At 37.1% G+C, this 144,179-nt stretch overlaps 5 protein-coding genes and 2 non-coding genes across 7 annotated transcripts; 5 read left to right on the top strand and 2 right to left on the bottom strand.

Moving 5' to 3' along the window:
- Positions 1 to 20,631: 20,631 nt before the first annotated feature.
- On the top strand, positions 20,632 to 22,486 carry LOC105440766 (cell wall integrity and stress response component 4-like). The gene is made up of 2 exons (XM_011671283.2): positions 20,632 to 20,769; positions 21,814 to 22,486. Exons 1-2 carry the CDS (start codon positions 20,685 to 20,687, stop codon positions 22,125 to 22,127), a joined length of 399 nt encoding a protein of 132 aa, XP_011669585.2. The 5' UTR covers positions 20,632 to 20,684; the 3' UTR covers positions 22,128 to 22,486.
- Positions 22,487 to 27,312: 4,826 nt separating this feature from the next.
- On the top strand, positions 27,313 to 47,877 carry LOC105440769 (cell wall protein DAN4-like). Its single transcript, XM_030976365.1, has 7 exons — positions 27,313 to 27,421; positions 28,412 to 29,287; positions 30,565 to 30,789; positions 31,056 to 31,218; positions 31,979 to 32,100; positions 32,631 to 32,783; positions 47,627 to 47,877. The coding sequence occupies exons 1-7, from the start codon at positions 27,313 to 27,315 to the stop codon at positions 47,875 to 47,877; spliced, it is 1,899 nt and encodes a 632-aa protein (XP_030832225.1).
- Positions 47,878 to 54,622: 6,745 nt separating this feature from the next.
- Positions 54,623 to 66,450, top strand: LOC105440768 (mucin-3A-like). Its single transcript, XM_030976364.1, has 6 exons — positions 54,623 to 54,704; positions 58,308 to 58,451; positions 59,177 to 59,335; positions 61,040 to 61,278; positions 61,352 to 62,423; positions 66,287 to 66,450. The coding sequence occupies exons 1-6, from the start codon at positions 54,623 to 54,625 to the stop codon at positions 66,448 to 66,450; spliced, it is 1,860 nt and encodes a 619-aa protein (XP_030832224.1).
- Positions 66,451 to 74,464: 8,014 nt separating this feature from the next.
- Positions 74,465 to 83,275, top strand: LOC576779 (cyclin B). The gene is given in 7 exon segments (NM_001033524.1): positions 74,465 to 74,636; positions 76,861 to 77,019; positions 77,913 to 78,107; positions 78,710 to 78,967; positions 79,405 to 79,641; positions 80,251 to 80,505; positions 80,901 to 83,275. Coding segments are annotated over 7 exon segments (1,230 nt in total). The 5' UTR covers positions 74,465 to 74,609; the 3' UTR covers positions 81,000 to 83,275.
- A 3,049-nt stretch (positions 83,276 to 86,324) lies between these two features.
- LOC589264 (adenosine deaminase-like protein) lies at positions 86,325 to 117,053 on the top strand. Its single transcript, XM_030976801.1, has 9 exons — positions 86,325 to 86,434; positions 86,865 to 87,025; positions 87,416 to 87,564; positions 88,528 to 88,609; positions 89,326 to 89,449; positions 90,695 to 90,775; positions 110,563 to 110,701; positions 111,527 to 111,627; positions 116,184 to 117,053. Exons 1-9 carry the CDS (start codon positions 86,378 to 86,380, stop codon positions 116,406 to 116,408), a joined length of 1,119 nt encoding a protein of 372 aa, XP_030832661.1. The 5' UTR covers positions 86,325 to 86,377; the 3' UTR covers positions 116,409 to 117,053.
- An 8,706-nt stretch (positions 117,054 to 125,759) lies between these two features.
- On the bottom strand, positions 125,760 to 125,841 carry TRNAS-CGA. Its single transcript has one exon. It is a non-coding gene; the product is annotated as a tRNA-Ser (tRNA).
- A 1,106-nt stretch (positions 125,842 to 126,947) lies between these two features.
- On the bottom strand, positions 126,948 to 127,029 carry TRNAS-UGA. The gene has a single exon. It is a non-coding gene; the product is annotated as a tRNA-Ser (tRNA).
- Between the last annotated feature and the right edge of the window lie 17,150 nt (positions 127,030 to 144,179).

Genomic DNA, 144,179 nt, shown 5'->3' with positions numbered 1-144,179 from the left:
TCTTTCACAATGCAATCGCATTACCAGAACTCAAGTTTATCTTTAACTAAGCAACAGTTAGATTAAACTTAGTAATGCTTTTATTTGAAACATAATATCGTACAATTTTTACTTTGTATACTGTATAAATGTCTATACGAATAAACAAATTGACAAAGTTTACACCGATCCTTAATATTATGCTTATACAACAAATATGCCTTAACAGACATACATACATAAACATCATATCTTTAATGTATATAAACCTACTTAAATATAAATATACCATTATTCCAACATATACACGAAACAACAAATTCAAAATGATTTAAGCCACAAATTAGAGAAAAATACATAATATGTTTCAAATCCAGATCAAGGATAGGCCTATGTCAGAAAGACGATCATGTTGAAATTATTTGTTTGCACAAGACATCGTTGCCTTTACGTAAAAAAATAATTCTAGAAAAAGTCTCTGATTATTAAAAATTAATCGTAATTGCAATGGAATATGTATTCATTACCATCATGGCAAAATGTAATATAAATAGTAAACTTCCTCAGACTGAAATTTTTAGTTTTTGGTTTTATGAGAGATTCTCTTCTATTAAAAAATAAATAAATCATAATATGAACATTATTGAAAAAGAATCAGAAATACGAATGGGCCCTTACACTGGGGGAAATGAAAAACATATGTTTTTGATTTCGTTTGGAAATTTTTCCACTATTTTCTCTCAAGAACTATCAATTATTTTCAGGAAAAAACATTTGTTACACTTTAGAAAACTGATTTCTAGAAAGGTAGTTGACGTTAGACAAATAAAATATAAAGGTGAAATATGCACAAGTATTGTATTAATAACATTTAAAATGATTATCCTAACAGATAGGTTCAAACCTAGAATTGATTGTATGTGTAAAATTCGCGAACAGTTTGTGATCTAGCAATATATGTATATGATTGATATTGGATTAAGCCCAACACCTGAATTGGTCCGAGTGACAGAAAATATTAAATAAGGACACACAAACATTCATTATTGCCACACTTTGTTAATAAAAATGTATTATCACGTTCCAAATAAGAAAATCTGGGATATTCAAATGATTGTTATCGTGCACGCTGCACAAATTAATTACAACCTTGGATAAGCATGCAAACAAACTTTCTAGCTGTATTAGAAATTGAGTTTTTCAATGCCGAATATTACATATTTCAGATGCTAATATTTCTATGTGTAAATAGATAAAATGTGAATCTATAGACTACCTCATGAACATGAAAGTAAACATCTGTTATGAAAAAATCTTCATGAAACACATTGTTGTTGGAAACATTTTATTGTAAGTATTATTTGATATTAATTGTATTTATTATAAGCATTCTTTCATGTTTTGATTGAGTTTTGGAAATGAATTTATTTGAATTGAACTGAATTGTATATCATATTTGAAATATATTTAGATGCAGTCTCACAATCATTCAGGAATAGATTAATCATTTAACTTGTGAACGTTAATGAGGGACCAAGTTCAATCTTAATGAGACCGAAATTCAATCGAAGTTTTATCAATGAATTCACTTATACCGAGTCTAAAAAGCTTAAAGATGATCCTAACTGAAACTCCCACTTCCATCACTTTGTAGAGGAAGATTTTTATGATTATGCGAGGGATATTTCCACAATCCCAAATCATTTTAGTCTAAAGTGACTCAATTTGTTTAAATGTAATATTGCCTTAAGAGGATCGCTTAAAAATATAAAATCTTAGATGCATGGCTCTACGTGTTATCAGTGTGTTTGATATGGTGTAATATTGAAGCCTTTACAGAATTGCGCTTCAAAATGAACATAAAGTGCCTCAAAAAAGTCTTTGAGTGACCGGTTTTACCATACCCGTTTTTCCTTGTAGACTGTAGTGTAAAGAAAAGCGTTAGGAAAACGCAAAATCTGATTTCGATTTCCAATCATAAATATCTTGATAATCAGACAGGCGATCGGCTTGTAAAAAATCATGGGGTTCCTGTCTGACCTAAAGGTTTATAATTATAATTGGATCATGACCTAAATCCAGGATTTTGTTTCAGAATCTGAGACAAAGTTACCCAATCCCTAAAGAGATACCTTTTGGAATACTAAGTGTTCCAGTCGATACTGTACATGAGTTCTATATCTTAATTCTATTTTATAACACGAATTTGATTGTGTCTGTAAACAAAAATCTTAGCGTATATTCATGTAGAATTGTCGGTGTCTCGAAATGAATATGTAATATGATATTTATAGAAAGTACATGTACGTTTTTCTTAAATTTTATGTTTTAAAGATTTTTCACGAGATGTCTCGAAAGATATTATTTTTTTGCCGCGTTTGCTATACACCTCTATGCAAATGTATGAAAAGTGCAAACTGTATATAAATACGTATATTTGAACTAATTTTACATATTGTTCCTAGAATTTAAGTAGATTATAACAAATATAAAGAATTGGTTTTATTTACGGCCCTTTTACATAGGAGGCTTTAATGTGGAACATAACTGTCTGTCGAAATGAAATTTCATGTAGGAAACATGAAATAATCCAAATAAATGTACAAATGACAAATTATTCTGAAATTATATAAATTATTTGTCATTTTGTTTGTTTTGTTTTGGAACAAAAGTCATCTTTGTTCTAAAAGACGAGTCTAGGATAATTTATTTGAATTCATGGTGTATATTTTGTAAATAGGATCATTTCATTGCAGAATTGTATATACTATGTTACGGCTAGCAATCAGAATCTAAAATACTGAAATATTCTCCCTGTTTACTGCTGCGCCGATTTAATATCATGTACATCAACTGAAATCATGTCTTCCCCTTTTTATATTTCATGGTTTATTTTTATAAATATAGACTTTTAAAAATATTCATTGTATTTTGAAGAAAATGCAATCAGAATCCTCACTTTTTCTACTAGTAATTGTAGAGTCCGTCCACTGCAATTTTAACATTAGGCATGTTAGGATGGCCACAATCTTTTTGTTTTGTGTTTGTTTTTGGAAGGGGATAAGGTCATTGTAAACTTAGTGAAATGCTTGCTGTTAATATATAATATGTTTTTAATATGATTAATACAATGAGAATTAGATGTGCATGTGATTTATATTTTACCACTCCATCACGTTTATGTAATCATAACTTTGAATAATTGTTGTGCTGAAAATCATTGTAACCTCAATGCACATAAGTTGTATCTTTAATGTATTTTATAAATACACAATAAAGATAGTGTAAATGAAGTTATTTTGCCTGGTTTGTATGTAGATATATACTCCTCGTTTGTATTGTAGGTTATTTAAATATGCATGTGATTTATATTAACCACTCCATCATGTTTATGTAATGGTAACTTTGAATAACTGTCGTGCTGAATATCATTGTAACCTCATTGCACAGAAGTTGTATCTTTAATGTATTTTATAAATACAAAATGAAGAGTATATAAATGAAGCTGTTTGGCCTGGTTTGTATGTAAATATATACTCCTCCTTTGTATTGTATGATATTATTTTTTCATCTATGGATAAAAGGCCATATTGTGAAATCTTGCAATCGTTCCGATTTTATAATGCATACGTATCACAAAAGAACTTTTGAAGGGAATATTCTCAAATTGTCAAATGAAAATGACGATTTATACAATATGAAATATAAATCAATGCTTTATTTTGCGTTAACTCTACACTTAATATATTTCTCGATAGAATATATATATTTTTTTGTTGCTATTAGCCCTTTCAATAGGTTTTCATTTAGAGCCCTAAAGTAGAAATGAGTAGAAAGGTCAAGCGTTATGCACACACTGCAACCACTTTTTATGACTATCTTGCATTTGATGCCAGGAATTTTAAAAAGAAAAAAAGCTTTCAAACTTTAAATTAACACATATGGAAACGTTGTATCATCCGCTCAATCTGACTTGCGTGCATAGAACAAATAAGCATTTTACCATGAAAAAGTGAAGTTTTCTAAAATGTGCATTTGTTTCCAGCTTTGGGGCGCCCGGAAGTCACTCGGGTAACATTTTATAAAGTAAAATATCGAAAGACCATACGCAAATTTTCTGTACTTTCGTCGGAAAAAATACATTTATCCAGCACAATGTCGTGTCTTTTTGCGTTGGAGAAGAGCAAATAGCGAGTTCCAATCACACTTTGGCCGCTCTCGCAAGCTCTCACTCGTTTCACTGTGTTCAAGCGACTTAGGGGCAAGCGGTTAATGAAAATACTAATCGTTAGCTTTCTTTTGGTGTTAAACTTTTTTTGATTCATTGTATAATTTTGTCGGAATAAAGGAAACAAAAAGGCTCGACCAATAACTTATCAGTGTCTGAATTGACCTTTTGACCTTGAATTCCCTGATGCAAGCGCACTAATGACGTCATCTTCGCTAAATCGGCGTCTTTTATCGTAAAATGCGACACTTTCACAATGTTTATACATCTTTGTTTAACTATTAGTAAGATTTAAGATATTTTTTCTGATATCACTGAAGTTTTGGGTTTTATGTAATGAGTAATTTTAAAATAAGAGCCATTTACTGTTTTAATTTACTGGATCGTACCATTCAAGTCGCAGGGTAGAAAGATGCATTTTTCAACCGCGCCATATTTAATTTACGTTCCGACATTCTGTTAAATGGGTTCGTGTTGTTTAGAATCCACTGCTTTCTGCTCCAACAAACGTCCACATTATGGATGCTTCCTAGCTTCCCAGGTGTTTGTGTTGCTGTTAAAGCATTTCATTCACCTGCTATCATTCTTTGTACTCCAATTGCCAGAACGCAAATTTCATTTTGGTTTTATAGTTTCATCGGAGTCGTTTATCAACTATATGTATTCAAACTTATGAATGCTTCCTCCCCAGGTGTTTGTGGTGTTTATGCATTTCATTCACATCCAGAATGTAGAATGTAGAAGAAAATGTGGAAGAGGATGTAGAATTGGATGTGGAAGTCGATGTAGAAGTGGATGTAGAAGAACATGTGGAAGTTGATGTAGAAGTTTAAGTGGATGTGGAAGTCGATGTAGAAGAAAATGTGGAAGTGGATGTATATGTGGACGTGGAAATGGATATAGAAGGGGATGTGAAAGTGGATGTAGAAATGGATGTAAAGGTGGATGTGGAAGAAAAATGTGAAAGTGGATGTAGAAGAAAAAGTAGAAGAAAATGTGGAAGAGGATGTATAAGTGGATGTACAAAAGAATGTGGAAGCGGAAGTGGATGTAAAAGTGGATGTAGAATGGAAGTAGAAGTGGAAGTAGATGTTTAAGAGGATGTAAAGGTGGAAGTGGATGTGGAAGAGGATGTTGAAGTGGATGTAAAAGTGGATGTTAAGGCGGAAGTGGATGTGGAAGAGGATGTTGCAGAGGATATAAAGTTGGAAGTGGATGTGGAAGAGGATGTTGAAGAGGATGTAAAGGTGGAAATGGACGTAGAAATGGATGTGGAGGTGAATGTTAAAGTGGATGTTGAAGAAAATGTGGAAGTGGAAGTGGATGTAAAAGTGGATGTAGAATGGATGTAGAAGTGGAAGTAGATGTTAAAGAGGACGTAAAGGTGGAAGTGGATGTGGAAGAGGATGTTGAAGAAAATGTGGATGTAAAGGTGGAAGTGGATGTGAAAGAGGATGTTGAAGAGGACGTAAAAGTGGATGTTGAAGAAAATGTGGAAGTGGATGTAGAAAAGGATGCAGAAGTGGACGTGGAAGCGGAAGTTGATGTAAAAGTGGATGTAGAATGGATGTAGAAGTGGAAGTAGAAAAAAATGTGGAAGTTGATGTAGAAGTGGATGATGAAGCGTATGTAGAAATGGGTGTGTGTAGAAGTGGATGTTTCAGTGGAAGTGGACTTAGAAGTGGAAGTAGAAGTGGATGTAAAAGTGGAAGTGGAAGTGGATGTAGAAGTGGATGTAGAAGTGGAAGCAGAACAAATCAGGACATTACCTTGACCTCTGAAAGATGGAAGATACTCTGCATTCCGTGGTCGGAGGGAGATTGGGGGGGGGGGGGGGGCTAGTAGAAATTCGTAGTTTAGGTGCCTGAACGGGCTTTTCCCTTCTTTTGAAAGAAGAATAATAGGCATACAAATTCATTTCGGTAAACTAGAATCAACAATCCCGTAAAACCGCCTTTGCAAATAAACAATCTTAATAATACTATTGAGTGGAAGGAAAGTCATAGTTGGCTAGGCAAAATATGACCTCTTCTTTCCCATTCACCCAACTTGTTTGGTAAATGATCCTCCCTCCTCTCTCTACCCTTGTCCTCCATCCAGCTCAAAAGAGACTACAATTAGGCATCGTAGAGGTTATAGTGAACATGAAATTTACCATTTACAGAAATGTTCTTATCATACAGGTTTCAATAATTAGTATAATAATCCCCGAGTATACACTCTTAGAACTAGAAGGAAATATAGAAGTAGAATCATCCATTTTGCTTCATTGATTAAAGTATTGAAGCAAAAAAATTGGTTTGATTGTTAATGGAATTTTTGCCTTCATCAATCGAATAGTCGATTATTTAGAGATAGGCCTATGTTGATTTTTTTGAGTCTCTATTCGCTGACGTAAGATATATAAGTAAAAACAGACTTGATTTATTCAATCCAGATGTTCATAAAACACATCATGCACTAATAATTTAGTTCCAATTTGTTCATTAAATTTATTTAATGTTAAGGGATAAAATAGCAAAATACTTACAATCCGAAACTGCCGCCATTATCTTACTCTTGAAGCCGAGTATGTATGTCAGTGTCAATATACAAATGAAGTTGTATCATTACTTTAATTTATAGTTGTTCGTGTCGAAGGCATTGACATTGCCAGGAAAATACAAATAGTGAACATGATGAGTTTTACCTATTTGATTTAACTACTGTTTTGAACATTACTTTAATGCCCGCTAACTCTCTTGTGATTATTTTACAGGAAAAATGTTAGAAACTACATGTATGATGCAAGAGAAAAGAAACTAAAAGAAATCTTAGTGTCGCGATTATAGATCTGTAAGTGGTAGATAATTTAGACAGGTGTAAAAGTCATTGTAGGTTACGAATTTGAACTCTGGCCTCTAAAAGAAATTTTACAAAAAAAACTGGACACACCCAAGTATAGAATATGTACTTAGATAGAGATTGACGGGGTTTTCCCTTTCTTTGAGGACTAAGTCATGCCAGTGTTAATGGTCTAAGTGGTCTATTCATAAAGGAAATTCTTGACCCTACGAACTTTCTATTTAAATTGACTCTTCAGCAACTCTTCCGCTGAATGGCTACTGTTTGACCGATTTCGTTATTAAGTATATGTTGACTAGCTTTATTTACTTGATAAAAATCAAGACTCGGCCTACTTATAACTCAGTGAAATAATCAGATTCAAGTTCAAGGGGGGAACCTAGATAATTATTTATACTCTTGTTGTCCCTCTACTCTATTTAATTGTACATTTATCATTTTGAACACTTTTATTTAATGTTTTGTGGAAACCAATTCGATTCAATTCAATATTGTAATGATCTAAATAAAAAAATGAAATTTATTTTCATGATTATGTGGAAATAAACATGTAGAATCAGTATGGTTGTTTAATGATGTTCTACTTAATCATTAATGTAACTTTCTCTCTATTTTGAGACAGACTAGTCTATAACCCTAATCCATCTTGTTTTTATGTGTTGTTTTGAGATATATCTAATGTAATCAACCGGAATCGGTTTGTCATATACAGATTACTTTTTATATTTTAATTTTGAGTGTAACAAAAGAATGCCTAGCAAGTTGAAAAAATGTTTATCGAAGAAGATATTAATCAGTACTCAAATGATACTTCAGAATTTCCATGTATCTCACAGGTAAAAAAAGGTAGTGAAGTTACTCAATTATGTTATCATGGACAATTAATATTGAAAACAGGGGATAAAACATACTTTAATATTCATTTATTCTTTTCATGCACCGATGTTACTGAATTTTGGAGAGAACTACAGGAAGTTCTATTTGGTATATATCCCCAATAATACAGTGGATAGTAAAATCATCTATGTTATTATATTGTTCAGTAATCGATTTGTATTGCAGTGCAAAGTAATGTCTGTCAAATCTGAAATTATTATTTTTCTCGGCGTTTAAGATATTATTATAAAAAAGAGTTTATTTCTTAACGAAGCAAAAATCACCATACTTATCTTGAAAGTGAAAAAAATAATATTCGAATATTCAAAAAAGTGCATTACACATTACATATGTACTTGAGGCCTCCTTTCATGAATGTTTCGCAATATTCTTTTTAAACGTGCATTGTTTCTTTATTATTATCATTTAAGTTTTTATATATATTAGTCATCTTGCATATACTAAAAAAAAAAAACTGTTCCTTTTATATGAATGTGATCAGATGAAGTAATTTTATACTTTGATGTCTGTTTGATTGAATCACCCATGAAATGTAATCGACCAAACATGTTGTCATATGTTAATATCATATGTATGGCTTAACTTGTCAAGAAAATTTATGGGATTATAATCGCCAATGTAATAAATATAGATAATAAAATGAAATGTTTAGTGATTTTCTTTGAGCAATCATTTAAATTCCTATTTTTTTAAATTATTTTCATTTTCATTATTATTATTATTATTATTATTATTATTATTATTATTATTATTATTATCATAATCATCATTACAATTATATTTTCATTATTATTTTCTACAGCAATTTGGTGAACAATTATTCTAAGCTACATATTTGAACTCTCACACTTCCGACATAATTGATTTGTAAACTGCAAATGGACAAAAAACAAACCTTGAAAAATATGCATTCTCGTAAAGATTTTTTCCCTTTGGGTCAATTCCAAATGGTCACTAGACAAATGAATAGATATAACTGACCTCAAAGGTTGTTTGTGAAAAGTTACTTTTTATATATGCGTTGAATGCCCATTATTTGACCGATTTTTGATTAGCTTCATTTAGTAACCAAAAACCGAGATTCCTACTGGGTCAGGCTAAATGAAATAATAAAGCTCTACTTTCCTCTTCGGTATTGAGACTGACCCTAAACTTGACATCGTCTTTTCCGCCTTTTTAGTTTATTTGTTGGTACCGTTACAGGCTAATTAACACAAAATGAAACGATTGGAAATTCAATAGCTTTCAAATTGAGAAAACAACGGTTTTTGTTACTGTTTCATACAAAAACAAAATAAAACCTGTCTATATTAATACTATGTCTCCGTATTTCTTCTTGTTATTCGAATTTGTCTGACCTTAATGCGTGTTTTAGTTTAAAACTGATAGGATTATAAGAATTCTCTTTTACATTTGATTTGGTTATATTATCATGGAAAAAACAATGTTAACAGAAATGTTTATTTATACCTTAATGTTTCTGATTGCAGAAAAAGAATAATGACATTGATTAAATGAATTACAAGTAGTCTAGCAGAAGTCCGAGGACCTTTTTTTCCCCCTTTTCCCTTCTTCTTCTTCGCCGTTGCCTGTTTGTCAGAGAATATAAATGATATGATAAGTTTCACTTTTTTACCTCTTATTATCATCGAATGATCATTTTTTCTTGCTTTTGGCTAATGCAAATTATGAGCCTCCACCCACAGATGGTGGTGCTGGAGAAATTATTCATGAACTTGTATGTACCTGTTTGCCATTTCGAAACAATTTACTCTTTGTAACAAAATGGAGGTATTATTAGAGATCAAAATTATCCCAAATTAATGCCAGCTTGGCTCATGTTGAGAATTTCAAGCGTTATATTCAATTTAATTGAGAAGGAGACGAACGTTATTTCAAATTAATTGTATTTATATTTCAAGTTTTTTTTGTCCTATTTCATCATTTTAACCATGGTCAATGTCTTTCCTTGTAATATATGTGAGAAACCCGTAAAGTGTAATCAAAAAGCGCTACTTTGTACTAAATGTAACCAATGGATACATATTTCATGTGGAGATGTATCTTCCAAACAATATGATGATAAAACTGAACAGTTTCACAATTGGCAATGTACCAAATGTAGTTTCCTAGAAATGCCGCTTTGGAATGTTGAGGATATAGTAAAAGATAGAAATGTGAGCTTGAACCATACAAATTCTGTTGATATAGACATTGACTTAAATACGAATACCTGTACCTCTATAAATGACTTTCCAAAGGGTAAAGGATTGAAAATTGCACATTTAAATATTCGTAGTCTTAGAAATAAGGTGGATGATCTGCAATTATATTTGAAAGAAAATCCGTACGAAATTCTGACCTTGTCAGAAACATGGCTAAGTGAAAACATTTGTAATTCATTGTTACAAATTGATGGGTATCATTTTGAAAGACTAGATAGAGACGAAAAGGGAGGAGGAGTTGGATGTTTTATACAAAAAAATATATCATATATTAGACGACCTGATCTTGAAGACCGTGAGTTAGAAATTATGTGGCTAGAGATAAGACTACACAATCACAAACCAAAGTATCTTGGAGTTGTATATCGTCCACCTAACAGTAGAAGTGTTTTTTTCAATAACCTAGAAATTAATTTAGAAAATATATGTATGTTATCAAATGATATTGTAATATTAGGTGATTTAAATTGTAATATGTTAACTCAGAATAATCTTTCAAAGCAGATACATGATCTGAGTGACAATATGCATTTGTCTCAGCTGATAAGGACCCCGACACGTATAACCGTTAATAGTACAACCCTTATTGATCTAATTCTTGTGTCAAATAATTTGAAATCACTGGAGAGTGGCACACGGTCTATCGGTCTAAGTGATCATTTATTGATATACCTTGTATTGAAAGAAAAACCACCGCCCTCTATATGTTCTGTGAGTACCTACCGTTCATTTAGAAACTTTAATGAAATTTTTTTCAAAAATGATGTTAAAGATATAAACTGGGATAATTTGTACTTAAACAATCACAATGTTGAGAATATGTGGAATATTTTCAAATGTAAATTCAAAGACATTTGTGATCTTCATGCACCGTATGTCACAGTAAGAAAACGTTCTAGGGGGTCACCTTGGATTACCAACGAATATTTATGTATCGCAAGAGATAGGAATTATTTTAAATGCAAATTTGATAAGCACAGAACTACAGACCACTGGGAAAAGTTTAAAGAATCCAGAAATAGGGCAAATGTACTGAACAAGAAGTTAAAGAAACAATATTATAAGAATCTTTGCATTGAAAATGGTAATGATATGAAAAAATCCTGGAAAGTACTCAAAGACTTACTCCCAAAGAAAGATGTCAATTCTGATCATAAAATTCTTGTAAATGACCAAATTGGAGTAGACAAAGAAAAAGTAGCAGAATTGTTTAATGAAAGTTTCAATAATATTCAAAGCCAACTAACAGGAGCGAATGATTCTCATCTCAATATAAATGCATTGCAAACATTACCGCAAACATCACATGAATTCAAATTTACAGAGATCGAGGAATGTTTTGTATTAAAAGAACTACTCAAGCTTGATGTTTCAAAAGCAGTTGGTATTGATGATCTTCCTCCAAAGCTACTTAAAATAGCTGCCCCACATATTGTTAGAGTCTTAACAGTATTGTTCAATTGTTCATTGTCAAAAGGGTACGTTCCTCATGACTTCAAAGTTGCTAAAATAACCCCTATTCATAAAGGTGGAAACAAAATGGAATTAACTGACTACCGACCTATTTCCATTCTCCCCACAATGTCAAAGATATTTGAAAAAGCAGTGCACAATCAGATATACTCTTACTTAAACAAACATTCTTTGTTAAGTGAACGGCAATCAGGTTTTAGACCAGGGCATTCAACTCTAACATGCTTGACTGAAATAGTCGAAGGTATACTTGACAATATGGACAAAGGTCTGGTCACTGGAGCCATTTTTCTTGACCTGAAAAAGGCGTTCGACGTTATACCACATCCATTGATTATTAAGAAAATGTTATTGTATGGTATTGGGGGAGTTGAACTTGAGTGGTTCGAATCCTATCTATCTAATAGGCAACAATGTGTATTCTTGCAAGGGACTAAGAGTAATTTTCTAACTGTGAAATCAGGAATTCCACAAGGATCAATACTGGGGCCATTAATTTTCTGCCTCTATGTGAATGATATTTGTAACCTGCAACTCCATTCTAAGACAAAGATTTCCTTATATGCAGATGACACGGCAGTATTTCATCATGGAAAGGATTATAAAGTTTGTGAATACAATCTCCAAAAAGATTTTACCCGTATCTTGAAATGGCTAAAATACAATGGACTGTTTTTAAATGCAAATAAAACCAAAACAATATTATTTGGTTCCAAAAGAAAAATTCAAAATAATAATATTTGTATTCGTTACAGTGACAATGTACTCGACTCAGTCGAAAGTATGAAATATCTAGGTGTAACACTAGACAAAAGCTTAACATGGTCGTTACATGTAAAAGAAGTTGTTAAGAAAGTATCGGGTACGATTGCCTGCATTAGACGTATACGCAATTATATTTCCCGTAAGAATCTTATTACATTATACTATTCTCTTATCCTACCGCATTTAAACTACTGTAATTCAGTATGGGGAAATACTTCGAAACAAAATCTAACAAAGTTGCAAAAATTACAAAATAGATATGCACGATTAGTTCTTCGTGCCGAATATTTTACACCCCAAAATGTTTTAATGAGTAAATTGAAATGGCGGTCATTAGAGGAAAGAATTAAATATCAGAAATGCATCTTGATTTTTAAAATCATAAACGACCTATCACCACCATATCTTAATCCATGTATAAGTAAAAGACCGATATTATATTCTACTCGTTATGCTTTAAACAGTCCATTATTCATTCCAAAGTGTAAAACAAATTTTAAAACGAAAACCTTAGCGGTTTCAGGAGCTAAAATATACAATAAATTACCCTATCATATTAAAAATTGTAAGGCGCTGCAAAGTTTTAAAAAGAATGTCAAAACCTTTCAGTTTACCTTGTAAACATATTTTCACGTTAATTTGACCTTTATTTATTACATTTCATTCATCTATTTTTTTTATATTTTTTTTTCAATTTGATAGTTGTATTTTTTCCCCCTTATAATTTATTGTTAATGCGTGTTTTTCGTTACCTATGTTTAATTATTGTATATACCATGTATATTTTACCTTTGTATGTATGTTTTGAAATTCATGTTAATATTGTACGTGTTTTTTATGTGAATACAGGGCTCTCTGGGAGAGCAGGCTCAGAAATGAACTTGAATGAGACCACCCTGTTAAAATAAAACTATAATAAAAATTTAAAAAAATAAATGTACCAAATAAAAGAGCGAACCTCCGTGTACTTCAGATTAATAAGTAAAAATTATTTATTCAACTATCTACTTCAGAATAAACGAAACAATGTAGTTAAACTAATGTTATCTTTGGAAACACTATATGTTATTCTATCGAGTTTTTCGAAAAAGTCTTCTATCGGCCTGTTTTCCTTTAAAAAAAATAATTAAAAAAACTCCAGCACCTATTTAATATGTCTAATTTAGAAATAAATGTTCCACTAATGTGACAGTCGGAGAAAAACTAGAAATCATGAGCAGTAAACAGGAAAATGGATCATGAAAATGTATTGCTTATGCACAAAAGACTTATAATACAGGTTTCATGATAACAAATATGAATTTCTCAGTTGGTTGAATCATTTAATGTGATTAGTGTTACTATGTATATAGAAATGTATTTATTCAAGTTATACATAGCTCAGGCGTCGATTTCCATTTCCTATAGCATTTACTTACACAATTATAATGACCAATATTGCATATCCACTATTACCTTAACTTTGTCGTTGGTTCGTGAGCACAGACACACACGATTCCAGAATTCTAGCAGGTGGAAAATATCTTCAGTGCCGAACATAAGTTATACGCTAGAAATGTTATTGCTAGATAATTCTAATAAAATTCGTCGCCTGGCTGGCAGAATGGCGTTTGCTCAAATTTCAGGTCAATAATGAAACTTTAAGCAGAAGGGCGTTTGCACTAAATCGCCTCAAACTTTATAAAACTGACTCATTTCCGAGAAAAAAATTGTGGACGTGTTCTACTACAACATTTCTATTAGTCTTTAATGTTTTAAACCAATTTTCGGGATGGAAAGCAGTTTAAATATAAAATAAATCTTTAAATGTGAATAATTCGAAAAGTAGTTCTTGAGTCGCTTGCGAGCTAACGCCCTTCTGCCACCCGGCCGACAAAATGTCCCATCCCTGTTTCAACCATGTATCATCTCTACTATAAAATATCACTAGTATTTAAAGATTATTTTCTCAGAATAAAATTTTGATCAATGTTATGGATATGTATAATACATATCTTCCTATTTCCTAAACACATATCACGTCCCATTTGATCGTACACGTTTTCCTAACTAAACGATCCGGACCATATCGGCAAACAGTAATTCAGCCATAAAGTATGTGCATGCTGGGTGGGTTTGGTGGGTCCAGACTATGAAGTATATGGGCATGGAAAAGTTCAGGTTTGTGCATACCATACGCCGTATTTTTAATTTATGGATGTATACTTGAAAAGAAAAAAAGTTTGTTTGTATAATTTGATATTGGGAAAATGATTAACCCAACTCCCCTCGTTAAAAGAGTAAATTTCATCTTGATTTCGATACTACATGACATTACAAATAAGAATGTATTCAAACACAATTATGGCATTAATTCTCAAATATTCCTTGTTCGTTCCCACAACTTTGTTATACTTACAAATGTATTACCCTCTGGAGCCAAAAATCCTTGCTTTTGCCTGATAGGCCCCTTTCTATCTTCATTTCCAATTCTAATTTAAGTCCTTATTCATTACTTAGACATTCGCCCAAGATAAGGGTATCATTTAAGAACAATGGTGTGTAATCGTTTAGAAATACCTGATATGTTACCTAAACGGGAAGTCCACCCTGAAATTTTGTTCTTTTAGGTAAAATTAATAAAAGCAGACAATTGAGAGAAACAAATTATCAAACATTTGAACAATATCCGATTCGAATTAAATAGTTATGAAGTAGAAAGATAAGAGGATTAGGTCAGTAAGAGTTTGAGAAAAATGAATAAACATAAGCAAGTTATGAAATGTTGAAGGTGCAATCAATCAAACACAAATTGGCAACTTTGTGACGTATCTTGCGAGCCCCCTCTTATTTGCTTTGTGCTTAAAAATTTCAAAAATATATATTTTCCCCTTAAGTAAATTGTCAATCTTACATTCCCCCCTAATTATAATTATTGCAAATATGTTTTTATACAACACCTGAAGAAACAAATTCTACTCCGTCATAAATAACTAAGAATTCGAAAGTGTATGAAATTTCTGTACAGAGCGAATTGGAGAGTAGCTCGCATGATATGTCACAGTGTTGCCAATTTATGTTTCACTGATGACAACTTCAGAAATTCATAACTTTTCTATTTCTAATTGGATGACGTATGACAGAGCGCTATATAAGACCCCACTATTATTATTATTATTATTATTTAACCTTTCACTAATTTGTTACTCTCATTTTTCTACTTTTATTTTAATATACTTTATATCAGGATGGACTACTACTTTTACCCTTCATAGATATGTAATGCCTACACAACGACGTTATAACTGATGAAATATGAAGCCTTTACTCACGCCACGCCACGGCGGTCCGCGCTAGCCACGGTGTACACTGACTCATCCCTCAGACATTGAGATCTCCACTCATCACAAGCAGATTTGCTCAGCGAGTGGAGGTTACGAAACCTGAGGGACATTTGGCGAGGGCAGCGTCACTCGTTGCCGTGATCGAAAGCTAGAGGACAAGAAGAATCCCTATACAAAAATATATCCGTTAAAGTACTCCCTATATGTTTAGTACACACGCTACGAATCCCTTTGTTATGAAGTGGAAATCCATGACCCCATGCGTGTCACAATAGGTTCTCTTTTCTTTTGATACTGAATGTAGGTCGGATCACACTGTCTACTCTAATAACAATATATAAAATGGCCTTGGATCTAAGTCAAATGATTGGTCGAGAGCCGGTCACATGCCATCCGCATTTTTTTTGTTCTTCCACTAAAGTGATAGTAGACGGGTTTTTTTGTTTCAATCTAGAACACGTATACCACCGGATATGTGTTGATTTGTGATTAGATGAATAAACAAATAATGTGTTAAGATCGTAGCATATCCAAGATTTGACTGTGATTTGACATTAATTGAATGACTTTTACTATGATAAGAGGAAGAGAAAAGATCAGATTGGCTTCAAACCGAGAATAATTTTACGTCTGGTGTGGTGCCACAAAGACTCTTAGCCTATCGGACCTTTATGTCAGTCTTCAAAGTCCAACATATATCAATAATGATAATGATATCACTATTCCTAATAATGAATATTCGGCCTTATGGGTAGCAAAATTGAATGGTCTTTTCAGCCAGAGGAAAGACAACGTCCGCTTCAAAGCGGGACTAGTATTTCGACTGGCCCCATGTCATTATATCAGCACTTACTGTGATAGCTCTTCTTCTGCAGATTTCTTAATGAATATTTCTTGGTAGTGTTTTAATCAGTTATATTTTGTTACAATGTCAACATTTTCACTGTTATTATAATGTTTACACTGACAAAAAAAACCTGAAATATTTAGTTTATGTTGTATCGCTGAAATGTAATTGATTTGAATGTTGCAGAAGAAAAAGTGAATGCAGTCCAATTCAGTTCAAGTACGATTTGAAGGCGGTCGGAGCTTTTCTCCAGTCGGAAAGCCCATTATGCATCACAATTTTGATTCATTATTAATATACATTTAGGGACAGCAGGTAGAACATCTTGCAAGTTTTCAAATTGTATTGTTATTACTGCTATTCATTTCATAATCCGATCGCAGACGGATCGACCAGCATATTCCAGTCATACGAGACAATTATACACAAGGGTCGACACAGTCTGAATACAAATTAGGTTACCTTGAATAGCAAATAGTCGGTCGGTTGGAGTCGGTTTGCCTTTGTGACTGAGGCATTTGGAGACTTATAGATTTACACGACGAGAACGTGGACTGCTATAGGAGACAGCCTTTTAAGTCAATGTGACGTCCTTTTCAGGCACTTAAAAGGACGGCCTTGATTGTAAGGCCGTTGATTGTAAATTACTCTGAATGAAAGCAGAACATCAGAGAAGCAGTTAAAGTTTGAATGAAATCGGACATGATTGATTTGTAATGTTTTGTTGGGAACATGAATAAATTGAATCGAATGTAATTCATTTTTGAAGTTGTAATCACTTTAGGTCCTTAAATGAGCTGTATCGGAAATGTGTCTGTGATGTAGTGGCGGACAACTTTCGCATTTGTTCAATCTCTAGAGGCCCTATAATAATAATGATATCAACATGGGTGTCGATCCTTACGTAATACCTATTGTTCAGGGGGGGGGGGATGAATGAATAGATCATCCCCCCTGAACAATAGATATCAATTACAGATCGACACCCATGGATATCGATGATACATTTAGTGCCTAAAAGTAAGAGGTATTAAGGATAAAAACGTAAATTAATGATATATTTATACACGACAAACGGAAAAGTCATCCGCGGCTCACAGTCCCCTGACTAAACTTTCAATTCGAAATCCGCGTAGACATTTTGCAAAAACTCATAATGATCTTGTTATTAGTCCGGTTTAATTGAATCTTTCGCCATTATGTTTATCTTATTTAGCTGCTTTCATACAAATAAGCAAATTAAAAGGGTTGAATTACCCTTTAAGATGTGTATTGGGTTCGAAACATAATTACCTTGACTGGCCATGACTGATTGTTATTCCTTAATGCCATGGAAATAGCTCGGGTTCGTGTGCTATTGTCATTGTACTCATTATGCCACAGTCACACCGACACCACACTGAAAATTCACGGAACATAAGAATCACATCACATCATTTTATATATTTATTTATTTATTACTATTGTTATTATATAAATTAAATCTTGCTTTATTGATCTTTTGCATTTCTAATGAAACATGTTATAATATCAGCAATATGATGGAGTATAAAATCAAATTTGAATGAAGTTAATATACACATGTCTATTACATTAAACGAAAAGCGATGAGTGGCTAGGCCTATTACTAATACTAAGAAATTACATGAGATTACAAACAAAAAGAAATACATCAATCACCAGAAAAAAGAAGTAATATAGAAAGCAGTCACCTGGCCAAATAAAATAAAATAAAGAAATTGTAACAAACAACCTCTTGTTCCTATTGATCCCTTGATGTTATTCAATATGCCGGTCGATTTGGCAGCTTTCATGTCTAATTTGTTTTTCCTTGTGTAATGTTATGTTAAAAAAAAAATTACGGTGTGACTTCAGTTTTAGAACGGCTTCTGCAGTCAGTCCATCAGCAGTAGAAAATGGTTAAAGGGCAAATCGCGTCCCGGAACAAAGTCAATTCATTAAAAGCATAACATTATAGAAAATAGAGGAAAACGTTTTAAAAATCTTCCAAAAATAACAATTTGACTTTCATGACTGGAATCACTACAGACAAATCAGTATTTCGGTCATGAAAATGTAATCCCACGTGTACACTACTAGCCACCCCTCTCCCCTTTCCCCTATTAATCTAGATCCATTTTGTAGTTATGCATTTGTCAATTTAATTACCCATTATTACTAACTATCATTTAAAGGGGTCCACAATATTTATTGTACAAGCATTGCTTTTAAGTGGACCATTTTGTTTCCAATATGTATTGTGTAAATGATTAAAATTGATTTGTAATGTTCTGTTTGAAACATAACTAATTGAATTGAATTGAATTGAATTGAACCATTTATTTCATTTATCATTAATCATAGATTTGCTAGATGCTAATGAAGATGGTTAGGCCCTCATCTATCAAATTCTCGAATCAGATTAAGTATGCGAGTCCTGCCGCTAATGTCCTTTGGCAAGACATTAATCTACATTTGCAACACTCAACCCAAGTGATGTAAATGGGTCCCTGGCAGGAATTAATTCCTTGAGATGCTAGAGCGCCGTAATGGCAGTCGTGCCAAAGGCAGGGTAATAATCTCCCTCTGCGCATTAGAATAGTTTAAAAGATCGATGGCGCATGTCTGACGTCATTAAAAAAAACCCTCTTCATTACATTTTCAACAACCTTATAAATAATATTACTGTTATTTTTGTTTCCATTTTTATTCATCTTCAAAATGGTCTCACACACGAACCAACGCCCCCTTATTTTTAAAACGAACAAGCGAGGCCCGAATAGGTAGGTTGGTTAATTTAATTTCCGGTGATGATCAGCAATAAGAAATTTATGCCATTCGTTCAAGAAGTAAACGACCAGGGGAAAAGTACCTTTAATACAAATTGCGAAGACAATCAGAGAGACATTCAAAAGGCGACATCCAGGTTGGAGGAGGCAGGCATAATACATCAAGGATGACAATGCTATTGAATGGAAAGAATACAATAAACGGAGACGTAATTGCGGAAGATGCAACGACGTGAAAAGCAACTTCGCTGTGCCATAGACCCTATATGAATTATTTGTTTACCTTTCGAAAGAAGGTTAATTAGAAAATAATGCGCCTAGATGTTTACTTTGGGTGGTCAAATAAGAAAACTGTTCAGAATCATGGCAGACACAATGAAGGAGACATTAACGAGAATGGTAAGTTTCACATTTGCTCATTAGCTGGAATGTATTTGATTCTGTTTTTTGGATAATTCATAATTATGATTTTATTTAAATCGAACTGTATCATCAGTTTGTAAAGAAATGCGACAAAAGATTATGGTGATAAAAAAACAACAAAAACGTAATATTAAAACCTGTTACTCTCACGGTCAGTAACATAGTGAATGAAAATATTTGTTTTCAATTATTTGATAAATTCCTGTTTTCTTTGCAGTCTTACAGTCTCAGGATTCAGTACCAGCTCACTGCAGTCGTCTTCTTGATGTCATATATTGACGTCTCACGTAAGAACTCTTGTTTTCAACAGCTCTGTAAAAATGTATTATAAAGTGACTACATACGGGGAGATGTGTTCGTGTGTGTGTGTGTGTGTGTGTGTGTGTGCGTTTGCGTGTGGTCGTGTGCGTGCGTGTGTGTGTGTGCTTGTGTGTGTGTGTTGTGGGAGGGGGTAATATTCAGCAACACCAAGGAGGGGGTGGGAAATTGCAGAAAAATCCAATGTATATTAGTCATTCATCGTCATAATAACAAAAGGAAAGCAAAGTATTACAACAAAATCATCGTCATGACGGAGTGGGGAGGGTAGGGTGGGATGAAAATAGGTGTGAGGGTGTGCACATAGTGCTCATCTGTAGTTGTATTGCAGTTATAAGAAGAAACAACATTTACATTAATATTTTGTCTTATAAAACATAAGTACAATACGAAATATGATATATGCCAACGTACTAAAGCTCACTAAAGCAGGTTCAGGAGGGGCTGGCCATTTATAATATATTTTGGTCGTTAAAGGATTATTTGGACGTTCGTATTTTCATTTTAAATCTAGACGCGGCATGTCCATCCTACTGTAAGCCACTTGTTCTACCTGACGCATCTATCATTCAGATGATGGCGATGAGGATAGAGAATGGTCCACTCTTTGCCGAACTAACTGATTCACTCCAGCACTACATGTGCATACCCCCACAAGGTAAGTCTTCTTAAATGTATCCCCATTCAGTATGATCCTGCCTATAAATCTGGGGAGTGTTTCACAAAGACTAATGACGTGACTTGTAGATCCAGATCCTAGATGTCGTTGGTGCAGTCAAAAGAATTGTAGAACCATTCGTGCGTTAATGAAATCTTTGATATATTATTGTATGTTCTCTCAATATTGACCGATAATTAATGAAGTCGAACCATTAGCAAGTTTAACATACGAATTAGCAGGCGTCGGGAAAACCGCTTTAATTTTAAGAAAAAGGTCAGTAGTACATTATATCAAACAAGGTAAAACAGTCTTTAAAACAGGGCATTTATGATTTCTGCTATTTGAGGTCTTGTGTTTGTTATTTAGTCATGTGGCTCTGATTCAATGCACAAGTACCCATTGCTTCTGCGTTGAACTATAATCTATTTGTAGTTGATTTTTTTTCCCGTGTAACATTCCCTTCAGAGCAGTAATTAATATATCACATATGAGTACATGCTTATAGATCAACAAATGACAGGAAAAATAGTGGCTTCCTAGTCCTTAATACGCGGTACCAGCTAACCAGGGCAAATACAATAGTTTGAGAAACCTGTGGCAATGTACATCAATTCGTCCTTGTTTTCACGAAGAGACGGTAGTGAGGAAAGTCGTAACGCAAAGTGAATGCAATTTTTTTCTCACTATCGTCACTTTTTAAATTTTTTTTTTTTAATATGATAGGCCACTCCAAATTGTATTAAAACGAAACGGAAATTCTTTTTGCCCAATTGATCGTGAGCCCGGCAGCCACTGAGCAGTGCCAGATCGACGTTGCTCTGTCCCTTAATGTTGAACGCCAAACAAGGTAGCAACAACTCCCATCTGTTAACGTCTTTTGGTATGACGCGGCCGGGGTTCGAACCCACGACCTCCCGGCTGTGAGGCGGACGCTTTACTGACTGAGCCAACACTTCGTAAAAACAGCGACGAATTATAAAGCGATAATACTCAAATGCAGATACCACATTATTCATTCACTTCAAAATCTTTCTCTCACAGTGTCAATTGCAACATTAACAACATCTTCATCTGGCGACGATGCAGGCAGTACAGGTGTACTTACAGATGTTTCTGCACTTGATCCATCTTTACCGTCCATTCGACTACCCTCATCGGTATCCATGACAGTGACTCAAGAGACGACATCATCTACAGTAGCCTTTGGAGATCCCACATCCTCCTCCACTTCGTTGACGACGAGCAGTGGGGTTACTACGGTTGACACGCCCACGCAGGCCAGTACATCAGTAAAACCTGCTACAACTAATCCGCCCAATCCTGCTCCTAACGACAGTGAGGCTGAGGATGATTAATATTTCCATTATTCTTCATGTCGAAAAAATAACGTGAATGGTAAATGCTTGTGGTGAATGAACATTGTTTATGATCTGTCTATCTGGATAAATTCCATTATAATTATGTGTGTCAACCTCTAAAAAGATATCTATGGTAATGTCGTCGTAGACACCTCTCACCATTTAATAATATTAATATGTATTTTAAATGAGCTTAATCTCAAATGCCTGAATTTCTTCTCAGTTTTGTTTTTGTCCATCTAATTATTTTATTTTCTACATTTGATTCCTAGTATGGAAGAGAGTTATTCATATAAATATGTTCCTACAGTTACCTGTTTTTATTTGTGATAGGGGTTGTCAACACAAGCCTTGCTTTTCGCGTTTTTGCCCCTTTATATTGTATGATTTACTTTACTGATCTATAAGTTTACAATTTTTCTGATAATGAGAAGAAAGTTTCAATTTCAATACTATCATACAAATAGTACACAGCAGTGAAGGGCATCAGTAAGAATTACCCACACAAGGTACCTTTGGAACAGGCTAACACGCCCGAGGCGATAGCCGAGGGTGTTTGGACTGTTTCGAAGGTACCCAGTGTGGGTAATTTTTTACTGATGCCCGAACAAAGTGATGTGTATTATTTGTTTTATAAAATGATGTTTTATTTGTTAAAATTATGTTTTATAACATGATATTACTAATGAACGGTCATTAGTAAAATGACGTGTTAGGCAAAATAAATGCCTGGTCACATATACGCTCTCAACCAATCATTTGATTATGATCCGCTTCACCATCTTATAACTATTTATATAGCGTCATCTATCTTTTTAAACTACCAGGGGATGAGAGAACACATTCTATTATAAAAAAAATCCGGAGCATTACTAATAAGTCTTTTGAGTTTTGAGGGGAAAACTAAACCACATTATGTACCAATCCAATAACAAATTATTGTTCTTTTCTTGAAATTGGCTAAGCTTTCTGAAGTCGTATCGCGCACACCGTCCCTCTATCCTTTTAATTTATTGGGTTTTACATTTCCGTACTTCTGAGGGCAATTTGGTTAAACTGAGGTCGTGTTGTGCATGATGTAATATGTCGGTGTGATAATTTACTGTTATTCTGCTTATTTTTGTTTGATAGATTCGAATTTGGAATCTTAGTGTACATGTTCTTCTTCATTGGTCGCAGATGATCAATTAAAAACAAAACAGACTGAATACTCATTTGATAAACAGCAGTTTTCGGTAAGTTAAAAAAGTAGTTGGTATCCGATTTAAATTACATTTTTTTTTCTATTCTTGTCTAATTCCATATCTTTCATTATCCTACAAATCACCGGTGATATGCGATTTACAGGTTTCCTTTAATTTATCATTGTTATTATCATTATTAGCATAATCATAATTATTATCATGATCATTATTAGCATAATCATAATTATTATCATGATCATTATTAGCATAATCATAATTATTATCATGATCATTATTATTGTTATTATTATTATTAATATTATCATTGTTTTTATTAATACTACTATCATTATTATCATTATTATCATCTTTATCAATATCATTTTTGTTATTACTGTTCTTTAAAAAAATGATTATATTAAATTTCAATATGATGAATAGGTGTTACAAAGCCTTAAAGTAGACGCATTCTACAGATATTTCGGTACTGTTATTTGACAATTTTCTTGTAGCATTTGGCCTTAGATTATCATGATTACAGTTTAGATATGAAACCTCGTTTGCATTTTTGACTCCTTTCACGATTTTTTTTTTTTTACTTCATGTCATAACAATATTGATATATTTCACTGCTAATCATTTTTGATAATGTTATTCCATTTCTTAATGTTCCTTATTTATATTTAGGTTAATAAAAGAAGAAGAAATAGTGCATCAAATTATATATAAATCAGTCAAATCAATTAAATCAAATGTAGAGTTCTCAGATCCTAATTAATTAATTATTCAAATTTTAATTGTTCAATTCTGCTATGCAATATTATGTTATTTAAACAGAGCATTTATTGTCCTTATTCACAATATATACACATTCAAAGATGAAAATAGTTTGTAGACATGATTAAATTAGTCTTAGTTATATTGAAAATATCCTAATTCTTTGATTTTAAAAAATAGCTTGCAGCTGCAGTGGTTCCTATTTGAAGACAATTCCCATGGTTTCCAATTTCTAGATTAATTTCTTGTATCACCTAAAATTTGCAATTTGTGTGTACGCGTTTTGCCATTTACTTGGATCTGTTTTTGTTCCCACTGTCTGTATTTTGTATATGATCTTTGAATATGTAAATTCAGTATCAATTCAACCGTAAGGGTTGCGAGCATTGAATAAAATAAATCTTGAATCTTGAATACCCAACATTCTTAGAGATATCAAACTAAAAGTAAATAAAAGTAATCTCTGCTGATCAGCGTGAAATCAATGAGAAGCAGTTGGAAAGTATGCATGTTAAAGAAAGAAAGAAATAGAGAGAGAGAGAGAGAGAGAGAAAGAAAGAGAGAGAGAGAGAGAGAGAAAGATAGAGAGAATGAGTGTTGTGTGTGTGGAGGGGGTGTATGCTGGAGATATAGAACATGTAAAAGCCGGGAAGAATGAATTGAATGATTGTCTGAGGATAATTAAGTGAATGTTTGCAATCCCTCATTTTCTTCGGAAGCATGAAATAATAGAGAGTGCGTTTTATAGAGAATATATATATATATATACATGTAGATATAAAAAATGGTTATGAATGAATAAACAAATATTTTTGTTATGACTACAAAATAATTTTCATTTGTAGTTTCATCTACATAACCACCGCTAAACACATTTCAAGATAGAACATTATGTACGTGTATTCACATAGAGAATAAGTTCGGATAATTTTTTCCCGATTCTTCACCTCTTTCATCAATGTATCCGTCCTTCTCTTGGAGCACTGATTTGACTTATCGGAGTCGTATTTTTTTTTAAACAATATATTTCATGAATATATTGTTTATCCTAATTGATCACCAGTCTCCTCAACACGCTTAATATTCTCAAAGTATGAGTGTCAAATATTGTACTTAGAAGATTTCTTTATACATATTTCCATCAATGATCTTTTTAAAAGGTTTATGTTTCTTACGTTGTTTATGTGCAAGTTAAAATTGCGACTAGATAAAAATAATACTAATTATAGCAATCATCTTCAAGCATTTTGGTAACCATTCATATCAATTATGGTATTGAGAGCCTAGATGCATCATTCTGAAGTAATGAACTTGGAAAGAAAAGGTACATTATTTAACTTGTGTATTGATTTCCATTTGACAAAAATATTTTCCTTTAATGGATCAATAACCTTGCTACTTTAATTTCCGGTAACGTGCAAGATGAGGTAATTAACTCTATTCTTTGGGTGAGACCAGACAGAATGGGAGAGAGTACGAGAGAGAGAGAGATAGAGAGAGAGAGAGAGGGGTTGACACGCAACCTCTCTATAGACAAAGGAGGTAATTATTCAGAGAAACCAATGATGAATGAGGATGGCATCACTTTTTTCAAAGACGGTATCTACATTGGCAGATGTCCGCAATTAAAAGAAAATTGTCTGCAGATGTAATGACCATTATGAGATGGAGTTCAACCGGAAGTGAGGGTCAATTCGGACATGATATAGAACCCAGAGATCTTTGAAAGGGTGACATATACCCGGATAATTGCCAGCCACCGTCGTACTTAAACGGTCTTCTACAATAAGTGTGGACAGTTTTCAAGACGTTTTAAAGATGGTAAGAGTGCTTTTACTTTCATTCTTGTGAAAATCATTAAAATTGTATTGTAAAATGATTTTTTTTTTATTTGTAAAATTGGTTTATTCGGATTGAGTAATCTTGTATGTTTGTAATGGTTAGCATGATCAAAGCTGAATCTCGATAAAACGGTTTGTACGATCCCCAAAATATCAAGACATATGCCTTCAAATGCCTTTATATTCTAAATATGACTTGTAACAGAAAAATGGGGGCCTAATTTGTATGCCTAATGTTTGTGTACTCCAACATATAACTTTCTGTGTACAGAGTGCTTGTTACTTTTACCAAGACTGGACTGAATTCTTATCATTTTGATGATTCCAGAACCTTGCAGTACACATCAATAATGTTATGCAACATGGTCAAATGTTCCGATCGATTCGCTTCTTTCACAATGCAATTTAATGACCAGAACTCAACTTTATCTTTAAGTGACATTTTGCCATCAAATTTTAGGTGAATTTGTGACTCCCAATATTACAGAGGGGCTTTAAATACATTCCCAATAACTTGGCTTTTATTCACCTTTAGAAAGTTCGTAATTCATCGCCTACGACACATTAATTAATTCGATTCACACTAAAAATATTTTCATAGCGCAAGTCTTTCGTTATGTTCAATTCAGGCGATGATAATGCTTTCAGCATGTATGGACAAAACATCGATTGGCCATGATAAATACTATGGGCCATATTTTCCTGGTAGTTTTACCATAGCTTTGCTTCATATACATAATTTTTTTACTTCAATCTTTCATTTACTGACAGTCCACCCTCGTGTCTTCGTACCAGCTCACGGTGTTCATGTTACTGATTGCGTACATTGACATTACACGTAATTATTTGCCTTAATTTTTTGTTTACTCCTTGTCACCCAAGTTCACTTCGATCTACATCTGCTCCGTTTTTCCTCATTCTTAATTCCAGAAAAAAAACTGGGTTCATTATTTTTTTCAACCCGTTGTCCTACGTCTATAGAAAGAACTCCCTGCATGTCTGATAAATAATACTTTGCTCTAAAAAAACACAACTCTACGATTCATAATTTTACCAGCACCTTGTATCCTCTAAAATAGGCGCTATATAAATCCCATATCATTATCATAATTATCATCATTATCATAATAAATTGTAAATATAATCATCATTATTATTATCACTATTATAATAATAATGAAGATGATTATTATTATCATTATTATATCATTATTTTCATAATTATTTTTATTATCATTTTATGGTCATCATTATATTCATCATTATTGGTATAATTTGGTAGTATGACGTTTAGATTGATACATATTCTTTTTCGCAATTACTCACGTCTTTCTTTTCAATGTAGATTTGGCAGATGCATCGTTTTGTAGGCCACTGTTAATGGCAGATTCGTCTGTAATCAGGCCGGTTCCAGTAAGAATAACGAATTACCCATTCGATACTATACATAGTGGTAAATTCCAGCACTACGCCTGTATACCCCCTCAAGGTAAGTATTCTCAATGTAATTTGCTCTCTTTTCATTATTTTTGTCTCGCCTGCATATCAAAAGCGAGACATAGGCGCCGCTTTTCCGTTGGCGGCGCGGCGGCGTCAACATCAAAAACTTATCCTAAGGTTTAGTTTTTGAATTTTTAATATCATTTTGAAAGTATATGTTACTTTTCAGTGAAACTTAGACTAAAGGGTTATCAAGTATCTCCAATCATGTGAGTATAATTTCAGGTCACAAAATTAAGGTCAAATGTCATTTCAGGTCAACAAACTTAGACTATGTTGTGGCACCATAATTAAGTTTTTTGAATTTTTAATATAATGTTGAAAGTATAAGTTCTGATTTAATGCAACTCAGACTAAGGGTTATCATGTACTCCCTATCATGTAAGTAGAACTTCAGGTCAGTAAGTTAAGGTGAAAGGTCACATAAGGTACGTAGACTTGGATTACGTTTTTACAACTTAATATGAGAATTAATAGAAACGTTTTTGTTATTTTTTCACAATTCATGAAATTATCAATCTTGGTACAATTGTAGTAAATATTGCGTCAAGCGTTTCTCTTGTTTAATAACCTTTGTTCTAAAAGCTTGCATAACATGAACTATGATAAAGCTGCATAGGTATGCATATGTTCATCCCATCGGGGCTATTTGACGATGAGTGTTTTTTATGGCCATTGATCAAATGGAAAATGCTGAAAGAGGCTCCCACCCCCGTTCTAAGCCTAAAAGTATACCCACAGACTCTAGAATTCAAGTCATTTTACAACAAAAGTCAACCAGCACTAGTTAATATCTACCACTCACTCCCACCGTATACGATTAACCTTCTTTAAATTTGACAACTGCATCGTTTAGAATAGCTAATGAAATAAGTTGATCCTGTTTACAATACGAATTTTTGAAGACCCCCCCCCCTCCCCAACCATTCTATAACATAAACCATAACGTAATGTATTGCACTTATTTTACTTTATAAAGTGATGAACAGACAGTTTCCTCAAGGGACCTCGTCGTCTGCTTTAGCATCGGCAACATCATTCTTTGATCAAGTAACTACTCCATCGGAAGAAGAAGCAGCTTCAACACCGGTAGTAACTTACCTTGAATCAACAACAGCACAATCAACTCTCACAACGCAGACAATAGATGTTTCTTTTGTAGAGGGGATTCATACAACGCCGGCGACGCTGCCTCTTACAACGTCAACAAGTCACATGACAACCCCATTTGTAACAAACCCAAGCAGTCCCATCACAAGTGCCGAGTTAACAATGTCTACGAGTGATCCCATGGCAACTCAGTTAACTGCAGCAGACGTTCCCACAACAACCACTCAGTCCACAACAACCAAGAATCCTAAAACAACATCAACAGCAACAACAACAACAACAACAGATGTTTCTACATTAACTACTCAATCTACGACAACATCGATTTCTACTACAACAACCGAGCATTTGACAACAACAACAACGATTCCTACAACAACATCAACGATTTCATCTACATCAACCCAGTCAACAACAGAGATGATTCCCACTACAACGAGGACGGTCCCCACTACAATGTCCCAGTCTAGAACAGCGATTCCTACAACAACATCAACGATTTCAACTACATCAACCCAGTCAACGACAGAGATGATTCATACAACAACCATCGAGTCGCAAACTACATCAACCCAGTCAACAACAGAGAAGATTCCCACTACAACAACGACGATCCCCACTACAACAACCCAGTCTACAACAGAGATGATTCCCACTACAACAACGACGATCCCCACTACAACAACCCAGTCTACAACAGCGATTCCTACATCAACCGCCGAGTTGCAAACCCAAAACATTCAGAGTAAGTTTCAAGACTATTGGGATAAGTTTTTCAGTAAATGTTATATATCAAGAGTACTCGAAACACCATTTAACATGTTTTAGTATAAAAACATCTCAAATAATAAATTTACATCTCAGTTAACATTAAAGGCATGTGTTCAAATAGATTTCCTACATCTCAGTGAACATAAAGGCAATTGTTGTATTTGCTTTCTAGTACTATTATTTTGTATGGTCGTGACCTTTCAATCGGTGGTAATTTTTGATTTCTAAGAAAAATAACCAAAAACATATGTCATTGTAATTATAAAGTAGGTGTCGACTTGGAAGGGGCAATATGTTTGGATTGGATTGGGGGGGGGGGGGTTCTTATTCGCATAATATGAAATTAACAGAATTAGGAAAACCTTCTCCCAATTATTTTGATCGGACCCAAGTTAATGTGAGCCATTCTTTAAAGGAGCTACACAAAGAAAATTCACTAACAACTGATAATTAGAACAAATTACATATGGATGGAAAGATTTTCATTTGAAAAAACACGAATAATTTGCCGAGAAATTATATAGATATCATGGAAAGGCGTAAAATGCAATTTTTCAAGACCCTTCTTAGACCCCCAAGCGACCCCGAACGTAAGCCAAACACACGAGCGTAGCGAGCTCTGAATTATGACGTCACACACTGGACGAACAGCTCAGTGCCGTGTAGCAGTATGCAGCTAGCCAGCCGTGTCCCGGGTGTGACGTCACAAATATTGACGCTCTACAAAGGACCGCTGAAGGCAGAAAATCTGGATCTCAAAACTAACATTTTTGAGAGTTGATTACTTCGGGCCCCAAACATATTTTGAAGAGGAGGGTTGTTGTATTTGATTAGTAAGGCTTCCCCTTCGCAATGATATGAGTTTTGCATCAATTCAAAATATTTTTGCTTCTTAGTGTGATTCCTTTAAAATAACATGACATTAGGAAACCCTGAGGTAAACTTTTATCAAGGTGTTGCATTTTTAATTTTCGTCTTTAAACAATAACATGTTTAACAACTAAGAACTTCCTTTCAAAAAGAAAGAAAAACAAAACAACGCGGGGGGGGGGGGGGGGTAGGGGTGGAGTAGTGCGCATGTGCAATTTATCTCTACCTACCTACGTGCATTTTGAAAGAGCGTAATAAATAGGTTTGGTCCCGATGTAGAGGGCATTCAGACGTTGTTGCTAGGCAACTTCCGGATATAATAACTATGTAAAACCACCTTTTCCTTGACCGTAAGTCGTATTTCTTGTGTTTTCTTACAAGATGCCAAGGTTTTCGTCACCGACAGTAGTGAAAATAAGATCTTCTGGGCTGATCTACAGAGTATGACATTCACCGAGATGCCCCTAGCTACAGACAAACCATGGGGTGTAACCTATGACCATGTTGAGAATAAAGTCTATTGGACAGAAACCGGAGACAAACTGATATGCAGTGCTAATGTAGACGGGACAAACAAAGAGAGCATTCCGAACTTTAGCTACGATGGTAAATACATATTATGTTAAATTATGTTTACTCTAATTTCTTCGACAGTCACGCTAGTCACGTGTGCTCATAGAAGAGTACAAGTTACTATAATCTTTTTGAACCTCGGCTATAACTTTTCCAGAATATCTAGAGACGTCGATCTATATTTAGGGGTAGGGGTAAACGCAAGAATTTAAGGATTCTGATCTGTTAATTCCGGAATTCTGCTTCTTCCAGTAGAAGAACAAAAAACGTCAACACTATTATTTTATTCAAACCAACAGGCCCTGTAGACATCGCCATTGCGGAGTCAGTGCGAAGGATTTATTGTGCTTTTCGAGACGATTCCGTCATCAAATCGATCAATCTAGATGGAACAGGAGAGATGGACATGGTTTCCAACGATATCGACAAGCCACGTGCCGTCGTAGTCTTTGAGACAACACAGTAGGTGCTTCTGATCTCCCCCCCCCCCCACAACAAAATCAACAAAATAAAAAAATCATCGGGGCATTCCAGGGCAATATCACACTAATAGGTCAACCCATTGTATTTATCTATGTATCTGGAAATATCTTGTATCTTTTTTTTTTTTGGAAAAAATTATGAGCAGTACGACAAATTGTTACCAACGAACCCTTAGTGACACATTTTATTCTAGAGACCCTTAAGCGGCTGACGACTCTTGTCAGAATAGCTTTCTTCTTTACGCCAGTGTATGGATTTTGGGAGAGAGAGAGAAAGAGTTTTGGGCGAGCAAATAAGAACATCTTTCTCCCTCTCAATACATTTTAAAATTTAAATCCAGGAAGATGATGATGATTCACAGCATTTATATTCCGCCATATATCTGTTTAAAAAAAACATCCAAAGGCGCGAGCTCCTCCAATAAACTTAGTATTTAAATCTCTGAAGGAACGTCATTATTCAAGTGAGAAATTCAATGTATTATATCTAGTACATGAACATGGCATTTAGTAAGTCATTAATCTACATTAGCCACACTCGACCCAGGTGAGGAAATGGATACCTAACAGGAATAAAGTGTGGAGCTCCAGTGTCAAGTCTAACAGACACTAGCGCTATACAAGAACTCACTATGGATATTATTATCTTAACAAGACATTTTCAATCATAACATTTCGGAATTTCGTGTAATAGGTGGATATTTTTCATGTTTATTATTCTTTTGTTCGTATCGTTATAGACATCTATACTGGTCTCACACAAGCAAGATAGAACGGATTAATTTAGATGGGTCGGGACGAACGTTGTTGTTTGAAGATGGATTGTATGACAAAATTGTTGGATTGGACGTTAGTCTATCAGGTAAGCAAAATGTGGAGTGTTTATAGTCAGCAAACACTGTATCTCTACATTATTTTGTCTGTAAATGATTCTTTTTATCAAATTGTGTCGAACTAGAGATCGTTTTTGGAAATCGGAATGATATATATAATATTTTGTGAAATCTTGTGTATCGAATTTTTTTTCTACAAATTTGTTTCATATCGGATGAGATCAAATAATACTCCCTTAAATTCAAAACATGCGATATCCTTTGACAAAAAAGGGTATAGTGTCAGGAATTGAGGATGCATATGTTGCAAATCGACCTGTGTATCTTCATTACAAGTAGAATTTAAATTTACATTTATTTAATCTACAAATGTTTTTCCGTCTCCAATTTCACCTTACATCATGTTAAGTTGGTGTTTAGTATGCATACGTAAATACAAATTATGCAAAATGTAGTGTGTGTTTACTAAATTTGTGATGGACCAATTTTTTAAAAATCAGATACGTTAAAATTCGTCAGAAATGTATATTATACTCCTTTTGTTTTAATTCTATATTAGACAATCGTATATACTTCGCTGACGAAGGCGCCAAAGAGATCGTCTTTACTGATCTACTAGGTAACGGTAAGCAGCAGATCCAGGACGTGTCTGGTAACTTCCTACCACAAGATGTTATGCTATACAATGGGGTGATGTACTTTACAGACAAAGGTACCAAGGGGATCGTCAGCTGTAGTGATTTCACAGAGTCGGATCCAAATTTTATTGAGAACTCGAGCGAAGTATTTCCAAATCCACGAAAGATGCACATCACATCTATTGCTTAAAACAATACCCAAAACTTATTTCAAACGCTACCCCCTTGGCAAGATATTAATCTACATTGCCACTCTCCAACCAGGTGTAGTAAATGGATACGCGGTAAGAAGACTTACCTTGAATGCTTGAGCGCCTCATCATGGTAGCGTGTCTTAAGTAGGGGGTGATTGCAGGGCCCTCGGAGAGAACAGTATTGATACTGATGATGATGATACCCTTCTTCTTCTTCTTCTTCTTCTTCTTCTCCTTCTTCTTCTTCTTCTTCTTCTTCTTCTTTTTGTCATTGTTATCAATATAATCATCGCAATTATAATGTAATTTGACTTTTGAAGAGTGGCGTCATAACTATATGTCATATATTATTGAAGTGACACTAGCGTTTTGTATGGTGAAAAATTCTCGGCGTTTTGGGGGAAATGTGCTGGACATGGTTGGTAAATGGATGAATTGTTGGACTAGCCATGAAGCACAACTGCCCATCCATTATGCAGAGTAATAAAAGGCACATGACTGTATTTAACGAAATACACATGTACCTGTTGTTAATATATACTCCAATATTAGTTAAAATGGCCTCTAGTATGGAATAATTCGATTTAAAATCTGGTAACATTAAAACAAGAATGTAGACCCATCTTTTTCAACAGAGCTAGTCTTCTGTACCTTTTTCTATGTTTTTTTTAAACCTTATAAATAATGGATGTAAAATGTAGCACAAATATTTGATGAAAAATTTATATATTTAACCAATGCACATGACAATTATGCATGATTGGTTCATTCAAGTAGTCAACACCTGCATGTGTGAAACAGCTTCGTTATTGATCTCTCATCTAAAACTGTGCCTAGTATTTCATTTGTGTGTATATCAGCCCTACTTATTTATTATCATTTCTTAGTTAATCAAGCACTAATTTATTGAAACGTGTAGGTTAACTTATGACAAAAGTATTAATGAACATAATGAGTATGTCAAAAATATAAACTTGGAAACAGAAATAAAGATGTGATTAAAGTTATAAATTGTCACCGTATAACTAGTCAGCATATCATTTCGATCAAAATAATGTTCAATATATTTCTAACACTGGTTGGTAAATGGGACGTCATTTCTTCAGGTGACAAAATTCATTTTTATATGTGTTCAATTTTTGCTCAGTAGGCCTATGTTGACGTATTTTCTAATGTATATTGACTAATCTGCAATTTAAGTTAATGGTACTATTTTTGTATTTAATTACGTTTTCTCTTTACAGAAAGAGACCACGATATAGAAGAGTTCCATATACTTACCCACTAATATCATACACTTATTGAAATAATGTATGCTTCATGTAAAACACGTTAGCTGTATTGTGTGCCTTTTTGCTGGAATTAATTCATATATATTCCTTGCGATTTGTCTCATTTCCTCTCTTCACAAACGTTGCTATAATATCTCCATTGCGAAATTTTAGAATTCTTTTTGAAGGAGAGTAAATGAGAAAAATATTGTTAGTACCGTTCAAAGCTGTAAAGAAACGCACTCTGTATAAAATATATATTTGATCACAGATCCACATAAACTGATAATTGTTGAGATATAGTGTCATGCTCGGGGATGTGGAGAGTGGATTGCTGTTTAAAGAGTGGATACAGCATTATTATCATGGCTAGTAAACAGTGTTGTCATTTTCTGCTAAAATTATCACGAATTTATGTATTGATAAATTAGCATTTAGGTGATTTTTATTACTAATTTGAAGAATGGGATTCAATAATGATATTCTGGAGCCTTTTGTCGTGGTATGGTTGTTTATACTCATGACTCTCATTCCAATGGCTGAGGGTTCAAAACCAAGCCTAGCACTATTGTCTCATTGGCGTGACATCAATCCGGATTTGCTACCTGGCAATTAAGTTAGAAATATTTGGTTTAAAGGTAATACAAATTTTTGGTATGGGGTCATGGTATTGGTTCAAATAAACATATTGAAGCGTCCGTGATCCTGCAATATTCAGTGATCGTTGTCGCGGTTGAAATCGAGTCTAAGGTTATGAAATTATAAATAAAACACTCTTCATATTGTATAGCTCCCTCTTAAGGTCAAGATATTGATTGAGCTATAAAAAAATGTTTCTTGACTAAAATTGACCGATTAGCTATTCCCGTTTGGTAATTATATATCACAATAACATATTCTGAGATGTTCATGGTCGCAGCTACCATTCTACGACCGTAGGCGCTATTTGAAATTTATCAAAATTTACCGGGAGCACCGGTAAATTTGTATATTCAATTTTTCTCGAAAGCAGAAGTGTTTTAGGATCTAAATTTTCTAGTGCTTATAATACATCCACAGGGCGTCCAAACATATCAAAATTAATCGTAAAGAATCACTATCCGCCCAATTTTCAAAATTTCCCGAAACTTTGTATTACCTTTAACTAATTTGCATCTAGTTAGGTAAATTGTTTTCTTTGCAATTATTAATATCTGATTAAAAGAATATAATTCTTCGACAGTATACCAAGAATTACCGTTTTTTCGTTCAAAATCGAGAAATCAAACATAGTCAACTCTTTTCCGAGCTGATTCCAAAAATCATGTACTTTTATACATTTCCAAAAAAATCGTTCAATCGTTTCATTTTCTAGGTCACAAAAAGAACATAATGGGGAACTAATGACTTTCATTTTATACAGTTTATAATATTTAGAATATTATTTAACACCTTGAACTGAAATTCTCTGTAAATTACATCAATTGTAGTTGAAATGATACCTGAACGAGCCAATAACAATTCTTTATCTGAAACATCATATCTATTCTTTAGTCTAAACGTACTGAATGGGCATTCATATTTCTCTGCGACCAACAGATCATACAACTGTTTGCTTTTTATTCTGTTCAAAAAGATCAACTCGGGGGGGGGAATAATATTGGAAGTAATATCGTTTTTGAATGGATTTGTATAAATTATTTTAGGAATATTTATCTTTGATAACGAAGAGTACACTCCCTGTATCCTAAAGTAATCATTTGCATCTAGTTCAAAAAACCTTTTCATGTCATCTTGTTGCTTTAAATTGCCCCCTTCTGTGAGGATGTCACTAAAAAACACATTTTTTTAATGAAAAGTTTTCGAAAGAAAATCATATCTAAATTGACTTGTAATTGTCTATTGTTCCAAATAATCTGGAATTTTGTACTATCCTCTCTGTTTCTCACATTGAGAGAGTTCCATCTTTCTAAAATAGCTCGATAGAACTTAGGAATGTTTTTGTCTAACACTTTATGACTATAGTTACAATTAAACAGGAACAAACCACCGTTCTTTTTAAGATAATATTTAAGAATTTGAAACCATCCTTGTTTCTCGGCTTCTTTTATTCTTTGAATCCCATATAATTGCTGTGCGCTGGCAGATGACTGAACATCTACCGTCTTAATTCCTCCCTTTGACAAATCTTGGATCATTACATTCCTTCGAATTTATCTTAATTTGATGTTTCCTTTTAAACCACGATAGCTACAAATGTTCTCCTTTTTTTCTCCATCACCAGCAGCCCTTCATAATAACGTCTGTACAGTGGATTCCAAACTGCTCTCTTCCTATTAAAAATCAACGTATTATTTATAGGAAGAAAATGGGGTCGATCGTTTAATGTATTGACTTACTTCTTTGTTTCCGTCACGAGTGAACCAGTTATTGATGTATTGACAATGATGTTCTATACTGTTACCATCGCCACCATTCCAGGCGCATGGATGTTTGAATGTAGTGACATGAAATTATGGACAGTTCTACGTAAAATAAATAAAGCTATCTCACGCTGCTCAATGCTAACAAATGTAAAAATACATGTAGATAGAACCAGGGGTACACTTCGTGTATCTTTAACGTCAATGCTAACGTGTGAATAAAGGCAAAGCTTTTACCAAGTTTGCTGAACATAAACTTGTGCAAACATCAATCGATATCGAGTAGAAAAGAGAAAGTTAGTGAGAAAATGAAAAAGAGAGGATGGATGATTTGATAAAGAGATACCGGAGAGTGGAGACAGACAAAAGGTGGACAGAAGAGGGAATTGTATATATTGTTACCATGGATACACGTTACTGATACAGTCGCTTACACCTTTTTTTTTGCAGCTTATTGAATGTAAAAGATGGTTGATTAAGGTATGAAGATCGTGTAAACTGCGTTAAACACACACGTGATGAGTAAAATGTAAAACGAAGTGGACTGCGTTTTGGTCATTGCACACTAGCATCGCACAATGATATGGTCGACATTTTATATATTTCACGATAGCTTATCATTTGAATGGTCTCTTTCACCTCGTTATTCGATGGGGACAGAACTATTCATGCGACACAAGCTCTGAAATTTGAAACATCAGAATGGTAATATATATCTTTAATTACATCAGCATTTAAAGTATCCCATGGTTTGTTTTCGTTGTAACAAGAGCATGATCAATTCTAAATGAGTTGATAATTATTACGCGTTTGAAAGTTCTAACTTGAAACTGTATGTCTGTAAATGTCTAAGAAATATGTTTTCTTTCTAGCATTGCACACTCATCTGTTGCTTGTATTGGTCCAAATAAGCATTTCTATGAAATGACTAAATTGTTATGATATAATTAGACCTATCAAACTTAACAATTGGTAACACTAAGCTGAAACACCTCGACATCGTGTGACACGTTTTGAATTCAATAGGGGATATACTAAGACAATTCAAATGCATCCACTAAATTTAAACGGAACTTCGTAATATGAATATCGTATTTGAAGCATTATTTAACTGGCCTGTTGGACACAGTTTGGTTTCTGAATTTCGTTGAAAAATTGTGTTGTTCAGAGAGAAAATTATAAACTCTATTACCTTTTATTGGCAAATTATATATTGTACCTCTTAATTTAAGCAGGCCTTTTGGCACTGAAAAGACTACCATGTTTGTAAATAAAATGTAATACTATTGGAGAATTGAATAAATAATAAACAAAAACTAAAAGTCATTGAATTACTTATGGGTTATTAATATATATACGAATGAATGAATAAATGCTGAAATAATAAACACATCAATCAACCTATCAATAAGCGTCCTATTTAATCAAAATGAGGTTTTGGTTTTGATGTGAAATGAGATTTGAAAAATCCAAGTCATATTTGTGGTAAAATGTTCTCTTTTTTCAGGAGCTAGCACTGTGTCATCTTTTGCTCCTTATATTCTACTTGGCAGTGTTTGTGGCAGGTACGCATTTTCTCCAAAGCACAAGTTAATACCTCTCCTCACTAACCAAAATGTAGAAGCAAATCAAAGACGTTTAATCACTCACAACACGTCTGAACAAATCAAACTCAAACAACGACGACAACAACAAAAATATTAGAAGGAAAAACGGACGTTATCATAAAGAATGTAATTTTTTTAAACATAATTCTTTTTTGAAGATGTAGATGGAAATTAATGAGAATGATGACTCAGCGAGCAAGAGAAAGATAGAGAGAGAGAGAGAGACAGAGGGAGAGAGATAGAGAGCAAGAGAGAGCTAGGTATAACATGTCATTGAAGCTATACACATTTTTATTATAGACCTAGTAGGTGACATCAATGTCGTTACCATATACATTTTGATTGTTTTTTTTTATCTGGAAGTATTGCACGTACATGTATTTGTTAACAAATAATTTGCATAATCAAGCTTTCGATTTTAATAATTTTCTTGTATGAATTATCTTTATGTTTATTAAGGTAAATTGTTCTCAAAATACGACTGCAAACCAATAATTTTATCGAACGGAACAATCCTCAATCAAGTAGCAGTGGAAGTCTTAAGCCCGTTACCATCATCACCACTAGGCCCGGAATTCCATACTGCGTGCAAACTGGTGTATGGTAAGTAGTTCCAGACTTTAGCATTAAAGTGACTCTCACACTCTGCCGTGTAGGCCTACCGTGTGCCACCGTGCGCGAAAATGTCTGCGGACGGTGGAGAACGGCGAGGGCACACGGTGGTTCGTTATCAAAGCGGGGAACACGTTAATAGGGCGTTGGCGCTTATTTACACCCGGTGGGACCCGGCAAAAGTTTTGGGCATGTTCAAAACTTTGGCCGGCAGGCACCGGCCGCAAGTAAGCGGCAAGAGGACGGTGTTGAACGGTATGAGGACGGTATGAATACGTTATGAAAACGGTCACACTGTATGAACACGTTCACAACACGCTCATAACCCGTTACAGAACGGTGATGAAAAATGGAGAGCGGACTGACCGTTGCCGTTCAAATCGGGGTATTTATGGCAGTCGTGTCATGACGTCAGCAGTCCGGGGACTCGCTCACAGGACGCTCCGAGCGGTGAGGGGACGCTAAGTGACTGGTAGGTGGCTGCTACAAACCCGGTGCACACGTTCGAGACCCGGTATGGGCCCGGTATGGAAACGGCCAAAATTTTCAACAAAAGTCAATCTGGGCGGAAGACGGTAGAAGCACGTTCAACACCCGGTATGCGTCCGGTGAGAACGGTCAGAAGATGGCAACGAAACGGTGAAAAGATTAATTTTATGATTTTTTTTTTGCGGCCGGGGACAAGTTCGCTCAAAACCCAACGTTCTGGACTCTGTTGTTTTTTAATAGCCCGGCAGGTGGACGGTAGGCCTACACGGCAGAGTGTGAGAGCTCCATAAATAGTAGGTGCTTCAGTCACTGTATTTTTGTGTCCGTCCGTCGTCCATCCGTTTATTCTAGCAAAACTTTAGTCTAATTTATCGAAATTCAACTAGAGAAAGCTATGTATAGCAGAATACACTGATCATCTATAGGATACAAACTTGGTCATAACAAAAGCTCTTATAGGGTTGTTATATCATAATGTGCTACTAGCAGGACCCGCGGAAATCCGCGGGATCCTAGAGGGGGGCGGGGGGTGTAAATAGATATATAGAGACTGTCTTAATTAAAACCACCAAGAACTTTATTTGCCATTCAGGCCATTAAGAAATATACATGTTAAGCGTCCCCGCCCGCTTCCTTTTTGGGGGCCGCCTCCTATTTTTTTTTTTGAAATTTTTTGAAAAGTTTTTTTTTTTTTTTTTTTTTTTTTTTTTTTTTGAAAGAAAAAAAAACAGCGTCCCCGCCTGCTTCCTTTTTGGGGGCCGCCTCCTATTTTTTTTAATTTTTTTTTTTTTTTTTTTTTTTTTTTTTTGAAAGAAAAAAACATGAAAAGCACTGCTAAAATGTATTTTTGATTTTAAAAAAGAAAAAAAAAATTGTCGGCCGCCATCTTGAAAAATAGCCTGAATGTCAGGAAAATGTACGGAGCGGCCATTTTGAAAGAAAATAAAAAGAAAAAAAAAGGGCCTCCTCCTTCCCATTTTTCGAAAAAACAGGAAGCTAAACATGTTTTTTTTTAATTTGGCCTTATATAAAAATTAAAAAAACGATCCAACTGTACCGGTAGTTATTCTTTAAGCCACTGGAACTGCGTAGAGTTCCGTAGTGTGGCGTACCGACTACGCAGAAATTAGGCTGCGTATTAATGGGGAAATAGTCCCTGCGTAGGTTATGCGTAGGCTGGCGAAAAAAATTAAACAGGTTGAATTGTTTTCGTTCATCTTGCGTACCCCTTTCCGTCCCTCAGCATATAGTAACGTAGGCCAGCGTAGTTGTTACGCAACACTACGCAACTCTACGTATTGACCCCACGCCAATAGTGACCCGCAAGTGTCACAAATAAAGTATTAAAAATATGCTCATCTGACCCTATACGCCTAAAACCCCCGAGCTTTCGGGGGTTTATGGCCCCTTGAAACCCGTGGACCCCACGCCTATATTATATATACACTCAACTCGCTGCGATCTGATCTCTCCCCCCCCCCCCAACTTTGAAAAACGTAACCCCCGAGCTTTTGGGGGTTTATGGCCCCTTGAAACCCGTGGACCCCACGCCTATATTATATATACACTCAACTCAGGACCCGCGGAAATCCGCGGGATTCTAGAGGGGGTGCGCAGGCAAAAAATTAAGTTTTTCATTTCGGGGGCTCCATTTCAAATTTTAGGGAAATTTTCTGGGGCTCTTTTTTCTGGGGCTACTTTTTCATTAATTCATATAAGGATAGGCCTACACTTTGTTGAGATTTGTTTAGTAGGCTATTAGGTTTCAGGCTTCCTACTTCATAATTGCCTATTTAAAAAAAACAACATTTTTCTAGTTCAATAACTAAGTTTTCATGCATTGATTTGATGCAAGAACTGTAACATAATAGACCCTAGATTGTGATTATTTCTGACCATGAATTTCGATAATCATTTTTCAAAGTAAAATTTTCACAGGAAAATCAAACAGTCTTTTAAAAACGTAGACATTAGAGTCTAGTAATACTTTTACTAATTCTAAGCTCAGGTTTCGTAAATCTATTCACGAAACTATATTAAAATCGCGGCAATAATGATGCAAACCAACAGATAACAATTTCAAAGTGTCAAATCTCTTCGACTCGAATTCAACTCACACACTTTCAACTGCAACTCAGCTCATCTCACACACACACTACACAGTGGCAATGCACTGTCAGTTACGGTGATTTTGTCTGATTTTCTTTACTTTGAAGAAATGATTATCAAAATTACGTAAACATGGCGAGAACATCACAAAAAAGGCTTTAATTTCATACCTCTATTTATGGAAACTTTATAATATTGCAGCAATCGTGAATTCGTGATCGAAATTGATTGCAGTTTCGCGATGTTTAGTGGTTCATGGTCTAGATTCAGCTTCTACCGAAACAAAATCGACCGCCAAAAACTCGAGCCCTACGCTCCGTCTCGATCTCGCAACTGCGAAAATGTACGTGTTTTGGCGTACTTGCGTGCGACATGGTAAGCCAGGTAAGGTATGGAATATGGTTCGAGTTTTTTTTACGACCGATTTTTGTGTATACAATTTTATACGGATAGTCATCGGTCGTGTGTCTACGGATGCAATGTTGAATATCCATGAGGTATCTCTGTCGTCACGCATATCCTGCATTATGCATGTCGCGTCTGTTTTCGCCCTGGACGTCGACACGGAGGAGGACCTCGGGCGGAGTATAGCCAATTCCACAGAGTAGACTCTCCCGCGGACGATGGCACCGGGCACCGGGACCCCGAGGGGAGGGTTCAGGAGGAGATAGCCGCACCAACTTCGGTCGGCGATCTCATTAAAAAACAATAGAATACAAAGGCCGGCGGAGACGTCGCGCCCCCCGCGGAGCCTTAGCGTATTATTATTATAGACTAGCAGGACCCGCGGAAATCCGCGGGATTCTAGAGGGGGGCGGGGGGTGTAAATAGATATATAGAGACTGTCTAAATTAAAACCACCAAGAACTTTATTTGCCATTCAGGCCATTAAAAAAATATACATGTTTAGCGTCCCCGCCCGCTTTTTTTAAAAAATTTTAGAGTCTATTTTTTTATTTTTTTTATTTTTGAAAGAAAAAAAACAGCGTTCCCGCCTGCTTCCTTTTTGGGGGCCGCCTTCTATTTTTTTTTTTTTTTTTCTTATTTTTTTTTTTAATTTTTTTTTTTTTTTTGAAAGAAAAAAAACATGAAAAGCACTGCTAAAATGTATTTCTGATTTTAAAAAAGAAAAAAAAAAATTGTCGGCCGCCATCTTGAAAAATAGGCTGAATGTCAGGGAAAATGTACGGAGCGGCCATTTTGAAAGAAAAAAAAAAGAAAAAAAGGGCCTCCTTCCCATTTTTCGAAAAAACAGGACGCTAAACATGTTTTTTTTTTAATTTGGCCTTATATAAAAAAACAAAAACGATCCAACTATACCGGTAGTTATTCTTTAAGCCACTGGAACTGCGTAGAGTTCCGTAGTGTGGCGTACCGACTACGCAGAAATTAGGCTGCGTATTAATGGGAAAATAGTCCCTGCGTAGGTTATGCGTAGGCTGGCGTACAGGTTTGCTTATGGTTGCTTACTGTGTGGAAAGCTTTTACTGCTTTGTCAATCTGGCGTAGGGTAGCGTACTGTTGCGTAGTCATGTAGCGTAGTGTTGCGTAAAAAGGCGTACTTTCTGCGTCAAGTTTCTACGCTGAAAGTACGCGAAAAAAATTAAACATGTTGAATTGTTTTCGTTCATCTTGCGTACCCCTTTCCGTCCCCCAGCATATAGTAACGTTGCCAGCGTAGTTGGTACGCTACACTACGCAACTCTACGTATTGACCCCACCCCAAATAAAGTATTAAAAATATGCTCATCTGACCCTAATTAAACGCCTAAACCCCCCGAGCTTTCGGGGGTTTATGGCCCCTTGAAACCCGTGGACCCCACGCCTACACTCAACTCGCTTCGATCTACCTGATCCCCCTCGCCCCCCCCCCCCACAACCCGTGGACCCCACGCCTACACTCAACTCGCTTCGATCTACCTGACCCCCCCCCCCCCCACACTTTGAAAAATGTTTTGTGGGGTCTGCATGTAACATGTAAGATGCAGATTTTTTTTGTAACATGTAAGATGCAAAAAAAAATATTTTGCCCCCCCCCCCCCCCCAACGATCTTATGGCACTTCAGCCTGCCCGCTGTTGTGTTCACGTGTAGGCCTACTTCAATGAATGGATAAACATAAATAGTCGCATGGATGGATACATAATATAGCGTATAGTTGTCGAATATTGGCATGTTTGGCCCTTCATAGTCTCTTCGACTCTGAATAGCTAGCTCACTCACTCACTCAGCTCAGTCGAGCAGCCAGCGCAGCTGCACTGCACTACACACTGTATGCGTACGGCAGAGCTCTTGAAACTGAACGATGTTTTTCTCTGATTTTCTTGTGAAAACTTTCCTTTAATAAATGATAATCAAAACTGAGTAAACATGGCCAGAATAATCACAAAATAAGCTTTGATTTCATACCTCCACTCACGAAAACTATATAAAAATCCCGGCAATAATGATGGAGATAGGTCTCTAAGTTTGGACGTGGATATGGGAAGACATCTGTTGCGCTGATTTTACTTTTAGGCCTAGATATCATGAAATAAGCTAATAAATATCAAATAAAGACTCAACTCGTTTAAATTTTAAATATCAGGTCTACATTTTAATTAAAATAAAAAAAATGGTAAAGATTACAACATCTAAAATATGCAAAACAAACACGGGGAAGAAAAAAAAAACTTGAGACGGAGGCGGGATCGAACCCGTGCGTGCAAAAAGAGCAAGAGCTGCCGGCGAATCGGACGCAAATTAACCGGCGCCTCAGACCGCTCGTCCACTTCCGTTTCATGCCAAAGCAAGAAATTCGTGACGGATAAGTAGGACGTGCGGACGCATCGACGACGTCGACGACGACCGGGACGTCGCACCGGGCCGGGACGTGGCCAATTCCGTAGATTGAAACGCCGTCCGTCCGCGGGACCGCCCGGCGGCGCCCGGGGGCGGGCGGGCGGGGAGATTTGGGCGCCGTAAAATGGACCCCGGATACCCCCCTCGACGCCTTAGCGTATTATTATATGGACTAGCAGGACCCGCGGAAATCCGCGGGATCCTAGAGGGGGGCGGGGGTGTAAATAGATATATAGAGACTGTCTAAATTAAAACCACCAAGAACTTTATTTGCCATTCAGGCCATTAAAAAAATATACATGTTTAGCGTCCCCGCCCGCTTTTTTTTTAAATATTTTATTTTTTTATTTTTTTTATTTTTGAAAGAAAAAAAACAGCGTTCCCGCCTGCTTCCTTTTTGGGGGCCGCCTCCTTTTTTTTTTTTTTTTTTTTTTTTTAATTTATTTTTTTTTTTTGAAAGAAAAAAAACATGAAAAGCACTGCTAAAATGTATTTCTGATTTTAAAAAAGAAAAAAAAAAATTGTCGGCCGCCATCTTGAAAAATAGGCTGAATGTCAGGGAAAATGTACGGAGCGGCCATTTTGAAAGAAAAAAGAAAAGAAAAAAAGGGCCTCCTTCCCATTTTTCGAAAAAACAGGACGCTAAACATGTTTTTTTTTTAATTTGGCCTTATATAAAAAAACAAAAACGATCCAACTATACCGGTAGTTATTCTTTAAGCCACTGGAACTGCGTAGAGTTCCGTAGTGTGGCGTACCGACTACGCAGAAATTAGGCTGCGTATTAATGGGAAAATAGTCCCTGCGTAGGTTATGCGTAGGCTGGCGTACAGGTTTGCTTATGGTTGCTTACTGTGTGGAAAGCTTTTACTGCTTTGTCAATCTGGCGTAGGGTAGCGTACTGTTGCGTAGTCATGTAGCGTAGTGTTGCGTAAAAAGGCGTACTTTCTGCGTCAAGTTTCTGCGTCAAGTTTCCGTCCCCCAGCATATAGTAACGTAGGCCAGCGTAGTTGGTACGCAACACTACGCAACTCTACGTATTGACCCCACCCCAAATAAAGTATTAAAAATATGCTCATCTGACCCTAATTAAACGCCTAAACCCCCCGAGCTTTCGGGGGTTTATGGCCCCTTGAAACCCGTGGACCCCACGCCTACACTCAACTCGCTTCGATCTACCTGATCCCCCTCGCCCCCCCCCCCACAACCCGTGGACCCCACGCCTACACTCAACTCGCTTCGATCTACCTGACCCCCCCCCCCCCACACTTTGAAAAATGTTTTGTGGGGTCTGCATGTAACATGTAAGATGCAGATTTTTTTGTAACATGTAAGATGCAAAAAAAAATATTTTGCCCCCCCCCCCCCCCCCCTCCCCCCAACGATCTTATGGCACTTCGGCCTGCCCGCTGTTGTGTTCACGTGTAGGCCTACTTCAATGAATGGATAGACATAAATAGTCACATGGATGGATACATAATATAGCGTATAGTTGTCGAATATTGGCATGTTTGGCCCTTCATAGTCTCTTCGACTCTGAATAGCTCACTCACTCACTCAGTCGAGCAGCCAGCGCAGCTAGAGTGCACTGCACTACACACTGTATGCGTACGGCAGAGCTCTTGAAACTGAACGATGTTTTTCTCTGATTTTCTTGTGAAAACTTTCCTTTAATAAATGATAATCAAAACTGAGTAAACATGGCCAGAATAATCACAAAATAAGCTTTGATTTCATACCTCCACTCACGAAAACTATATAAAAATCCCGGCAATAATGATGGAAATAGGTCTCTAAGTTTGGACGTGGATGGGAAGACATCTGTTGCGCTGATCATGAAATAAGCTAATTAATATCAAATAAAGACTCGACTCGTTTAAATTTTAAATATGAGGTCTACATTTTAATTAAAATAAAAAAAATGGTAAAGATTACAACATCTAAAATATACAAAACAAACACGGGGAAGAAGAAAAAAAACACTTGAGACGGAGGCGGGATCGAACCCGTGCGTGCAAAAAGTGCAAGAGCTGCCGGCGAAACGAACGCAACCGGCGCCTCAGACCGCTCGTCCACTTCCGTTTCATGCTAGAGCATGAAATTCGTGACGGATAAGTGAGACGTGCGGACGCATCGACGACGTCGACGACGACCGGGACGTCGCACCGGGCCGGGACGTGGCCAATTCTGTAGATTGAAACCCCGTCCGTCCGCGGGACCACCCGGCGGCGCCCGGGGGCGGGCGGGAGGGGAGATCTGGGCGCCGTAAAATGGAGCCCGGATACCCCCCTCGACGCCTTAGCGTATTATTATATGGATACGCTATGCTAGAACGGATTATCAGTATCATATTTCAACATGTTTATAACGAACATCCGAGTACATATCTCATCTCTCATCTTGTAGGAACGAATGTCATGTGTCAATCTCCTTTCCTATTCTGAATATATATTGTTTTGATACAGAGTGTGCTGATAATACGTGTGAAAATGGAGGAACCTGCTTTGAATTATTGTCCGGGTACATGTGCAACTGTCCGCCTGGTTTCACTTACAGAAACTGTCATCAAATCCTGGAAATCAATTCAAGGGAAACAGGTATTTATATATGGAAATTCTATATATTTAACACCTTGCACGTACCAAAGTAGCTAAGCTATTTAAGCAACATATACACAGGAAGATACAGCCTTCAATTTCTTTACAGTGCCCTTTTCATACTTAGCGTCTTTGAATAGTAATACATGTCTAAAATCTGAATTTCCAGGGAATCAAATTGAATGTTCAACCGAAATATGTATTTGTTCTTTAATAAGTCTCTATTTCGCCATAACTTGGAAGTTATCAATCCACTAAAATATAGCGGGTTAGTCAGTTTTATTCAGCTTGACTATCATGTAATGTCAGATTAAGTTAGTCTATATCCTGTCTATCCAATATGTAATTGAATGATGGAAGATAAGTACAGTGTAAACAAAAAAGCTGAGCATTAACTTAAAAATAGATATCTAAATAATTTAAACAAGGCCATACTGCATATATCCTCTTAGATATTTATTATTTTTGTACAGATTTACAGGTAACAACAGCAGACATTACGACGAGTCGCACCAAGATCCAGCCTAGAACAAACACCCAGTCTACAACATTTCTGAGCCACTTAACAATCGCAGTGTCAACAACACCAAAAAGTCACACCACAATTACTGACAAGTATACAGCAGTAACAGCACTGAAGAACCATATAGCAACGGCCCAGTCAACAACACAAAATAGGACTAGCACAAGTACCCATTTAACAACATCTTTCAGACACATGATTACCACTGGCAAGTCAACAACATTAAAGAGTCATACAACATCTGACAAGTCAACAGCTCTTGTAACTACTCAGTCTCCAATTTCTTTAGAGCGTACAACACGATCAGGTCGTACAACAACGTATCAGACATTCACTTCGCTGGGCCATATGACAACCATCCAGTCAACAACACACAAGATTCCCGCAACAACCACCCATTCAACAACACACAAGAGTCCCGCAACAAGCTACCAGTCACAAACACACAAGAGTCCCGCAACAAGCTACCAGTCACAAACACACAAGAGTCTCGCAACAACCACCCAGTCAACAACACACGATAGTCTCGCAACAACCACCCAGTCAACAACACACAATAGTCCCGCAACAACCACCCAGTCAATAACACACAAGAGTCCCGCAACAACTACCCAGTCAACAACACACAAGATTCTCGCAACAACCAGCAAGTCAACAATAAAGATGAACCGGAAATCATCTACGCAGTCAATACCGATCAGTGAGTTTAAAGCAAAATTACCATATTTTATTTAATTAGATATGTTGACATTTTCATAAAATTTTTAATATCATTTATATGGTCACCCAGGCCATGTGCTTTCATTCGCTAATCCGTAGATATCTAAAGAAGCCACTCATAATGTTCATGCTCATTCAGAACAAAATGTATTTTTCATTTGACATATGCCTTTGTTTTCTACGTCGACAAATCGGCATTGCTAATTTATAGGGATATTCGGCGCACAACTCGACATCTGTTGTGCCAATTTTACTATCTTGTTGTTTTCTGCTATATAAATTCAATAAGTAGTACTATTTTTGCAAGTAGTACCAATAAACCCTGACTTTAACCCACCCCCCCCCCCTCGAAAAAAATAGGAGCGTGTGTTGAACAAATGATATGAGAGCAGAATATATCCTCACATAAACTGATGAAGCTTATTGTATATTAAAAGGAACACCCCTTTTCAGGCCCATATCGTTTTCTGTAGGCCATATTCTACGAAAATATTTTGATTTTTCTTTGTTCGACGCAAAACCGTGCAAAACACCGAAAATTACGGCACAATTCGAGTGTAACGCAATCCTTTTATGAAAAGGCCTACTGATAAGTTAATAAAATCAGGCTACGTCACGCACTATGAAACGTAACTTGAAATTCAAAAGTAGAGTAGCACAATCTCCGAAATGGTTGTTCCTAGTAGAAATTATTATTTCCAATTTGTTTTATTTATTTCCATTAGATGGCGGAGGTGGCGGTGACAGTGATGTGGAAGTCGACGACAGCGATAGCGATATCAACGATGGCGAGGATTAATGGCGCATTGATTGATTCGTGTAATGATAAACAATGTAGACAACATCTTGTATTAGTTTGATCCTTAGGAAATGGGTGATTTAAATTCTACTTGCATGCAAGAAATTTTGCTTTAATCTTGTAATTTTAGGTTCAACTGGCCTGTTGTATGTTTTTTAATATCGTAATGTTAATTTTACTACATGAAGCACCATGTAGAAATGATTTCAAGAAGTTTGAAATAAACATCCTTTACTGTTTAGCCTGTTGTTACACAATATGATATCAAACAATATAATTTTCGGACTATACATCATGGGATTTAACCTACGTACATAAGCAAGTTGGGAGTTTCTTTCAAACATTTATTTATAATTCACGACTACATTTCAAGAAAACTTGTTGTTTTGAATATATACAATTGAATAAAGACAGAGAATATGATATTGAGGATGATAGATTATAGCTACATTTATATTGCCTACTTATCCATCCCAGGGGATGCTCAAAGCGCCTACAAAGAAACATTATTAACCTGGATTTAGCCCAGCTGCCCTAAGGCACTACGATCATTCAAGTAATACACTCCTACCAGGTACCCATTTACTACACATGGGCGAAAAGTGGCACATGTAGAGTAATATGCTAAAGGACATGAATGTTGCGGCGGGACTCGAACCGCAAACCATGTGATCACATGGTTTGCGGTCCGGTGACCTAACCGTCAATATCCCGACACCTTGTAACACTTTGAAACTATTAATGCTATATAAGGAATGCTTTTTCAAAAATTATCCTTACAAAAAACCCCGCTTAATGGAAACTGTTTTAAATGTCATTATGTCATGTATTAAAATGAACGTATGAACTTATAGTGGTTTGTTTGCATACATTGTAGAATTGTGTGCGAAAAGCGAGTCTCTTTACTTTGTGTGGGATGAGGATGTAGGTGTGTATGGAAGGAGGAGAGGTCTGCAGAACCTTCCCATTCCTTCTTTTTGTCACTATAAAATTGCAATGTAAAGAATACCACTTTAACATTGATTTAGATGAGGTTGACTTAAACTCTCGTGCAGGGGAGGGGGCGCCTACTTTCATGGGTCTGTATACATGACAACGCTTTCGCAGCTCATTTTCTTTTCTTCAACATTTTAAATGTTTCTTCTTCGGGCGAGGGGAATGTACAGTTGTATACTTCTCTACAAACATCCTGTCCTTTTGCTTAATGGCGGCAATATTCCACTGCGATGTCAATCAGGCAGAATATTTGAGCTAATCCAATGTGTTTTGTTTATTTGGTGTCCTACATGTTACAAAAAAATTGTGGAGTTCTGAGACTCGGACCTGTCTTTTTCACATAGTTGCGATTGATCCGAATCAATCGCAACTGTTTATAAGACAGGGCCTGGACTTAACTTGACCCCGGAACTTGATGAAAGAGGTGTCATGTCAATTCATACCTAGTCAATAGTCTGTTCTAAGTTACCAGACATGATTAGCATTTCATGCTATTTTCTGGTTCCTATTATTCATTCGAGATATTTGTTAAACATACATTTGTTGTTGTTGTTGTTGTTATTGTAATATGACTGTAATTGAACGTTTGAATAATAAAACCTCAACAACTCAAGTCGAGTTATCAACTTAATCCAATGTCCAGGTAAATGTAATATATTCTGAGATGTAACCTATGGGACAAAAGAGTATGATCTGGCCCCCTTAAAAAAAATAACGAAGACGAAAGATGGCGCTACTACATTTACAGTATTATAATCCATCAATCAAAACACAGAGTCGGAGTTTTCACAACTGTTATGCCCGCGTCACACTGTCCCAAAGTTTCATTTCATTTCATTTCATTCGCAAGGTCTTCGGGAAATTTGTCTGCATGCCAAAGATTTGGCCACCGCTTATGCCCGCGTCACACTGTCCCGAAGTTGACGTAAGATGGACACTCGATGAAGGAAATGTTCAAATTCGGCTCTGATCGTAAAGAAATCGTGTCATATCGGGCCATTCGTGAGGGCATCTTAAGCCATCGTATGACCGCCAGGGGACCGTTCAGGCACCAGCAGCAACTTTGTGAGCGATTGCAAAAAATCTTTGGCGTGCCAAAAAATTGCCCGGAGACCTTGCGAAGGTTCATTTTCGTGTTAAATTCGTGTGTCCATGTTGCCCTTCGTAAGGCCATCGTGAGGGCATCTTGTCAAATTGTGTCATCTTTGTCTTTATTTCGTGTGATCATCGGTGCCAATGGGCATTTATCGCATCACGAAGACAATACGAATGAAACAAGAAACTGCCCGATTGACTTCGGAAGGCAACACGACTACGTAAAGCCCTCGCAATGCCATCGTGTAACCATCGTATTATAAAAATTATGATGACATCGAGATGGGACCACGGTGTCGGCGAAGACAGCCGAATTTAAGTAGCTCAAGCGTTTCCCATGAAAAAGCCAGCCTCAGAGCCACAGGATTTTCAAGTGCCCCGAGGTGGCCATTTTTACATAGGAAAAGGGCCCATTTTATCTTAGAAAGTACCTCTATTACTTTTCTCCCAATGATAAATGTCCCTTTTATTTTTACACGTGACTCTTTTCCTTCGACAACTCCCCATTTCCTTTGCAATATGTATCCATTTTTAATTCTCATAAGTGCCCTTTTAAATCTATAGTAAGTGCCCCTTTTCAGGTACGAGAAGTGCCCCTTTTCACTTTTGATAAATGCCCCCTTCATTAACCTTTTCAAATTTGAGAGATGCCCCTTTTACTTTGTAAAGTGCCCTTTCTAGGAAGTGTCTCTTACCCTTTTAATAAATACCCATTTTAAATCCAATTAGCGCACCTTTTATTTTCACGTGTGCCCCTTTTCCAATCTAATAAGTGCCCCTTTTCTTTTGATAAGTGCCCCTATTAAAAAAGAGCTCCTTCCCCTTCTCATAAATGTCCTTTGCCTTCATTAAAGTGTCCCTTTTCCTTCTCATAAGTACCCCTTTTTATATCTGGTCGATGTTTCTTTTCAGGTGCGATAAGTGCCCCTTACATATAAATATTCAGACCATCACACCCAATTGCAAAGTATGATGCTTAAACAACATATTGTAAGATGTAAAAAGAGAAACAAATATTGAAAGCATCCCAATTAATGTAATCACAATGTAGGGGTATATACCAATGTTTACCAAATTGGATGTATTCTCGCTTTGAGATTTATCTTTGTAGGTGCCCTTTTTTTCTCCAGAAAGTGCCCCTTTTGTTGGTCCCGTCCCCAACTTTGGAAGTCGCTCCGCCGCCCCTGCTCTTTCATTTCATTTTTTTTCATTTCATTTCATTTCATTTTCATTTTTCATTTTCATTTTTTTCATTTCATTTTATTTCATTCGTCATATAAAAAACATACATGATTAAAACATTGATATTTACAGATAAGTAAAGTACATACAAACAACATAACGAAAGACAAACATAAAATACATATATATAACGAATGAGGAACCAGCAAGAAAGAACATTTAAGTCTTGTGTGGGGCTGGTCCCTAGCGACAATTTTAACCTATAAAACTTAAAGTTGATACTCTAAGACAATCCCAAATACTGAGATAATTACATAAATAGAAAGCTTTTAACCCCCATAATAACACCAAATGGTGTCCACCCGACAAAACAAGTTTAGAATAATGAATTTATTCGAGTAAACTCTACCAAAATATCTAAGTCTGAAACCCGGAAGTGCACGTAGAGTCGAGCCTCTATCCGTGACGTCACGAACGGGAGTCATGGGCTCAGTGAGAGTGAATGGCAGTGATATCCCTACGTAAATGCTATCCTGTCAGAGCTTAGATTTGTTGTTGTTAAGGAGTATATTTGATGGATTTTCTGTTTTCATTTGAATGAAGAATAACGAAGCAACATTTTCCAGTCGCTGATTTCTTTTTATATCCTCATATTCACCTATTTGGTAGAGATTTAAGACGAGTTTACTGCTTATAGGAATTAAAGTTAAATCGTGCACTTATGAATAGGCGGATGCATTATATTGTCATGATGAGCAGTTTTGTAAAACGAATAGGTCTAGAACTATGATAGTACTTATCATAGATGTGTGTGACTGCCTCAAAAAAGGATACAGTACCAGTTAAACATTTTATGTTGTAAAATATCAAACTTGAACGAGATCATGCAAGCGCGCTTCCTCTATAATATTTTGGCGAGTGATGCGGCTCTTGCATGAACGTTCGTAAAGCGAGCAGAATCGGGAGGTAAGACCAAGCCGCTGCTCTAGGCGCTGCTTGCTTGTGATGGAACGTACGTGCGCTAGCTATATGTTTATCGGCAATTGCAAGAGAATGAAAGCGACGTTGCCAGCTAAGAAAAACAACTAACAAAGACTTGCTCCTGACTACCGGTGTCAGAATTGGTAGATGAAGGATGTTCAGGGCCAAGGAAGGCGAAAGACATGGGAAAAAGGAAGAAGAAACCATCGGGAGATCGCTGTAGTGTATGGTAATGAACTGTGCATGGGTAGACAGCTACTGTTCACTCCGTGCCTGGGCCGATTTCAACACCAAAACAAAAATTACATGGTGAAAATATCGACTAATAGCACATCGTTGGCATGTATATGTCATAATTTTTAAAAGGGGAATTGATATTAATACTATGAAGTACTAGGGGAAGGTAAAGAATTGTACATAGAATTATGATTTATTAGACTTTTCAGCCTTTGAAACAAAAATATGCAGAAAATCGTATCACTCTGCACATGTTTGCTATGGAACATCCGGGTACGTGAATATACTCTCTCCCGGACGTGAGGTCATAAATAGTAGACCAGCGCCGTGACTGATTTTCTATGCAAAGAGAGGCGGATATTTTAGACATTTCAATTGAGGATTTCGAGTAGACAGATTTTTTTTGTGATATGCTAAGTAATTGAAAAACTTAAAAATAACATATACTTGCCGTAGGTAACAAATTAAGGGACATTTATTTGCTTAGAGTATCAACTTTAACACCTAACACATAACAACTAACACCTAACATCTAAAACCTGATTGCATATATAAAAACTAATAAAATACTATTCACATAAACGTAATTGTTTGTATCTTCTTTTAAATGTATTCAGAGTTGGGCTTGATTTAACGTTAGGAGGTAACTCATTCCATAAAATTGGTCCTTTAAAGAAAATTGAATTTTTAGAGACAGAAGTTTTGATAAGTGGTAAATGAAAATGAGATGATTGTCTAGTTATATATGAATGTACTTCAGAATTTAAAAGAAATTTGTTTGATAGACTAGGAGGAATAATACCTTTATGACATAAAAACATAAATATAACAATATTATAGTCATTCAATTCAAATACTCTGAGCATCCTTGATCTCCGATCAGCAATTAAAATTCCCACCGTCGGCCGAAGGTCTTCTACCATGAGGGGCGTCATGGGACGCCTTCGTGACCTAATTCGAACGCATCGTACTCTCAATACGACGTCGTATAGCCATTGTGTGGCCTGCGGATCAACTACTTAATAAAAATTCTCATCTTCGTATTGCATTCGTGTGTGGTTCGGGTGCCATCGTCTGACCTTCTGTAGGCATCGTACTTCCTTCGGCTGTTGATTGGCTGTTGACAAGTTCGGGGCCATCTTCGTGCGAAATTCAAAATTACATATTCGTGTGTCCACCTGGTGTCAACTTCGGGACAGTGTGACGCGGGCATAACGAAGTTGCTGCCGGAACCTGAAAAATCCACCGGCGGTCATACGATGGCTTCAGATGCCCTCACGAATGGCCCGATATGGCCCGATGTATTTACGATCAGAGCCGAATTTGAACATTTCCTTCATCGTGTGTCCATCTAGTGTCAAGTTCGGGCCAGTGTGACGCGGGCATTATAATTTTCCCACATGAGCATCATGTCAGTACAGTTTTTCAAAAGAAAGTACACATTATCATAAGAGAAAGGTTATAAAGTACTTCAACATTTTAATAATTAAATAAGATTCCCAACGGTGAACAAGGTAATTATGTAGCTACGGTGTGCATGAGGGACCAATCAAATGGCGATGATAAGGAAGAGAGAGAGAGAGAGAGAGAGACATGCACACCCACACAATTACACACAGCTAGAGAGAGAGAGAGAGAGAGAGAGAGAGAGAGTGAGAGAGATAGAGAGATAGATAGATAGAGAGAGAGAAAGAAAGAAACAGAGAGAAAGAGAGAGAGAGGGAGAGAGAGAAAGAGAGAGAGAAAGAGAGATAGATAGATAGATAGATATAAAGAGAGATAGAGAGAGAGAGAGAGAGAGAAAGAAACAGAGAGAGAGAGAGAGAGGGGGGTCTGCTTGAATGCACATCAAAAGACTTTTTGTAAAGTTCGTCATTAATACAACTGTGATAATTATTCTAATAATTATTTTTAAATCTGTTTATATTGGAAAATAATTTTCTTTGACTGGAATCATCTTTATTATAGTTCGGTGCGTCAATCAATGTGTAATTGCATTAGATATTGCATCATGCTTTTTGAAGGGGTTTTGTGTGTACATACGGTGTAGGCAATATATATTTTGATGAAATTCGACACACTCAGTATTTCGCCCTTCAACTCTCCACTCTTTCTCTTCTTCTACTTTCTGTATTTTAGATGAGTCCGTTATGTTTGGTATACACATTGCACAGGTCAATTATTCAATCACCATTGACAACTAGAACAAACAAGGTCACTCATTGAATGGATTGATAGGCCTATTGTCCCATGCACGTATAAGCATCAAATATTCATGTTTTAATTGATGTTCTAACTTGACGTGATCGCCCACAATCTGAGCAGAAACATTTTCTGATTGTATCGGTCATGAAAATTTGAAAATCGAATGTGGGGGCAAGGTTCCAGGATATGGTATATACAATATCATCAGTAGGGAAGTAAAAACATATTATTCATGAAGATTTAATGGACTGTTTTCTTTTGCCCCAGAAACAAGCAATATGCATTGATCATCTATTTAATTGTTGTTATATCAGTGAAGAACTATGCAGTCTATAAACGTTTTATTGTAAAGTTACCACGTAAACGGAAGAGAGAGGGTGAAAAGAGAGAGAGAGAGAGAGAGAGAAGAAAGAGAGAGAGAGTGAGAGAAGGGGAGAGATAGAGAGAGAGGGGGGAGAGAGAGAGAGAGAGAGAGAGAGAGAGATAAAGCGACGGAGGAGAAGTGAAAAGAGAACAAAAGAGATGCAGCGGAGAGGGGGAGCGGGAAAGGAGAGAGAGAGAGAGAGAGAGCGGAATGGGGGAGGGGGAAATGGAGAGAGAGAGAGAGAGAGAGAGAAAGAACGACGTCACAGAGGGACTGACAAAGCTCTTATTGATCTATTGTGATTAAAAAATTCAATTAGACAGTCGAAGCGAAGGGGCAGAAGAAAATGTATTTTATCATTATTTTTAGCAAAGGTTTCTCAAAACTTTGTCTTCTTCTCTGAATGTCGACCGTAGAAGGATTCATTTTGACTTGATTGAATTTACTTCTCTTGGAAATAAGAAAATGGTAAAGTATACACGTACATTTCTAAGCATATTCCTTCACACATTGACTGTATATATTTGTATACTTTTCTGGAACAGCTAATTTACTGTAGATGTGTAATCAATGAATAGTGTTCTGAAGAAGTGATGTTGTTTTAGACATTATTTTAATTCTCCTGAGGGGGGAAACAGGCTGGAAGCATTTTCTGTTTGCACGTCCTTGGTGAAATACAACAAGTATTTTAGAGGTATTGCTGTCTAGTGGATATGTTACTGGACTGTGGATCGCATGGTTCGTGGTTCGAGTACCGCCTCGGCACTAATGTCTTTTGGCAAGATATGAATTTACATTTTCCACACCCAACCATGGTGAGGTAATGGCTACTCGGTAGGAAGAATTTGTTTTGAATGCTCAAGCGCCTTTTCATGGTAGCTCACTAAAGCCGGGGTAATGATGTAATTGCAGGGTCCTAAGGGAGAATGTATGTCTAAGACATTATTATTATTATTACTATATTTGGACATGCATATCGTATCACTTCTTAACAGGACTAGGACTCTAGGACTCATTATTTGAAAACAATTTTTGGTTTTTTTTTTTGTTGTTGATATTATTGGGGTCAAATTCACAATTACCAGCTCGTATTTAAAGAATCTATTCCTGTCTTCATTCAACTGAGGGTAGATAAAACTCAATTTTAAAGAAATGTCCCTGTTTATGAACAGGCTCAATTTTTTTTCTTCACAAATCTATATCAAACGTACATTCATCAACAGTAGGATTCAGAACTTGAAATTACTGCTTCATTTTCCAGAACAGCTTGAATTTAATAAAATTGAGACACAACATAATTGGAAATTCATTAGCTACTTAGTATATCAACACATTTAATGTAATTACCGATAAACATAAGATTTGATATCAAAGATCTATAACAATTACGGTAAAACTGTGTTTTTGAACATAGTTTCCATATTTACAACTATATCTTCTGTTCCAGGAAGTGTCCTTACTTCGACTTTTGACGCTTTTACTCGGCCTTACAAGATTTGTGAAAGGTACGTACATGTCACTATTCTTATGTGAAAATTCAAAATGTTCTTGAAATACAAAATGTTTGTATATCTATATATCTAAATACATAATTGTAAATGTGATGTTTTTGTATTTTTTCATATATGAAGAATTTCATTCCAAAAGGAGCTAAATCCAGGTTTGTAAATTCGGAGAAAAAAAGCCTTTGTTTACCAGATTTTGTACAGACGTCTATGTAAAAGTGATATTAGAAGTTGAATTTTTGCTCCAAAAATTTAAGTAAATAATTTTGTTCAAAGACGGGTACTAAAGTGAACAATGTTTTGATATCATTAACTCTATTTTCATCAAAAGTGGATTTAGCTCCTTTTGGAATTAAGCTCTTCATATCAAGAATTAAAATGGACGGGTTGAATTAAGGTTTTTGTTGAATACTGTCAGATGTAACGTTGAATGTCACATTCTCAAGAAACATAAATCGGGACAAATCAATTTTTCGCGTACTTGACAAATGACTAACTTGGTAAGGCTATGGATAATGCAGTTGTTAACTGTATATGGTCTGCTCCAATAATATAAACCCCGAATAGTCATAAACATATTCTTCACCAGACCCTTCATCTCTGTTTAATCATGATCGTAGCAAAAATACAAATACACGTTAAACGTTAAATACATGATAAGACTATAATTTGTGTTTGGTTGACATTAAAACAACAACAATAACAAAAATAGCAACAACAACAACAATAATGGCAACAATAACAAAAGCAGCCACAACGCAAAAATGATATATTTTATTTGTTCTCACAACAACAGCCTTTCTGGGCAAAAAAAAATTAATACACCGGGGTATATCAAATTGATTTTATTGTTATTTGTTGTTGATACAGGATTACCTTTCCGTACACATCGCTGTAATGTGATAACCCTAGTGAATGGGACAATCCTCAATCCTATAGCAGTGAGGATCTCGAATGCTCGGCCATCGTTCCCAGGGGACCCTGCCCTTCATATTGCGTGTAAACTGCTACCAGGTAATATTTCCAAATATATAGATAATTCACTCGAATATTAGTTTGTAACTGTACATTTTCTATCTAATGCATGGAACTGTAGGCAATGCATAACATATTTTATTAATCCTAGGCCTTTTATATTTCTTTGGCAAATCACGTCAAACTATTGTATTCTTTGTCACATTTCCCACTGTCATCGTGCTAAAAAAAAAAAGATTCATAATTTCAAAGTATTGCACTCGTATCAGTTCTCGTGGCATAAAAACAAGTGTGGACTACATTTGAAATTGCTGTAGGGTATATGCGATTCTAGACAGTTAATTATTTCATTATTTCAAAACACGATTGAAACCAAAAACAAAACGAATCACTATTTCAAAAACTGATATTTCTCCACAGAAATGTACTTCTGGTTAAATCTTTGACACATATAGAAGAAGGAAATGTCACGAATCAGTTACATTTTGTTTGCATATATATTTTGAAAAATGCCATGGTGGGACTGACTCTTTGGAATACTATGATCTTTCACTCTTCTATTGTTCTAGCATAAATGGATTCAGGGTAATTGTGAGGTAATTCGCCCTTAGTCCCATCAATGATTTTAAAAAAGATTTGCTTGGGGCTTCCAAACTTTAATGATTATATTCGAACATTGCTTGAGAGGTCCAGCTTGAATACAGGCAGTCCTTGATGTAATATAACTTTCCTAATCTTTCTGTTAAAACAATTTCCTTTCCCAGAGTGTGCTGATAATCCGTGTGAAAATGGAGGAACCTGCTTGGAATTATTGTCCGGCTACATGTGCAACTGTCCAGCTAGTTTCACTAGTCAAAACTGTGAGAGTGTCACAACCGAAGAAGAAATCAGTAGCATCGGCCTCTCGTCGGCAGCATCGCAAGGTACGCCAACATTCGGCCGTACAACATTTGTTAAGGGTACGTATATATTATTATAAACCTCACTTAAGAAATCCAGCAATCTGATTGGTCGAAATTTCAGTGCTTTTACACTCGGCACACCTCGGGGCAATAGCACGATGTAACCTCCACTTGAGCATATAAAAACAACTATGTCTCTCATGGCAGTCATTATTACTATACTATTTTCATGTAAACATTTAATATGATCTTGCAATATGAAATGTTGATACATTAATGGTCTACTCCAATAAGAGAATCCCGAATAGTCATAAACATATATTCTATACCAGAAACCTTCATCTCTCTTGAGCATGTTCATAGCTAGAAATACAAATATACACATACGTCAAACACATGATAAAATATGATGTAAGTTTGATTGACATTAACACAACAACAACAACGTCAACAATAACAACAACAGCAGAATCAGCATCAACATTTATTTATTTTGTGCTCACTTCAACAACCTTTGTGGAAAAAATATTAATACACATGTTTAATACATTAATGTTCTTTGTTTTGTTAAATTACCGCTCTACATCTGTCATGGTATTTTAACCGTTTCAATTTCAATGTTTATAGGATTACTTTTCCGCACATATCGCTGTAATGTGATAACCCTAGCGAATGGGACTATCCTCAATCCTATAGCAGTGAGGATCTTGAATACTTGGCCATCATTCCCAGGTGACCCTGTACTTCATACTGCATGTAAACTGCAAGAAGGTATAACATTTCTAAGTTTTTGTGCAATTCACTTAGAAACTAATTTGCAAATGTATACTTATTAGTGTTATCCATGCTATAATACTGATAATGCATGTAACTGTAGGCTATACATCATTCGTTTTTGTCCTAGTCCTCTTTATTTCTTTGACACATTTCCAACTGTCATCGTGTTCGAAATATAATTTATAATTTAAAGTGTTGCATTCGTATTGATTCTCAGGGCGTAGCAACACGACTACACTTGAAATCGCTGTTAGGGTATCTGCGATTCTAAAGACAGTACATGTGTATTACTTCCAAATACGATTGATACCAAAAGAACAACGCGAATCACAATATCTCCACAAAAATGTGCTAATGGTTAAATCTTGACACATGATTAGAAAGGACATTTTACGGAGTCTCGAATCAGTTATATTTGCGTTTGCATTTATAAACAAATGCCACAGTGAGACTGAAGCTTTGGTTTATTACAATCTTTCATACTTCCAGTGTTCGGGGTGAGTGTGAGGTAGATCGCGCTTATTCCCATTAATTAGAAAGAAAAATAATTGCTTGGGGCTACCAAAGTGTAATTATTATATTCCAACAATGCTTGATAGGTCAGGCTAGATTTCCGAAATTTATTTAAACAAGAATGAATACAGGGAACAATTTTGACTCTCTCTGTCCGGTAGTCCTTGTTGTTACATATAATATGTTAACTAAATGTTTCTCTTTCTGATAAAACAATTTCCTTTCTCAGAGTGCGCTGACAATCCGTGTGAAAATGGAGGAACCTGCTTGGAATTATTGTCCGGGTACATGTGCAACTGCCCGCCTGGTTTCACTCATCGAAATTGTGAGAATGTCACAACTGAAACAGAAATCAATATCTTTGGCCTCTCGTCTTCGACAACGCAAGGTACGCCCCAGTCTTACGCAACATCTCAAATCACTACAGATGAAGAGTCAACGGCGTATTATTCAACACGTGCTATGACTCCATCAAGTGGTTCACTTGTTCAAGCAACATCACCAGTAACCTCTTTGACAACATCTTCAATAACATCTCCGATACCATCTTCAACAACATCTCCAGCAGCATCTTCAACAACATCAACAATTACATCCCCAGCAGCATCTTCAACAACATCTCCGACAACACCATCTCCGACAACAACATCTCCGACAACAACACCTCAGACAACGTCTTCAAAAACATCTGTGACAACATCTTTTACAACATCTCCGACAACAACATCTCCGACAACTACACCTCAGACAACATCTTCAACAACAACATCTCAGACAACAACGTCTCCGACAACAACACCTAAGACCACATCTTCAACAACACCTGTGAAAACATCTTCAACAGCATCTTCAACAGCATCTCCGACAACAACTCCTCAGAAAACATCTTCAACAACACCTGTGACAAAATCTCCAGCAACATCTTCAACTATATCTCCGACAACAACACCTCAGACATCATCTTCAACATCACCTGTGACAACATCTTTAACAACATCTCCGACAACAACATCTCAGGCAACAACACCTCAGACGTCACCTTCAACAGCACCTCTGACAACATCTTTAACAACATCTTCGACAACGACTTCTCCGACAACAACATCTTCGACAAAAGCTCCTCAGACAACATCTTCAACAACATCTTCGACAACGACTTCTCCGACAACAACATATCCGACAACAACTTCTCCGACAACAACATCTTCGACAACAACTTCTCCGACAACGACTTCTCCGACAACGACTTCTCCGACAACAACACCTCAGACGTCACCTTCAACAGCACCTCTGACAACATCTTTAACAACATCTTCGACAACGACTTCTCCGACAACAACATCTCCGACAACAGCTCAGACAACAACATCTTCAACAACATCTTCGACAACGACTTCTCTGACAACGACTTCTCCGACAACAACATCTCCGACAACAGCTCCTCAGACAACATCTTCAACAACATCTTCGACAACGACTTCTCCGACAACAACATCTTCGACAACGACTTCTACGACAACAACTTCTCCGACAACAACATCTTCAACAACGACTTCTCCGACAACGACTTCTCCGACAACAACATCTCCGACAACAGCTCCTCAGATAACATCTTCAACAACATCTTCGACAACGACTTCTCCGACAACAACATCTTCGACAACGACATCTTCGACAACAACTTCTCCGACAACGACCTCTCCGACAACAACTTCTCCGACAACGACTTCTCCGACAACAACATCTCCGACAACAACTTCTCAGACAACATCTTCAACAACCACCGAGACTTTAGAGCTGACGACAAAACATCTCCTAGGTAAGTGATTCTACAGCCCGATGCATAAATTATGACGGTCAACAATTTTCTGTTTGTGAATCTAAAAATCTCACTTAATAAAAAGTGAGATCTTGATTTATTTATTTATTTATTTATTTATTTCACTTCTTTGTTCAGGGTAATCTGTTCAGTATACAAAAATAAAAACCTGGTCTTCCACAGAGCCCTGATTATAAAAACAGCCCATTAAAAAATTACATAAATTACAATTAGAACTGTACAATATCGGATTATTAAACATTTAACACAATATATGCATGGTTTAGATAATAATAAAAATCAACTACAAAATAAATTAAACAAAAACATGGGAATACATTAACTGAATATAAGATTACACAAAAGAAAAACGATCGCTATTAGAATCTCACTATTTTTGCCATTTTTCTTTTTCTGTGACAACATCTTTAACAACATCTCCGACAAGTACACCTCAGACAACATCTTCAACAACATCTCAGACAATAATCGCAATTATTTAGCCGAGCGTTTGTGTGAACAAAAGCGAGATAACAGCGCTTGTCGAGAAGTGAGATTTTTTTCTTCTGAGAATGAACAGTGGCACAAAAAAGTTGAGATTTGAATCGCGATCCAATCTCCCTATTAAAAGTTGCGTGTGTGAATTGGCCTACTGCCGTATTACATTGGTTGATTGGCTTAACAGGCTCATTAGCGTAGGCAATAACACAATTGGCCATTTTCACAATGTAACCAAATTTATGCATATGCCTTTGTGAAGCGCCTCGATACGATTTATTTCGTTCACCTGTTAAAAAATACATGTATCTCAAATTTTCAATAGTCATTAGGGCAAACATAAAGGCTTGATCTGCCTAACAATACATAATATATGCCATTTGCACTTTGACTACTAACTTACAATAATTATTCGTAACAGGTGAATGAAATAATTCGTATCGAGGTACGTAAGTACATGTATAAGTATGATTATATCACGAAAATTGTCAATTGAAATGACGAATAATGTGTAACGGGTAACATACATATTTCTCACTGACATAACCTAAAAGAAAAAAAAAAGAGATTAATTTCAATCCGATATTTCAGTAAGTTTTAAGCCCTAGGATAAAGGAACATAGACGGAGGAACATAAAGAGATTCAAGGAGACGGAATAAAAATGACAAGAGTTAAAGAGAAGAGAAAGAGAGAGAGAGAGAGAGAGAGAGAGAGATGGGGGGGGGGGGGCTTGGGAGCTAAGTATAGCGAGAGACACACAGAAATAGCGGTGTACACATTTATTTGTTTTGTTAGTTGCAGTTTCTGTCTGTTTTAGCTACCATGCCTCAAATGTATTCCTAGCTGTGATGTTGATCATAAACTTGTCAAAATGAATATTATATTTGGAAAATACATGTAAAAAATTACATAATCATTTAATGAGACATAACTACATGAATTCATGATGTAGTATCTATCTCAATAAGAGGGGGTGTATGACCTAGCACATATTCGTTATGATGGTGCGAAAATTCCACGATGTTTGAGAAGTATGCATGGCATTTGAATACACTGGTGAAATGTTTACTCAGAGGTTACCGTTCTTATGCAAATACAATAGTCCTTGCATAAGAACGGTAACCTGTAACGACCCATAACTTGTTTCCAGTGGCGTGATTTGCCCGACATAGCAACTTTTATCTAAACGATCTACGTTCTGGAAATAGGCCAGTTTCGTAATGTAACCAAATTTAATGCATGAGTCTTTGTGAAGTGCCTCAATACAAATTATTTCAGTCACCTGATAAGAATAATAGTATTTTAATAGACAGAATCCGAACTGCATACATTAGTTGTTGCCAGGTTGGACAAACGTTGTGGCTTGACCTAACTAGCAACACTTAATATATGCAGTTGCATTATGACTATTGAAATGCTATTATTCTTATCAGGTGAATGAAATAATTTGTATTGAGGCACTTCACAAAGACGTATGCATTAAATTTGGTTACATTACGAAACTGGCCTATTATAATATTGCCCATAACGAATGAATGCAGAAGGCCTGTTTACTATCAAAATTGAATTTATTGATGGATATTTCTTTCCATGGGGACCTAGTTACGAATCCAGCTGGTCGGAGGCTTTCTCGACGTAGCAACAACTACTGATGTATGCAATGCGGATACCATCCCACACACATGCAATGCAATCATACGGAATAGTTAAAATGAATAATGCGTCTGCAGGGCTTCTTGGAGGAAACACCCGTGAATATGAATACATTTTCAAACAAGCTACCATATCCCAAAGGTCACATCGCATGTTTAATACAATGAATACCTGCACTATGTCGGACAAACTCCATGTAGCTTTGGAATTATCAAAAGAAGATTTTGTAAAAGTATGCGAAAAATGTATGTGCACGGCTAAAACGGCATACTGCTGAGAAGGAATATATGTATGATGATAGATTTAAAGCTGGTATATTGAAACGGAAAATCAAGCACCGTTGTGCCAAGTTGTCATTTGAAAAACAGAGAGTGTCATAGGTTTATAGAGATATATTCATTAATAAACATTAAACTCATAGTCGTTCTTATAGACCCCTCCCTCTCTATCCCCACCCTTCCTCTCTCTCTCTCTCTCTCTCTCTCTCTCTCTACCTTTACACATCATTTCGTGTTTCTCTTTGAGTTTTTTTAATGTTTTACTCTCGTTTTCTCTCTTGATTTATCACAGCTAATATATAAAAGAGTAACGAGCAAATTATTGGATATTAAAGAAAAGGAGTAAGGGATTAAAAAGAAAAGCGCACTGTCGTATTTTTACTTTCTCATACTTTATTTTGTCTGTATTCAGATGCCAAAATATTCGTTGCTGATCAAGGAAGTTCACGTATATGGACGGCGAACCCTGTCACGTATTCTTTTACCATTGCAATATCTAGCATCATTTGGGATGTGACATACGATAGCGTGGATAAGATGCTTTATTGGACCGATTTCGATGGGAAGAAAGTATGGAAAGCGAGAGAAGATGGGACGGATAAGCAACAAGTAAACTTAAATTACGACGGTGAGAAGCTAATATATATATAGTTGTATTTCTATTCTGTTAAATGAGGCAAGACAAAAAGTGGCCGATCCGGGATTCTTACGAAGGGGAGGGGGGGGGGGGGACAAATGTCTGAAAAATGTCTGGAAAAAAATCAAGGAATCAAGCAAATTGTCACATACATGGCGCCCTCTGACCTCAAAGTATTCAGACAACCCCTTTCATATCTTCAGGATCAACCATTTATTTCCCCGCCCTTTTTTTTGTTAGGGGGTGGGGTCCTTAAAATGGGAGCTAGGGCACATAGGGGAATCGCCTTTGTTTGTGTACGGACGATGTGTCGGACCAAGTTTTGACCGGGCTCCTTATATACCCCAGTGATCTCCTGGACCGTCTTCAATGTTGAGTCCTTATTATGATCACAGTCCGTATTGCCTGCCAAAGAACTAGTACCCGACCGTTGTATGGGACTCTGGTCGGCAAAATATTCCACACTGTTGACACGAGTTTGGAGGTAATGATTATGTTTATTTCGATATATGTATTTAAAACGAAATCACTGTCCTTAGTGAAGGTCTATAGTATGTCCTTAATAATATTAAGAAGGGTAAATCAAACATCTACTTACGTGTACAGTTTAATCACCCCCATCCCTCGGCAAGGGACACTCCCCCCACCCCCTCATTCATCTGCTCCAGCTCCTACCCTGTTTGTTGCAGTCTGTCTTTGGGCCCCCAATCATGTCCAGAACATTGGACTCTTCAAAGGTAATGGACGTCAATTGAATTTATATTTTGTGTAAATAATTTGTTTTTATCGAATACAGGACCAACAGGAATATCTATAGATGAAGTTTCAAGGACAGTCTACTGCGCCTTCAAAGATTCGGGAAAGATTGTCTCGATTGGGATAGATGGTACAGGAATGAAAGAAGTTGTAACTAACCCGACAGAACCTAGAGCGGTGGAAGCAAGTCCAACTCTCGGGTAAGACAAAGAATCTTGGACTTCTCTTTAATGCTATGGTATTAACCAGCCGTGCAACTCTTTATTGGCTTGATCATCCTCTCAAACTTCTTTCCACAAAAAGTATTTTTCTGCTATTACTTTATCTTCTAATTCTTAAATGTTCTCGTTCTATTTCTAATGACTATTATTATATTTGTGTATATCCTCTACTGCTCACGCCCCTCACGCATACAATCTGTTATACATCTGTGGTAGTATATGCATTTGTATCTTCTATCGAAATCTAGTAATATTATGTTTATTATACGGTTTCTTAGATTATGCAAAAAGGTATAATGAATTTCTATGCGGTATGCATGAAGGTACAAGGAGTTTCTAGAGATTCTTTTTTGAGTAACGGGCATGAATTATTAAATAATCTTAAATCACATTTTCCACCTATAATCCAGGTACCTGTATTTCACACACCAGTACAGGTTGGAGCGATGTCATTTTAACGGGACCAGTCGCCAGGAGTTATTTTATAGCTCAGCACTTTCTGATATAACTGGCCTCAGTGTGGATGCCATTGGTAAGGACAAAACTCTATAATATATATTTTTAGATAGTACTTTAAGTAACATGAGTCCGTTGTCTCCATTTCCCCCTGATATTTTCCTCCAAATTTTATTTCCATGTAAATTTAATAATAATTAGATCAATATGAATAGCACAGCTAATATATAATCTACGGCGCTGTGATGCAAAGCAAAATTAAATGAAATAAATCCTTTTAACAGCACCAATCCAGTATTTTCGAAGAGGGAGGGGGGGGGGCGACGAAAACGTGTAATGTGAGCAAAGCAAACTGCTAGCGCGTAAGTTTGGGCCCTTTTGGGTAGGATCCAGGGGCATCCCCGGACGCTCTCTCGTTTTAGCAATTCAAAACCTTCAAGATTCGTCTTGAGCGATGGAAACTCCTAAGGACAATGTTAAACATCAAAGGCTTGTCTTGGGTCCTACATCTATCTTTACGGATGGGGTCCAGGGACCCACCTGAAGGGCTCACATTAGGGCCACTTGTGGGTTTTGGGGGGCAGAGCCTTGCCAGGGTTCAAGGAGGCGAAGTCCCGGACCATGGGTGTCGATCCCAGGGGGGATGGGATATCCCCCCCAATATTTCAGGTGGGGGGATGGCCTGTACAATCATCCCCCCCCCCCCCAATAATTCACCATAAAAAAAAAGAAAAAAAGAAAAATTAATGATCACAGCCCGATGAGAGTAGTTAAAGGGAAAGTCCACCCCCAAAATAAGTTTGTTTCGATAGAGGCAGAATAATAAGAAAATCAGGTGAGTGAAAGTTTGAGCAAATTCTGAATGAAAATAAGAAAGTTATGAATTATTGAAGTTGTGATCAATCAAATACAAATTGGCAACTCTGTGACTTATTATACGAGCTCTCCTTCATTTGCTTTGTGCATAATATTCCATAAAATCATGTTTTCTTCGTTATTGATGACGGAATATATATTTGTTCCTTGCAGGGGGAGTATAGAAACATATTTGCAATTATTATTTTTAGGGTGCATGTATGGTTGAAATTTTTCTTGAGGGAAAATGAAAATTTTAGATTTTTGTAGTACTGAGCAAATGGAAGTTGAGCTCGCATGATACGTCATAGAGTTGCCAATTTGTGTTTGATTGATCACAACTTAAAAAATCCTAACTTCCTTATTTTCAATCGGAATTTGCTCAAACTTTCACTGACTTGTTTTTCCCATTTTTCTACTCCTATTAAAACTAACTTAATTTCAGGGTGGACTTTCCCTTTAAGGGTTAGTACTCGCAAGATGACCATCAATATACACATTTTGCTATCTCATTTGCATAATATATACATATATACGAAATAAATGAGACAAGCGTATATGGGGGGAAACTGGATTCAAACAAGGACACGATATAACGAATCGTCTTCCTTCTCTAATAATTTAATGAAACGTGAAAGCTTCCGCGCTTCGCGCGGGATGGGTGAAAATGAATATAGACAAGGATTAAGAGTAATAATTTATTGAACCGTCAAAGCTTCCGCGCTTCGCACGGTAGGGGGGAACTGAATTAAGACAAGGACGCGTTCCAACGAATCGTCTTCTTTCTCTAATAATTTAATGAAACGTCAAAGCTTCCGCGCTTTGCGCGGGAGGGGGGGAACTGAATTCAGACAAGAGAATGGTACATCGAATCGTCTTCTTCCTTTAATAATCTAATGAAACGTCAGAGCTTCCGCGCTACGCGCGGAGGAAGGGGAACTTAGTTCAAACATTAAGGATTAGAGTCGAGAATGGTACATCGAATCATCTTCTTTCTTTAATAATCTAATGAAATGTCAGAGCTTCCGCACTACGCGCGGAGGAAGGGGCACTTGATTCAAACAAGGATTAAGAGTCGAGAACGTTCCAACGAATCGTCTTCTTTCTCTAATAATTTAATGAAACGTCAAACTTCCGCGCTTCTCGGGGGAGGGGGGAAACTCCTCCCTCCCTGCACCCAACCCCCTAGGGAGATTGCTACGGCTTGGGGATGGGGTGCAACCTGCCACACGCTTCTACCTCTTGGTTGCTTTGATCCATTGCCGAAAATATTTTGGCACCTATCATCCCCCAACCACGGATACAAATCGACACCCTTGTCCCGGACGCTATCGAGATTCGCCCCCTCCCAAACCTGGATCCGCCACTGCTTTTAACTTACAACAAAAGACTATTCAAAAACATTTAAAACCTGCAACAAAACTTTGAAGCCGACAACAGATAGGGGTTTTCTTACGTCTAGTGGGAGACTGGGAGTAATATTATTTCAAAGCTTTGGAGCGGCATAACTGAAAGAGCAATCTCCAAGTTTTACTTTCGTTTTTTGTTGTTGGTAGTTTTATAGAATCAGCTTACCCTGTCATTTTAAAGGATTCCAACGACAGTGATGTCAATTTGTAGACTTGTGGTATACCAACAAAATATTCCCACGTTCGTTCGTGCAATCATTCATGATCATTTTTGTATGTAATGAAGTACATAATCAAAATAACCGATGCTATATTTATTACGATAAGTTACACCCGTTGTACACGAAGCGTCATTTTGGTTGTGTCGTAATTTGCACTAATCGGGCATATCAATGCAATTTAGTCCAAAGATTCAACTCAAGTGTTTTCACTGTTCATTTTAAATGCACTTTGTATATGATACTAGACTCACATGTTGCGTCAAAGACCATGTCAGTCGTTGACGCAATCTTACGTCTGTACAATGAATGACGTCTGATTTGCGACGGGCAAGATATGCGCCTAGAAGTGGTTAATTATACATGATAACGTTTATTCTTCCCCAATAATGTAGGAGGACGCATTTACATCTCAGACATAGGCCAAAAGGTAATAAAACACATGGCGTTAGACGGAAGTGACGTCATAACTATCAACCCCGGCTCATACGAACCTTCGGATGTGTTCCTCTTCCGGGGTATCCTTTACTTCTCAGACATCACGACAAAGAGTATCGTAGAATATGACTTCAAGGGAGGGTACTCTCAAAAGGCGACAGGTATTTTTTCATACCCGCGACGTCTGCACATAGTGTAGGATTTTTTGTCTCAGATTGTTTTAAGTCACGGTCTACGGGGAGGACCTAGGCAGTTTCTGGATTCTAGAACCACAATATCACGATCGGAGCTACTTTCGAAAAAATCAAGCCAAGGCATTTTGCCATTTTCGTAATGTAATCAAATTTAATACATGAGTCTTTGTAAAGTACCTAATTACAAAAATCATTTCATTCTCTGCTACGAATATATGTATATAATATCAATACTAAGAATGCAAATAGAATACATTAGTTGCTAGGCATGAAAAACATTTTATCGCTTGCCCTATATACCTAACAACACATAATGTTGTCATTCGCATCCTGACTATATTGAAATACAATTATTCTTGACAGGTGAATAAAATAATTCGTATTGAATTATTTAGATATAAATGTTGTTACATTATGCAAATACTTTTCGGGAGAGAGCAGTAGGCCCTATCCGTAATACTATTAAATTTATTATATCAGTTTGTAGTGACATTGAAATGTTATAACATAAATCTTAAATGAACTTTAATGTGAATATTTATGACAATTTTTCCGAGTAGTCCTACAAGTGGTGTTCTCCCCCATCAAACTATAATAGGCCAAACTATAATAGGCCTAGTATGACATTACCTGCCCTAAGTACTGAAGAGTTTATATTTTTTGTATCAAATAATTTCGTAATCTATACTTCAGTGTCAACACTGTATTTACAACAAGTACGTAATTTTACGTTTGTTGGTATGTTAAAGGCTTAGTCCACTCCAAAAATAATTTGCTTTTAATAGATGCAGAAAAACAAGAAAAAAACCTGATCTAAAAAAACCTTCAGTAAAAGCGGATAACTAATATGGAAGTTATGAATCTTGTTTAAAGTATGAAAAACTATAGAACTTAGAAAATCACTGCACAAATTGCCAATTTGGTTATCATTTCGTGAAGTCAGTGCCTCTCTATGTAATTGCTTTATATTTTTATCCCATTAATTTTCCTTTTTATCCCCCCAAACTTGATTCTCCCATGCCTTTGCCCAGGTTATATGATTTGTATCATATTGCGTGCATGACATTTCACAAAATCTTTTTGTGAACTATAAAGAATTGACACTTTTTTCTGAATATTGTATAATCATAATCATTACTTTAAAAAAAAATACAAATAGTCAATTAAAATTCACATCTTTCATGATTTAACTGAAGTAATCACTCTATATTAGTGCATCCACACAAACAATATACACATATAACTATCAATATAACTTTATTACTGGTGTGAGGAAATCAGATTTTTAGGGGGAAAACTGGAAATTTATATTATCAATATAAAGGAAACAATGATGGTGAGGCAATGACGTCACAGACTCATGAGTGAGTTGCCAATTTTTTCTAGTGATTTTCAAAGTTTTTCATGTCATTAAAATTTCCCAACTTTTTTTTATACTAGTTATCCGATTTCGCTCAAACTTTTTTTGATTGGTTTGTCTGATTTTTCTGCTTCTATCGAAAGTCAGTTATATTTGAAGTGGACGTAGACTTTAATTAATACTAGTGTTTAGGATGTAAAACAAGGTAGCACTTATATATTTTGCTTGTAAGTAACGCATTTTAGTAAACAATCTATTCTTACATTGGACTGAATTTTGAATGAAGTAAAATAAGAAGTACGTTATGTCAAACAATTAATATATTTGTAAAACTGCAAAAGAAAAAGGGAATCAAACAAAAATAAATAAATCAAATCGAATCAAATCAAATATTAGAACAAAACAAAATCGCTTACGTAAATGAACAGCTGGAGACCTTATTATGAAAAATATGTCTCCTTCCCCTCGCACGCGTAATTTTGCTGAAAGCTATACCTCCACCTTAATAATTTTTGTATATCAGTGTCATATTGTCAAAGGTCCTGAATTAAATTTAAAAAAAATTATAAATAATTGTGTGTGTGTTTTTGCAGGCAATATAGTGATGTTTGTTTTTTTACTTCACCACTATGATTGCATGTATAAAGATTTACGAGTAGATTTTATAGAAAAAATTAGTAATCTGGAAGAAAATTTTAGTAATTTGGAAAGTCAAGAAAAATTCATATTTATAATGAGATTAGACAATAAAGTTGTAATATATATTTTTTCCTCGTTCAGAAAAAACATAAATGCAATGAGGGGTAATTTTTAGATGCTATGTTATAACAAAGTAGAAATGTACAATCTTATGCTTTTGGTTTAATTCTGCAGTAGGACGCAGTTATGTAAAAGTACTATTACGTCATTTATTTTAGGCATTCCATGTACCTCATTTACCTATTTTGTATGGCATGAGTTATAATTTATTTAGAAAAGTGCTGTATTATGTTTTATTTATCTAAATCTTCGGATGTATTATGGTACATTATATTACTATAATGCACTATGTCATGTTATTACTAAAAGAAAAAAGAGTGTTTCTGCCGGATATAATTTTCCTTCTGTTTTGCTATAAACACTGCATTGTAAATTAATTTACGGTAAATATGTTTACAGAATATTGATTTGTTACATTACATTGTAAATTGACTTATATGACATATATGTTTCCAAACAAATTATTGATTTGTTTCATTACATTGTAAAGTGATTTATATGTTTATAAACAGAATATTGATTTACATCAATGAAGTTTAATAAATACAATACAATACAATACAATACATGTACCTAATCATTGAAAAAATATGTTTGATTGGTTTATTGATTGATAATAAATTATTCTTTGAAAGCGTAAATGATAGGAATTTTCCATATCGTCTTTCAGCCTGTTGGCTTCTGAATTTAGGAAGTTTATTGAAATTATAAATATTGTTGTCTGTGATGTTTTGCATAAAAAAATAAATAATTAGGGAGGGCCGGGGGGGGGGGGGGGTGGGCACGTGTTAAAATAAAAGGGCCATTCATAAGAGGTGAAAAGAAACACCCATGAAAGATAAGAAGAGCACATACTGGGAGGGGAAGGGGCACTTGTCCAAATAAAACGAGCATCTCTCAGATTTGTATAGGGGCAATTATCGGAAGTGAAGGGGGCACTATTCTGAATTGAAAAGGAGTAACTTCTCGAACATGAAAAGGGTCATTTACCAGAGATGAAAAGGGGCACTTATGAGAATGATAAGTAACACTTTTCATAGGTGAAAAGTGGCATTATATGAGAAGGGAAAGGGGCGCTCTAAAAAAAAAAAAAGCTATCATAAGGAAAAGGGGCGCTTAAAGGGAAAGGGGCACATGTGAAAATAAAAGGTGCGTTTATCCGAGGTAAACAGAGGTAGTTATTAAACGGGAAAGGGGCATTTCTTACAAAGGAAAAGGAAAACGTGTCAAATTAAATGGGGGCGTCTCTCCTATTTGAATAGGGCAATTATCTAAGGTGAAGGCTTATCAAAAGTGAAAAGGGGCACTTCTCGTACCTGAAAAGGAGCAGTTACTAGAAATTAACAGGGGCACTTTATGAGAATGGGAAATCGTCGGACACTGTTTTGTAAAGGAAAATGGGAACTTGTCGAAGGAAAAGGGGCACTTATCAGATGCAAAAAAAGAAAGGGGGAGGAAATCTCGCACGATATACGTCTCACTGATGAAAACTTCAATTCATAACTTTCCTATTTCTAATCAGATTTCTCTCACAATTTCACTATCAAACCTGGTTTTCTATTTTTTTCTACTTTTATTGAAAATCAATTTACTGGGCTTCCCAAGAGGGGGTAACTTTCCGTGAGGGTAATGGTCCTCGGGATGGTTGTCTTTGGTTTAAAGTTGAGCTGGGGAGGGGGGGGGGGGTGAATGGTTGTCTCTGGTGGTACTTATTTGCCATCGGGGGGGGGGGGGTAATTGTCCAATTTCGAGGGGGATTTTTCGGGGGGGGGGGGGGGTCATTGTCCTTTGGGTGCTTTGTCCCGCTGGAAATCAGCCGGGGGAGGGGGTGGGGTGATTGTCCGGGGTTAATATCCTCGAATTAACCCTTGTAATCCAGTCTGAATACGTACTTGCCATGCAATCACAACCTTTGTTTTAAAAGTATGCATACAATTTAAATATGTTATTACACCGGTCGATTTGGCACTGCTGAAAAAGTACTTTAATTTCTTTTCTCTCTCTCTCTCATTTGTATGGATCAACTATGTGACTAATTTACTGTCCTAGCTACATGTATAGCACCAGCAGGTGTTTGGCGAGTGGATACCTCCATCGCGCATACCACCATTGAATGGTACCACTCCGACCCATCAAGGCAAGTGGAAAGATCTCTATTGATCGCCTAGCGATGCATCTTTTACATCACCATTGACCAATCAGCGCCGTGAAGTAGCGATCAACGGACCAATCAGGTTGCCCCCGCGTATATTCAAGCACCGGTCCGCGACAATAACAAAAATCCTACGTGCATTATCCATATGCGTTCATTCATTTGCACACACTGCACTATATATTGCGTTAGCTGCCTACACATTTGAATCCGACTCATTCTGAAAGCTGAAAACAACTCGGACAGTTCTCATCCTAGACATCGATAATCGAAGAATTTCCATACTTTGCAGTGCTAAATCATGGCTCATGCCACAAGAAACCCAAATGTAAGTGTACAATTTTATTGAAATTCTCAATATGGCGTTGTTTGGTAGGTCTACATGAAAAGTTATGGCCATGGCCATGGGCATGGTGGCGGTGCTTGCTGTGTGCAATTTATGCATGCATGATGTTGTTTGAGTTGAGCGACAGTGCGAGTGTGACCAAGTCGGTGTGTGTTCGACCGACTGACTTTTTTTTACTTTGTTTAATTTTTATCACAGAATCCTATGAAACTTTCTTTCAAATTATCAGCAAGAAAAAGCAATTGTAGTTCTAGCACCTGGTCGAATGAAAAAGATTGGGTGGGTCTTATGTGTCTATGTCTGGTGGTATTTGTGTCATGAACACTTCACACAACTCAAGTGTGATTGAAATGGAGCAGTCGATTAAGAGTTTTGGCTTTTGCCTCTTTAATTTTGGCTTTGCTTTTTTCTGGTTGGTACTTTTTGTCTTGCAGTAGGCCTACAGTACTAAATGCTAGTAGGCCTACAGTACCAGGGTCTGGAAACATAATTAATAAATTGTGAGTTTAGATCAATACAAAGCTTGATCGGATAATTATTTGGAGGGGATCGGACAGGGTTTACCATAAGGACAAGGTGGGTGGGTTGTGCATCGAGTGTCCAGACAAAGTCGGGAGTAAATTTTAAAGAAATATTGAGCTCTTGCCTTCACTGAACTTCAGAGTTCATTATTTAATTTTTTTTTTGCATAGAGTCTAGAACTAAAACTAGACTTCTAAAACAATTTCACGCAAGAACAACATTTTTTAACAAGAAGAGTCTGCAGTTATTTTGACATTGCAAAAAACCAAAGGTTCCATAGTTTGGCTTTGACTCGCACATTGCAAGACCATCAGCAAAATGGAGGTCTGTGCTGGGCCATGGGTGTATTAATATACAAATAACGCACGTCCCAGAGTGCAATAGCGGTGAATGCAGTACGCGCGAGGTTTCTTTAGATTGGTGCCGCTCTGTGCAACGAGCCGCTTGCGGCGAGTTGACAGTGCGAACCATCTGAAGAAACCGAGCGAACACTGCATTTACGTTTCGCACAACAGGGTCAAGTGCGTTATTTGTTTTATAAAATAGCGACACAAACAGCAACAAACAAAATTTAGATCTTAAGTACTGGTATATAATACGAGAGTTCGATCTAGATCTAACTTAGAGTTATGTTGGTTCTAGAAATAAAATGAGGGTCTAAGACCTTGCAGGCTTACCAAAAAGTCCACGGGATTCATTGTTTTATTAAAAATAAAATGCATAGGGTGTCTAGAGAAGAGTCTACATCAGACAGCTGAAATTCCTGGCTTCATTATAAAATCCAAAAGTCAAAACAGGCCTAAATCCAAGGCAAAAGTAAAATAAAAATTTGCTTTTTAATAATACCCCGCTGGCCGCTCTAGCTAGCTAGCTAGAGCTAAGCTACGCGTACGTTGCGCTGGGGATCATGGTGGAGCGTACAATATTAGCTACGCGTAGCCTACAATAATTGCAATGCAACTCGAGGGAGCGCGTACTACACTTACGCGCGCGCACTGGATCTCCATGGTCACGCGTACGCACCGTGCAATATAACTTTTTACTGCGCTTTTTCTGCACTCATTTCTGCAAAATCGTGCTTGCATCAAATTTTGTTCAATGTCATGTGACGCGTATTGACCAATCACGATGCTTAAAATACTAGAGCCATTTTATAAGAAATTATATACTAGAAGTTGAACAGACATCTTCATAGGGTCTAACTCCAGGGAGCTCCCTGGAGTCAGCAGTTGTAAACAAAGAGTGTTCAAAATGTGAGTACATGGAACATTTAAAAACTGGATATTATTCAATAGTAATCTTACATGTTCTTCAAATAAAGATCGCTTAATTTTAGACAAATTAGAGCTCATTTTTTAGTTTGCCAATTAAATCATTTGAAGCTTTTGTCTGTTTTGAGAGCTAAAATAATTTCTGACCCTTTCCAAGATTTTTTCCTTCCCCTGCTGCTGTACAACTACAAGTCCCTCTCAGTCTAATATCATTGAACTTTTGCATTTAATCTTAAAAGTTTCATTTTATTTTTGTGTGCAAAATATACTGCATTTTAAGGCTGTAAAATACACATGATGATGTAGTGAATACTGGATTTAGTGCATCACCTACAATGTATCCTTGTGTATACTCATTTCTTTTACATTGTTTTTAACATTCATGTTTGCTCATCCATTTCTTATGTTTACAGATGACCACTCTTGGTTTTAAGAAGCTGCAGAGTTTTGAAAACGAGAATGTCGGTGCCAGGCTTGGTGGGAAGAGCATGGCTGTACAGAAGCCTGCTCAGAGAGCTGCCCTGGGCAACATCAGTAACATGGTGCGCACAACACATGCTGGTGGTAAAAAGGTAAATGTCTCATTTATTTGTTTTACTTTAATTTTAAATTATGTTAGATAAAATAAATGACGCGTTTCCCTCAACGGTAAAGAAGAATAAATCATGTATGTATTATAGTACTAATGTATTTGCATTTGCTTAAAATTCTTGCAATATGACGTCTCTATATTTTAATAAATCTTGATTTTCTCCTGTGGAAGAATGTATGTTGCATGACTAATTTTCATAGAATATGAGCAAGAAACTAAGCTCAAATTATTTCCAAGCACCTGTACAGAATTTTTTTTTTTTTTAATTACCCATTTATCAAATTTCCAGCAAGATCGAACACAAAATTAGTTGTCTTAAAACATTCTCATAAATGTACTTTAAAGAGGCATGTTCCCCGTATTCCAGAGGGCGTTCAAAATACGTACCCGCTGGCGGACGGTGCTAGCTGCCTATTGACACCAACAGAATACGGCTCTTACGCAGATGGCATGTTCCGAATGCCCGGACAATACCGATTATCGCATACATGTGCCGAAGTAATGCCAATCGCAGTTCGGCTCTAAGATTCGGCTGCTGTTTCCGCCCACTTTCGTGACGTCGCGATCGTCAGCGATCAGCTGGCTTGGCGAAGGCAGGCCAGGCCGCGCGTACTTTGATTGACAGCTGTATGCAAATTAGAAGTCGATCTTCGGAACCAAGATGGCGATGACTAGAGCAGCGATAACTACACTGGCGGGAACGTGCCACTTTAACAAAAAAAATAAACTTTCATACCACATGATTGAAAGCCCGACATAGCCCGTTTTTTGAAATGTTTACATGTTGGAATAACTATGTATAGCAGTAGATGTAAGCAAGTCCTCCCCGCATGAAACTTCTATAATGAAAAGCATTTTAACTTGCGTTCACAGGTTGTAAAGAAAGAGCTCAGGACAAAGACGCTGGCCAAATCCAAGGCTACTTCATCACTCCAATCCGTAGTGAGTCTCCCAGTGGACAATGTCAAAACAGACATCTGCAGGTCACCCTTGCCAGAAGTGGTGGATCAAATGGAGGTAGACCCCATCGAATCGGCTATTGAAGCATTTTCTCAGCGACTGATTGATGTGAGTTTATTACTTATGAATTACAAACCAAGAAATGTCATGATTCAGTAATTTTACAAGTTTACATCCCCACCCCCCTTTTCCCCATTGATTAGGTTAAAGATAAACTTGAGTTTTGGTAAAAGAAAATGAATGCTCCAAACAAAAACTACACTAAATGTTCAAGATCACAAATAAATGTTATTTGCCAACAATTTTGTTAGAAAATGTATACTGGTTGAGTAATAAACATAGAAAGATAAGGAAATCAAGGTCAAGGCCTGACACCATTTGTGTAATCCCATATACATCTTTCTGTGTACAGTGCTTGTTACTTTACCAAGACGGGGCCAAATTTATTATGATTTCGATGACTCCAGAACCTTGCAGTACACACCAATTGGCGTGCTTACATGTACATGCTACATGATCGTCTTTTTCTGATCCATTCCACACCTCTTTCACAATGCAATCGCATGACCAGAACCTCAATTATATCTGTAAAAGATCAAAACTTTAGCAGGACCTCTGTATTTTTATTACTTGCATAAAATAGATATAATTCCCTTGACATGTTATGGTTTTTCTTTCTATCAATTTGTGTTTATGTTTACTATATGCAGCTACAAGTAGAAGACATCGACAAAGACGACGGAGATAACCCTCAGCTTTGCAGCGAGTATGCCAAGGAGATCTACCTGTACATGAGGACCTTGGAGAACCAGATGAAGGTACCTGCCGGTTACCTGGACAGAGAAGGTCAGGTCACGGGTCGCATGCGTCACATCCTGGTCGACTGGCTAGTGCAAGTCCATCTTAGGTTTCATCTCCTCCAGGAGACCCTCTTCCTCACAGTTCAGCTCATTGACAGATTCCTGGTTGTAAGTCGATAAATCTTTCAATCTGTACCAAGTTAAATTTTGACGTAAGAATTTGAACTGAACACTACAGCGGGGTCCCACACACTTTTATGTAGTTTAAGTGCTACGCTATAACTCGTAATAGTAAAAATACGGAAGACTGCTAAATGCAGCTCTAGGATGTCCATTTGAGACCATCTACATTGTACATGTAAAATAAAAAAGCAAGCTAAAATAGTTTTACTTTTATTTTAATTTGTCTCAGGCTAACAGTTTTGCGCATACATTTTATTGTGTCAGTCTTAAAGAGGAATGATCCATGTAGATTATCTTGGCTACAATGTCTTTGAATTTTGAGTCTTTGGAAGCAAAAGTTAGGAATACATGACTACACCAAAAAAAGTTATTTACATACATGTCAGTTTTATAACAATACCCCCTTGCTCTGTCTTTACCAGGATCACGCGGTCTCCAAAGGAAAGCTGCAGCTTGTGGGTGTAACAGCAATGTTCATTGCCAGCAAGTATGAAGAGATGTACCCTCCTGAAATCAACGACTTTGTTTACATCACAGACCAGGCTTACACCAAGACCCAGATCAGGCAGATGGAGGTCTTCATGCTAAAGGGGCTCAAATACTGTCTAGGAAAGCCCCTATGCCTTCACTTCCTACGACGCAACTCAAAAGCAGCTGGGGTAAGTTTTTGTGATAAAGCTTTGTAGCATGACATTCAAGCTCTTATATGAATTTTGTAGAAATGTATTTATGAAGCCATTCTTGTTTTATTTGTAGTTCTGCATTTACAAATAATGAAGATGGTCAAAATATTATTTCTACTACATTGGACACAACGTAAAATGTTTTTTCTTTTTAGAGGACATATTATGTGTTGTGATATCCATAATATATTTTGAGTAGTTTCCCAAAGTAGAATGCACTTAAGGAAACGATGTTATGATTTTGTACATGGCAAACAGGGGAGTTGCCCACGACTACATCACAATCCAGGGACCAAATCAGTGTTTTGAGATATCACAAATTTACTAATCTCAATTCCAAACATTCCTTAATCTCATATTATAGGCCCGATTTATTTTTAAAAAATTGTTGCCATTTTGTGTTTTTCATATTTCTTTGCTTTTATTAAAAAGTTTGGATTGCCTTAGATAAATTTGAACAGTCACACTAACCATGAGAAACACAGCAATTAGTGAACATTATTACATTATATCAAATCGTTGAAAGATTCCTCTTTCATGCAATTATTAATGATTTTTATTTCTTTTGACTGTTCTAAATTAAAGGTTGATCCTCAGAAGCATACACTAGCCAAGTACCTCATGGAGATTACCCTTCCAGAATACAGCATGGTGCAATACGATCCCTCAGAGATTGCTGCCGCAGCCATCTACCTGTCCATGGCTCTGTTGGGTTCCGAGGACAACTGGGGCGCCAAGATGACACATTACAGCATGTACAGCGAAGATCACATCAAACCCATCATCCAAAAGATGGCAACAGCCGTTACCAGGGAAGATGCTATGTCAGAAAAGTACCATGTAAGTCTCTGACCTATCCCTCAACATAAATTGAATTCAACCGAACTGTATTATCATTCTTTTGAGAAGATGTATCTTTTAATTGTGATCTTGGGGGAGAGGGGTTGAAAAGGTACATTATGTTGTATGAGTGTAAACAAAATTGTACCAGAATGCATGCAGTGAGAATTCTAGACGGGTCATATTTCAAGAAAAAAAAGCTTTTGGTTTTGTTTCTTCATCACAATTTTTCTCCCTGACCTTTTATGTGAATTTCATTCCAATCAACATGTTTGGGTTTTCCCCACAATATGTACCTTGAATTTCCATTCCTCGAAATTTAATCTCCATTCATCAAATGCACTGTACCTCATTTCCATAGGTTTTTAATCTACTTTCTGTTCCCTCTTTTGCAGGCTGTCAAGACAAAGTACCGCAGCAATCGTTTCATGACCATCAGTTCGCTCTCACAGCTGAAATCGGATTTCATGAAGACACTAGTGGAAGAATCGTAGTACGTGAGAGATCGGTAGGGAAAAGACTTTGAGACTCTTAATGATGAACTTACTCAACAGCAGAAATGGACTGCCTTAGATTCAGTGCCTCGCTCCCCTTAAGAATAAATACACGTCATTATCATATGCATTGCTTGTGCTTACAGCTAGTCTTCGCATTGCCTCAAACATGTAGCGTCTACGCCCTATGGTTTGTAAATTGGGATGAATTTATTGAGGCCCTTATGGCGTTTAGAATGAGATTATCAAGGCCCAAAGGAGAGGCAAGAGGCATTAATGTTACAGCAGCTATTGAATTTTGCTTCATAAATACAATCTTGTGTGGGGAACTGGAATAGACGAGCAACAAGACAAATGAGAGATGTCTGTGAATATGTCACAATCCAGTGATTAAATTGCCAAATTTGCGACACCGCATTGATTTAGCGATCTAATATATGCAGTGGATGAGTTGGTGCTTTTAAGACCACCATCACTTTTATGTATTAACTTTTAAATGTGACATGTCCTTCAAACCACTTATGTGTCAAAATCATATCTGAACAAAAAGTAATCAATTGGGAATGAAATGGGTAATTAATTAACAATAGTCTTAGTTCTGGCACTCTAGTAGAATTTGTATAACAAAAAATATAGTTAATGCAAGTTTTGGAAGCATTTTATTTGAAGTAGCACTTGAATTTTAACAGAATCGATTCATGTACAGGAAACACAAGTTGAAGGATAACGTTAAAGACCTTGTCGGAAGTGAAAATTAAAATAGATAATTTATATATCGGCGGAAAGCTTTATAAGCCATAGATATCAAATACATGTACACTGTATATGTTTTTTTTTTCTGCGTCTATCGAGTACGCCTATCTGAAAGTTGCTGACTAAAAATGACATGTAGACTGGAGTATGCATATTTAAGTAGGAACTTAAGATTTGCACGTCGACATAGTGGACTGCAACGTGTGATGTCCTTTACACACTGCAGTCCACTATGTCAACGTGCAAATCTAAGAGACCCTAGTTTAAAGGGGTGCAGAACATGAGGTTTAATTTGCTTTTGTGCAATATTGAAAGGGAAAATATGTGTTCTATGTTCATTCAGCTTTCCATTGATATAAAGATGCATTCTCATCAGAGAATAACATGATACACGAGGGATACATGAAAGTGAGTGGTATTATAATGGAATTAATCTGAATCGCATGAATTTTTAACTAAACCTATTTTATAACCTTTGTACATGCTTTAGAACCATGTGTATATACTGCAAGCCTGACATGGATGCTAAAGTGGAAATTTATTGTGCATCTATTAATATTGAGAGACTTTTGAATTAACATGTAATATGCCAGCTGAAAGTATTTCAAAAGTATACACTAGCTCTACCAGGCCAAGAGAAGTTTTAACTGTGGTGATTTTTAAAATGCCTTCATACTTTTAAGTGAGCACTCCATATCGTTCTTTCCATCATATTCAATATCTTAGGCACTTTTGTACATTGATGTACATGTAAGTATATTTTTTTACCATTGATGTGGCAATGTATAACATAATTGGTGTAAAACCATTTAACACACAAATTACACATTTTGACATATTTAATTGGTAATAACTCAAGTTGACCAATGACCACTATTGTTGAACTTTGTGCAGCGTAAAGTTGAAGGAAGTGAATTTTATGCACTACAAAGTGAACTTCACAGTGTGTAAATGGTCTCAATATGATGAATGATACAAACAAATGTCGCCCTTTTAATGGATTTAGTATCACTTTATTTCTGTGTGTCAAAGCATTTACGATGGGACCTCAATCTAACAATCTTGTATTCATACTATGTCTGTATATCATGACAGAAGTACACATTCTCCCCAAGGGTTATCTTCTATCAATGAAACGTTTCATCCCGGGTTAATCAAGATTCATGTTGCCTAGAACTTCTCAAATAGTACATGTTAATAAATCATGCTGCTTTACCATATTTTTCACTCAAAGAACACATGAAAAATTAGAAATTAGAAGTACTGTTCATAGATTTTAAATAATTTGTGTGCTAGTTACTTAAATAAAATGAAAAACATCTTCACTGCAAAATGTAAACACAAACGATACATTCTTTAGCACTTCACATTAAAAATATTTCATGTATATTTAATTACGTTGCTATGTTGCACAGTTTTCCAATAAGTTAATCATGTTTTTTCATTGTTACGAAGGGTGGAGATTACATGATGTTGATTTTAATCATTTGTAAACAGTACCATATTAAAGATTTATCTAGATTATACATGTGCGTCACCTTGTTTATCATTCATATCGCAATCTTACGATTATTTTCTTAATTACACTGTTTCTGTATATACACTTTAAGCCTGGTACTGTATGAAATTCAAAATGCTAGTGAAGTGTCTGTTCATGGGTGGTGAAAGTTGTAAAGCAAAGATGTTCAGTGTTGTTTGATTGTGTGGTGTTTATTTTGATCATTGACGTGAGGATTTGAAAGTGGGTTAGTGGAAAAATGAAGGTTTCAATATGATATGTTGGAGAACCTATAGTTTTTAAAGAGTTGCAACCGATTTAAATCGATCACAGCTTGTTAAGGGCAAGTCCACTACAATTATTATTTTCAATTGGAGCAGAAAAATCTGACAAATTAAAAAATAATTAATGCATGAAAAACTTAAATCACAAGACGTAAGTCATTAACTATCCACTAATTATTTTCTTTATATTAATAACAATTCCCTTCCCCTTAAGAATCTATTTCCTCACACTAGCATCCAAGATATATTGACAGTAATGTTTTTGTGTGGATGCACTAATATAGAGTGATTTCTTTCAATTAAATCATGAATTGAATTTGGATAAACTATTTATATAAAAGTCAATAAAATGAACATGCAATATTCAGAAAAAAGTGTGAAATGTCATGCATGCAATATGATACAAATCGTATAACCTAGGCAAATTAATGCCTGTCTGCACTTGTTTGGCCGGGAGGGATAAGAACTCCCTGCCGTGGTCAGTGACAAGTGGTTATCTCATCAAATCAGCTGCAATTAACATAATAAAAAGGGGATCATGGGGGACCAACGGCCACCGCTTAAGCATTGTTTGTTATCGAGGGCGCAATTAGTAGAAACAAGTAACGGCAGACAGGCTTGAGACATGGGAAATCAAGTTTTGGGGGATAAAAATATATAACGAGCATTTGATAATAGTGAAGCAATGACGTCACTAACTAATAACCAAATTGGCATTTTGTGTAGTGATTTTCTTTGTTCCATAGAATCATAACTTCGATTTTACTCAATTTCTGGCTCGGTTTCTCTTGTTTATCTGCATCTATCAAAAGCAAATTGGAGTGTACTTCGCCTTTAACTCCTATCTCTGCCATCATGCATGCAGGTACAGTGCCGCGATTGATTTGAATTAATCGCAAACTCTGATGCCTTAAAAAAAAGGGTGGGGACTAGGGGTTCAGTCAAAAGCAATGATATCACGAAAGACCGAAATAAACAAAAACAATTTGTATGCATATAAATCATGTACAGCGTATATGATTGCAAAAAAAAGAAGAAGATTATTGGTCAAATTGTTAAGAAATGCTCTTTAAAAAAGTAAAAAAATAGGCGACTGTTTCTTTCCATCCATCCTTTTTCAGAGGACTAGTTTAATTATTATCTAAAATATTGAGTATTTGCCCCAAGGGAGAAAGGACTTAGGAGCAAAACATAAATTTATGATATTTTTGGAAGGTTGTCCGTATATTATGCGACACAATCAATGAACCATACTTTTAGATTCGCATAGCAACCATGATCCGATACATATATGTCCATCTTACTACAGGCTAGATGCCTGATCGTCTTTCAGCTAGGTTCGGACTCTTATTATTTAAAACTTTCGCCATGCAGTTTTCTAATTTCTGCTTCCATACAAAAGGCCCGGTCGGCTCCCTTGTAGTACTCCGGGATGTACGGTGCTAAAAAGGTTACGATCGGGGGGGGGGGGGGGGGAGCGATTATAATCCTGTTATAATATGCACGCGGGCCAATATACCCGGCGGAGAAATTTATCTTCCAGCCAAAGCCAAGCCAATCAATTATCAAAATTGCTCTGGGATCGAATCCCGCTAGGGGTGGGCCGACGATGATGTTTTAGACAATTAATTCAATTTCAATTCAATTGTTATTTTCACTTTAAAAACAATATGCACACAACATATTACATTGTAAGAAAAATCATAACAGGAAAAACATCATCAAATTACAAAAAATGATATAGGAAACATGAACAAAATATTCATCATTTATGAGTTCAGGAGGTGTTATTTAACTAATCATTTGACCTGTTTTTATTTAGTGTCTTACTAATCTTGAGATTATAGGGAGGTCGAGGTCCATTATGCGGTTAATTTAACAAAACTAAAAACAAACAAACAAGCAATTTAAAGCTTATCTGCCATAGTTTACAGGAGGGATTAGACAGCCCTACAAGGTCACTGGACAGGTGGTTATCTCATCAACTCAGCTCTCAGTTAACGTAAGAAAAAGAGGATCATGGGGGGTCAATGGTCACCGCGATTAGGCATTGTTTGTTATATATAGAGGGCGCAAGTAGCTACAAGTAGTGCAGTGGGCCTTTAATGTAAATGTGATTTATAATAGATCTAATTAGTATCATAATATTTATCAGGTCATCCCAATTTGATTAACATGCTATGTCAGGTCAGTCCAAATTAATAAAAAGAAGGACAAAAAAAAAGAAAAGAAAAAGGAAGACCCCCCCCCCCACATAATAATGTGAGAATCATCAGCACTTCATAGATTAATGATTATGCTTCAACAGACTCGCCCATATAATATTCGCATTATGTTTTATTCTCTCTCGTCCATATCTATATTTCATTTCATTTCAGAAAAAATAAATTTACAGAAAGGAGAAAACTTTCAAAGCATCAAAAAATTGGACAATAATATACTATTTCTCAATTCTAATTTAAAGCTTATCTGCCATAATTTACAGGAGGGATTAGACCGCCCTGCAAGGTCACTGAACAGGTGGTTATCTCATCAACTCAGCTCCGACATAAGAAAAAGAGGATCATGGGGGACCAATGGTCACCGATTAGGCATTGTTTATTATATAGAGGGCGCAAGTAGCTACAAGTAGTGCAGTGGGCCTTTAAGTAAAAGAAATCCTTCTATTTTCTAAAAGAAGCGTTTGCCTTATTCTTTTAGTTAGAAGCATGGCCTTACGTGAGCAGTTTCATGTTGGACGATAAGTGCACTGATCTCTACGGAAAATTTCCGTAGAGATCAGTGGATAAGTGGTATAGACCGAACATAAGTTATGGAAAGCCATTAGTAGAGTATTTTTTATTATGATGGCATCGCCAAGCAAAGTGGATCTTGAATACTGTCAACAACTGCCTAAAGTCGTAAGTAAAATAATTAATTATGTGTATAATAGATCAATATGTCACTGTGACATCTAAAAAAGAAAGAAAGACAAACGATCTCTGTGAATGGCACGATCCTACTAGACTCTAGAGTCACATCTCCAGTACAGTCCCACATGCTGGAATTCATGCGTGATATTGCCTATACCATTGCATTGGCATATCGGGTATTTCAATTTATGACAATATGACTTAGACCTATCTCTATAGTCATAGTGGCCCTTAGTTTCATACTATACTAGTCAAACTTTTTATTTCTTTAAAACTTGAATCCAATAATGTATTGAATTGAACACAATCATCATAATGGAAGCAAATTTACACAGGTAGAATAGCATAGCAGTTTTTTTAGCACTTTATTTTACTATTTTTAGCAGCTAGTATATTTTCATTTCAATTGTTTCTCTAGGAGTTACATGCCCACATCAATGGAAGCATAAGTCCATCTACATTACAGAAGCTAGCAGTGAAAACCAACTCCTCCTCAGATAAAAGCGTGAAGGAAACCTTGAATGAAATACACAGATGGAGAACCTTGGTGGAAAAGCGGGAAAGACAGACAATGAATGGGTGAGTGAAAAACATAAGAAAGAGAATCAACTATTAAATGACTGTTACAGGTATTGCACTATTGATGTTATATTCAGATTGTCCTCCTGACAGTCATTCTATATTCTAGAGTCATGCAATATTTTCATAGCAAATGCAGTCTAATCTTCAATTATTCAGGCCTCAAGAATAATATTTACCCTGAACACACGTGCACAACAAACCTACGCATGGACCCCCACTGAAAATGTTGATGATGATGATTTTTATGGCATTATATTATTGAACTTTGTATTTTAATAGCTATAGTACAATGAAAAGTCTGGGATCATAAAGCAGATGTGTTTCTCCCACACTAGTGAACAAAATCACCAGCCATCCTATATCTATTTTATTTCCATGTTCAATCAGGTGTTTCCAAACATTCAAGCTTATCCATAGAGTCATCAAAGACGTTAAGGCTGTTTCCATGGTAACCTATGATGTCATCAAGGAGTTTGCCAGTGATGGTGTAAAGTACCTTGAACTCCGAAGCACACCTAGGGATGATGCTACAAATGGTAATACGTGTACTACTACTACTAGCTATATATATCTGTTGCACCCATATCCATCCCAGAGGATGCACAAAGTGCACACAAAGTACCTTGTTTTAGCCAAGCTGCCCTAAGGCACTGAGAGCATCCAAGAATAACTTCCTATCAGGTACCCAATTACTGCGACTGGGTGGAGAGTGGCAAATGCAGATTAATGTCTTGTCAAAGACTGGGCTGGTGATCGAACCACAAACCATGTGATCCACAATCCAGTGGCGTATCCACTAGACGATGAGACCTAAAACACATAAAAATATTGACAGGAAGGCTACATTTCAATACTTCCTATTTAGCCTGTCAAATGGTTGTGTGAATATCAATTACTGGTAAAGAACAATAATGGATTTTTCGATCTGTAAAACCGTGCAATTCAGCCATCTAGCTGCAAAGATATGTTTTTTAATAAATTTTTATAGCTACCGGATTAGGATTTGCTTGCTTGAAATTTGAATGTATAGCTAAGACATCTAAATGATCTAATATGTTATTTATAGGTATGGGCTATCATATCATCTCATCATATTTGTAAAGCTTTTTAGATTGCAATGAAATCTCCAAAAAGGTCATGTCTAATAATAAACTTCTGTCTATTAAGAGAAGCATTTCTGTGGCCCTGGTGGCCCTTCTTAAAATGTTTTCCATAATCTAATATTGGAGTGATTTCACCAAGTGCAAAGACATGTCTATCCAAAGTTAGGCAAAATTTGAAAAATAAGAAACATAATTTTATTAGTTTCTGTTTCAGAAATACAATAACATATCTGCTTGCAAGATCATCAACATAAAAGATGATCTATTATAAAAATATCTATACATTTACAGTCCTCATGAAAAGAAAAAATGGAGATTCGAAAATTTCTCAATTTTATTAATGCTGATATAAAGATTTAGAAATACATGCAACTTAAATTATCTGTTTTCTTCCAGGAATGACCAAGAGGCTGTATATTGACGCTGTGATGAAGGGAATAGAATTATGCGAGCTCGACGGTATTGACACAATAGTGAAGTGAGTTTCTCAAGATATGCCGTCATACTACATGAAGGTAGTATGATTGTCAGATTTGTTTCCCCCCTTTTTTTTAGAAAAAAAAAGATAACAGATGATGAGAATTAAGGGAGCATAGACTCCTCTATCCTATATTAAAAATTAATTTAATGAATCAAAGACTACTTGGTATATACTGTAATATAAAATAGACAGAAAAAAGAGTGTTGTTTGCATCACCTTGTGGTAGTCACTATCCATGGCACAGGGGGTGGGGGGGGGGGGGGCAAAGAGTTCTCGATTGACCCAACCGCTCTCAAAATAATTCCACCCCTGCTGATGACAAAAGGTTGAATACCCAGAAATAGTGATTGTGTTTCAAAGCTTCTGCCTGAATTTTCACATTTCTTTTTAATTAAATAAAAATGAATAACAAAATTGCTAGATCAATTGAAAAGCAATAGCTAGGCTTTTGCAAGTTTTTTGTATGATTCATGTATATCAAAAAAAAAAATTATGGGGAACTAGTTTTTGTTGTGCTCAAAGTCTGGAAGACAATTATAAATTAGGTATGGTAATCAAGTAATCATTACAGTCTTCTGCCCCTGATATACAAATGAATTCAACATTCACTGTAAAAAAAAATGACTGTATATGTTTTATTGCTTGTATATTAACGGATCAGTGTCATGCTGAGGTCACTATAAAACATTTCTTTGATTTGTGTTGATGTGCAGGTTTCTACCATCCATTGATAGGAGAATGAGTCTAGAGGAAGCAGGAGAGGTGGTCAGTCTTGCATTGGAGTATCAAGCTTCAACAGACAAGTGTGTAGGATTAGACCTCAGCGGAGATCCACAGGTTGGTATATTCTCAATTTTATTTAGTCAACATTTCTCCCTTTTTCTTTTTCTTGGCAGCTATATAAATCATTGCTGACTGCAATGATCTGATATAGGTGGATATGTTAACAACTAAAAGTATGTGCTTGTAATATGCTTACGTTTATCTTTAGAACAAATCAAGCTACAAGACGAAAACTTGGTGTTTATTTTTATTGTATACTTGCTAACTTTCAATCAAGAAACAAGCTCTTTATTAAAATACAATTTAATACAGTTGAAAATATATCCATTATCACTATCATTACACATTCAGCTAAAAACAAGTGGAAGCATTTGGAAAAAAATATATCAATGTGTAAAAGTAATCTTCTGAGTGAAGTACCAAGTTCCTGTTGGACAGAAAAAGTGAAAATAAAAGAAAAAAAACTTACCTAATGGTACCTCTCGACCAGGTATTTCATTGAAAGAACTGGTAAAAATGTTATAGGTAATATGTTTGAAATTACATTCTCGTTCAGTAAATGATTATATGCAAGTTTTAACCCCAGTAGTTATTCAACTTGTATTTTGAATTTTCTTTTTTGTGTAAACTTGGAAGAGGGCTATTTCAGCATGCTAAATAACGAAGTGAGGTTGTTCAGCAAATAAAAATTGTACCTTCTTTGTTTGCATGATTTAAAAACATTTTACAGCTCACCTAATCCCATAAGTAGTAGAGTTCTATCCATTGAAACTACTGAATGTTTTTAATCTACTTAATCTCCACTATAAGCTGTTTTTTTCTTCAAAGGGGTCATGTGTATCCTGTTTCAACAAGCAGACCTTTGTTTAGAAAATCAATGCCTCTCCATTTATAGGGTAGTGAGATTAACACTAATAGTGTGTTTGATACACTATATAAATTACAGAATTACCTTCCTAATAACAGAATAGGGATAAATACATGTTGGAGGGTGGTTTGGTTCCACTATCAAATTATAGTAGTTGAACTTATTGCTTGATTAAAGACACAACTAAATGAAAATTTAATACCTGTGACAAATCAGTACAGATTCCAATGGGCAATGTCATACATTTAAAAAAAGGAAAGATGAGGGAAGGGGTTTTGTCTCTTCATCAATGATTTGAATTCTGAGAATTTATCATTTTTCCTCCCATATAATTCAAGTGTCCATTTATTTTTTTATTTAAAGTAACTTGAAGTTGATGTAGTTTGTTAATTGTTAATATTGATATTTTTCATGATTTACAATGTCTTTAGTTTGGTGATGTCAAGGCACTAGTACCACTCCTTCAGAGGGCCAGAAATCATGGGTTAAAGTTGGCCATTCATACTGCCGAGGTAAGTTTGAATACCTTAATCCAACTGTAGTCCAATTTAGATTTAGAATTACCATTAATCTCATCCTTTCGTTTTCATTTTCCCCATTTGGAAAAGTGAAGCTTTTCTCTGCAATCTAATTTTCTCTAAAATCTAAGTTAAAGACTCCATCCGAGGTGAAAACAACCATACATCGATGGCAAGCTATTAGTAGACGTAGAATACAAATACATACCGTATGACTTTGTGTAAACGTCATTTTTCCTTTCAGTACTTCACAAAAATCTGAACAAGCAACTCACTGTCTGCCCCCACCCAGGCTGATAAGTTTATAAAGTCATTTCGTGTACGTCTTATCCTGCATGGCTGGCGCCCCGGCCCCACCGGCAGCGCATAAACAATAGACTGTGAATAGCTTTCATACAATAGCAAAGTTACCTTTTAGGGCGAAATTTGTAATAGTTTTTGATTGCTGGTTTAAAAGAAATGGCTTCCTCAATTATCCGGGAAGACAACCAACATGACTTGGTGATGGAATTTACCAGGTTAAACCGCTGTCTTAGAATTTAGAATATCAAGAATAATAATTGGAACTCGTCTTGATACGCAGTACCACTAGCCTCGGGCCGAGCGAGATGCACAGCAAGATGTAACTCACTGCAAATCTTGCAATTAAGATATTCACTGAGCTGGGTAAGGATATGTGTGTGTTTCGGTCACATGCAGAATAACTAGTCCAAGGTCAATATTGAAGCTCATTTGGTTGAATTTTAGGCATATATTCAGGACAATGCAATCCTTTTCCTAACTGTGTGTAAGTACAGCTTGAGAAGTGGAGGTCATGGGTAGCTAGACGCTTAGGCTGCCGGCACCAAAGTATGGGCACACTTGTAAACTAGCACTGCTAGTGATTTGAATAAGAGTTCAGCCATATTACAAAATTTGAATTAAAATACTAACTTAATTCAGTACTTAATTTAATACTGACCCAGGTATTTGGTAGTTCCTTCACCTGAGTTGAGAATGTGTAGATTAATGCCATGCCTAATGACACTGATGTCGTGTCCAGGGTCGACTACATAATTCAAAACCATCCGTCAAGTATATAGACCACTTGACAATGCTTCTATGATGGACGACATTTTTCTGAAATGATTCATAGATAGAAAGTTAAGTTACAGGTACTTTTATATAAATGTTTAAAATCTGGGAATTGTCTAGATATATTATGAAGTATATATATATTCAACAAAATCTATGATCTGAACCTACACTGCATATTTGATTTAAATTCTAGGTTGCATATTCTGGGCATTCCTTTATTGTGTTGTGTCTTGATTTTGATAAAAGAAGACAAGAAGGAGATGAAGGTTCAGTAATAGGATTAAAATGAAAGGAAAGGTCTCCTAGAAACATAGCTCTCGTTGATCAGATCATGCAAGAACACATGATTTTGATATGTCTATATTTGTTTAAACATTTCAAGCACTATTTGTTGTTTAATGTCCTTTTTTGCGCCTTCATGTATTTGCTGATGAACAGATAAAGAATAATGTGATCTTTCAAAGAAATGCTTCATCTTTGCAAATTAAATTTTAAATAGTGAGCATAAAAATGTATGAAATATATGTTATCTCCTTTAATTCCAATGTTTAGAAAAACATGACTAATCGAATAAATGCAATGTTGAAGTTTTTTTAAAAATTTACATACATGTATATAGTAAAATGGTCCAAATGGATTTAAAGGGCAGTTCACGGACACATTATCATGCAAATGTCTCCTCCTTTTTCCTCATATGAAATATTTTTAAGAGAGTGTTTAACTAAGACAAGTATGGTAACAAAGGGCCCCGTCTCACATAAGATAAAACAGACCCCCCCCCCCAAAAAAAAGGAAATAAAATAAAACACAAATTCATATAAGTGCATGTTTAGATACAAAAGTATTGACAACCCTGTGCAATATCAATACAATACAAAATAATATTCACACTTAAATAGCTTTGTTACTGCAATTTGCATCACAGTGCTTTACAAACATATTACAGAACTAAATACCGTAAACAACTTATAATTATTTGTTCACATTCTTTTGTATGCAAATATTACCTAACTCATATTTTTTTTGATTACTTCCAAATTACTATGCCTGAAGAAATTGGAACTGAAAATTAAGAGTGTAAACATGTGATGGAGAGAGAGAGAGAGAGAGAGATAATATTTGTGTTGAATACTTCTATTTTAGATGAATGCACATACCACTTTGAATGAAAATCCTTAAAGGTAATACAAAGTTTTGGTATGGGGTCATGAATTTGGTTCAAATTAATATATTGGAAGCGTTGTCGCGGTTAAAATCAAGTCTAAAGTGATGAAATTGTTAATAATAAACTCTTTATGTTTTATAGCTCCCTCTCAAGGCTGATATTACTTTAGCTTTAAAACAATGTTTCTTGACTACAATCAACCTATTTGCTATTCCTGGTTGGAAAATTATATATCAGAACTGCATATTCTGAGATTTTCATGGTCGCAGCTACCATGGAATGGCCTTGGGCGCTATTTGAAATATTTGAAATTTACAGAGAGCACCAGTAAACTTTAATTATTCAATTTCTCAAAAGCAGAAGGGCTTTAGGGGCTAAAATTTCTAGCGCTTAAAATACACCCACATGGGCATCCAAATATATCAAAATTTCAAAGAATTACTATCCATCCAATTTTTGCATTACCTTAAACCGTAATGAATATTTCAAATTCCAAAGGGGGATTTTCCCAACAACTTCCCAGTAAAAGTAGTTTTCATCTGTTACCCCCAGGCTCAAAATCACAGATGCAACAACAGAATTCATTTCTTTTATTCATGCATATTACCTGAAAGTAGAGCTATCGTGCTTCCCAGTGATATATAACACTTGCTACTTAATCTAGACTAGAACCCACTTGAATATCACATTACAATAACAGCACTGACAGCATTCCTGTACTTCATTCTTTCATTAAACAATCATTCATAACATGAGGCTTCCAGGTAAGACATCCATTGACTATATTACCTACCTAAGAAAGAAATATTAATAACTCATGATATATTTCGACCACCAATGATAAGATTATTATTATTATCCATTATCAATAGAAACCTGCTCTTCCTTGTTCGAAAAATGACGTACTTTGTTTTTTCAAGATTTATCGGTAGTTTATTGCCACATAACCAATTCTAAAATTTGTTTACTTCTTTATTTGCAATGGACATCAAGTTATGAATAATTTGTGTGAGAAGTTATGACACAAGTGTCATCAGCAAATAATGAATAATGGAATGTAGATGAATTTAAATAAACAAAGAACAGGAGGGGCCTTGTGGAATTCCATATCTGATGAGTTGACATTAGGTTTGGACTCCATTGACCATAACATACTGATACCTATTACTCAAATAACTTTCCAATAAATCTAAAGCTAGCCTGTTTAAATTTCAGTTATGAATGAGTATGTTATGATCAATGTTGTGAAAAACTTTTTTTAGGTCCATTAACCATCTGGTGTAAAAATTGCCTTCATAGATATTTTGTGATGTACAACTTAGCAATAATTGAAAAAGCCCCATGGAAGTTTAAAAGTTTTACAAAATCATGCAAGTAAAATCCATATACTTCCTACTAATTTAGGATAAATGGTAGCAGTGATGTAGGTCTGTAATTATCCAGATTTTGAGGGTTATTCTTTTTATACACTCAGTCTGGTACTATTTTGGATACTTTGAGTCTGTCGGGTATAATCCATTGCAATAAAGATTTATTACAAAAGAAATTTGGGAGCCATATCAGTAGACCCACTTGATTTTTAAAGAATTTCATAGAAGAAACAAATTTCAAAATTTAACATACAAATGTAGGTTTTAAGAATGTAGAATAGTAGCCCTTGTTATAACATGCATAAAATCATGAAATAATGATATGACTTGAAGTAGGAAGATCCTGTCAATTTTTTTAAAGCAACAACAAAATTGTTGAATAATCTGAAATTTCATTATGTGAATACAGGTGAATATTATCATGATACATTTTTAATGGAGTATTTCGCTGCATTTTCCCTAATAATTCATTGATATTATTCCAGGTGTTTTTCTTGTCACCTTTTGTCCTATGAAACAAATAATAGAAATATGTCTTCTTAGAAGATCTTAAAATGGCAGTAAGTGAGTTTTTATATGTCACAACTTGTCCGATTTCGTTCAAACTTTCACCAGTGCACTTGTCTGATTTTTCTGCTTTCATCTAGAGTAGTTTGCTATCAAGGTTGGGTTCAACATCTCCCTATGTTTATTATTCGAATACTGATCTATGAGTAACCTTGGAAACCCTCTGGCTGATTGGATCTGAAGTCTTGTAGTTCACAAAGTCAAGTACTTTTTTATATATGCAGGAATATAAGTCTTAATGAATCCCCAACTGAAAGCCTCAGGCTGGTCATTTCCCTTCATTTTGTAGATGAATATTTTAATTAATATTCCCCGTCAAAACTGGACCATGGTACTACTAAAGCCCTTAAAGCCTTTTCAAAACACACTGCATATCTCCAATGGCTATGACTTTAACAAGCGACTTGTGCAGTATCTGACGCACAGTAGTAGTGGGTTTTCAGGGGATTTTGAAGATTTGACTTCACTTTTGCAACAGATAGGTCTTGTGTAATTGGTTATAGAAGAAAATAGCAGAGGCATTGTCATGGTAACGGATCAATCAATACACACAGAGGAAAAAACTTCACATGTCATAAATACGATTAAATTAGCAAAGCTATATCAGCATGATGATACGGCCATTATAAGTGTCTAATTTCAAGCTACATCTTTGATTGCATTCAAAGTTTGAGTTATATAAGGTTATAGTTGGATTTAAATATGCTGTTGTCATGGTGACACCTGAATTTTTAGAAACATGATGTAAATTTTTAATAAAACAATGTGAAAGCATAATAGAAGTGTCTTAAAGATAAAGTTGGGTTCTGGTCATGCGATTGCATTGTGAAAGAAAAGGTGTGAAATGGATCAGAAAATGTTGATCATTTAGCATGTAAGGATTGGTGTGTACTGCAAGGCTCTGAAGTCATCAAAATCAATTATGCCGACAATACAATCAACAACAACAAAAACACCCCCCCCCCCCCCCGCTTAATCGCCGGCCGGCTAATTAGGCGCTAAATATTTCCTCACTAATTGGCCCCCTCTTGGGCCCCGGCGCTCTCGCCGCCGGCTGGATCCGCCCCTGCATGTATATACACTAGATCTAGAACAGGTCAGGCCACGCATAAAAAGAAAGAGGAAAGAGGACTCGATCTACCAGTTCCTAATCCGGCAGTATTTCATCCTATTTCCGTTAATACTGCCAGATTAGAGCCCAGCCGTGACTTTGGAAACGCTTTGACAGTTTTTGATTAAAAAGAAGCCGTCCTACATTAATAATGTATCATCCAAGCTCTTGAAAGCGGCCGTCCGGCCATAGTGTATTTATTAACAAACATGAATTTATCTCTTTTGTCCCAGCAATTCCCCCAAGAAAATTGCAACCGTCACCCCCACTCTTTAAAGAAGGTGATGGTAACCACAGACCTATATCTGTTTTACCAAATGGTATCTAAGTACCGGAAAGAGCGGTGCATATTTAAACCAGTTGTATGAATTGTATGCAAAATACAAATTCCCTTTGCCCGCATCAGTCAGGGTTCAGACCAGGACATTCTACCAAGTCCACCGTCCTAGATATAACTGATTATATATTTATGCATATATGAATGATAGACTGGTTATACCTCCGCATCGTACAGGCTTTTGATACCGCAGATTTTATTGAATATTTTGAATAATGCAGGAGTATCAAATAGGGAACACAAATGGTTTACATCGTAGTTTACTGAAAGAAAACAAAGAACGACCTAGAATTAAATATGGGGTCCCCTAAGGTTCAGTCTCGGGGCCCTTGTTATTTATTATGTACATTAATATTCTCCATCAATCAATATCTAAAATTGCATGCAAAATTAAGATGTATGCAGACGATGCCATCTTGCTCTCTAAAGCTAAAATGCCAGATGAGTTGAAAAAACATGCAAAGGGTAATGGATGTCAGTGACTGTTTAACAACACATATGTTGACACTCAATGTAGGCAACAAAAAAAAACTAGGTCTTTGGTTCGAGGCAGCTACTCGAAAATTCTCGACCCATCAAGGTTTCTAAAGATGAAAGTCTAACGTACAAAAAATAAACATTAAACTGCGAAAAAGAAGAAATGATATTTCTACGAAGATCAGCCAAACCTCAGCCAAACCTCAGCCAAATATTCTGAACGATATTAAAAACTACTTTGTAACGCCGTGATTATGCCACGATTCGACTATTGTGATACAGTTTGATCAAATTGTTTAAGAGGCCTCTTAGATGGATTGATTAAATTACACAACCGGTTGGCAAGAATGATCTTGAGGGCTCACCAAAGACCCGCATTAGTGATCTATTTTCTGACTTTAAATGAAAACACCTCTCTTCCGGATGACACTTTCCCAGGACGTATGAAATATTTAAATGTGTCAATAACATTTACCCCCTTGCCTTTGTGATCGATTTGTAAAGCCTCTTTATGACAAGGAATAAGTTCAGTGTCCAGTACGGCTCATCAAGTAGCCGGTGCTCCTTAGTAAGCGGACTTTCCAGTAGATAGGAACTAGGGAATGGAACAACCTCAAAACAGAACAATGACAGGCTATGTCTTTAGCATCTTTACGGCCCACCTTGATAAATTAGAAGATGTTGCCTTCAGCAGGTTGCACCCGTCTTTTGACTGTGTTCATTTTTTTTACTTGTGTTTATAGCTTTTTTTGTAGTTTACTATATTTTTTGTCATGTGGTTTTTATACCCACTTTGTTATTTTTTTCCTTCCATCTCCCCCATATCTTGAATTCTTCCCATCCTGCCGACTAGGTGTTATAATCACAGGTATTGTCGAAATCATAAGGAAGCCAGAAACGAAATCTAGGATATATATATATATATATATATATATATATATATATATATAGGACACAAGGTAGATAAATAAAAACACCGGAGAAGTGAATATTCTACCTTGTGTCCTATTCATTTTATGCACCGACGCAGAACCATTTATTTATATATATATATATATATATATATATATATATATATACATGTATATGCATATACTCTGTTCTGTTTGTGGCCTACTCACAACTTACCTGGCTAAGTAGAAGGACAATGTAAAATTATACAAATAATTTCAAAAATGCTGCAAGACATATATTGTTTACATGTTGACTTAATCTTCTACATTGACTCCCGGCAAGGTAAGCGTGTGTTTTACGTAAATATGAAATGTTATCTTGATCAAGAGTAATTTTGATGAAAAACTGGTTCGCATAGCGGGTGTAAAGAGCCAAATATGTTGACTATAAAACATTCCCGATAGCATTATGATTTCTTCAAAACATTTTAAGTGAAGTAATCTATTTCTTATCTCATATTGTGAGTCTAACGTGACGACAGTGACCAGTCATGATCAAGTCTCGAACATGTGATGCATTCGTGATAGATGGGCTTTTATGGTTATAGCTGTAGAAATGAACATGATATTTTTGTTTTCTTCTTTCGTTTGAAAGATTTAGACCGTATCTTATAAACTTCATTAAGAAACAAAAAATAGACGACTTTTAATGTACATTTAGTGTGATGTGGAAAGAAATCGTCGTGCTATTTCTGTTTTTAGACTGTTTTTATTTCTAAATGGCTTTTGCAAATGATGTGTCATTACGGTTGTGATTTGCTTCATAGGCTAACGGAACCTATGAAGCAAATCTGAAAGTGCATACGCCAGTAAAACAAAACAATGCTTGCAATATTTATTTGCATTCACTTTTCGTACAATATCTCTCATATGACGTGTCAAAGGCAGCGCCAGTTGCTGACGCAGTCCTAAGTCGGATAAATAAAGACTTTTAGATTTGCACGACGAAAACGTGGACTGCGATGACGTCATTTTATCATTAAAAAAAGAGAAGAACGGAATAAAGTCTACGCTGCATTATTTGTGCGCATTTTGTGGAAATTCTCCACTGGATATCAGCACAAATCGTTGACGTTTTTCTGGCCAGCCTGGTTCGGTTCATTGAACAGACTTCTCAGCTTGCACACGCGCAGCCTATGCCCTCATAGGTTCTCCCGTTTACTTCGTCTTTCTCCGTCCTCAAATACTTCCTTTCTCCCTTCTTCCTTGTAACATGTTTCATGTGGAAATAATAAATATTTATTTGTTTCATCTATAATGAAGCTATCTTGATAGCGGCACTGATCTTGGTGATTAAATGCGATTCGACTTGACCCTTCAAATAACCTGACGGATCATTTCAATTGACTAATGTACAATGTACTTGATTGTTAAAGAGACAAACAGTATTTGCAAAAGAAGAATAGTTATACGAAAAAGGAGAATGAGAAGAAGAAGAAGACCAAGGAGGAGAAGAAAAAGGAGATAAAGACAACATAATTCAAACAGCAAGAATGTGGTTCTTATAAGAAGAATGCTTAGGAAACCTTGGATGACAGAATATCAAGCGAAGACAAGTTGGCATTTGTAGATAGATCCCCCTTAAAATCATAAGGAATAAACAACTTCAGTTTGTTAGGCATATTTTAAAAAGAGAAGGCACATACAACATGAGATTGAAACAATTGAGGGAAAGGGGAGCAGAGGTAGACGACGCATTAAATTAATGAATAAGTTCATGAATTGGGCTGACTGGTTACAAAAGTAACTTCAAATTGCAAAGAACCATGAATGGAAAGCCTTGATCGACAATGTATGGAACAAACAAGGTACCTAGCAAGCAAGCAAACATTTATTTCGTAAATTTATTGTAACACAATCTTTAAAAAGTTCCCCACCTGAAAATCGGCAAAATTAGAGTAATAGAACACCATCACCATATCCAGGAGCAATTCGTGTCTATGTCGTTCGCTCATTCTAATTGATTTTGTCTCTCTTATAATCACCGCCTCCCTATCACTTTCTTAACTACCCATTGTTTTATACCTCGTGGGAGCCCTTCCATTTGCAGAGGTGACCCCCAAATCTTCGGCAGTCCCCTTTGGTCATTCCGACTTTCGTCCTGGTTTTTGTCTGTAATCTGTTTCACAAATGGCAAGGTCCATTTTGGTTGTGTTCAAATACCTGTATCACATGTCACAGTTTCGCTTGTTTGTCCCCCGCTTTAAAATGGGCTATGGTCATGGGAAGAGGAAAACCCATATCAGCGGCACTTACTGCGGTATACAGTGCGTCCCAGAAAAAGGAAACCGAGAATTATCGTTGTTTTATCATAACGTAGTCACATTTATAATTACTTAATTATTACTAAATGACACATATTTGGAAAGCTTAGATCCTCCTCTTCCATTTGATGCAACTCAAGTGATGCATATTTTGCGCATGAGTGATTAAAATGAATTTGAAGAGAGGAAACCAAAAAGTCATTTGGCGGACGGTATCTGAAATTCAAAGAGAAAATCACATTTCTAGAAAGTTGAGGTTCTGCCCTTTCATATAAATAAACCTCAATCAGGAAAAATGAGCAAGGAATGACAAAGTTCTGTTTGTTTAAAGTTAGTGCTTGCATTTCCATAATTTTATCAAACGAATTCGTTTTCACTGCAGAATTGACAACAGACTTAACTCCGTTTCGTTGACAATCTGCCATGCATGAAGTCTTTAGTCTACGGCTGATTGTCAACGAAATGGAGTTCAGTCTTGTCAACTCTGTTTGTTGCTACGGCAGGCACCCAGTGAAAACGAATTCGTTTGATAAAATTAAGGAAATGCAAGCACTACCCATAGGAAAGTGAAAAGTATGCCGCAGACCTGCCGCAGATCTGCCGCAGACCTGCCGCAGACTTTTAGTCTGCGGCAAAGAGTATGCCGAAGTATGCGGCAGAAAGAAATTTTGCTGCAGACTTGCCGCATACCAGTACGCCACAGGAACAGTCTGCGGCAGATCTGCGGCAGGATGAAATTTTGCTGCAGACTTGCCGCATACTAGTATGCCACAGGAACAGTCTGCGGCAGATCTGCGGCAAGATGAAACTTTGCTCCAGACTTGCCGCATACTAGTATGCCACAGGAACAGTCTGCGGCAGATCTGCGGCAGGATGAAATTTTGCTGCAGACTTGCCGCCTATTAGTATGCCACAGGAACAGTCTGCGGCAGATCTGCGGCAGGATGAAACTTTGCTCCAGACTTGCCGCATACTAGTATGCCACAGGAACAGTCTGCGGCAGATCTGCGGCAGGATGAAATTTTGCTGCAGACTTGCCGCATACTAGTATGCCACAGGAACAGTCTGCGGCAGATCTGCGGCAGGGCGAAACTTTGCTCCAGACTTGCCGCATACCAGTACGCCACAGGAACAGTCTGCGGCAGGTCTGCCACAGGAAATCCCATTAAAGTCTTACAGGGCCAATTGAAACCAATCATCTCATGCATATTCATTATTACTTTACACGTGTGACAGAAAAATACATTTATCATGATTTGTTAATCAAATTAAGACAATGCACATCATTTTTGTGATTTCTATTTTCCTTTTGCCATTATTAACCAATAGATTATTTTGTCTGATCATGTTACAATTACATTCACGTTTAAGCAATAGATATATTGATTACTAACCAAGAAACTATGATTACTAACCAAGAAACAATATACATATTTAGTATATATATGTGTACGAGCCTGTGTCACTTTAAATGTTACTCTTGAATACACTTCAAATGATCAATGTGATGAAGTTAATACAATTGAGAATAGAATATACATAATTGGTAATATCGATATATATTGGTATTACCTAATTGGTAATATCGATATTGCCAATATCGATTATGAAGAATCAATCAGTTTATCACTGGTTCTTCTACATGTATACTTTATTGCCACGTACTGGATATGAAAGAGTATGCGGCAGGTCTGCAGCAGGTCTATATGAGATATGAATATTCATGACGAAGAGTCTGCGGCAGGTCTGCAGCAAGTCTGCGGCGGACCTGCCGCAGACTCTTCATCATACTGAAAGAGTATGCGGCAAGTCTGCAGCAAGTCTGCGGCAGACCTGCCGCAGACTCTTCATCATACTGAAAGAGTATGCGGCAAGTCTGCGGCAGACCCGCCGCAGACTCTTCATCATACTGAAAGAGTATGCGGCAAGTCTGCGGCAGACCTGCCGCAGACTCTTCATCATACTGAAAGAGTATGCGGCAGGTCTGCCGCAGACTCTTCATCATACTGAAAGAGTATGCGGCAAGTCTGCAGCAAGTCTGCAGCAAGTCTGCGGCAAGTCTGCGGCAAAACTAATTTGCATGTGAAAAAGATGACTGTCTGCGGCAGGTCTGCTGCAGATCTGCGGCAAGTCTGCCGCAGGAGTATGCGGCAGGCTCATTTCTTTCCTATGGGTACTTTAAACAAACAGAACTTTATCATTCCTTGCTCATGTTTCCTGATTGAGGTGTCATATGAAAGAGCAGAAACTCAACTTTCTAGAAATGTGATTTTCTCCTTGAAATTCAGATACCGTCCGCCAAATGAATTTTTGGTTTCCTGTCTTCAAATTCATTTTAATCACTCATGCATGAAATATGCATCATATGAGTTGCATCAAATGAAAGAGGAGGCTCTAAGCTTTCCAAATATGTGTCCTTTAGTGATTATAAATTTGATTAATTTATGATAAAACATCGATAATTCTCGGTTTCGTTTTTTCTGGGACGCACTGTATAGCTGGTCATATGAAAGAAAATCTGTATTGTGACAAAGGTTGTATTATCACTGTCATGAATTTGCAGCGGTAATACTAGATGTTAATATGCCTTGTAGAAGTAGTAGAAGTAGAAGTAGTAGTAGTAGTAGTAGTAATAGTAGTATCATCGGTAGAAGTAGCAGTATGGTATCGGGTGCCTTCTAGCCTCTTGTTTTCTGTCTTCAGATGGTTCACTATGCCGACGGCCCACGAAACCGACATTTTGTATCCCCCTGTGAATCTTTGTTCTGTTGGTCCTGTGTATCTTTTGGATGTCACTTTTTCCTCTTTATTAGTTTCGTCGGTCTCTTGGGCTGTCTATCGAACTCCAGATGAACATGTTAATACACTTTCAGAGCCTTTTTTGTTTGTTTGTTTTCTTAAATTTGCATCAGATAAATTGGATAACACAGACAAGTTTTGATTTCTCCCCATAATTTTGTAGTCGAAAGCTAGGAATTGTGCTTTTCTTTAGGTTGCGAGTTTCCATTTACTATCATCCCTATTGTGTGGAAGTCCGATACATTTCATTTCCCAGATTGATATCAACATGAGTGATTGTCAGGATCTGACTCTTGCATTAACTGAAATTGATTTTTGTTTCCCCCGCTCATATTTCTGTAGATTTGTGCACTTGAGCTTATTACATCTCCAAGCTATATGGTTTCTCCTGACAGAGATCGAATCACCAAGATGTCAGGCGAATAGCCATTTCACCCATGACACACTTTCCACAAAACATTATTCCTTGGAGAACCGGTAATTAAATCAGTGGATTCCATGTTACACAATGATGTTTACGGAACCTTAATTCGAAGAATGACCCACCCATGTGTCTGTGATATCCAAAGTGAACAGCTGAAAGAGAGATGTAAGGTTATATCTACTGGGGAAAATGTTCAATTGTGTTATTCAAGAGGCTGAAAATTTGATAGCCACATGCCCGAGAGACGATAATCTAATTTATTAGTTATAGTGGGATTTCCTTGACACAATAGTTATTGTTACAGTCTCATTTTAATTTTTGTTTGGTAGCAAAGAGCATCATTATTAACCGATTTTTTAAACAAATAAAGGAAATAGGCCGCCGATATACTTTTGTGTAGAATTTTTTTTCTTCCAGCGCAAAGTGTTTGATGCTTGCATTCACTTGATTCAGTAGTTTGTACAAAAGAAATTTTAAACCCCATTGTACTACTGGTAGCTACTTGCTCCCTCTATAAAGAAAACAATCCCTAAGCGGTGCCCGTTGGTCCCCCATGATCCTCTTTTTTTATTTTAATTGATAGCTGAGTTGATGAGATAGCCACCTGTCAGTTATCAAACTGGGTGGTCTAATCCCTCCTGGCCAAACTAGTACAGACTAGCTTTAAGTGCTTTAATAATCGGCCACGCAAAGTTTTGCAAGTTCATCTGGGATGTTTAGCGATATGTAAACGTGGAAATGAATAAAGAAAGGATCATGAAAATGAAGAAAATAATGGAGGATACCACGATGGTTATGAAAAGGATATATCGATAAAAAAGTTTCTTACGAAGTATGGTGACATTTAATCCTGTCTGTCTTTTAACTCCGAAAAGGGTGCCGTGACTATGAAATATAACAAGTTGAAAAACGCTGATCTAGTAAAGTAAAGACCTGTGCCCCCCCCCCCCCCGCATGACTTGGTTCACGCTCTGCCCCTGAAACCTTTTCTGAATCGATAGCGGCAACGTTAAGAATGTGAGTATCCGTTTTTTCAGCCAGCTTTGTTTGAAAGTTTAGTGCGACCCCAATCATTCAAGCTGACGCTGCCACCCCCCTGGTCTAAAAATATTACCTCGCCAATCAGAGGAGCACCTTTATACATGTTGAATATAATCCTCTGGTTAACTGACCCTTAGGAAACATCATCTATCATAGTCGTTAATGTCAACTGTAAACACAATGCAAGAATTCGACTTGACTCCGAGGAGATCGGATATTCCTGCAAGTGTCTCCTGGCTAGTTGATATTACCCCTGACAGTTAGCATTACCTCTCATCAGCAACAATATGCAAGTTCACTTACCATGCATATGCAGATATATGGGGGGGGGGGGGCGAGGGGGCAAGGGGTCACCCCCTTTCATGCCTTTGGATCGTCTGACTGGAGGATCACCCGTCACATACTGTAATGGTGAAAATGGGTGTTGACTTTATTTTTTCCTTGAGAGAGATTATTCTGATTTGTGGTGTTGGACTTGGAGATGGAGATGGTCGGCGGGATTTCCGAAATCGTGTTCCTATGAAAGTCACTATTCGGAATAATTGTAGTACCTTATCGTACAGCCCTTTATATCCACCCGTGCCTCTTAGCCAGCCATGCATCCTCTATAACAGTATGGGTTAATATCACCGAAGACACCAATCGCCAACTCAAAAAACTCTTTGTTAAGCAGTGGCGTAGCGTGCTTCTAGGCATTGAGGGGGGCACTAGCATCACCAGGAGGGGCACCAGTCTCACTTGATGAATGAACGTAATGCAATTGTCCAAGGTCATCGAAGAGGATAGGGGTGGAAGGAGGTCCTGTAACAGAGATGTCGCGGTCTAGCGGATACGTCACTGGACTGGGGATACAATGGCTCGTGGTTCGAGTCCCGCCTTGGCACTTATGTCCTTAAATTTGCCATGTCGGCAAGACATTAATCTACATTTGCCACTCTCCATCCAGGTATGAAATGGGTGCATGGTAGGATGCGAACGTTGATGTGGTCGGATTGGCTAGTGTGCATTTGTAACGTGGAGCCTGGCAGGAATACTCCCTCAGGGAACGGAACGTAGGCACTATCATGTTCGGATTTGCAATTGAATCCAGCGGACGGGGTAACAGTAACTACAATGAAAAGCACTCAGAAACGTAGTATTTAAGTGCTCTACAAATGTGACTATTATCAATATTTTTTCTCTTCCTCTCTCCCTCCCCCCTCCCTTTGATGGTCACATGCTTCGGTGTCTCCCCCCGCCCCCCCCCCCCCCCACTCAGTGTTATTTAGGGTACGCATATGCTCGTACCCTATTTTTGAAAGCACCCCCTATCTGAGGATGCCAACATTTCCGAACCCCCCTTTCGCGGGCTTTTCCTGTCTTGGAGACCCCCCTAACTCAGCAAAAATGCTCATTTTACCCCCCTAAATTCGGAATAATTTCTCAGGTGTCCAAAGAGATGAGAGAAAAAAAGAAAAACACCCCCTTTTTAAAGAAATCTCCGGGTGAAAAGTCAAATACACCCCTTTTTTTTACAATTCTCGGGCCGGATTTTGTCGCACGAAAAGTACCCCTTTACCGGACATTTTGGCAACACGCATGCGGTCATTCCGACTTCTGAGTGGGGGGGGGGGGGGGGGGGCCGGGTGTCTCCCGTAGCTACGCCACACTAACATCCACATGTCCAAACAATAACAAAACGAAATTCACATATGAGTGGGATGTAGGGTCGGTTAAAAGGACTAGTTGTTTGTCCTTTTTTTTATTCATAGATCCTTGAAGTAGAATAGACACTGAATAAACACGGCTGTAAGTTGAAGACAAAAGGGATGGAAATATGTAAACAGCATGAAAGCTCAAATTCTACGAATTATTACTGGTAAGATATATTAACCCTTTGATCCATACACAGCCTAAAGACCTCTACATGTATACGAGGATAGGAAATAATATACTACATTCCCCAATGACACGTACGAAATGTGTTTGTCTAACATTATGCCTCAAGAAAAATGCACTTAGGAAATGCGAAATGTGAGCGCCCCCAGGCTGCCGCTAAGGGTACAGATTTCAAATGTTGGCAGGTATGCAGAGGCCTGTAAATGTTTACGATGATAGGAAATAATATACTCTATTTTCTTATGACACGTACGAAATGTGTTTGTCTATAATAATGCCTCAAGAAAATGCATTTAGAAGATGAGAAATGTGAGGAAATGCAACGTTTTTTGTCAACGGTTTGAAAACAATGTTTTATTTTGCTTCCTGTTTTTGCATGATATGGGAATAGACTTCGAGCACTTTATTGTGTATTTGATTCACTGCATTTTTGCTCAGTAACTTTGGGACTTGAAACGTATCAATCACTCTATGAATTTTGTTAGTTTGTATTTGTAATTGAATCAAAACATTTCCGATAAAGACTGATATTATTGAAAGTTATCTTTATATTTCAACTCTAAGACTAAAAGAATGTAATGCCAAAGGCCTTTAAACAAACATCTAGTTTCTTATAGTATTATTAACGCCATTATCCCGTTCTAAATTCGATAGATAATTGTATTCAGATCGTTTTGCATTCAATTAAATTAAATTCAAGTCTGCTTTCTGTTTTTTTCCCTAAAATAAATTTTGCCGGAAAGTGTGCTTGCTAGGATGTGCACGGCCACGTGACCAACACTTTTTTTCTTAATATTGTCTAGGTTTTATTCGAGAAGTGTCTATACAGTGCGTCCCAGAAAAAAAACGAAACCGAGATTCATCGATGTTTTATCATAACTTAATCACAATTATAATTAATAAATGACACATATTTGTAAAGCTTAGACCCCCCTTTTTCATTTGATACAACTCATATGATACATATTTCTCGCATGAGTGATTAAAAACAATTTGAAGAGAGGAAACCAAAAAGTCATTTGGCGGGCTTTCAAGGAGTAAATCACATTTCTAGAAAGGTCAATTTTTGCCCTTTCATATAACACCTCAATCAGGAAAAATGAGCCAGGAATAACAAAGTTCTGTTTGTTTAAAGTTATGCTTGCATTTCCATAATTTGATTCAAACGAGTTTGTTTTCACTAGCTGCCTGCCGTAGCAACGAATGGAATTGACAAAAGACTTAACTCCGTTTCGTTGATGCTAAAAAAAAAACGAAAGTCTTCATGCATGGCTGATTGTCTACGAAACGGAGTTAAGTCTTTTGTCAATTCTGCTTATTGCTACGGCAGGCAGCCATCGAAAGCGAACTTTTTGTTTTATTTTCTTTTATTTTGTATCATTTTGTTCATAACAGAGCTCCCTCCTGAAGTAGGCCCTCTGTGACTCTTTATGTATCTACCCTGCTTTTTAAAAAGAAAAATATTATAAATATATAAAACCAAGCAAGACCGTTTAAGAGTAGGAATACAAAATATAAGAAGAAAGTGTGAGGGGGGGGGGGGCAGGGTATGGAAGACGATATTTTTAGCCCACTTCTTTTTGTCTTCCAGCCACTCATGCATTTTGATGTAATGTGATACTGTTTCACAAACAACCACAGGAGTTTTAAAATGGTGCTAATCAGTGTCTTTTCTACTTCAGCTACTTTTTTCAAAACGGAAATGATTAATCACAAAATGCAGTGATCTACATATTTCCATGCTTTATCTTCTCTTAGTATATTGTTTTCCAAAGATCGGCTTTCATTGATGTGGAAATATCTGGAACTGATTCTCTTGATGTGAAACACTTGAAGACCTTAGGGTATACAGGATGAAGAATGCATATCACTATACCTCTCAGTTACCTAAATTATTCTGTGAAGAATTACCCGTCTTCATTTGCCCATTAGGTTATTAATTCTGATCCGGGAGACCCACGCGCCACGCATAGTACATTGACTGGCCCCGAGAGCTGAAGTGCCTTGTGTCTGTATAATAATAAGAGATGTCAAATCGGGGCAGACATTTCTTCTTCTTCTTTTTCTTCTGCTTCTGCTTCTTCTATTTCTCTAATACCCCATTCACAGTGGTTTTGAAATTTGTAGCGGCGTTGTAGCGGAGCGGCGACACCGCCATAACACCGCTACAAATGCATTCACAGTAGAAAAGTTATCCCGCTGCAGCAGCGGGATAAATATCATGTACCCATTCACGCTGCAGCGGGTAATTTTTATTACCTCCGTAACAAACACGTGTATGCATGGCTCATGACCCGCGAGTGACCCCGATATGACCGGAAATACTTCAGCGCGGGGTTTTCGATTGCTTGAAATTGCGCGCGCTAGCTGTACTTTACACACTCTATTCCTCATGTAGCTAGCTCGATCATATTACTTTTTAAAAAACTAGCATTTTTATTGCTTCCAGTCAGAATATTTTAATTTTTTGAAGTGTGAAATATTTTTATTTGGATAATTATAATATCTACATAATAATAAAATCAATTTGAATCCACTGGTTACTTTATTTCTATTTCACTTTATGTTCCCCATTGCTGGAGAAAAGAGGTCAGTGATAGGTAAGTAAACAAATCACACGTGTTTGTCGCGGTGTTATAGCGGAGAGCCTTCACACTGAGTAAACACCGCGACAGCAGCGGGACTGTCCCGCTGCTGTAGCTAGGCGAGCCTAGCGATAGTTTGTCGCGGCGTTATCGCGAGGCGGTGTTATCCCGCGATAGTTTATAACGGGTCCGAGCCTTCACACTGAAGACAACACCGCGACAGCAGCGGGACAGTCCCGCTGCTGTCGCGGTGTTTGAGGCCACTGTGAATGGATACCCCATTCACAGTGGCCTCAAACACCGCGACAGCAGCGGGACTGTCCCGCTGCTGTCGCGGTGTTGTCTTCAGTGTGAAGGCTCGGACCCGTTATAAACTATCGCGGGATAACACCGCCTCGCGATAACGCCGCGACAAACTATCGCTAGGTTCGCCTAGCTACAGCAGCGGGACAGTCCCGCTGCTGTCGCGGTGTTTACTCAGTGTGAAGGCTCTCCGCTATAACACCGCGACAAACACGTGTGATTTGTTTACTTACCTATCACTGACCTCTTTTCTCCAGCAATGGGGAACATAAAGTGAAATAGAAATAAAGTAACCAGTGGATTCAAATTGATTTTATTATTATGTAGATATTATAATTATCCAAATAAAAATATTTCACACTTCAAAAAATTAAAATATTCTGACTGGAAGCAATAAAAATGCTAGTTTTTTAAAAAGTAATATGATCGATAAAAGTATAGATAGATCCATAGCTAAATCGAGCTAGCTACATGAGGAAGAGTGTGTAAAGTACAGCTAGCGCGCGCAATTTCAAGCAATCGAAAACCCCGCGCTGAAGTATTTCCGGTCATATCGGGGTCACTCGCGGGTCATGAGCCATGCATACACGTGTTTGTTACGGAGGTAATAAAAATCACCCGCTGCAGCGTGAATGGGTACATGATATTTATCCCGCTGCTGCAGCGGGATAACTTTTCTACTGTGAATGCATTTGTAGCGGTGTTATGGCGGTGTCGCCGCTCCGCTACAACGCCGCTACAAATTTCAAAACCACTGTGAATGGGGTATTAGTTGTTTTTAAAAGCATCTGCATGTTTGAGAGGTGCCTGATTACAAGTGCCGTGTCTGATCCCTGACGTAGGTTGCAGAATAGATCGTTCGGTGGTAAACAAGAGAAGCTACTATAAAGAAAGGGGAAGGTTGATGCCACACATTATCGATGGCAAGAGTTGGAGGGAAGTCCCCCCCCCCCCCCACCATCACTTCCCGTAATGGAAACTTCAAGATTTTGTGGATATATTAATATTCTATCGGCAAATCTGTCGGTCCATTCGCAAGGGCTGCCTGTCGAATGTGAATAATATCTGGCTTGGATGCTAGTGATGTCAAACGAATGTTGTAATTGTTTACAAATGGATGCCATGCAACGGAAAGCTCGGTAGACTACTTACACTGTGTAATGGCAGAACATACCATGGCTATCTATTCTGACATTACATATGTTGCTATACTCCCTGTTAATAGATTTAATTGAAAAAAAGATAAATAATTTCAAACCGATTTAAGTCAGAACAGACCAATCCAAAACGAAAAGAACATAAGTTGACATTTCTTACAATGTCAACCAATACTATTTCCCAGTCAGACTGTCAAGATAATTGAGAATTGTGTAAAGTAATGCAAATCTTTTTATGTCTATATTTTTTTTACTCTAACTTTCTTTTTAAAGCACCAAGGCTGTAACGAAGAAAGTCGGATTCTCTTGGGGATCCCGCCAGATCGCATCGGACACGGGACATGCCTTCACCCCGAGGCTGGAGGGGATCAAGACCTGGTAGATACCGTTGTACGCTCCAATATACCCATAGGTAGGGGAAGCGATATTCAGGATTGTTTTGTGGCCCCGCTGGGCGACGATTCTATTGTTTTCATTTGTTATGATTCCATGAATCATTTATTCAATGTCTAATGTTTCTGGAATGAAGATAACGCCGTGTTAATAATGGTGGTTATCTATTGCAAGGGTGAATCATAAGGCCTGTCATCATCAGCTCGAGTTTGGTAATAGCCCGCTATTTGGGGAAATTAGCCCAAAGTTACAAATCGCGTTTTCATCATCTCGGAACTCGAGCTCGAGAAATTAGCTCGAAATATTTTGCTCAATGTTCGTGCATAGTGTGAGTCTTCGGGCTGGTTTCCTTCTTCACCTGCCAAATAGCCGGCAATTTCGTGATCGGGCTATAGTAGGCTATTTGGCAAACTATTCGAGCTGATAAGGACAGGCCCTACTGATTGTCAAAGAGTGTGTGTGTGTGTGTGTGTGTGGGCGGGGGAGGGGGGGGGGGGGTGTTTGAAAACTTCTAAAGTACAAATTAGTATACCATAGAGTGCCTTTGTTACATTTTCGTTTTGAGGTGGGGGCAACTAATTTTGTTCCCTTAAATGGATCCGCCAATTCTTTCTTTCCACGATACATTAACACCGAGCAAATGTTATGTTTATTTGATTATTGGCTTCCTCTCTTCCTTGTTTTCAACGGTATATTGAAAATAAATTCAATATTGATGTGCAAAAAATTAATGCTAATCCTGATATGCAGGCCTGCTGATATGAACTTTTCTGAACGAGTTATTTGTATCTTTATGTACTTGTGTAGCAAGACATCAAAGTGGTTTGTTTCTTTGTTATTGCAGAAATGTGCTTAACGTCGAATCTTATTGGAGGAGCTGTGGAGAGCCCTGCTTCTCATCATTTGAAGTACTGGATGAACAAGAATCATCCTTGTGTTATATGTGTAAGCAATGTTGTCATCAAACTTTTTTTTTCAAACCTTTGTTTTGTAATAATCTTTGTAAAAGGAATTTTTTTTAAATGACAGAAACGTGCTTTCACTGCAGTGATTCTCTCAAAATCGGCTACATTAACACCAGTGGTGACTGGCGTATTCAAGTTTTTAACCCTAAAAAACACAATTTTTTAAATGTATTTTACCCAAATGAAAATTTGCAAGAGAACACTGAAATTATATATGGTTGGGCATATTTAAATAGGGGAGGGGGGTGAGGCCTCCTGTTTACATGATTTCACAATCAAGCAAAGCGAGCAAGCACAACAAAAATCATTATGGCAAATACATTACTTCAACATCAGCATAACTGAATTGGCTTCCTAGCTGCCCAAATATTGGAACATTAAAAAGATTCAGGTGTAAATGAACCGTTAAGTTTCAAATTTTTGATATCAAAGTGCAGTAGTTTTCTATTAATATATTCCTCATACCGTAATTCATTCATTCATTTCATATCTTTCTTGCTTTCCTCCACTCTCCCCCCCCCCCCATTTTATTGTGGCCGTTCAAATGCTGCCTGGGGTACTTGCCGCCTCTACCACCCCATACATGTAGATACACTATTGACTAAGCTACTCACTTTAGTGGGCTTTAAGTTCATTAATATTCCTTTTTGATCAAATGTTAACCAATACAATATACATTTTTAGAAAATTCACAATGCAATCCAACCCTTGCAATAACTTTATTGGTTTGAAACCTGAAAAATATGAGAAACGGAAAGCTAGATAACTTTAGATAACTAAAATCATGCGAATCTTAAATTGGCATTTTGGTCTGTGATGTACTCATGGGACAACCCTCCCTTTGTTGTGTTCAAAAATATAATTATTTTCTCTTTTTTCCTAATATAAGTGCTTTCTCCCTCGTGGCGCCACTCGAAATATAGTATGGCTAGCATATTATTATGGGCCCTCTAAAGAGAACAAAACTCCTCAGCTATACATTTTTGAAAAAGTTAAATTGAGTCATTTTGAGGGTTGAATCAAATGGGGAAAGTAGTCCGGCACTTCGTCAAAGTGACTTTACCGATTCAGCCAATTTGAAGTGCCCATACTGATAGTAAAAACAAATTTAAAAATTCATAACTTTCTTTCATTTTGTCCGATTCAATTCAAACTTTCACTAATCTTAATTCTTCTATGATTTTTCTGCTTTCTTTTAGAGTAGTTGTCTGTTAAACAGTTTCCCTTGAAGGAAATGGTTAAAAAAAAAAAACACATGTGAAAGCTTACCCTGTCGGTGACCTGACAAATAAGGCAGGCATACATGCATGTTGGCTCAACTACAGCATATGCATAATTCAACAAGGCTCACGTTACAAGATTGGAAGACTTTAAAGATTATTAAACAGGAGCATCCGAGCAGACCAACGGTCTACAAGATTGACTATGGTGGTTTAGTATAAATCATAGAAAAATTGTGAAGATAGCGACTGAGTCTTGGGGGGGGGGGGGGGCTATATGCTCTTGGCAGAGGCGGTGCTCCTGATCGGCTGGGGGCTCAGTGCCCCCTTTGCTCCACTTTTTCAAGTAACACAAAAGCAGCCCCCTTTTACTTCGACAAGTGCCCCTTTCATTTTGTAATAAATGTCCCTTTTCCCTTCTTAATTTGTCTCCCTTTGTACCTGTGATAAGTGCTCCTTTTCCTTGCTAATAAGAGCTTTTTCCCCCTTCTGATAAGCGCCCCTTCCCCTCTTTTTATTCATATATATCCCCTTTTCTACACTAAGAAGTGCCTCTATGCTAATCTGATAGGTGCCTCTTTCCAAATCTGATAGGTGCCTCTTTTACTTTAATGAGTCCCCCTTAAAAAAATGGTCCTTTTCACCTCTGAGTGTCTTTTCCCTGTCTTTTAAGTGCCCCTTCCCTTTCTTATAGATGCAAGATTATTCATGCTTCTTTTCACCTATGATAGGTGCCCATTGTTACTTGTGATGTAATTTCCATTTGATAAGTGCTCATTTTTATTTATATTTTCCACTATCACTTACAAATTTTGCCCTTTTGTGGTCATCTAGTGCCATATCTAGTGCCATATCCAGTTTCAAAGAATCGGAGCTGCAGGAACAGTAAAAAAAATTCTACCGCTACGATGTATTCAGAAGAAAATTGAAATGTCATTATTTGAATAAATGTTGTCATTCCTGATTCCCGACTATTTTTGTCTCCAAGCAGTATACTTCTGTCGATTCCAATGAGTATATAACGGTATGGCCATGCCAACTAGGTACATACTCTACTCATCTTGAGAACAAACTAATTGTACTATTTTTTCAATAAGCTGCAGATATATTCCCTTCCCTTTCCGGGCTTTCCCTTGTCTTTTGTAGTTAGTTGTTAGTATCGGTTCATGTATCCATGTAACTTCACTTTCCCTGTTTTAGCGGGTATTTGTATTTTATAAACCTAACTTTAGTTAATTATGTCATTTGTAGTTTAAGAAGCCTATCCACAACGAGCTCTACTTTTCCATAGGCTCCTCCACTATATCTCTTAAGTTCAACTGAAGGACAACTTTCTGAATAGTGTGTTCCGGTATTGTATGTACATGTACTAAATTATAATCATTTTCAATATGTTGGTAGTTTTTGTTACTCTTTGTAAAGTGAGATATATTAGAAACCAATATACTATCTATATATCTATCTATCTATCTATCTAAAAGCAGTACAGCTGGAACGGGGCAGCAGGCACAATGCCCCAAATTTTGTTAAAACAACTGTTCCCCTTTTATAAATATAATCATGCTCATTTTTAAAGCTATCAAACGTCCCTTCTCTCGCCAAGGTAATAAATTGCCATTTGTTTAAGAATTTAAAGGTTTAAAGCAACTATAATACCAAATATAATTCATGTTAAAAGACATACATGCATAACTACTCTACGTGATAAATGCCGGGCCATGTGTTATAAAGCCTTTTGATCGTAAGGTTAATATTGAGCGTAAGCCTATGACTCACTGTTTATTGATCAAACTTAAGATCAATCATAACTCGTTAAAATACGCGGCCCAGATATTATTATCACCCTTATCTCACCAGGAACGATTGATTTCTCAAAGCCCCTTACATGTGCCCCTTACATGTGCCCCAATTTTTTTTGCGACTGAAGCAATTTTCTTCAAATTTCCTCAAAAACTCGATCGCTACGCTCGCTCAAATTTATACCTTTAGTCATTAAGTATCATAATTGAAAGTCTTATTCATTCTTTCATTATAAGATGTTGCTTAAAACTCAAGCGCGATTGGTTATTTCATCTAATAATGAGAATCAATCAGTCGCAATGTGACCTATAAAATCTCAACGTTTTTGCACGCTCGCTTTGCTTGCTCCCAGATGATTTTTCAGACCATCTCACACAGCAGCAAAGTATGGTGCTGAATGAGTATCTTAGACCACGAAATTACAGGTACAGAAAATTTTGAAGATAATCCCTGATAATGTATTCATTACAACTTAGTTTTTACATGTATATGAAACGAAGCGTAAGAAAGGGGAGCCTTTTGAATTGGAAATCATTCCTAAAAACACTGGCACAATTTTTTAGTAGGTGGCAGACCTTTGCGGTTGCAATGTTTCAAGAAAGTTTAGATCAATAATTGCTGTTACAACCATGTTAATGGAGTTGAAAACAAACAGACTGGACAAGATACTCATCGATTTTAGATCTTTCTTCCCCTTCTTCTGAATGTTCTGTCCATACGGTCAAGTAGGTCGGGTAAGAGAAAACTGATGTGGACAAGGGCGATCGTATCAATTTCGAAATGTCCAGAGTTAAAATAGGGGGAAACCACTGGCCTGTATGCTGATAGCTAGGTCGGTTCATACGTGACGATATCAAATATTATTAATGGCTTTCGGCTATTTCAATGTGAAAATGTTTGAGACAAAGTGGACTTCAACATGAAATTGTCATACATGTATATAGTGTTCTGTCCACAAAGTTACAGCCCACAATAACAATTACGAGATCACACGGGCCTGCGGTATAATTAATTTTAGCTATCTAAGAGTTCACTAAATCGACGGATCAAGAGACCGACAGCCCATGAGACTGATCTGTCGGTCTCGCTGGTATTTTGGCAACATTTGTTAGGGTTTCACGTGAGACGAACACAGCTAATGTTCTTGGGCCGTCGTTCTTGTGGGCCGTCGGTATCGTTTCCCGTCAGTCGACTGGGATATCCTGTTCTGTATTCCTGAAATCAAAGTTTATGGAATACCAACGATTAAATTGGCAATCGTTTTCATACCATAATAGATAAGAACCTCTCGTTATTAATAATCTTGTGATATTCATCCAGTTCCCCAACATCTCTAACTATTATCAGCCTCAACAAAGAAGACCTTCGGGTTACAGTTATTTAGTTAATCTTTTCTTTTCCCGGCATCCATGTGACTTTTTTCCAAATGTACTCTTGTTTCGTTTTCAATGATTTTCTTTGTTTTTGCCGAATGTATAATAATAATAATAATAATAATAACTTCTGTTTCTTTCAGACGGATGATAAAGGTGTGTTCTCGACCAATCTCTCCGAAGAGTACTTGCTGGCTGCCGACACCTTCAACCTCTCCCGCCATGATGTCTGGGACATGTCTGAAGGGGCAGTCGACTGTATTTTTGGTGGAGAGACTATTAAAGGACTATTGCGGACCATATGGGCCAAAGAGAAAATCAAACTTGGATTGGGAGAGGCGGGAGTGCTTAACGGAGAAAGCCTTTAAATTGTATTTTGTGTGTAAACAGAGTAACCAAGAGAATGTAATTGGAAATGGTAGATGAAAGAAATTCTGCTTGTTAGAAATTGAGTAAATGATTTAGGTTTCCTTCAAAAATGAGGAGAGTTGTTTGATGTCACAGGAACACTAAGGTGACGTCACGCTATATCAGTATCAGTATTATTATATGAGTAGTCTACATCAGCCCGCTCAAGACAAACGGGGTTAAGCGGATTTATACACACCCGCAGTTAACCAGCGAAATCAAAGGCGTAGATTCCAAGCTAGGAAAAAATGACTTGACCAAACCGATGTGTACCCCATTGAACAACCAGACCAGGATATATGCAGATCGGTTTGCAACATCGAATATTATTTTATTTGTTAAAAGGACGATGGAGGTGGACCATTTATCATAATGAAAACAACTGTAAGGTTAATATAGCCCTGGAGGAAAAATTGAACGTCTCTCTCTCTCCCCTTATTTTGTCGGGAGCGGAGGAGGAAATAAATGGAAGGGAAAAATAGGTCGCCTTGATTAAAAATCAAAGCCTGATGAAGATGTATATCTGGGATTATATTCCGGGCTTAGGGGATATTAAATGATTTATATGGATGGATATGGAGAGTGATTGAACCCGACTGAAAAGTGTTAACTGGGGGAATTGTACAGGCCAATTATTGGTCCAATCGCGGCAAGTCACGGGGAGTTCATTCATGATTAATGATGTAGAACATTTTTGTACAGTATTTATAGATCGTGGCAGTATTAGCTAAATCTTTTGTATATACCTCTCTTCCTGTCGTCTATTGCCAAATTGCAATATTATGTTCATCATTAGCGATACTTTAATTATTCGTTTATAAGTTTTGTTCCGTCTCAGTATTTGATTTTGCTATGAGTCACCCAAAGATTTATATGTACTTAAATATTCGTGTGCTACACTGTAAATACTTGCTTGTAGGATTTCGAAGGGAATCATAAGTTGGTCTAGTAAACATTTTTTTAGAAATGTTCCTTGAAAAAAAGTTTATTGAACAATAATTTGGCTCATGTTTCAGTATTACCTGGGGTAAAGCCCCAAATTGGGTTTTTTGAGACATTGGATGTTGTTAAAGGTTGCTCAGTATCAAAGTGTTCAGGGCAAATTTCCTGCAAAAATTTTAGGCGGACTAACTTGACATTATGCTGCTTGAATAAAATGACCGCCTTTCAAAATGGCCGCCTTTCAAAATGGCCGCCAGGTATAACTTTTATTAAATGATTTTGGAGATAAGTTTTTAAGGGAATATCATTTTACCATGTATGAGGTGTCATATAAAAGGGAATTACATTACCTACAAGATGACATGACATTCAATAGTTTTGAGGATAATTTGCAAAAAATGTGAACTTTTACAATATGTATTCAAAAATATGAATTGCCCCCAAAACATATTTCTCCATATTTAATGAATTAAGATGACTACTGAATTGAGAATTTTTGGGAAACTGTCCATAAGTATGGTTAATAATATATTCAAATTTACAAGTTCATTGCTTTTCTAACAAAAAAAGTTATAGCACTCTAAAGTTGACACTTTGATATGAGCTGAAGTGGCAATTTTAGTTGCTAAGGAAGTTCTTCTCCCTAGCAACGCTCATATAGTGAAATGAAAAATAGAATATATCGTGGGTAGATGTTATCATCAAGCAGATCACTTTTTGGATAGGTAGTATGTCAGATGAAGTAGTTCCATCATATTTTAATGATATATCACTCTCAGTTCCCATTCCTATGGTAATAATATGCCTGGCAACCAATGGGTTCTCAGGAACCCAATTAGGCTACAATAAGACCTGATTCTGTAACTGTATCTTTATCTGTCCTTGACGTACAATCACCAGCATCTGGTTGTCGTATACGTGGTGTTAAGGGTCAAACGCCAAACACGCCAACATTCTAAAGTGTGCTTCGGCTACAAGGTTACTATCTAACGAGTCCAATTTGGCTTTGAATGTTTTCACATCGGGTGAGTTTCTAAATTATTCAATTCGGGAATGCCGTTATCAGTCCTTGTTGGGTCTAATGACATGGTATATGGGTAATTCCATAAATTTCGAATTTTAAAATTTTTTAGTGCTAATATGGTAGTAATATTTAGATATCTGTATATGTACCAAGTAATCTGCCATAATGTGCAACGACGGCGACCCGACACATGCTCCGGCGGCGGTTTCTCCAGGCTTTATTTCATCAGGAATGTCGGGTTGGGGTTATATTTGTTGTTGGGTTTTGGGCTGGGTTGGTGCTTGGTGTTGGGTTTGGTGCGATGTAGGTTTCTTGTCCGGGGTTTGGAGTGGGAGTTTGATTAATGTACTGAATTGCCGCGGAGTAATTGTAGCCGGAGCAGGTGTCGTAGAAGCACAATTATATATTATATGTACACAAATAATTTCAATTCTACTACCATAATGTTATCATGCATATGTTTTACGTGTATTTTTACTTTGTCGCTGATGTATACTTTGTAAACAAAAAATGCAATTCGGCTCTCGGGCCGCGAATGTTTTTTAATGACTTAAAACATTTAATAATTAAATAAATAAATAAATAAATAAATCACATCATGCCAACAATATCTTTATTTATATATCTCTTGTATATTTTCGTAAGGAATATTGGACCTTAAAGTGCAGGAATCCACCTTATTTTGCAGAAAACCTACATGTACACTTATTCTTTGGGATGAGGTTTCCTTTAAGCAGTATCGCTGCGTACATACATTGTAGGTCTATGCATTGAGGAGGCACCAGCAACATGAGGGGCCATCGATCTGTTGATAAAATGGAATAAGGATGGTCACCAAACAATGGACGATATACGAAGAAATCTAATTGTTAATTTTTTATTCATGTTTCTCTTTTTCCTTTTTTCTATCCTTTCTATTCACAGGTTTTTTGTTTTCCCCTCGATATATTGGGAGGGGGGGGGGCATGTATATCCTTAAGCTAGACCACTTGAACTGGATCATTAAATTCAAGCACTCGTCTGCAGTAATCTGTTCATTAATTTTTAAGATCTTAAGATTCCAATTATCGCGTTTATATATCATTTTACTTTTCTGTACTTAGTGGAATTTAATATTATTCATGTATCCATAATCGGATTTGCAGTGATCCCTTTTTTGCTCTCAAGATATTGAGTATCCAATTATGAGATGTATATTTCATTTTGTTTTCTCTTCGTACTGCCGTCTAATATATCATTTCATACGTATGCATGTATATTTATACACGTAATTGCTTTTGCTTTTTTTTTTTTTTTTTTTTTTTTTTTTTTTTTTTTACAATAGTCTAATCTGTATTTTTCGAAATCTTCAATATCAAGTTGCTTGATGCATTTTTCATTTTATTTTCGGAATATAGTAAATGTATAGGCCTACTCATATTTTCAGTAATTTTTTTATTTCCAGTAAGAATAAATATCGTTATTTTTTCCATAAGAAAGGGATTGCTGTCCCCCCCCCCCCCCTCCCGAAAAAAATGATAAAGATCAATGTTTTGCACTAGGCAACCGAACAGTAAGTTTTTTTTTAAAGAATATTCCGTATGTTTTCAATAAAAATGTTGCCATTGAATTCAGATTCCGTAACATGGTGAACTCCGTTGCTGATTATCTTTTCTTGGCCAAAGTTACGTCAGGAGGGACAAATTACCGACCCTTTCCCCACCGTCCGATACTCGTAATAACTCTTTCTATAAAAGCACTCTACACGTAATATTGGCGTACCGCTTAGATTTATGATACTTGTCATGTTTGTCATTTACCTCGCGGGTACGAACATATATTTGGCCATTCCTGCCATTAACGCCTGCTTACACATATGATTAGACATTTCTGCATCTAACGCCTGGTAATTACGCATGCTAAGAAATTCAAAGAATTGAAATAGGAAATTTCGATACTATTTTGCTGTGAAAAGGCCATGTACATGCTATGACGAGACTAAGCGCAAGTGATGTGAGCACGCGAGGCGTAATTATCAGGCGTTAATAGGGACTTTTAGATTTGCACGTCGACATAGTGGAATGCTACGTAAGACGTCATCTCACGTCGTCTCCGTCGTAGACTATCAGACTAAAGAATGCGTCCACCTTGATTTTCCCGTCGTCGTAAATCTAGAATGCCATGCACCTATGTTCACATGTGACGTCATCTCAAGCCTTAAGATGATTGACATAAAAGTTAGAGATATAATTTTTGTCTTTGAGCAACAACAGTTTTCACGAAACTGAAGTAAGTTATTCTCATTAAAGGTACTTTGTCTTGAACTGTGAAAGTTCGATTAGTATAATATAGTATTAATGACTGCTTTGAGAAAAATAGTTGTTTTTATACGCTCAAGGGAAGGTTACAATTGAGCTATTGCCCTCGGCACGCCTCGGGCAATATCACAATTGTAACATTCCCTTGAGCGTATAAAAACAACTATTTCTTGAATATTAAGGCAGTCATTAATACTTTTATATGCCGAAAAAAAAAGAGTCAACTTATGACACCACCTTGGCCTTTATCTAGTTTATCTGCACGGTTTTTTTTTTTATGAGTGTATCTTTGAGAATAGACTAAAAAATAAAAAATAAAAAAACTTTTGTCGGAGATGGGATTCGATCTCTTGCGTACAAATGGTGATGTACCTAAAACCACCGCCTTAGACCGCTCGGCCATCACGCACTGTTACCATCCCTAGCAGTTTTCTCTTATATATATACATTAAAATGGATTAAAAACGGCTACGCGTGCTGGATGCTTCGCGGCAGCTCCATTAAACGGGCCCTTCTTTTACTTTTGCAATGCATATTGGCACGAACATAGATCAACATCTATCGGCAGATGTTGTTTTTGGAAGTTTATTTTCGTCTTTATGTCAACAATGCAAGATACAATTGTCGGTAAGATCGATCGAGATTCAATTGTATTGAAATTACCGACCAATTCTTCGGTATCCTCGATCGCTCAGACCATTTTTTAACATGTAAACCTATGGGTATTTCACCAAGACTGAACTATTTCTCCGGTAACCATGGTTACTGGGATTTTAGAACTAATTTTTAGAACTATTACATGGGTTTGGAATTTTTACCGGGAATTTTACAGGAATAGTTATATGTGCAATTTCGACCAATCAGATGGCTGGATTTCTTAAGTGAGGTATATAATATGTTATAGCATCCGTATTAAGGTTTATAGCTAGTGGCAGTGTGCATGAGCTTCGCCTTCGCACCGCCCAGTCAGCCGGTGATTTTTGTTTGCATTCGGGTACGCGCGGAATCTCCTTTGAAATTTGTCGCGCCGTCGCTTTTGTCAAATTTCCTGTCGACGTATATAGCGTCGAGTGAAATCTAAAAGATTTCTATTCGTAGTCAACAGGGGCAGTTGACACGCATGATCAGTGGACGTTCACGCTGTTCTCGTCCACTCAATCTAAAAGTCCCTAACCATACGCACAGGTCACAACCTATGGGCACAACTGTCATGGGTGCCGACCGGATTGGTTTCGCCGCGCGTGCTTCAACACGTGCCCTCCTGAAGTTAAATTATTGAGTGGTTCTGTGTTATTTGAGCTCCAATCCTTCACGTTGCCTTTTAATTTTTTGTCATCAAATTTCATACATTGTATTGCCTCCTTACCTAATTCGTTCAGTAAGATTTATATTGGCACGCAAATGCTGGTCATGCGATTGCATTGTGAAAGAAACGGTGTGGAATCGACCAGAAAATGTTGATCATCTAGCATTTAAGAATTTGTGTGTATTGCAAGATTCTGGAATCATCAAAATGATAAGAAATTTGGCCAAGTCTTGGTAAAGTTGCAAACACTGTACACAGAAAGATGTATATGGGACTACACGAACACGTGGCCTAAAAATCCTACCAGGATTTTTACGATTTTACATGACATATTTAGAATATGAAGGCATTTGAAGAGCCATGCTTTTCAGGGAACATGTTTTATCTGATATCTTCCACACTTGCATGATAAGAATGATAACGCTCACAAATAATTTTTCACCTCTTTCCAGAACTCAACTTTCTCTTTAAAACCACCTTACGGTGCTACTATTACCCGTTTTCTGATGTTTGCCTTCCCTAGGATATTACTCGTACTAGGTGCATAGTCCTCTACAAAACACACGTCGTATTCCTAGCCTAGGGCAAAGTTAAACCTGGATCTTTTTACAAACCAGAAATCCGTTACAACCAGAGATGCGTCAATCCGATTACTGCTTTCAGTTGCAAAACCATGTTTTTGTTTTTTGTTTTTTATGTGACATGATTGAAAAGTCCTGAGACGGGAATTTCCCATTATTTTTTCAATCGGGTAATTTCAATGGCCTGCTGGTGTTCCAGTGTGGCCAGAGATCCCGAAGTGGTTATTAATCAACACCCTAGTTTTTTTCAGTGAAGGAGAGCTTTTAATGTGAAGACTATTTTGCACACGTCATGTTGAGATCGGAAAGTAGGTCCATCCTTCGGTTTACCCACCAGAACATTTGCAATTATGCCCAATATACACGAGAGGTCATTTCGAGTGTGTGATTATTTACTACGCTAATGAAGGCAGAAGGCAATTGGTGGATGCACCAGTAATTCAATGCAAAGATTTCGCTGTTTATGTTGCATTCACCCCTTCTGACGTTGTCACTCTTACATGGCGCTTCAGAGTGGCTGACGCAGTACGATGTCAAATGAAGCCTCACGTGTACACGAGACGTTTCTCAACCGCGCCAATTGATTGATTGTTCAATTCAATAGCATTCATGCCAAAGTGAAGGTGATCAAAAGGCCCCCTTCAGACAAAAACTCTGCACATAAGTTGTCACATCCATGTTCTTGATGCACTAATTGATTTGTTTTGATAGTAACGACAGTGTTCCGTCAGTGTTCAGTCAGTTTCCGGGAAAATCTTAACACCTTTGCCAGGCTATCACACCCTGCATGCATCGAGCGGTTGCGTCTGTATGTGGTGATTGCGTCTAAAATTATCCTGTGTGTTTATATTCGCGAAAAAAACGCCTCGTGGTCAAGGGGCCTTATACCCGGGGTAATAATATAATTGCAGGGCTCTCAGGGAGAACATTATTTAATACTGATGAGGCTACCCTTATTTAGTATTATTGTATAACTGTATTATTATCATTATCATTATGCCCCTTCTACACGTGGCGAAGTTTGCCTGACATAGAACAACTAGTGTGGTGTGCTACGCGTCATGCAAAATATTGATTGGAAGATGAACATTAGAAACTGGCGCAGGATAATGGTAATGGTTTCATGAAATCGTCATAAGTACAAGTCAACCGACATCCCAGTGAAACGCATGTTCATTGTAACATACCCGTTTCAATGGGATGTCGGCGAACTTGGACTTATGACGGTTGCGTGAAACAATGTCCCGGTCCCTTTAAAGGCTTGATTTAGGTTTAATGATGCAGTCGAAACAACGTCTCGTGTGCGACGAGCATATCAGGGTGACTATCCTTGTCTGTACTTTGACACCATCTTAAACAGAACCTTGCATGACCCTCGCGTTACCAAGAATAGCACATCATGTTTAACCGAAAACAGTGGCAAGCCGAGGCCTTGCATAATAATGTGTACCCACCTGGCAATTTGGTATTGAAAGTAGGTATACGATACGTCTTATGTTAATAGTTCTTCGTCTTCACATCGTATGACTAGAGGCTTTTCTATTTTCTGCTTGCATAAGAAAGACTTTGGTATAACGTATCTTTTCTTTCCTTCTTTATGACTAAGGATGTCAAAGGTGTATCAGGATAATCTTGCATTTAGCACTCACGATCGCGCTCGCCTGTGTCAAATAGAGCCCAACAAAATCAGAAGGAGCAATTCAGTGCTTGAGGATATTTTTCTCTCACTGTGACATCAGCGAGTTTAAAGCCTCTCGATTTCACAAATGCCGGATATCAGGATGCAATCTGTCATATGCCTGCTCGACTTCCCAGACGGTGAGCTTTCTTCCACACCACGCGTCATCGATCAAATATAAATCTTTTTAAAGGGCGTGTTGTAGTAGAAAGAAACAGCAACAACAAAAAAAGATGCATAAATTCCGCATAATTGCCTTAAAGATAAAGTTGAGTTCTGGTCATGCTATTGTACTGTAGCATATGAACATTGGCGTGTACTGCGAGATTCTGGAATCATCAAAATAATATGTTTTTTTTAGCCCAGTTTTGGTAAAAGTAACAAGCATTATACACATAAGGATGTATATGGGACTACACAAACATGTGGCATAAAATGAGGTACTCATTTTTAAGGTGTTACATGTCATATGCAGGCATTTTAAGAGCCTTGCTTTCCAGGGAAATCTTTTCTCTGATGTTCTTCTACACTTGCATAATAACAATGAAAACGCTCAAAAATTACTTTTCACCTTTCCCAGAACCCAACCTTCTCTTTATATGCTTATAAGCTGTACATGTAGCATTTAAAGTATTTTCGTGACGATTATTTCAAAACAAAATTCAATATAGGAATGGTATGGAACTCTTCTTAGTCGCTTTGAAGCATTTCATTTAACGATCAGGGATTACATCATTATTGGTATTGGTATTGGTATTTATTTTCCATATCACAATATTAAAAACAATACAAACAAAATGCATGTACATAGTAACATCAATGGTATAGTGTAAGGCTGGATAACCCATTCAGCTTTGTTAGTATAACAAAACTGTTCTTCCCTGGGGTCCAGGAATTAAGATATCAACAGTTATTATAACATACAATACAATATTGTGGTGCATATACAAAATGTACCTCTTTATGTCTACCTCGTTATAGTTTTGTATCAGTTTTTTTTTTCCTTACGGATAGCACAAAGCTTTCTATCATGAAATGTTAACATGGTTAACACGTCGGCCATTGTCATTCCTATAGTTATCTTAGAGAAAGTAAAATGGGTTACCCGAGACCTATCGAATCATCGGATCATCTCGTCGGGTCGGATGGTCACGGTTCGTTTGTGAAAAGCTGCCTCTTTATTCATGAAATGTCGGAGGTAATGTTTGTGAAATAAACCCCTCTCATCTACAAACGGTCTCCCCTTATAACAAAGAACCATGGTAACCATGGTTTTTGTTCAAACTACCATCCATGAATTACAAAGGTTTGCTAATCCTAAAACAACGAAACCATTAATAAAACTTGTAGTTGAAAGAAATAAAAGTGTACCAAACAACCCAATGTTCATCACAATATTTATCTTGCGATAACGGTTTTCATGACAAAAATTACAATTACCAAATGATAATATTACAAAAGGGAAAGGAGAAGAAAAAAATCACGCTGCGAGTAGGGTTGGAACCTACGCGGGAAAATCCCATTGGATTTCGAGTCCAACGCCTTAACCACTCGGCCATCACGGCTGTACGTAAAAGAGCACAACCATATTTGAATAAAATTTGTACTTTTTAATTTAATTATCATTGACTATATTGCACTAAATGAGCCTGTACTACACTGTCAACATACTGTTACATTGTTTTTTTTTAAATAACACATGCCAAAGGTTTTGTTAATCATTATAACAACAAACCCTAATGAATTCATAATACTTGGTGAACACAATTTTGTATAACTATACAATTTAATTATAACATCTTCAAAAAAAAAATGTTTATCTTACTATAAGCGAGTTCGTAATTAGGATTTGCGCATGTGCAGATAAAGGTCATTCGTTCCCAAATTGTAAAACCATTGAGACGAATACTCGTATCGTGCTCATGAAAGTTATGTAATTCTCGCTACCCTAAATAGGTACGAAAATCTCGAAATTCGCGAGACGAGGTAATTTTCACTCTCTCGGGTCGTCACTACAACTTCCGGTATAGAGTCCCATCCCAAGTCACGGCCTTCATCCACCCCCATTTTTCAGGGTTCTTACGCTTGGAATCATGAGCCCAGCACTGTGCAGCCTCACAAAAGAAAACCATCGTCACTGATGTCAAAAGACGCAAAAAACAACGAATGAAATGTTCAAATAAACGTTGAAATATTTGCGAAAAAAAAACAAGACCGAGCAGACGACATATTCGGTGCATACACGTTGTGTGGCGACGGCGTTTTACGTTTGCGCTATCGCGCGCCTGCACAGGAAGCTGTAATGTCGAAAAGCTATCCCATAATGCAATGCACGTTTTCAGGATTTTCCCCGGATCTCGGCAGAATCGCTATTTGGGGTAGCGAGAATTAGTATTCATTTATGTACCGACAGTACATTTATCTGATACACAGGTGGAAATATTCTTCTCAAGAGGGCAAACAAAAGGTATTCATGAAGCACCTCCATCACTTCGACACTGATTATTCTAAAATGCACAAGTGGGACGTATCCATAGTGTAAAAGATCTGTGGATATTTGGGGGTCATCCGTTCCAAAGCTATTTACGAACTGGCTTATAGCAGTCATCGTAAAAAGAAATATTTGCCCAACAGTTATTGACAGAGATACAAATAAAAGGTAACCACATCACGCTGCGAGTAGGGTTCGAACCTACGCGGGAAGATCCCATTGGATTTCAAGTCCAACGCCTTAACCACTCGGCCATCACAGCTCTACGAAATATATAAGAAAGACGTAGTAAGTTCAAGTCTTTTCTGCTTCTTGCCTTAACCACTCGGCCTACACAGCTTTACAAGGTATTACATAAAAAGACAAAATAAGTTCCATTCTTTTCTGATTCTTACTGAAAGCAAGCTCTCAATGCACCGTTAATTTTGTGACAATAGCGAGTTTTCGCTCAGCGACGGACATACCTCGTTACAATAAGCGGTTCGCTTTTCGGTGAACGCGTACGTATAGTACGGAGGAGCTGACGTCACCGCTTGGAAATCTCCCTCTCCCGAAAACATGGCGAACTTACACCGAGTGCAAGATACACTTCTGGAAGACTATGCTTTCGACTTTATAGATGATGTAGAGTTCATGCTTCTTAGTAATATCGACACATCTACCAACCTTGACTTCCAAAATGATGGTGGTTACGAAGAGCCGTTCGCGTTGAAATTCGTCATCCTTTTTTTCCGTCTCCTGAGCGTCCAATTTACCCGACTTTGTGAAAACCCTATGGCAAATCTAAGAAAGGTCGAGTTATCTTCCGCTTTCGTTTCATGAAAGGCCGTGTAACGCGACCACCCGACCTGACGCGATGATCCGATGATTCGAAGTAAGCCGACCTATGTCGTGAGATGGTTTGTAATTTTTCTGTAAAATAGATTTTTGTCTCGATGTAAAATACGTTGACGATATTTCTTATTTTACTTACTGTGGCTGTCGATGTATTATGGTTTAATATGAACGACTTTACCTGAAAAAAATCGAGATGCTGTACATGTGTTTAAGAGAGCTAATTATGTATACCCTCCAATAGAAACTCATTCCCAGTATTCCAGTAATTGACATATCGCCACCCTGATATCGATGTCATATATGTTTAGTTTCGGCAATCTTTGTTCCCATTGAATTAATAATTCATGTTGTAACTGTATACTTTTAATAGCAGTTTTGAAATATTTTCAGTCGTGCTTTTACATTGCATTTCTAAAGGTCAGCCATAATAAATTTAAGATATGAAAATAAATATTGCTTGATAATTGTCTTAATTTGCGTGCTTGTGTTGTTATTTTAATACAAGACATTTCTGGTCCGGACACACTGCCAAACCGATTCCAAAATGCCTTCAAACTAGGCCACTTGGCGATTCTTCACATGTGTCGGTGTGGTGGTGTGTATTACAAATCACGTGCAAAGTCAATTAATTGTAAGGTAGCAGTAGCCAAGGTATACAACTTGATAAATTGTCATGTTTGAAACGTGTGGAAGACCTAAAGGGGTTTCCTGAATCCTGATGCAATTCTAAGAACAGCGGCTAAATCTTTGCAATTTACGTCGGTAGTTGTATAGTACAATTTGTCAAATGTGACCCATTTCCCCTCGTAAATCCAAAGGTAATTCCTATATATCCTACGGGTTGCAGAGACCATGTCGGTCCGGTAGACGTGATTAAAGGTTAAAGGTATACAATTAGGGTTCTTTTCATCATGGTCATGCGCTTACACTTGAGAAGAAAATTTACATTCGGATTGTTGATAACGCACTACATAATAATTGGTGTATACATGAGAAATTGGAATCGTCATAATAAGAAGAAATGGACTCAATCTTTCTTTAAAGGTACTATGTCCCTTTTGCAGGCCAAAAAATGAAAAAGTTAAATTTCAACGACATTTGAAAGTAAATATTTATTTAGAACTTCCATAAAAAGGGAGGCTTGTAAATGTTTTTAAGAGGGAAAATAACGACTATTATATACCTCACTTAAGAAATCCAGCCATCTGATTGGTCGAAATTGCATTCATAAACTTTAACTATTCCTGTAAAATTCCCGGTAAAATAGTTTTAAAAAATAGTTCTAAAATCCCAGTAACCATGGTTACCCATAGGTTTACATGTTAAAAAATGGTTTGAGCGATCAAGGATACCGTACGTGTGCGAAGAATTGGTCGGTATTTTCATACAAGACAAGACAATTCCAAACAAAACAAAAATGGCTAAAGAAACTCTCCCAAGATTTCAACTTTCAAATGCAAGACTCGCTGACAGCAAGAACAAAAAGGGTACGTGAAATTATCCATAAACATGTTCGTTTAGTTGCTGAAAATGGAGTACCAGCATAGACGTAGACGAAAACAGATCTAGTAGTCAGGGTGTCTGATCGCGCACCCGATGTTGTGTACAAAAATTCTTCCCATAGAGATTGCACGCAATGCAGTCTCTATGCAGTCTACGTGCATTGCTCGACCATGCAAAAAAAGTCAATTTTTTTTTTCAATTCGAGATTCAAACCTTTATCTGTTGTGATCCTGAAGGTGATACTCAATAAGTGAGGTGTCATATGAAAGCGCAGGTTCTTCCCCATATTCCCCACAGGGCCGGCCCACCTCCAAAATTGTACAAATATCTTGCTTAGACTAGAATCTAGATCTAGTCTACTCTCAAAGATACACTCATAAAAAACAATCGTGCAGATAAACTAGAGAAAGGCCAAGGTCGTGTCATTAGTTGACTCTTTTGTTTTCGGCATATAAAAGTATTAATGACTGCTTTAATATTCGGGAAATAGTTGTTTTTATACGCTCTCGGGAAGGTTACAATTGGGCTATTGCCCTCGGCACGCCTCGGGCAATAGCACAATTCTAACCTTTCCTTGAGCGTATAAAAACAACTATTTCTCTCAAAGCAGTCATTAATACTATATTAGTTGTCGAATCGACTTAGGAGCTATAGAGCCAGTAAGTAATAGTCTGATTTTCAAAACCATGGTCGTACGTTTTATGCTGCGCAAAGATTCAATCAGTTTAATTTTTAGCCATTACAAGAAGAGGGTTATGATGTAGACAAATGCTCATGTACCCTTTACAGCTCGTTCTATGTACATGTATGTTATTACCAAAGCAGCAAAAATGCCAGGCAGTCTCTCAATAGTGTCTGACAGTGAAATCCAGCAAGTAAAACTAACGTTTAATTTTCACAGATAGGACCATAGAGATATATATATATATATATTTATATATTAGTAGTATATAGCTCTATGGATAGGACATACATGACACATTCATAATTCCTGCAAAATTCTATAGAATTTGATGTTGGCTGCAAAAGGGACATAGTATCTTTAAACCCCATACATTCAAAGACAATGATCACATAATTGGGTATGTGGGACTACATGTATACACACACATACACACAGGACTCAGTCAGTAAGCCGCTGAATAAGCGGGTGGGGGGGGGGGGGGGAAGGGCACTTCTTTTGCCCCGGAAATTGGAAAATTACATCGTCAGATATTTCGTTCAGTGGCTTGGGGAGGGGGGGGGGGAATACACTTTTTTTTCCTCCTTCATCACCATTTTTTAATATTTTGTTTACAATTAAAACCAATTTGAGGGGGGTGGTTAACCCCCACCACTACCCCCTCCCCTTGCGTACACGCATGCATACACACATAAACACAGTGAGTTGATGTTCTATAAAGCTCCCTTGAAAGGCAACTATCCATCAGTGCCCACGTGCTTTATTTGTTCATCATCGTTATCCTGAACTAGATCATTAGTGGAAATGGGAGAAAAAAATCAGTCTAGCAGTTTGGGAATTATTTGAGAAGAAATCAAATCAAGCAATTGGATTTTATTGACATCTGAATTTATTTCAGCTTAATGCTGTGGTCTCTAGTGACTTTATGTTTCTGTCTGCAGGGGTTTGACATAATGGGATAGAAAGTTGTGGTTACAATTGCCCACGTTGGAACTTCGACTTATAAACTAATGAGCAGCATCATCCCTGATTTAAAAGCTTCAAGCAACAACCACAAAACTAACCCCCCCCCAAAAAAAAAAAGAAAAGAAAAGAGAATCACCATTTGCCACTGCCGCTTATCCATATATTCATGAGGGGGGTGTCTACTCTGGATTGGGAGGCATAATGCCCCAGGAGAGCCCGCTTCAATAGTAAGACCACTGCAACTGCTCATATTGAATTTCCCCCTGGATTTCATATAATGTGGGAGGGGGCTTACGCCTGTCTCATCATATTACTTATATTATTATTGATATAAAATTCATATACGTACATGTATAGGTGAAACTTCAACACTCTTATTAAACCGAGTCTCGATATAAGCACATTGATCCACTAAAAAAGCAAAACAGGTTGTATAAAAGTCAAGAGTTCATAAAAATTAGCACGGTTAAGTTGGAAAAGATGGAGAAAATGAAATGTCAGGGACATCAGGGAGCATGAATTGTGGGATGTAAAATGTTGTTTCCAAGGAAACCACAACTTAATCAGGAAATGTAGTCATGTATCACAGAAAAGCAATATGCCAGAAAACGGTGCAGATGAATTTGATCAATCTAGACAGAAGGACGCAATAACCAGATAAAACTTTGCAAATGAATGAATGATAACATTAACAACAAAATACATGGAGAGACTGAGGAAGACAGAGGAAGTGAGGAAGAGGGAGAGGGAGAGGGAGAGGGGTGGGGGAGGGTGGTTGCGACGGTTTAGGGGGGGGGGGGGAGTGAGAGAGGGACGGAAGGAAGATAGGGAGGGAGAGAAATGGGAGAGTGAGTGAAAGAGAGGGAGTGAGGAGGGGAGGGATCACTTTTAAAATCGAAAGCTTTTTGTTTTGTTGGATTTGAAAGTAGATAACAACTTCGTATACAAAATAAAGATGACAAGATAACTACTTTAACTCCCAACAAGCAGAGAAGAAAATATGACTCGAATAATAAACTATAATCCGTAGTATGGTATAATAAAATGCTAAATATTATTTTACAAAAGAAATTAGACTGACAGCATGAGTGCAGTCTGTATTAGTTTTTAGAAGTCTAATCAGATTATTTCTTCATCGAATTAAAATCCTTTTGATGTAAAAGTACAAAATCGAAACCAACACAAGTCATCTTACTAATAGTCGATACCAATGTTATTGCAGGTTGGGTCGCGATATGAAACCCACCCCATGTGTCGGCAGGGGGTAGTCATGGTATGTTAGAGAACGGCATACATCTCGATATGTCATTATGAATTCCAAAAACAAAAAAAATGACCTGCTTCAATCCTACATCCTGTCACTAATTGGAAAAATTGATTTTTATTTTCGCCTTTTCCGGAGATACATTGCAGCATTGAGGACACGAATTGCCATGACACTTGTATCGAATCAAAGCGTGTTGCAGTCCCTTCCCCCCAATCAATGTAAAGAGAATAACCGTTGCCTCGTGAACCAACCAGTCAATACACACTGCCAACATTTTTACGAAAAACAACACGGTTGTGTTGTATCATATATATATCGCGCAAACTTTCTAGGTTGCATTCTTGCTCAAAAAGGGAAAGTACGGGGGTCACCATGTTTTAGGTTTGTTTGTCAAATGTTTTCCGTCTTTTACCCTCGGCAGTGCGCAGGAAGCGAGGCGACGTCCGCTCCATCTCTAAGCCATGAACTTTCTTCACCTTCATCTATTGCATCGTCTGGGGGAACTGCTGATGGTATCTGGTTGCTACGCGCAGCCTTCATGGTCTTCAAGTTATTTTCACGGAAAACTATGACATAAATTTTAGATCGAGAGAGAATAACTTTGATATCATCAATTTCCTATCATACACTAGCAGGCTAGCTTGCAGTCTGTAGATTTACCTGCCTCCACTGTCTCTGTATCCTCCCTCTCCCTTTCTCTGTATCCTCCCTCTCCCTTTCGCCCTCTATTTTCTACTCTCGATCTTCTCTTTCTCTCTCCCACTCCCTCTCTCTCTCTTTCTCTCTCATCTTTGCCTCTCTGCAAGTATTTCTCCTGTCTCCTTTTTACCCTCTACAGCTTTATCTCCCTATGTCTTCCTCTCCCCTCTTCTATCACCCCTTTTCCCTGCCTCATGCTTAAATTTAATTTTTAACCCCCTCCCTCTTTATCTTTCTGTTACTCTCTCTCCAATGTTTCCCCTAAATCATAATATCGGTCACTTATTTATGAATGCACATTATATTAAAATTACACGATGCACATTAATTCCTGGAAATTTATTTACACGTTCACCTCTTGCAAACTCGACTTATTTGCGCACATTTTGTCTGATCAAAACATTCGAAGCTCACAAAATGAATCCCTGTTACCGTCTTACATTATCCATCAGTATCTTGACAAGGTCTTGATCAGCGGTGCTTTTTTACTACGATATCGAGGTTAAGTATTCAGCTGCGGGGAATTACTAGATTATCCTTTCCCTAGGAGAAAAAAAAGAAGAAAAAAAGGCCATCATGCTCTATAAGTCTATTTATGTACAATGTGATCTTCTAAGCCAAAAAATGGATCAAAAGCGCAATATCTCTTTTTTTCTTTCTTCATAAAAGCATTTTATCGTATCATTATCATTTGCGTAGATGATGCGGCGCACGCGTCAGCGATATGATTGACCTCTTTACTAACTTGTTGAATAATTTTGTTAAGCAACTGCTTCTCATGACGAATGAAGAGCTTGCAAGAGACTTGCTCACATAGCACAAACAATGTATGCACAATGAATTACATCCAAAGACTTCCAAAGGAGATGCCATTAGTTGCTAACCAGTGTGTTCGGGTGAGAAATGCGCTTGACACGATCGCAACTACTTCCGGGAAATCAAACGAAGGCCTTGCCAATCATCTTTTGAAATGTGTGAACACGACAATTAAAGAGAAGTTTGAGTTTCATAAAACTTGATATCAATAACAAGTTACAAGCTACTGTTATAAGCTACTGAAATCATGGCATGTGATTGGCTGAGAGCAAATTTGTCATAGAAATTTATCATTTGTTATAGATAAAAAGTTTTATGAAACAGGCCCCAGGTCATGCGATTGCATTGTGAAAGAAACGTTGTGGAAACGATCAGAAAAGGTTGATCATCTAACATATAAGTATTGGTGTGTACCGCAAGGTTCTGGAATCATCAAAATGATAAGAAAAGTGTCCCAGTCTTGGTAAAGTAGCAAGCACTGTACACAGAAAGATGTATATGGGACTACACGAACATTTGGCATAAAAATCCGTCCTGATTTTTTATGTTGTTGCATGCCATATTTCGAATATGAAAGAATTTGAAGGGCCATGCTTTTCACAGAACATTTGTTATTTGATATACACTCGCATAATAACAATGATAACGCTTATAAATTATTTTTCACCTCTTCCCAGAACTCAATCTTCTCTTTAATTTTTTAACGTGATCCGAACTTGATTTCTATTGGATATACAATAAGGTTTTTGAAATTGCCATTGCGATGATTTTTCGTAAATAGTTGCGATCGCGTTGCTTACAAAATTGAAATACATAAATGAAATTAACGGTGCCAATCAAGACGGGTAGGATTGCAACTTTGAATATTCTTATTTTCTATCAGGCACAAATTCATGATATTTAACGACTTGACCGTCATGACAATGCAAGGTTTTTATCATTATTATCATGTTATTTTCCCCTCCCTTTTCAGTTCCATCTATTAAACTCTAAACCATTTTCTAGGGCAGGTTGAAATTCATGATATTCACAGATTAGATTTTCCGAACGTTATACCATCATAAATAATAATCTATTCTGCTTTTATTATCCATTCTAAAGCTTCAATTTAGTCCTTCACCTTCTAAAGAAGATGAGATATATTAAAAAATCTAATATATGGGTTCTTGCAAGCAAATACATATCACTCTATTCCAGGCTGCTATAGTATTAGAATATGCGCAAGTCAAAACCGTTTTATATCTTTTTCGCAATTAGTCTACCTCTGACGTACGAGTTAAAGCCTCGGAGATTAAGAAGTCATCACAGTAGAATGAAGTAATGGCTTACTTCGAAAATACCCATGGCGTTACCGTGGAGAACTGGACATGATGAAGCGCAACGAGGGGGAGGGGGGGGGGGGGGGGAGGGAGAAAAGCATTTTCGTTATGAAACATGTCTTCCTATCTGACATGCATTTTGTACTCTTCTGAAGGAGTTATTTAGGTTCTACTACACACGCTCCGGTGACTACTGAAGCTCCACAACCAATGCCATATTTATACACACGTCGAATTCCTTACTTAGGGAGGGAGAAAAGCATTTTCGTTATGAAACATGTCTTCCTATCTGACTTGCATTTTGTACTCTTCTGAAGGAGTTATTTAGGTTCTACTACACACGCTCCGGTGACTACTGAAGCTCCACAACAAATGCCATATTTATACACACGTCGAATTCCTAACTTAAACCCTAATCATAAACTAAGCCTTCTTGTAGCCCTAACTCACTCACCATTGAACTAAATCGTAAAGCTAAAAAACAACCCGAACCCTAACCCGCTATCTTTGATAAGATATGCTCGGAGGAGACCCATCTCGCCGGAGTAAACGACGCCAGGGAAAATGTCGGGCCCCAGCCTCGGATACAGTCAAGATATAGAAAACAAATTACACTATTATTAGCATCATCATGAACTTCAACCCGCCGATCTTTTATGATTCTAAAAAAAGAGATGTGGCGATCTGCGCTCCGGCGGCATTTTGCCTGTTGCTCTATTTCGTCAAAGATATAAACATATAAATGTATAGATAGATAAATAGATGCATGAATGAATGAATGAATAAATAGATACATGATGATGGTGAAAATTTAAATAAGAAATTTTCAAGTAGTTTTGGATGGTTTGGAATTCTTTTGAGAAAAAGGGAGTTATAAGGCAATGTGTTAGTGAGTTAGTTAAAGGTATGTAGGTGTTTGTTAAATTGGTTTTGATAACAAGCAATATTGTCTGCTACACTAAAACACTTAGACAATTTAGAGGATATGGTTTATTCATAAATCATGTATTTGTAGATTCTTTTCTATGTATTTACAAAGGAAACATAAAAAGGGATGTTAGGAGTTTTTCTGTTTATAGAATTGATTGTCTTTAATATATATTAAAAAAAAACAAGAATCGGGTCACACAAAAAAGTGTATATCTCAAACCATTTATTAACTACATGTCAGACTCAGAGTATGAACAAGATAACTAAAAATCTGTTATTTTTTGCGCATTATATATATATATATATATATACATTAATTAATAAATAAATGAATAAATTAATGAATAGATAAATAAATAAATAAAGAACAAATAATATATAATCAATAAATGATATATTGACATGTGAAAAACAACCAAAGGAAATATTATTTTAAAATGCGCCTTTCATTCGATAGGACTATGCACGGTACCATATTCGGATCGCTTGGTTTGTTATTTGCCAAGCTTCCAACATACAACAATATACAAGACAAACAGATCAAAATTAAGTCAGCTTGAAGTTGAGGTGCGGGAAAGTGAGTATTAAACCATTTCAATATTTCGATATCCAAATCAGAAAAGAACCATGTCAGAAAGCTTTGCTATTTTAAGGATCTTTCCTTTGGATTATCGACTGGTAAACTTTAAATGCACCTGCAAATAGCTAATTTTCCACCTAAATTCATATCGGTACCATAATAATCGTTTTTTTCAGACTGCAATTTATGAACCCTGATGGCGTTTGTAAAACAAGGAGGAAACAGAAGTGGATCCCAAGGGGCAGGGGTGGGAAGGGGTTACAAGAGGAAAATCGCCAAACAGCATACCCCAATCTTGTATGTCGTAAAGATGGAAAGTGTGTTCCCCACCCCTCACCAAATCTACATGTACTCCGGCATCAATATAACCCCCCCCCCCCCCCAAGGCACCTGACTAATCTCTGATACCCATTTCGATTTGCTTGTCAGAGAGTTTGGCCAGATGAAGAAGAACAGTTAAACCCTTTTCCCCCTTTTTGTCATATATTCTTTTTCAGTATTCCGATTTTTTTATACCGCTTTATACATCTACATTATAAGGCAAAGGCATGATTAATTTAATTTAGATCATGAAAAAATAATCTAATAATGTTTTTGTTATCAACATCATACGGTCAATGACATTAACAAAATAGTAAATGAATAAATAGATAACAATAAGAACTAAATAGTTGCATTAATATCAAAATATACATTTATTAAAAACGATCCATTATTTATAATTGTTATAACAAATGTATTATGGATTACATTTAAAGGTCTAAAAGTCTAAGATATATCCTAATCCTTATCTTACATTTTTTTGCTACCTTTGATATACGATTTGCGGTGCATTTTTAGATTTTGAGCCTTCCAGCATATCCAGTCTTAGATAATAATACCCGATCGACTACCCATTTTTATAAATTGCGCTCAAGTCACAGACGACATGGATACCTGCCCCTCGACCTTTTTCTTGCTACGACCGTCGAGTGGGGCTTTCCGGGGGCTTCCCTCACCTTCCAGGCATGCATTGCCAGGCTTGAATCCAAATCCGCTAGCGACCGTAGACGGCCGAAATTATCAGTCGCGTCCGTCGGCAAATTTGCAGCATGTTTAACATTTCGTGGCGGCAAAAAAAAATCGTTGTGATTCCGTTCAGATTTCGTTGGAGACCGCAACCCTCATTTCCTTGACGTTTCCATCCCGTGTGATTCCGTCTCTAGTCGTTTTGAGGTCGTCACAATTTCGTTGGTAGCCTTTGTCGTTGTCATGTCAACGACCATTGACGGCAAAACAACTGCAAGTGACGTCACATCTCGAACCCTGACGACACGAAATTGTAACGACTTTGGTGCGACAATGGATTGCGAATTTTGGCCGGAGGGTGACGGTTGATGACTGTTAATAGCGGGTCGTTTGCGAGTAACTGCGGCATTGAAACGGTGGTCTGCGATGGGTTACGATTTTGCAACGATGGTCCACGATTTAAAACTTTTAGTGCTATTTTTCACGTGTTGTGACGTCAGTAACCCGCACACACACAGGCTTTGATGTCGGCCACTGAGTCATGTCATCGTCTTCGCAACCCACCGTCAGCCGCCGTTCCTTGCCGCCAGCCAATTCGCTGCCCGCCGTCTGACCTCGTTCCTTGTTGCCGGGCTCCGTCGAGACATCGTCACTCGTCACCCAGACAACGTCCGATTTTGGTTGCTAGACTCCGTTTTCTGCCGCAGCCATTCGTTCCTTGCAGTCGTGTTGTCGCTGAAGGTCGTTCCCACCCGTCAGCGTATCTTGGTTTTCCCCTTTTGCCGTCGCTTTACCTCCAAAATTTTGTGATTTTTCACTTTCGTCGCCTTTTGCGGGGTCTTTGCTGCTGCTATGTGAGCCGGCCTTAACATGGGGCTATATACACACATGCTCCTTTTTACGGAATAAAGAAAATTTAATGCTACGGGCGATACACAAAGTGTAAACTAAAATAAATAACCCACCAAAATTTAAGAAACTTCGTATGTAAACTGTAAGGGTATGTTCTTAGACCGGATTTGAATTTTAGAGGAAATACGTAAACGTTAACAACAAAAAATAGAAACAGCTACGAAAACAACGCCACAACAATATCAACTTGTATAAATGTAATGCTTCCTGGGAGAAATGTCAATCATTTAAACATAATTGTGGTTTACAACCAGTAAATAAGATCGATTGATCGATCTGAATTGAAAAACAAGTCATACAAAATCTTGCCATGGAACCAGCTGATTTGCTTTTCAATTCAGATCGATCAATCGATCTTATTTACAGGGTGTAAGCCACAAATATATTTAAATAATATCAACTTGGTGTATGTTTATTGGTTCGTTGTTTATCATTGGTTTATATCACTTCTTTAAGAAACAGCAGCTTATGAATTTTAGGGAAAATCATTCTGTTTATTATAGAAATCCTGTTAAAGTAATGACAGTAGCTCAGCCTCAGGACGTGGATTAATTTACTGAGGAACGAATTTATCCCCGCATAATTACATTAGTACATGTGACACCACTCACTAACTACATATCAATATAAATAGATCCCAAGCACGTAATCATCATTTGATATCCTAATCTTTTATTTTTTCGACGAGAACGTGTCTTCTTACACCAGTGGTTACGTTGCTATGAAATTGAGAAGAGGAATGTATACGTCGTGATGAAATGGTGAAAGTGTTTTTAAATTTGAACCACAAAGGCGATATTTTGAAGACGAAACCGCTGCGTTTTAGCACGAGGAAATACACACCATTGTCGGTCGATGTGTTTTGATCGTAGGAAAACCTTGACTGGTGGGTGGATAGGGGGTGGTGTTAGTGAGGGGGAAGGGGGAAGGGGCTTCGACGAAGGAAAGTTCTTAACGCCATAGACGTAGTCAATACATGGAAAATTCTGTCCTTTGTTATTGTAAGGTTTTAATTTCACTGATCAAAGTGGTTACTTGTTTATTTCACACTGTACATTTAGGTTTCCACTCCGATATGCTTTAGCGCACTCCTGACCTACATTCATTCTCTCCTGTCTGCTAGCTCTTGGCTTCTATTGTTCTGTCCCTATTCATTCATCCTCATGCACATTACCTGCTATAGCACCACACACACACACACTCTTCCTTATCTCTTAGCTATTCAACCCAGCACACATGGCACATGGCACTCTATCTTTTACAAGCTTTTCTATTGGTTACCTATTTATTGTCCAATCTTGTGATTGGTTATTATTGTTTGATGGACTGGATGTCAGCCATCTTGGCAGCCATTTTGTGGTTGGAATAAAATCTAATAGTGCAGCTCAAGTCCTCAACCATGTGAGACCACTTTGTTTGTGTGGGACTTTACAACTGGTGCCAGCAGTGGTTTTTCTGCACTAAACTGTAATTGCAGCCTTCCTTCATATGTAGAAATTCCTGCAGTGTTTTTAGTGGTGAGTTGCAAGGTGAAATTCTCCCTCCATCTGTATATGAATGTGAATGTTTGAGAGCATGATATCACCCTTCTCCTGCACTGATTGACCTCCCTTCATTTTAAGCTGAGGCAGTTAGTGTTTGTGTGTATTCAACCTCCTTCATTAATTACTGAAGTTTCATCTTGACTTTTTGAGCCTTGATTTCTTCCTACATCAGTAGTTTTGTGAATTCCTTCATTCATCCTGCATCAGTAAGTGAGATTTCCTTTACCCTTCTTCATACTGGAGCTGTATTTTGGTGACTATTCCTGCATTCATCCTTCATCGGTGACTGAGGTTTTTTTTCTTCACCCTTCATACAGTTCTGTATTTTTCAAGCAACTTATCACATCCAGTTTGCATGTATAGTCTGCCTTTGGCTGCCGTACATTACAGCATTCTGCCGTATCAACCTGCATATTCTACATAGTGTTGGCGTAGCAACGTAACCAGTTGCAGAATACACCCTCCTTCCATCATAGCCGCTCGCCACAGATATTTCAACTGTTGAGTTTGCATTTTCTTCATCTGCACTCAGAGTGACCCCCCCCCCCCCCCCTCCTTCACATTGACTCATTCAGTAAGTTTTACCGGGTTGATATCTTGTTGATGATCATATCTGTTGAGTCGATTGCTTATAACTCCTACAGTATGGCATCTTATCGCATGGAATTGCCAGAAGTGTTTACGGGAGAGAACGGCAAAGACTTCCGTCAATGGATACGTCGATTTGAAGTTGCTGCACAGGCGTTTTCGGACACTTCTATCAACTTGACCACCCTCCTTCCGGCAAGACTAGCAGGATCAGCCTTCATCGTGTGGGAGAGCTTGTCTGCTTCGGACAAGAAGGATTTCAAGAAGATGAAAGAGAAACTCTCTCAGGTTTTCGGCCGGACACAGTTTATTGACACATTCAAGTCTTGTATTACTGCCCGAACTCGCCAACCAGGTGAGCCGTTAGAGGTGTTTGCATCAGCCATTGCTTCCTTAGTAGAAGAGGCTTTCCCGTCCTATGATGACAATGCGAAGGGTGGTGAGAGATTTCGCCGATTTGTTGCCGGGGTAGACAAACCGCTTCAAGTGAAGATTCACGAGCTCGGAGGCTTTGATTTTGACGAGGCCTTGAAGATCGCACTTCGTGTAGAAAGAGCACACCAAGCACACGATTTTGGTATGGTAGCAGCTGTAGATGATCGGGTCCAGGACAAGACGCCTGCAGAAGCATCGGTCTTACGACTACTACTGCCAAGACTCAACGAGTTAGAAAAGAAGCTGGATAGGATGTCCTTAAAGTTAGAGACAGTTGAAAGGCCTAGCAGATCTCAGCAACGCGGTGGCAGCCCATCAGGACGCTCCCATGAGGGAAGACACATGGAACGTCGTGGGTCTCCGTCACCAAGCCGTGACTACCGAAGACACAGGTCCCCAGAATATGCAAGACGGAGATCTCCAGAATATGCAGGACGCAGGTCTCCTGAATATGCAAGACGCATATTTCCAAGCCCTAATCGGAGCTACGCATATCAATCTAGGACTTCACCCTCTAGACGGCCCTATGAATCGTCTAGCAGCCGAAATCAGCAGCATCCTTCCACTGCAGGTTATCAAGTTGACTCCCATAGACAGGCTCCCTATCGTCAAGTTCGTTTTGAAGACCAGCAGCAGGGAAACTTCTGGTAGTTGAGGAAGAGGGCCATTCATCAACTACACAAACCAAGGCCCCAATACGAATAGCACCTATTTCGCCAAAGAAATCGCCCTACATCCCTATCGTTATCGACAATGTCTATGTATTGGCACTTGTAGATAGTGGATCATTCATCTCTCTGTTGAGTGCCAAGTTTTTGTCATCCATTCCAGCATCGCAAAGGAGCCCGTTGGAAAAGTTGACATCCATGGCATCTACTATCACAGGTGGGCTGGTAGACAACATTGGAACAATCGTACCATCTCTGCACTTAGGGAACAAGGCTACACAACACAAGTTCGTTGTTGCACGCAACATCACTCATTCAGTTGTCCTTGGATGGGACTTTATTGACAGCCAGAATGCCTGCATATCGCCAACATCGTTCAACATGCCTGGAAATGTTATTCCCTTCATCGATCGTCAGCAATACCAAGCCCCGCTGAAATGTAAAGTTTCTCTTGTTGGACAAGCTCGGATTCCCCCAAGCTGCGAAACTCACGTCCAGGGAAGATTGTCGTCGCCACAGTTCGACATCATACCAAGAGACTATGATGGCTACTTTGAACCAACATTGCAAGATCACATTCCTGTTATTGGTGCCAGATCTCTGTTCCAGCCTCAAGATGGTCTTATTCTAGTACGCCTCATTAATCCCTCTGACGAAGCAGTTGATTTACCTGCAGACACCTGCCTTGGTCAATTCTTCTCCATTACTGGGGATATTGAAGAGGAATACAAGATCATGAGTGTAACTACTGACGCTGATCCACAAGTGACAGACAAGTCACCAGTTGCTGGTGTTTCCCCTTCTTCAGAACTCACGAGAACAGAGTACGAGAAAGCAGAACATCTTCTTCAGACATACAGTGATATTTTCAGCACGACGTCTCAGGATATTGGTCAGACTGACATTATTCATCACCACATTGACACTACCACAGCTACTCCAATACGACAGAGGGCGTATCGAACTTCACCAGCAATGAGAGTGGAAATTCAGGAGCAAGTGGACGAACTTCTGCAAAGAGGCATCATTGAAGAGAGCTTCAGCCCATGGGCGAGCCCAATCGTCATGGTGAAGAAGAAGGACAACACATACCGATTTTGCGTGGATTACAGAAAACTCAATGCAGTAACTGTTCGAGATTCTCACCCTATTCCACGTCAAGATGATTCAATTGACTCCCTTTCTTCATCAGCATATTTCAGCGTCATGGACTTATCAAGTGGATATTGGCAGGTCAAGCTCGATCCCCAAGATACAGAGAAGACTGCTTTTACCACAGGCACAGGGCTTTACCAGTTCACTGTCATGCCATTCGGACTGGTCAACGCTCCCATGACATTTCAGCGTCTCATGGAAGCCGTTCTACATGGCCTCCACTGGTCTACATGCCTGGTATACCTTGATGACTGCATAGTCATGGGCAAGGACTTCGATGATCATTGCAAGAACCTCCAAGAAGTATTGCAACGATTCAGAGACGCTGGACTCAAACTTAAACCCTCAAAGTGTGGCTTTTTCAAGAAAGAAGTTACGTATCTTGGCCACATAATCAACACCGAAGGAGTGAAACCTGACCCAAACAACGTTGAGAAAGTCAAGTCCTGGCCTCAGCCGAGGACACCTACAGATGTCCGATCCTTCCTTGGCCTGGCATCTTTCTACCGACGTTTTGTGCCAAGTTTCTCTAAGATTGCAACTCCCTTGTCGACCCTTACACAAAAAGGTCAACAGTTTGTATGGACAGCAGAGTGTGAAAATGCTTTTCAACATCTGAAAGAAGCTCTAACCAATCCACCTCTCCTCGCCTATCCAGACTTTGAAAAGGAGTTCATCCTATCTTCGGATGCATCCCTTCATGCAGTTGGTGCTGTCCTCTCACAGACTCAAGATGGTAAAGAACGTGTAATCTCCTACTTCAGCCAAACTCTCAGCGCTACACAGAAGAAATGGTCTACCTATGATCGAGAGCTCTGGGCAATTGTTACAGCTGTTCGCCATTTTCGTCATTATCTGAGACACCAACACTTCACTATCCTGACAGACCACAAACCTCTTTTGGCTCTCAGGAAGTTCCCAATTCAAGACGATGCAACTGGGAAGAGAACACGATGGATATTGGAACTCAATTCCTACACGTTCAGCCTTATTCACAAGAAAGGACAATCACACAGAAATGCAGATGCATTATCTAGACGCCCGAGTCAAGAGAGCCAAGTCACTCCAAGATTGACGGATCAGCTACTCAAGCACATGGTGACCAATCCACTGTGTAATGCAGTCGAGACTCGTTCATCAAGATCACGACTATCAACAGACGCATCTACTCCCAATGATTCAACGAGGCAGTCTGCACCAAACGTCCTTCATCCTTACCGTGGTGTAATCCTTGACAGTGATGTAGATGTTCAACATGAACAGCAACTAGATCAAGACATCAGTACAGTCATCGAATGCGTCAACAATGGTGAGCGGCCAACCATTCGACAGATCCGTAGACACAACCCCCGGGTTAGACGTCTCTTGTGGCAGTATCCCAAATTCATCCTCCAAGACGGTATACTCTACAGGAAGAAGAAAGACAAGCTTGGTAATCTCTCATTCCAACTTGTCGTACCAAACTCCCTCATTCCAAGGGTACTTCAAGAGTTACACGGTGAC

The sequence above is a fragment of the Strongylocentrotus purpuratus genome, unplaced genomic scaffold, assembly GCF_000002235.5.
Source record: "Strongylocentrotus purpuratus isolate Spur 01 unplaced genomic scaffold, Spur_5.0 spur5_scaffold_9, whole genome shotgun sequence".
Lineage (NCBI taxonomy): Eukaryota > Metazoa > Echinodermata > Echinoidea > Camarodonta > Strongylocentrotidae > Strongylocentrotus > Strongylocentrotus purpuratus.
The sequence above is the reverse complement of the archived record's forward strand: the minus strand, read 5'-3'. Positions and strand labels throughout refer to the sequence as shown.

Excerpts from the sequence above, each read along its gene's own strand:
- LOC105440766 (XM_011671283.2), top strand. The coding sequence starts at position 20,685 with ATGATGGCGATGAGGATAGAGAATGGTCCACTCTTTGCCGAACTAACT. Across the intron at positions 20,770-21,813 it reads CATGTGCATACCCCCACAAG|TGTCAATTGCAACATTAACA; the intron begins GTAAGTCTTCTT and ends TTTCTCTCACAG.
- LOC105440769 (XM_030976365.1), top strand. The coding sequence starts at position 27,313 with ATGGCAGATTCGTCTGTAATCAGGCCGGTTCCAGTAAGAATAACGAAT. Across the intron at positions 27,422-28,411 it reads CGCCTGTATACCCCCTCAAG|TGATGAACAGACAGTTTCCT; the intron begins GTAAGTATTCTC and ends TACTTTATAAAG. Across the intron at positions 32,784-47,626 it reads GATGTACTTTACAGACAAAG|TCTCCAATTTCTTTAGAGCG; the intron begins GTACCAAGGGGA and ends GTAACTACTCAG.
- LOC105440768 (XM_030976364.1), top strand. The coding sequence starts at position 54,623 with ATGGCTTCAGATGCCCTCACGAATGGCCCGATATGGCCCGATGTATTT. Across the intron at positions 59,336-61,039 it reads CTCGTCGGCAGCATCGCAAG|TCAACGGCGTATTATTCAAC; the intron begins GTACGCCAACAT and ends ACAGATGAAGAG. Across the intron at positions 62,424-66,286 it reads GACGACAAAACATCTCCTAG|GACCAACAGGAATATCTATA; the intron begins GTAAGTGATTCT and ends TATCGAATACAG.
- LOC589264 (XM_030976801.1), top strand. The coding sequence starts at position 86,378 with ATGATGGCATCGCCAAGCAAAGTGGATCTTGAATACTGTCAACAACTG. Across the intron at positions 89,450-90,694 it reads ACCTCAGCGGAGATCCACAG|TTTGGTGATGTCAAGGCACT; the intron begins GTTGGTATATTC and ends CAATGTCTTTAG. Across the intron at positions 111,628-116,183 it reads ATCATCCTTGTGTTATATGT|ACGGATGATAAAGGTGTGTT; the intron begins GTAAGCAATGTT and ends TGTTTCTTTCAG.